Source organism: Vipera ursinii, assembly GCF_947247035.1.
Source record: "Vipera ursinii genome assembly, chromosome: 4".
In the NCBI taxonomy this organism is placed as follows: domain Eukaryota; kingdom Metazoa; phylum Chordata; class Lepidosauria; order Squamata; family Viperidae; genus Vipera; species Vipera ursinii.
This window is the reverse complement of record NC_139514.1, coordinates 15,121,529-15,265,707: the sequence shown is the minus strand read 5'-3', so window position 1 is coordinate 15,265,707 and position 144,179 is coordinate 15,121,529. Positions and strand designations below refer to the sequence as shown.

The following is a 144,179-nucleotide window of genomic DNA, read 5'->3' as shown; positions in this document are numbered from 1 at the left end:
GTATCCTGGAGTACAGAGTAGATTTAGATCCTTCAGATCTTCAATCTCTGCCCAACCCTGACCCTTTGGCCCATTCTTATATTGTAGTTTCTGAAGTAGCCTGGAGGAATGTGAAAAAACTGAGATTAGATGTCCCACTATGTGACCATAATCGTAACTTTAGACTGAGAAAACAGTACACTATTGTGCCAGGATTATGCACTGATGCCCTTCTTTCATTTTTTTAATTTCTCCATGGTAATTGTGTATGTGTATGTGTTTGTATTCCAGCATGTTTTAAAAATAACTATCTAATAGGCTTTTCCCAGATTACCCAATAGCTTAAATAAGTGTTGTCACTTACTCTTTTCGTGCATCAATCATGTATTTTGCACAATTGCCCCCAGCGTTGTCTGGAACCGGCTATAGAATGCCAAGATAATACCAGAGATTGTGATCTGGTCAATTGGTCACCACGCTCCATCGTGACCATCTGTAGAACATTTTGTTGCATGTTCATATGACAATTTAGCAAACATCACAAAGCAATAAATAAATAAATCACCTCCTTGTTCAAGCAGTAACGCTCAAAGTATGCTACAGAATTACATTGCCTTGCCTACCGCTATCATTTCATAAAGTGGTAATGGCCAATTGTGGGCCATGCAACTGACTATAAGCATTGGAAAATTATTTTATGCTGGATCATAGCAGGATCATTTGAAAATAACATAGATCATTATAAATATACGAAAAGAACCCATTTTTAAAACATTGAGCCAGTTTGGCCTACTGGTTAAGGGACCAGTCTAGAAACCAGGAGACTGTGAGTTCTAGTCCCAGCTTAGGCATGAAAGTTGTCTGGGTGACCCTGAGACAGTCATTTTATTTCAGCTCTATTCAACTCACAGGGTTGTTTTTGTGTGGAAAAATAGGAGGAGGACGGTGTATTAGATACGTTCACAGAAAATGAAAACTATGCCAGAGATTCAAACATACCAGACAAGTCTCATCAGAGGACCCAAAAACAATATAATGAGTTCTAATTTACAGAAATCCATACTGGATCAGTCATCACCCAGGTCAATAAGGGTCAACTGCAGTAGACGTTGAAGTTCCTGGATGTCTGGTGACAAATAGGCTACAGGACTCAGGACTGTTGGCTGAGCAACCAGGGTCAGCAACTGCAGGACTAGTGGACTAAAAGGTGTTTATCTGTTGCAAATGTCTGAAAACAAAGAAATAAAGATGTGTTATTAACTAAAGAAAGCAAAGATAGTACCAATAGTGATATGCCTCTTGGGTGCAATTCCAAAACATCTGGAGCATTAGTTAAACACTATCAGCATTAACAAAATCACCATCAGTCAATTGCAAAAAACCGCTTTACTTGGAACAGTGACAATTCCTTTAACACCATCAAATAACATTTGCTTATATCAGATCCTTGGGAAGGACTCAGTTGGTGGACAGACTTACTAAACCCAGTCTAAACATCTGGCTGACTGTGTGACAAACCAGTAATAAAACCAAAACCAAATCAAGAGTATATCAGAAAAAAAAATAGATTAGACCTTACATAAGAACTAACATGGTTAATATGACCCATAGTAAAGTCAAATATTGCAAGAAGGAAATGATAAGGAATGTCCAAGACATTTCATCATTCTTCCTATAATGTCATTTTTCCCATTGCAAGACAACCCTGTCTAGAACACAAGATCTCCATATTTATCTTGGAGCATCTTGTTAAGTAAAAACCTGGCAATTCTTATCCCATAATTTCCCAAATTCAACAGTCACCACCCTCCCCATTCTGGATTCTTTGCACAAAAAAAGGTTCCTGACTGTGCTGAATTGTTTTCCAGTTTTCTTTCCTGGGACACATTGCACTTTGGGTGTCAGCATAACTACAGCGTAATGCCTGAGGCTAAATTTGTTTCTTCATTTTCTTGACATTAGCAGTAAGCAAGACCCATCTGATAGAAAAATGGTTTCTCTTTTTAAAATATAAAACCCAAAGAACTCTTCCAGTGAGTTTTAAGATTGGCATATAAAGGTTGAAAGGTATCAATTAAAAGAAAGCATTCAAGATGCTGACCTGACAGACAGTTGTAGCTGATGTCAAGAGGTTGGAGCCACAGTGACATTAATCCATTTTAAAAATGTGATGATGTTGGAGACAACCACAGAATGGGTTTTTTTCCCCTAAGTACCTATGAGCAACCAGGTTAAAAAAAAAGAAAGCTTTAGAAGAAATGAAGTATATCACAAGAAAATTACTTGGTGTATATTTGAAGTGTTTTCTTCCTTGAGAAAAGCAAGAATGATGCATGGCCTGGTTGTTGTAGGCCTTAACAAATATTTCACTAATCTCCGGAAGCAGCTCTATTACGAGGTCTTTGTTCTCAGCAGATGCTTAAAATTAGGACATTTCCCATGAGAATGTAAGTATAAGAAGATGTGCTATTTGGAAGCCTGTCAATGCTCTAGGGTAGCAATTCCGTCAATTGACCAATTGACCAAAGCCCTGCCCCTTTTTAATATGCATTGCATGTGTGACCCATGCAGAAAACCGGATGGAGTTTCATTTGCAAGATTGCAGCTATAGACTTCATTTTTCTGACCCTCTTCCACACAAATACTTCCAAATTTATTTTTTACCTGTCATATTTCAGTATCTGGCCACTACATTGGTACAGTAGTTCTAGTTCTGCTTTTTGAAATAGTTCATTTGAACTCTTGTAGAGGCTTCCACTGTGAGAGACTGCTCAGTTGTTGATCAACTAAGTACGCCATGCTTAGTCATTTAATAGAATAGAGACAACAAAATTGGAAGGGACCTTGGAGGTCTTCTAGTACCACCCCTTAATCAAGCAGGAGAACTTATGCCATTCCAGACAAATGGCTGTCTAATCTTTTCCTAAAAAAATCTCTATTGAGGAAGCACCCACAACTTCTGGAGACAAGCTATTCCACTGATTAATTTTCCTCAGGATTGTTTCCCCTTATTTCTAGGTTGGATCTCTCCTTGATAAATTTCCATCCGTTATTTCTTGCCCTGCCCTCAGGTGCTTTAGAGAATAGGTTGACCCCCTCAAATTGGACTGTCACAAAGAAGAGGGGGGGGTGTCAATCTATTCTCCAAAGCAACAGAAGGCAGGTGCTTGGCAGGTTATCATGGATTCTGGGATTAAGTTCACTGCATGACATTGAACCTGAAATGGATATTCTTGCCTCTGATTCTCCCTCCACCCCACTGTGGGATGGGACCCAAGCTTGGAAGAACCATGAGGCTAGGACAGGGGTAGGCAACCTTGGCTCTTTTATGACTCATGGACTTCAACTCCCAGAATTCCTGAGTCAGCATAGCATGGCTGACTCAGGAATTCTGGGAGTTGAAGTCCATGAGTCATAAAAGAGCCGAGGTTGCCTACCTGTGGGCTAGGACATTGGATTGTCAGACATTGCAGAGAGCAGGAGACAAAGGAGGAAGAGGTCAGCTGGTTTGAGAATTGGCCATCTAGCCCAGCAATGGGGATCCTGGGAAATAAAGGTTTCAAAGAGACTCTGTCTTAGTCGTTGTGCTGCAATTATGCCAGGGAATTTATGCTTACAGTTTTCAAGATTATGTTTTTATCTGAATCCACATAATCCTCACAACTTGAGACAGTCAGCTATGCTGAAGCTTATACCTTCCTAAAAGAGAAAATTATCTCTCCCCTCCTTTGGTTCCACTAAAAGAGGACCATCTTGGTCATCTGGGTGACCTTCTTAGAAGGAAGCAAAGTGGGAAGCAGGGGTAGAAAGAATGGGAGATAAGCGTAAGAGCTGATTCTCACAGGGATGAAAAGTAGCATCAAGACAAAAGAGACAAAGCCCCTCCCCTTTACAGTGGAAAAAAATGTGGGGAAAATGAACCAGAAACTTCTTGTCTTAAATAGCCCCTATATCATTTTCTCCTTTGGATTCTTCCCACCCCTAGGCATAAGGTAAAGGTAAAGGTTTCCCCACATATGTATGCTAGTCGTTTCCGACTCTAGGGGCCGGTGCTCATCTCCGTTTCAAAGCCAAAGAGCCAGCGCTTGTCCGAGGACGTCTCCGTGGTCATGTGGCCGGCATGACTAGACGCCAAAGGCGCACGGAACGCTGTTACCTTCCCACCGTAGTGGTCCCTATTTTTCTACTTGCGTTTTTACGTGCTTTCGAACTGCTAGGTTGGCAGAAGCTGGGACGAGTAACAGGTGCTCACTCTGTTACGCGGCACTCGGGATTTGACCCGCCAAACTGCCGACCTTCTGATCGACAAGCTCAGCGTCCTAACCCACTGAGCCACCGCGTCCCCAGGCATAGTCCTAATTAAAACAGAGAAGGTCTGTTTACCTATCTAGTCGGAAGGCACAACTGCCTAGAAATGCATAGCTGTGGTGATGTATAAACACTGGCAAATAGATAAATAAAGAAATAAAGGGGGAAAACCCTCTCAACCAATTGTAGTTAAGCAATAAATCTAGCGGATGTTTACTAGATTGCAATCTAAAATTTTAGAGCTGGGCATCACAGGTTATTAATTAATTCTAGGAAGAAAGGGGATGGATGAATGCCTGGATGTCTGCTTATTACGCAATTATCTGCTTACTTATTTATGTATTTCTTTTTGGCTTTTCTTTGCCCAGCCATAAACTATGGCTAGAAAGATGGTTTTTACATCTAGTGGTAGGAGATAGGAGGAGCCTACCTAAAAGTTCTTCTAGGCAAACTCAAGAGTTTGTTTTTCCAGAAAATACTAGATCGCCCTTTTGGCTTCTTCTGAGGGATTCCATGAAGTTATGTAATTGTCAACCAATGAGAGGGAGGATTGGGGAATAAGCACCACCAGGAAATGCAGGCTGGCTTACTTCTTGTTACCACAATTTAAATTTTCAGGCCCATCTCTCAGAAGGAAACAATATTATAATATCTCGCTTATTCTGAAGAATTTCTATAGGGAAATAAGGCAGCTACTTCTGGTTGCTAGTAACACTCCCAAATCACTTTCAAAATGGAGGAGATGGGGATTAACGAAGAGATATAAGTCTGTTTTAGCTCACGTTATTTGTAAAAGATTTGATAGATTTCTGAATTTCTTTTTTTTCTTATTTGGAAATTTTAAAAAAAAAACCAAGCAAACGGAGATTTGCAATGTGGTCATCAAGATATGGGTAATTACCAAGGATCATAAATGAATGGTTTATTTAGAACCATGCCAGTCAAATTTCAAATCCCTAAATAGCATTGCTATTCTGTGCTGAACTGAACATGATATTGAGAGTCTGAACTGGCTGGAGCTCTGAGCTGAAATTAAACTAAATTAAATCCTTCTGAAATCAAATTGTTTGTCATCAATAAATATTGGGGGATCCACCAACGTCACTCCTGATAATTTCTTCTGGACAGAGTTGTTTTTGCTTTGAAGGAATTGGACTGTGATTTGAAGGGATCAGGTTGATATGGATTGGGATCAGAGAGTCCCAGGCTCAAATTTATGTTCAGCCCCACTGGGTGACTGGGCCAATCATCTTCTCTCAGCCCATGTTGTTGCATGGAAGAACTGTGGAGAGACCCATGTTCATATCTGGATTTAATCATGGAGCTCACAGTTGGTCAATCCCTCTCATTTTGGTCAAGTAAGGTTGATTTGAGGGTGATTGATTATGCAAGTGATATACTCCTTTTTGATTGTTCTATCCTTCATGGTCATTTTGTACTGGAATGTTCAGCTAGAGTAGATGGAGGTTTTAAGAGGAGATTGAATTTAAGGTATTTTCACTGCAAAAATTAGCACAGCCATAACCTCCCCCAGAATCCCTGAAGTCTTATCTGATTATTCTCAAGGGCAGAGGACCCCAACCTTTTGGGCAACAGGACCAGTTCCATGGAGAGAGGTTTTTCCACAGACCAGAGGGTGTGTGGTTTTGTGTGCTGCCTGCATCTCATGGATGGGGCTTTGCTTGTTTGTGCAGACTGGTTGCTGGCATGTTGTGTCCCGGTACTGGTCCATGGACCAGGGGTTGGGGACCCCTGCTCAAGGGAATGTAGTCAGTCCAGGGAGATTCTTGTAACATAGGTGACTAACAATAAAACTTCAAGTGTGCATTCAAGTGTGATTGGTTGCTTGCACCTGACAGGCTTACAACAATAGGAAGTCTAGCATGACAGGATAGAGGAATATCCTATCCTACATACAACATACAAGTATACATACATACATGTGCATATATATTGTACATACATATATACAGTATGTTTGTCCATGTATGTGTGTATAATACAATATCAATGCTATTGCAGAATACAAGAAAGATTCTTATTTCCAGAATTTTGACATAACCATGATGTTTCTGACCTAGCTATAATCCTTTAATACATTTTACTGCCTGCCATTGAATACTGGTGTAGTATTCAACACAATAACTGTCTATTACTAAAAATGTTTCACTGCTACCTTCCTGTGCAACTGGCAGAAAAATGCCTTACTTGTTCCAACTCATCTGAGAAAGAGATTGCAATGTTTATCTCTCAGCAGTTATTCCCCTGTTTCAGACCATAGTTGAGTACTGTTCTTTTGGGCAATATAAGAAAAAGCCAGGCAGCATATTGGCTGGAGAATCCTGGGATTGAGGTCCGCACATCTTAAAGTAGCTGAGGCTGAGAAACACTGCTTTGATGACGTAAACTTGAATCACAATATTCAGTGGTCCTTGTGTGTGTAATTAATTAATAGGAATTGGATGTTCCAAATTCTGCTTACCCTTCATAAGACTTTGAATATCTATTTGAAACATCAGATATTGAGTCAGGTGTATCTGTAAAACTCTCCCTCAAAGGAAGAGGCAGTATTGTTATGTATTGGGCTCAAGTGTAACACCACGTGGTTAGCTGGAGCAGCTAACAGCTCTCCAGCAACCCAGACTCCAGGTCTCCAGTGCTGCTATTGGGCGCCCCTAGTTGGCAATGGGTTACTTTAAATCTATTGGCTGCTGCCTAGGAGCCAGGCTATAAATTGCTGCAAGCTGCAGCCCAGTTCAGTTCAGTTCAGTTCCTGCAAGCAATAAACCATGAGCTTTGTTACACTCACTTGCCTCGTCTTCTCTCCTGCACGAAGAACTCACTACACAAAAGATAGAATAATAGAATCATAGGGCTGGAAGTGACCTTGGAGGTCTTCTAGTTCAACCCCCTGCCCAAGGCAGGTGTCCTTATTCCATCCCAGAGAAGTAGTTGTCTAAACTTTTCTTGAAAATCTCCAGTGATGGAGCATCAATTTCTCTGAAAGGCAAGTTATTCCATTAACTATTTTCACTGTCAGGTAATTTCTCCTTAGTTCCATGTTGGATCTCTTTCATGAGCTTCCAACCATTGCTTCTTGTCCTGTCTTCAGGCACTTTGGAGAATAAATTGACCCCATCTTCCTGGTGGCAGCCGTTCAAATATTGGAATATTTATAATTTTTGTTATTCTTCTTTGGCCAAAATAAGCAAAAGCTTTCTTTGTTTTCTTACAGTATATGTTATTAAAGCTTATTTTATAGTATTTATTTTAATTGTTCATGGAGAGGCATTTATATAAATTGACCAAATAAATAAGATGGATTAATACTATAACATAGTGCTCCTAAAAAGAAGGTGGAACACTCCAATGATAAAACGCTTTGCAAAACTCCAAAGCCTCGCCAGCATTTGATTACCAAAGATACACCTTTCTTTCCTTTCTCTTTTCTGCACACAACATTCCTGTTCCTGGGCCTCACAATGGAAAAGGGTTTTCTCAAATGGCTAGTCTGCCCGGTATAATTTCCTTTTTCTTCAGTAGCCGGTATCCTGAAGCTCTTTTCACTTTGTCCCTTGTTCAGCCCCATAATCCTTTGATTTGAAGGTTTCCAAAATTAGGATTGGCCAGCATTGGAGAAAGAAAGTAATCGAGACTGATGGGATAGTATCAATGGCAACTCATGATAAGTTTTCCTTTCATGGTTGGTGTGGTGATGTTCACCACCTTAGAAGAAGGAATATGGTTAATCCCAGACCTCTAGAATGCACTTTTTTTTTCTTTTTTCTTTTCCTCGGTTTGGAAGCATTGGTGCTTCCCTGCAAAAGGGGATGCCCATTTGGGGGGTCCCTGTGAAGTTGCCCACCAAAGTGGTACTTAATTGATCTACTTGCGGTTGCCCGCTTTCAAACTGCTGGTTCAGCAGGAGCTGGAGCGTGGAACGGGAACTCACCCCATCCTGTGGCATCAGCAGGTCTTGAACATGGGCCTGCTGATCAGCAGCCCAGTGTTCCAACCTCGTGAGCCACCGTGCTCCCATGCCACAGAGTCGAGGCGTCTGCCTTGACTTAGGAATTCAGAAGTATTCTGTTTTCCACAGGATGATATAGTATGATTGTCTGAAATATCATTATTTCTATTCAAGAAAATAGCTAATCACAGCGAATATGAGAAATGGCACTGAGGCTGAACATTCCTTGGGGCTCATAAATACTTTTTGAGCACCTGCTTCCTTGTAAATTCAAGTCTCCCTTGAGTCCATTTTACGGAGACATCCACACTGTTTTCTGGGTGATCATAGGAAAATTATGTTTTCCCAGAACATTTTTTAAAAGTTCCAGTCTAGCTTACAAGCCCTCCAGTTTAATTTAATTTAATTTAATTTATTAATATTTCTATACCGCCCTTCTCCCGAAGGACTCAGGGCGGTGTACAGGGCAAGAATAAAACATAAAGTTTCAAATCAAAGGATTAGGCCTAGTGATCCTGCCCTAGTGGTTCTGAAGTCAGTCAAAGATGACTCAGTGATACTAACCATAGAATGTCTAAAATGTCAAAATATACTTTTCATGACAATTATAGAATGAAAATGGACAATGCATGAACTCTAGATGTTGCCAACCCTAATTTTCAACATCCCTGTCAAGGATGACCAACAACAAGGGGTAATAAGTGGTCTAGTCCAGCAACATCTGGAGATCATATATTATGCATTACTATAATAGAGGATATGACCTGCCAAAGTATTACTTCACATTTGGGGGCCTGTTTAGTGTCATTTGCCAATGCCTTATGTTTCTGTATCCCAACATAATGTTCCCAATGTTTTCATATTTACATTCTATATTTTTCTGATATGTTAAACCTCTTTCATGTCCATTTTTTGCATTCTACATTCCTATACCTAGAAAATAGTAGTTCTCCCTAAAAAAAAGCCTGAAATGAATGAACTTATTCTCCCAAGTACAAGAACAAATCTTCTTTTAATGATCTCTAAGGGGTCAAAGAGCTACACTGAACTTGACCATAATTCTTATTCAGAAATAATGTAAAAGTGTTGCTATATAGCCAAATAAGACCATAAAATAAGGAGTCTTCATGAAATAATTTTGAAAGAGGACACAGAACAATGCGTCCACCCAAAATTGTCCTCAGGGGGGGTATTAGCTAAAAACATTCTATGTTATAGATATTATGCTGTTGTGCAAAACATTCAAAAGTGTTTCACAATATGTAGTGACACAAGTAAGTATCTCTTCAAATTCTCGAGACAGTAATGCTTTCACAAAGCTTACACAACTGGTTTGAAAGCTCTCCCCAGCTGCTCTTGCCTGTGTATACAAACAGCCATCGCCCTGCATTGTTGTGTAAAGTGTTGTCTCTGAGTGTACATGGATACATTGACAGTCAAATAAACCCTCCTGTTAGCCTTGCAAAAAAAAAACCAGTTGCTTGAATTAAACATCAGTGGAATGGCTTGCCTCCAGAGGTTGTAGGAGCTCTAACACTGAAGGTTTTCAAAAAAAGATTGGACAACCATTTGTTTGAAATGGTATAGGGATTCCTGCCTGAGCAGGGGATTGGACTAGAAGACCTCCAAGGTCCCTTCCAACTCTGTTATTCTGTTATTCTGAAGTTTTGCTTTGCATACTATGTTCCTGAAAACTGAAGTACCCCTTTTGAATGCTATATTCAACCTGATGCTAATAATGTCACCATATTTACTTATCATCAATCTCAAGGAAAAATGGAGAAAAGAAACTTGGATCAAATGGCTTGCTTATGATTAGCACAAACCTTCAAAATGGGGTTAAGCAAATCATGACTACGTTAACCAGGGAAAAGCAAGCCATGGGGAACACAAGCATTGTGTTTCCTATTATATTCCAATCGTGTTCCAGTTCAGCCAGCAAACTTCTGCATTCTCATATAATGCTGCCATATTTGTTTAAGAGGAGAAGGAAGGTGCTGATAATCCTAGGATGTTGCATTTTTGCACAAAGACATGTGGGTTTTTCTTTCTGGGTTAATTCTGCCTTTCTTTCTGGATTGCTCGAAACCTTCAGACAGTTGTTGGGGGAAGTCCAACTGGGTAAAATGTAAAGGAATCCCAACTGCTGGGGGGCAGGTAGGGCAGGATGGATGGCATTCAACCATATTATAGGCTACAGGTTGGATGCTGATCCAGTTATATTTTGGGTAAATTCACCAAGATTAATGAAAGATAAGGTGGATCGTGATGAACCTAATCTGACAGATCACAGTGGATCTAACTAATTATAATTAATGTAACTAAGACAATTTTCAATCCATTTTGGGTAAGACAATGCTGTTCTGCTGCTTTTAGATGATGAACAAACAGTGTGGCAAGGGGAATAATTATAAAGCCCAGAGAAGGATTGAGTTGACAGTATAGACACCTTGTAGAAAATGACTAAGTAAGTAAGTAAATACAAGTGATCTGAAAATTAGAATTAAATATTCAAGAGAGTTTGAGTCTTATGAGCTCAAGCTGCTAAAAAGTTGTATTTCAATTATTTTAATTGAATTGAAGCCGTATACATTTTCATCAATAATAAGCAGACAAGCAAATAAACCTTTACGCATTCTCCGTGCTAATGGCAGCTTTTTAAATCTGGTATCATTCAGCTATGTTCGTTCATAGCTGCTACAATCCTCAGCCAGATTAAATTGATTTTATTTTATCTATATGGAAGTCTATTACAACAATATAATTGAATTAATATACAGAAAGAGCAAAGTTACATCTAATGTCCCCAAATTGCAAATCTAGATCAAATTGTTACCTTCTGGGAGGAGACTTCATGGTATCCGTAGCAGAACATCCAGATTCAGCCATAGTTTCATTCCATACAGCATTAACCTTGTGAACTCTCAGGCTTCTTCCTTCTGTTATAGATTCAAGATGGACAATATTTAATGTTTGATTGTTATGTATATGTAGGGGTGTGGGTAGGTGTGTGTCATGTACTGTATGTATTTCACTTTGAGAGTGGGCAACTAAATTTTATTTTTGATGTGTGCCGTTGTGCCCAGAGTAAAAAAAATGACAATAAAGGTTATCTTATCTTAGGTTATCTTATAATCTAAATATAACCTTATCTTAGGTTATCTTGTAACCTAAATACATTATAGTATAGGATGGCATATTTCACTCGAAAGCAGGAACAATTGGTTAGCAATAATTTATTTATTTATTTATTATTTGGATTTATATACCGCCCCTCTCCCAAGGGACTCGGGGCAGTGTATGGGGCAATTAAAACACTATGAACAACACATAATATACAAAAGTTAAAATGAAATTGAACCAAATAGCCCTAAACAATAAAACACATTCTAAAATTTTAAATTTTTAAAATTTAAGATCTAAACTCCCAGTCCCTCAGTCCAGGCCGGCAAGTTCAACTAGCCAAGTCTTCAGGTCGCGGCGAAAAGAGCGAAGGTCGGGAGCCATCCGGAGCTCAACAGGAAGCTGATTCCAGAGGGCAGGCACGCCCACAGAGATTGCTCTCCCCCTGGGGGCCGCCAGTCGACATTCCCTGACTGACAGCACCCTGAGGAGGCCCTCTCTGTGGGAGCGCACAGGACGATGGGAAGTTAACGCCGGCAAAAGGTACTCCCGTAAATAACCCAGACCCAAGCCATTTAGGGCTTTATAGGTCATCACCAGCACCTTGAATCTCACCTGGAAGACAACTGGAAGCCAATGCAGCTCACGGAGCAGAGGTGTTACATGGGAGTATTGGGAGACCCCCATCACGAATTGCGCGGCCGATTCTGCACCAGCTGGAGCCTCCGAGTGGTATTCAAGGGCAGCCCCATGTAGAGAGCGTTGCAGTAGTCTATCCGAGAGGTCACGAGCACATGAGTGACTGTGCGTAGGGCATCTCGGTCCAAGTAGGGCCGCAACTGGCGCACCAGGTGAACCTGGGCAAAAGCCCCCCTAGTCACAGCTCCTATATGATCTTCAAAATTGAGCTGTGAATCAAGGAGGACACCCAAGTTGCGAGCCCTATCTACAGGGGGTAACACCTCACCCCCTATAGATAAAGATGGAATAGAATGGACAACCCGAGATGCCGGTATGCACAGACACTCTAAACTATAATGATAGTTTGTCAGTGGAATCATCTACTTGAAGGCCTTCATCACTGGAAATCTTCACTCTGAGTATGGATGGTCTCAGATTGGGTTGTGTAGTTCTAGCCTTCCCGTGTTGATTTGGGGATTGGATACAGAGGGCCATTTCAGCCCTGATTCTATCATTAACTATCATTTTAGGTTAACATGTCCATTTGCTGCTATTGCTTCAGTTTTATTACTACCTGCCATTACAGCTTCCAATACCTTGTAATCACCTTCCTTTTCTCTCCCACAAATCTTTTCAAGGTTTTTTACAGCCTAATGTTCAGTGTCCAACGGAGAAATAACATTTCCTCTGTGGAATGGGATTGCACACACATTTGTAATTGGTTCTTAGCATCATAAGTATGCTAATTTGGAAGACAATTCTGCAGAAATCAGTTATTCCAGTTCTGTATAGGTTGCACACAATTCCCTTGAGTTGGAGTTTGGGATTTGAAATATCTAAGGGGTCAGTTCATATTTTTATTCAATACATGGATATGTAGTATTAATGCAGGGGAAAACATAAGCAATTTTCCCTTGGAACACAATGCTGCACTTTCAAAGCAGCATTAATGGAAAGGTCACAAGTGGTACTTTTTGCTCCAATGATTCAGACATTGCGTGATCCATGTGAGGTCACTGCTTATGTACAGAGCACAGTTAAATCAAGGTTAGACAAGCAGGTTTCCTTAATACAAGATGGGGTGCCTAAAATCTTATTCTGGTTCCCTAACTATCAAAAATTGGAAGGTTTTTTTTTAAGACCCTAGCCTGGCTAGTCATTCTGGAAGCTGAAGACCAATGTGTCATTAAGGCAGCTTCATAAGCAATGTAGCGATGTGTTCACATATTGACCTTTATGGCTTAGCATGTAGTATGAGCCCAGTCAATTGTGCTTCATTGAATAAGTGATGACTAAACACATAATGGCCTTGTGCAATATATTAACTTAAGCAATGTGCTGCTGGTTAATTTGCCTTCATTGTCATAAGGCTAATTAGGCAATTCTGTTGCAGAACCTAAATTTTCCTGACTGGGAAGAAAAGTCCCACGCCATCAAATGAAAATAGGAACTTGTTTCTAGTCACTTAAAGCTTGAGGATCAGGATTAGATAGATCACATACGATACGGACATTTCCTCTTTTCTCCTTGCATTGAGGTTCCAGTGAAAATTTGGAAATATCTACCATTAGCTAGTCATAAGCCCATAGGTATATTCAAAATCAACCACCCCTCTGGTGTGAGAGACCAGTTGGGGTAGGTTTACCCCGGTAGTTGTACTTTGTCCACCCCAGGCTTGATGCCTCAGCTGTAGTGAGAGGGCGGTTGGGGTTTCTTTCTGCCCGGTTACTGGCTCGGGTTAGAGCAGAGCCAGACTGGGGGACTTGAAGTACTTCCGGACCCAATATCAACGTCATCTTGATATTAACTTAATACCATCTGACTACCCACTTGTTTACAACTGCCCTATGTGGATATCTTTTGTACTATATGGCTCATCTGTGTTACTCTAGTGTTGACCTGTACGCCCTCAGGGGGGCTCCTCCCTCCTGGGTACGACCTGCCGCCTTTTCCTGTAATTCCCTTAATGACGGGCCCAATTTTTGGGACCCCGAGAGGTGGCTTGGCCTCCATGACGGCCATGGACCTGACCCAAGTAATTCAGGGTTCGACTCATGGGGGGGACACACTCTTGACCTAGTTTTCTTATCTGGGCAGTGGCTTGATGATCTGGGAGGGGGCTCGCCAACTATTGTCCCCCTGTCATGGTCCGATCATCACCTCCTGCGGTTGGTCTTCCGTTATGCCACCCCCCGCTGCTGGGCTGCGGAACCGACCAGATGGTTCCGCCCCAGGTGCCTAATGGATCCAGAACGGTTCCAGATGGCGCTTGGGTCTATACCTACCCCCCTCACTCACAGCCCGGCCAACGCCTTGGTGGATGCCTGGGAAAGGGCTGCCACTGAGGCGCTCGAACGTGTTGTACCCTTGCGACCCCTGACCCGGCGCAGATCCCGGTGGGCTCCATGGTTTTCTGTGGAGCTCCGGGAGATGAAGCGTAGGAGACGGGGTCTAGAGAGCTGTTGGAGGTCCAGCCGATCCGAATCTGACCGATTGCAGTTAAGAATCTTTATAAGGTCTTATCTTGCGGCAAGGAGGACGGCAAAGGCTAATTACTTCGCTGCCCTCATCGCGTCCGCAGATAATCACCCGGCCGCCCTGTTTAGGGTGACTCGCTCCCTTCTTAACCAGGAGGTGAGGGAGGATCCCTTGCAGGGATGGGCCAAGGAGTTTAGTCATCATCTGAAGGACAAAATCACTCAGATCCGGGCCGGTTGGGACTCTGACTGGGCAGAGTCTGACGTGGAGGAATCGGACGGTCTGAGCATGTTATCTGGACTGAGTTCAATCCTGTTTCCCCTGATGATGTGGACAGGATGAGGAGGAGGCTGAGCTCCACCACCCGTTTGTTGGACCCGTGCCCCTCCTGGCTGGTTTATGCGGCCCAGGAGGAGACACGAGGCTGGTTCCAGGCAGTAATAACTGCTTCCTTGAAGGAGGGTATCTTCCCTGCCGCCTTGAAGGAGGCAGTGGTGAGACCCCTCCTCAAGAAGCCTGCCCTGGACCCAGCTGTTTTAAATAACTATCGTCCAGTCTCCAACCTTCGCTTTTTGGCGAAGGTTGTTGAGAGTGTGATGGCGCATCAGCTTCCTCTGTTCCTGGAGGAAACTGATTGTCTGGACCCGTACCAATCGGGTTTCAGGCCCAGGCACAACACGGAGACGGCATTGGTCGCACTGGTGAATGATCTCTGGCGGGCTTGGGACAGGGGCTGTTCCTCTGTCCTAGTCCTATTAGATCTCTCAGTGGCTTTTGATACCATCGACCATGGTATCCTACTGCGGCGTCTCAGGCGGTTGGGAGTGGGAGGCACCGTTCTACGGTGGTTCTCCTCCTATCTCCTGGGCCACTCGCAGTTGGTGTTGATGGGAGGGCAGAGATCCGCCCTGAGGCCTCTTGTTTGTGGAGTCCCTCAGGGGTCGGTTCTCTCTCCCCTCCTGTTCAACATCTATATGAAGCCGCTGGGTGAGATCATTCGGGGTTTCAGGGTGGGGTATGCTGATGATACCCAACTTTTTTTCTCTACCCCGAACCAACCCAGTGATGCCCTCGCCGTGATGTCCCGTTGCCTGGAGGCGGTCCGGGTCTGGATGGAGAGAAACAGGCTTCGTCTCAATCCTGCCAAGACTGAGTGGCTGTGGATATTGGCATCTCGGGTTAACCAGACTATTCCATCTTTAACGATGGGGGGTGAGGTGTTACCCCCCGTTGATAGGGTGCAACTTGGGCATCCTCTTGGATTCAAGGCTCAATTTTGAAGATCACATTGGAGCCGTGACCATGGGGGCTTTTGCCCAGGTTCGTCTGGTGCGCCAGTTGCGACCCTACCTGGACCGAGATGCCCTACGCACAGTCACTCATGCGCTCGTGACCTCCCGTTTAGACTACTGCAATGCTCTCTACATGGGGCTGCCCTTGAGGACCACTCGGAGGCTTCAGCTGGTGCAGAATGCGGCCACACGAGTTGTGATGGGGGTTTCCTGACATTCCCATGTAACACCTCTACTCCGTGAGCTGCATTGGCTTCCGGTTGCCCTCCGGGTGAGATTCAAGGTGCTGGTGATGACCTATAAAGCCCTAAATGGCTTGGGTCCGGGATATCTGAGGGAACATCTGCTGCCAGCATCAAGTTCCCTTCATCCAGTGTGCTCCCACAGGGAGGGCCTTCTCAGGGTGCCGCCGGTTAAAAATTGCTGGCGGGTAACACCCAGGGGGAGGGCCTTCTCTGTGGGTGCGCCTGCCCTCTGGAACCAGCTGCCCGCAGAGCTTAGGACTGCCCCCGACCTTCGTTCATTTCGCCGGGACCTGAAGACCTGGCTCTTCGAGCTTTCTGGCCCAGACTGAGAGTTTTTAATTGGGGTTTTTTTTTCAGGGATTAAATTTAATTCTTTTTAATTGTTTTTAATTTTTGTATCAATGTTTTAAGTACCCTGTAAACTGCCCTGAGTCCTTTGGGAAAGGGCGGTATATAAATTCAATAAAAATAAAAAAAATAAAACAATAAAATATTTTCCCCCATCAGTGATGACAGTGCATTGTGGTAATTAGCCATGCCCTCAACAAGAGTTAGGACTATGTATTGAGATGTTCTTAATGCTGTCTGAGCTTGGCTGTTTTCTTGAACATCTTTCATTAACCAAATTAGGTAACAACCAAGCTCAGAAAACACCAAGGACCACCCATTTCAACCAGTGGTGGGATTCAAATACCTGAACAGCCGGTTCTATTATGTGATGCAGGCCTGGGCCTCTGATGTCTAGAATGGACTTACGGAAGTGGCATCATGCACTTCCATTGGCCCACTCTAGGTCTGGGAGGCCTTCTCCAGGCCTCCAATGCCTAGAACAGACTTCCAGAAGTGGTATCCATGCACTTCCGTTGGACCGTTCTAGGCCTGGGAGGCATCCCAGGCCTAGACTGGACTTTCAGAAGCCAGCTGGTTCTCCAAATTCAGGTAAATTTAGGTACCAGTTCTCCCAAACCGGTGGGAACTGGCTGAATCCCACCACTGATTTCAACCCTGGACTGCATATTGCTATAGTATGAAGACATTGTAATGATACAGGAAGGATAGAGTTGTGCTAAAGATCTCTAATGAGGAACTGTTCTTATTCAAGTTAAACAGTGCAAACTATCAAGTGATTAACCGATCTGTTTGATTGATTGATGATGATGATGGTGGTGGTGGTGATGATGATAATGTTATCCATTCAGTCATGTCCAACTCTTGGCAATTCTATGGGACAGGTCTCTCCACTTCTTCTGATCTTGCACTGCTTCTTTGAGTTGTTCTATGCTGTGACTGGTGTCAGCTTTAATGGTGTCCAACCATTGTGTTCTGAAACCATTGGTTTCCTTCCACTGCTAACTCTTCCAAACATAATGGCTTTCTCCATTGAATTCTCCCGCATGACATGGCCAAAATAAGTGAGATACAGGTTTTTTTTTTAATTTTTCATTCCAGTGTTATGTCTGGTGTTGTGTGCTCCAGTACTTACTTGTTAGTCACCTTTGTTGGCCAAGAATACACAGAAGCCTTCTCCAGCACCACAGCTCAAACAAGTTGATCTACTTTCTGTCTTGCCTTTTTAAGGTCAACTTTCACAACCATAGGTAGCTACAAGGAACATAATAGACCAGACTAACCTACATTTGGTTGCCAGGCTGATGTTGTTGCTTTTCCTTATTTGGCTGGTGTTCATCATTGCAGTGAGACCCAATGCAATCCAATGTTTTTATATGATTTGGTTTGTTTGTTTGTTTAATCCCACTTTTGGTGCAAGAGCTCAGGGTGGTATGCGTAGTGCTCCTTCTGTGTTGTTTTCCCATAACAACATCCTTTTGAGATACTTAGGTTGAGAGACAATGAATAGCCCTTGATCCCTTTTGTTAGGCATAAGACTCTTGGATCTTTCTGTGGTTGCACAGCTGGATTGGATAAATGTCACCAGATCTTGTGGGGCATCTTTCAAATAAGAAAAGCCAAACTCTGCATCCTGTATGATTTTTTTTTATTTACACCTAGATACTCATACCAGAGTCAAAATGACATCTCTTTTCCAAAGATCTTACTGGTAGAGAATAATGTTGGTAAAAAGAATGTTATGATAACATTAGCAAATGGCTAGCAAATTGAACCTGAGTAGGCAATTTTTTGAAGAACTAAAGAGCCTCTTGTTGCAGGTGAAGGAGAGTGCAAAAGTTGGGTTGAAACTTAACATTAAGAAAACCAAGATCATGGCATCTGGCCCTCTCAACTCCTGGCAAATAGATGGGGAAGAAATGGAAGTAGTGACAGATTTTATTTTCCTGGGCTCCAGGATCACTGCAGATGGGGACTGTAGCCAAGAAATTAAAAGACGCTTGCTCCTGGGGAGGAAAGCCATGGCAAATCTAGACAGCACACTAAAAAGTAGAGACATCACCCTGTCAACAAAAGTGTGTATAGTCAAGGTTATGGTCTTCCCAGTTGCAATGTATGGCAGTGAAAGCTGGACCATAAGAAAGGCTGAGCGCCAAAGAATTGAGGCCTTTGAACTATGGTGCTGGAGAAGACTCCTGCGAGTCCCTTGGACTGCAAGGCGATCAAACCGGTCAGTCCTAGAGGAGATCAACCCTGACTGCTCTTTAGAAGGCCAGATCCTGAAGCTGAAACTCAAATACTTTGGCCACCTAATGAGAAGGAAGGACTCACTGGAGAAGAGCCTAATGCTGGGAAAGGTTGAGGGCAAGAGAAGAAGGGGACTCCAGAAGATGGTAGAGGACAGGAAGGCCTGGAGGAACATTGTCCATAGGGTTACGATGAGTCGGACACGACTTTGCAGCTAACAACAACAAGGCAATTTTTAGCTTCACTGATCATGATATAGGCAGAAGGCAAGGCCTCACTACTAAACTGAGAAGCCCATAATTCTGGTGATATACAAACATTCAAATGGTCAGAATTTTTACACCTGCCAAAAGAACATCAAAACTGTGCCTCTCAAACATTTGCAAGGTTTTCTATCTCTGGCAGCCCAAGTTAAATAATGTACACTGTTCCTAAAGTCAGGCTGACATTCTCCATGATTTTGTATGCAAAACAAGCTCATAAATGAAACAGGAGCCAGATGGAAAAATCTACTGCTAGTTGGGACGTAAATGTGAAATATCCTTCTTTTAAAGAGGAAAATAGGTTACTTTAGATCATGGGAACATACATGTTTTTATTTTTGTTACTTTTGCTCCCCATAACTGATGACACATTTCATTGGACACAACCCTTGTTTAAATACATCCCTGAAAGATTTCCTTCCACTCAACAAATGAAGTTTTTATCAATAAAGATTTCCAAGAAAATAAAAGATACTCCCTAAATTGTAAAATGGCTGGGATAACGTAAGCAAAGACTGTTTTTATTTTCCCTTCTGTACGAATTCACAATAATAGCAGCTTTTAAGGAGAAGCATCAAGAAGCAAAGTTGTAAGTTACATGGAGAATATTGAAGTAAAAATTATTGCTGGTATAGTGCAGGAGTAGCAGTCTTTTTTCTCTTTTACTGTAATGTTATAAATCTTAATGCATTATCTTAATGCAAATTTCAATGCAATAATATTTATATAAGGTGATTATAAATTAAAGATAAAGATAAAAGTTTCTCCTGTCCAGTTGTGCCCAACTCTAAAGGGCGATGCTCATCTCTGTTTGTTGTCCGAAGACACTTCCATATTCACGTGACCAGCATGACTCTACACTGAAGCACACGAAACACTGTTACCGTTCTACCAAAGTGGTACCTATTCATCTACTCACATTTGCATGCTTTCAAGCTGCTAGGTGGGCAACGACCTGGGGCAAGTAACGGGCGCTCACCCCATATTTTGGTGCTCAAGTCTTGAACCTGGGCTGTCAGTTTTCCAGCTGACAGCATTTTTAACTACTCTAACATTGTATTAATTAGAGAGCATAAACTATTGAAAATAATAGAGAAGTAAAAATTCTATCAGTATTAATAGCATTTGATGTTAATATTGAAAGCATAAAATTATGACAGTGGCATATCATATCAAAATCATGTTTATGTGATAACTGCTCCAGTTTGAAACTAATTACTTTAGTATTAAGATCCCCACTGCATTATTATTTTATGTGTGGGTGTGCAGTATGTAATAAAAGGGAATAAAATACAGACAAACCAAATTTCAGTAGCAGACTTTCTCAGTCAGTCATCCCACTTACAAATTTGAGAATCTGTTATTGATCTTCCAAAGAGGTTCCCATAGCATAGGCCAATGAATTATCCTGCCATGGAAAGTGTAACCAAATACAAATGTTTGCTCACCAGAAGGCATTACAAAAATGGATCTCACAAGCTGATGTTTTGCTTTACAGCAGACATGTCAAACACAAGGCCCAGGGGCCGGATCTGGCCCGCGAAGTGGTTTCATGCAGCCCGCGGAGCCATCCTGGAAACAGTGAGGTAATGGCCCCTACTGCCTTGGCCCTGGCCCAGAGACCCTCCTTCTGCCAGAGACCCTCAGATCTGTCCCACTCCTGCCCAGGCCCCCATAGGCAGCCTTGATGCGAACGATGTAGATCTGGCCATGCCCACCCAGTAGGCCATATGCACTCTAGACACACCCACCCAGTAGGCCACGCCTACCCTGGCCAAACCCACCCGGCCCCTTGAGGGCAACCGCAATGCTGATGCGGCCCTCAATGAAATTGAGTTTGACACCCCTGCTTTACAGGATGTCCACTTTCCTTTTAATTATCTTTAGTTGTAAATAAAATACATAAATAGGTCCTGTGGGACAGGTAGCCTATGATATGCCACACGATGTATCTTTAAGAATCATGATACTATTATTATAGGATTTTTTAAATTAAAATAATATAATTTACTTAATTAGCACAAATCAATTTAAATACATACATGTGTATCTTGACCTCTATCCTTTATGAAGCCAGTGGGAAGGTGTGTGGTAAATCAAAAAGAGATAGGGTTAAGGATAAAGGGGTTTTGAATTAAAGTGGATTGAAAACAAAAGTGAGTGAATAGTGTGATGGGAATATTTGATGATGAATTTATCATATAAAATATTGAAAGGACATATGAAGGATGAGTGAATGAATGGAGAAGTTTATTTATTTATTTTTATTTTAATCCCATTTATATGAAACTACCTTACTGTATTGCTGCAGCCTAAGATTATATTTCCTTTTCTACAGCCACATCATCTAGCTTTCAACTTTTGATTTACTTAATTCACAAAATTCCCTTTTTGCTTACACTATTGCCAAGTATTCTCTGTCCTATACATATATGTACATTTTATTTTTGAAAGAAACGTTTCCATCAATTGTTTTCAGTTTGACTCCATAGTCTCCCAAATTTATATCTGAAATATTCCCCCCAGCTTAATGACCTTCCACATCATAATAAAAATGTTCATGCATATCAAGTCCAGGATTGGATTCTGTGGACTGATTTCTCCCATAGCCTGGCTGAGGAACCTTTGAAGAGCAATCTGAGTATAGTTTTATGACAAATAAAATAAGAACCATTAGGTCTTCATTCAAGGGTTCTCTTGTTCACCTCCCCTCTTTTTTATACTAATGGAAAGAGATTGGAAAGATCTGTTTTTGGTTTTAATTAGGGGAACTATAATTTGGTTATTTGGTTATTTGATCTTTCTGGCCTGGACTGAGGGGGTTTTAATTTAACTTTAAATTTTAAATTTTAATTTGTTTTAATTGTGGGCTAGTCTTAATTTAATTCTATTTTAATTGTATTTATTTGAATTGTTTTAATTCGCCCTGTAAACTGCCCTGAGTCCTTCGGGAATAGGGCGGTATATAAAATAAATTAAATAAATAAATAAATAAATAAATAAATAAATAAATATCCCGCCCTTCTCCGAAGACTCAGGGTGGCTTACACTCTAAGAAGCACAAATCAATGTGCTTAGCAATAGCCTTCATTCTATGTATATGCCTGCTTATTAGGGCTTTCGCCCCCCCCCAGCAGCTTATTAGGGCTTTCGCCCCCCCAAGTCAGCTTAATTGCCCCCAACAATCTGGGTCCTCATTTTACCTACCTCGGAAGGATGGAAGGCTGAGTCAACCTTGAGCCTGGTGGGATGCGAACCTGTACTAATTGCAGGCAGCTGGTGTTACTTAAGGAGGCATTAGCCCACTGCTCCACCAAGGCTCTTGTGAAGAAGGCCAAGAAAACATGACTATTTTAATTAAAGTAAAGACTTTGGCTAACTTTGTTTCTACTTGGAAACCACTGTGGGACTTCTTGCTAGAAACTAAGAAATGAAAATTTAATTTTGGGATTTGAAGTTAGCACTGTTTATGATTAAAGAAATACTATGCATTACTGCTGATTTTAGAGAAAGATCTATATCTGTATCTGTACCAAAAAAAGTTGGGAATTATTATTTCCCCCCGCTTTCCTTCTTTTGTCTTCTTTTTATTTCACCATACACTTCTGACTTGGCTTTTTTTTAAAAAAAACCTTCCTTTTCCATATCCCCCCAATTTTTCTGTTCTTTTTGTACTTTATCTTTTATTGAACCATAACGAAAAAATTCAGTCTAGGAAGAAGCTAAGAAAATCATGGTTAAACTTGAGGAGATCCTCAAAAAGAGACAGATAATTAATGCAAAGGACAAAAGGACAACATATGAATCTGCATTTATTTTTTTTATTTATTTTTTTTTATTTTAATCCCACTTATATCCCACCCTTCTCCGAAGACTCAGGGCGGCTTACAATTTAAAGCACAAACCAATGTGCTTAGCAGTAGCCTTCATTCTATGTATATGCCTGCTTATTAGGGCTTTCACCCCCCCCCCGAGGCATTATTACAAAGTCAGCTTAATTGCCCCCAACAATCTGGGTCCTCATTTTACCTACCTCGGAAGGATGGAAGGCTGAGTCAACCTTGAGCCTGGTGGGACGCGAACCTGCACTAATTGCAGGCAGCTGGTGTTACTTAAGGAGGCATTAGCCCACTGCTCCACCAAGGCTCTCTATATATTCCAGGACACCCTGCAAGCAAGGTACAAAAAAGTAAGGTGAAGGGAGTGGCTATGGAGATTTTCAGTCATCCAGGTCATGGTTGTCCCAAAGGTGCTTTTTCAAGAGACAACTGGACTTTGTTTTGGTGGGGTTTTTTTTTGAAGAGTTTTGCTTTTCATCCAAGAAGCTTCTTCAGCTCTGACTGGAGAACAGAAGGACTTTAAATGAAAAAAGAATGGGGAAAAAAATCCTTCCATTCCCCATCACTCAGTCAGAGCTGAAGAAGCTTCTTGGATTAGAAGCGAAATGTCTTCAACAAACAAACAAGAAAGTCCAGTTGCCTCTTGAAAAAGGTTTATGGAGGAAGTGGGCATTGCTCTCTTTTTATACACTATAGGTAGTCTTCATCTTACAACCATAAATGAGCCCAAACTTTTCATTGCTAAGCAAGGCAGCTGTTGAGGTTTGCCACATTTTATGACTTTCTTTTTTCCCAAAGTTGTTAAGCAAATCACTGCAGTTATTGAATGCATCCTGCAGTCATTAAGTGAATCTGGCTTTCCCCCCCCATTGACTTTGCTTCTTGGTAGCTAACTGGGAAGGTTACAAATGGCGATCACACAATCCCAGGAGAGTGCTATTGTCATGCCACTTGCCAGGTGCCCAAATTTTGATCACATGACCATGGGGATGCTGCAATGGCCAGAAGTGTGAAAAATGGTCACAAGTCACTTTTTTTAAAAAGTGCCATTGTCACTTCCAATGGTCACTAAATGAAAGGCTGTAAGTCAAGGACTGCCTATGGTGGCCTGCCCTTTCAGTGTTGGTGGGAGTGGTCTGGGTATGAAGTTATTGTTTATTGCTATCTTGTTTATCCGAGTTGGTAATTCCTTAAATAGGATATTGTTTATTTCTTCACTGTGGGTCTGGTATTAATCTTGGTGCTAATGGCATGCACCTATGACAGCTTCATTGTCCTGGGCTCATGTGATCACCAGTTGTTGAACCTTCTCAACTGGTTTCCAACAAGCAAAGCCAACGGGGGAAGCCAGATTCACTTAAGGACAGCCTGGTTCACTCAAATACTGTGGCAAGAAAGGTCCTAAGATGGATCAAATCTCACTTAACAACTGTCTTGCTTAGCAATGGAAAGTTTGGGGCCCATTTGTGTTCGTGAGTCAAGGGGGATCTGTAGTCCTGTTCAATGGTGGGATTCAAATATGTGAACAACCGGTTCTCTGTGTGGATGCCGCTTCCGTAAATCTATTCTGGGCCTTGGCAACAAAAAATTAGCTACTGGTTCAGTGCTGAATCCCACCACTGGTCCTGTTGGATCAGCTCACAGAGATCTTTTCTCAAGGTGTAATTTTGAAAGGGAAAAGGACCTTCTCCCACACTACACCCATTTTTGTTCCCGAGGGCACTCTCCATCAAAGCCCCCTGAGGCAAAGCCAAACACTCAGCTGAAGAAATACATAGGTTATGTTTAATTTGGCCCTTAGGTGGAAGCATTCAATTGCCAGAGTCCAGGGTTCAAGGAACAGACGAGAATCACCAACTACGTGAATCTAGAGAATGTTGTGTGTGCCTGTGTTCCAAAATAAGTTGACTTGGATAACATTATAGTTACGTCTAGAATTTATTTCTAGCTCTTGGCCAAAAAAATAACCACTGTCTTGCTGTTGCCATGGTTAATCAATTCATATGTTTTTCTTCCTTTCCTTTCTTGCTTTGAGGCTTTCTGCTTTGCAGAACATATATTTGCGAGGATAAGCAAAGGTGGCTTTTTCCCGAACAAATAGGAAAGGTGAAGCCCCTAAAATAATCTAATTAGATCTGTAAATGAAGTGTGACATGCACAGTTAAATCTCCCTCAATTTCAGCACTGATTTGCCAGGAGATTTTTTTGTTTGTTCAAATGAGAAGGGCAGGTACAGACAAAACAAAATAAAAGCAGTTTTCTTTTAACCAGGTCATCTTTTCTGAGCTTTTGTGGTAAAACAAAATCTCCCATTTGATCATTTCCATAACTCTGATAAAAAAGAAACTAAAATTGTAAATAAAAAGAGCCTTACAGGATTAATATGCAATCATTGCAGATCTTAAACATATGATTTAATCTAGACTATAAATGCTGTTTCATTTGTTTTTATATTTCTAGATAAGCTATCTACATGATTGCATTATCATTACTAACTATGCAGTATCATTTCTAACTATGAAATTTCACTAATATAATAAAGAAAAAAATAATTTCAGTAATGTCAGTGTCCTTTGGTATAATGACCATTTCTCTATAAAGAAGTGGAAAATATGATTTATTCTGTACTTCTAACTCAAGCTGTCTCCTCTGGAGAACTTGAGGTGTTCTAGTAATAAACAAAAAAAATATGAAATTCAAAGATGATCTCAACTGGAATATAAAAGAAATAATGTTGTACTTGAATTTCAATTTTTTTCTCGTTCGTGAGGCAAGAGCATATTCAAAAATCCCATGGCCTTATTATCCCTGGAGGATGATTTATCATATATATAATCAAGAATATTAGGTGCCAAAATGCACCTAAAAATCAAGTTTAAGGTATCTGCGGATGGGCTTATCCACAAGTATATATGGTAATACTTTTTAAAAGTACACGTATTCCTAATATATACTTGCAGATAGCCATGTCTGGATAAGATGGCCCTCAAATTTTTAACCAAAATACAACAAAGAATGTGGGTCAGCTTATCTGTGGGTGGCATATTTTAATGCAATCTGTGAGCAGGTAGCTTTTCCACAAATGGGCTTATATGCAAGTATATATGATTAGGTGAGATGGAATGTAACGCCATGGATTTCCAGGAGGGACGGGGCGTGTTCCAGAAGAATAGGAGATAACTGAGTCCAGATATTTTGTGTCAGAGATAGAGGGGGCAGTTGCTTAACAGTTGCTTAGTCTGGCCAGATTCTGTCTATAGGTGTGGAATAGTGGTGGGATTCAGCCAGTTCGCACCACTTCGGCAGAACCGGTAGCTAATTTTTTGTTGCCCAGGCCCAGGATGGATTTCTGGAAGCTGCATCCACACAGAGAACTGGTTGTTCACATATTTGAATCCGACCACTGGTGTGGAAGCAATAAAAATAAACTCAGCTTGGAATAATCTTCATGAAGGGGATGTCTATGGAGATTCTCAGTCTTCTAGGTCATAGTTGTCCCAAAGATGGTTTTTCATGAGACAAATGGACTTTCTTGTTTTTCTTTGAAGGTGTTTCGCTTCTCATCCAAGAAGCTCCTTCATCTCTGAAGAAGCTTTTTGAATGAGAAGCGAAATGTCTTTAGAGGAAAAACAAGAAAGTTCAGTTGCCACCTAAATAGCATCTTTGGGACAATTTGAAGGAGACACTTTGCCCATTGATTTCAACCCTTTGTCTCCTGCAGGAATTCCAATTAACACTTTCCCCCCCCCCAAAGTGGCTGTCCAGTCTCCACTTGAACATGTCCAATGAATGGGGACGTACCACATATTTGAGTGATTGGTTCCACTGTCATACTGCTTTTACTGTTAGGAGGTTGTTGAGTGAACTATTAGGAATATGTGATACTTCCAGTTGGAAGATTGAAAAAAAATGCTTTGGAAAGCACCTGGGTACACAGGCTGTGTCTGTCAGCAACTCTTTTAAGAAGCTCTCTCTCAAGGAAGCACTAACAGGTCCTAGTCCCTCCCAACTGCCTTTTCAGATTTAGATCTAAAGCCCTAAATAGCCCTAGTTCTTTCTGTTATGAACTCTCTTTCCTTGTAATTCAAACCAATGATTTCTTATCTGTTTTTCAGAATAGATGGGTGAGACTAAACAATTCTGATCCATCTCCTGCATGACAGTCCTGAAGATTCTTGAAGACAGATACTATGTCGTCCGGCAATCTTCTCTTCTTCGGGCTTAACATCCCCAATGTTTCCAACTCTTCCTCTCTTTTTTAGTTCTTCCAAGCTTATTTTAATTATGACTGGTCTCCTTTGGCCATGCTTGAGTTCTTCATCCATAAATGTAATACTCCTATTTCCTAATGCCTTGAGTACTTCTTGTTTGGATTAGTGCAATCTGCTCTACATGGGACTGTCCTTGAAGGACCTCTGGGAGCTGCAACTGGTCCAGAATGCAGTGGTGGGCACAGTTTTGAGTGCTCTGTAATTAACTCACATAACAACACTGCTGCATGAACTGTTCTGGCTTATAATTAATTTCCAGATGCAAGTCAAGGTGCTGATTATTTATTTTATTTATTAAATTTATATGCTGATTGTTTCACAGTCCCAAGTGACTCTTAGTGACTGACAATAACATAAAGGCATAAATATTAAAGGCATTGAAATTAAGGTTCATAATAATTAACTAAAGGTTTAAACTAAGAGCTACAGATGGTACAGGGGTGGACTTTTTCTTTCACTCAGTCAACCATCTGTATTCTATATTGTATCTGTATTGTATTCTGCAACAACCGTATCACTTTTATTTGTTTCCCCCTTCCCCCCCCCCCCAGTAACCCCTCTCTCTCTACAATACCATCAAATTCATTCCTTTGGTTTGATGGCAATGATACTCATAACCTACTGTGTGCTTCTCCTCCCTTGCTATTACTTTTCTTTTCAAGAAACTGCATCCTTAAAATTGCTATATTCCAGTGAGGAAACTCTCCTCACTAGATCTCTGTACATGTTTTATCGTATATTTGCTTTCTTGTTCTAAAACGTTCAAGCTCATCTTCTTTATTTTTTTTTAATCCCATTTATATCCCGCCCTTCTCCGAAGACTCAGGGCGGCTTACAATCTAAAGCACAATGTGCTTAGCAATAGCCTTCATTCTATGTATATACCTGCTTATTAGGGCTTTCACACACAACCCAAGTGGCATTATTACAAAGTCAGCTTATTGCCCCCAACAATCTGGGTCCTCATTTTACCTACCTCGGAAGGATGGAAGGCTGAGTCAACCTTGAGCCTGGTGGGACTCGAACCTGCACTAATTGCAGGCAGCTGGTGTTACTTAAGGAGGCATTAGCCCACTGCTCCACCAAGGCTCTTTCCCCGTACTCTGAACATTAGTGTATAAAACCATATACGACGAGCATTATGAGCCAGTGTTTTTCTAATACTTGATTCAGTTGAGTTACTTCAACTGAAGCAATTTTCCCATCTCCTTTACATTGTCCAAACCTTTATCTGAGGTAATTACTTCAGGTTTTCTTCTCATCCTTCAATTGTTTCAATCGAAAGTCCTTCTCACCAAAGTCACCATGCTTTGGCTAAACATATTTTTACTGGTCCTTGTGAGTTGCAACAGCACTCTATACTCAAGATCAGAGGTCCCCAACCTCCAGGTCGTGGACCAGTACCGGGGCCGTGGCATGCCAGCAACCAGTCTGCAGAAACAAGCAAAGCCACACCTGCGAGATGCAGGCAGCACACAAGACCACACAGTCTCCGGTCTGTGGAAAAACCTCTCTCCATGGAACCAGTCCCTGGTGCCCAAAAGGTTAGGGAACTTTGCTCTAGATAACTGAAACCCACAGTCCCAGAAACCAAATCTCTCTGTTTCGCACTATTCACTTGCTGGATTCTTCTTTCCCTTTGAAGACCTTTTCCATAGTCCTCTTCCATGGACCTCTACCATGCCCATGGCTGAGCCTCTAATGTCTTGAGCTTCCTTCCTAGATTGTTGAAGCCCATGGTGATACAATTGGAGCTGAATTATCATTTGTCCTCATACAATTGAAGAGGAAAGGATAATTCTCAGTAGACTTGATAAGCCATGGCCATTGTTCTGTCATATACTTGATCATTCTCATGGCTGATGACACATCTGACAAGTAAAAGAAAACATTGTTTTGGTTCCTTGTAGTATAGATTCAAAACCAATTTTTTGTTCCTCTGACTTTCAGGTTACATCATCCTTCTATTTTACATGTTTTCCCTCTCTTTTTCTTTCTCTGCTTTTTCCTCAGGATTTTGAAATCTCTCATTTCTAGTGATGCATATAGCACCTTACTTAATGACTGCCTTGTTGAGGAACCCTTCAAAGTTATGACAGTGCTGAAAAAGTAAATTTATGAGCAGTCCTCACCCTTATAACCATTCCAGCTTCTCCAGAATCACTACCAGTGGGCATTTGTGATCATTACATTGTCTCATAGTCATGAGATTGCAGCTCACTGACAACAATGGGTGATTTGCTTAACAACCATGGCAGAATTGAGACTGCAAGTCTATCATGATCACATGAGGTCTCACTTAGAGTGAATTTAGCAATAGAGGTGTTGGTCCCAATTGGGGTTGTTAAATGAGGACTAACTATACTATCTTGCTTGCTATCATATACTCTTGCTCACTGGCTTTGCTCTTTTCTTTGACTGTCTTTGTCATGGATGATTCTTTTTGTTGTTGTTTGATTTGGGAAACTGTCACCCTCTTGAAAGAGCTGAAGTATACCACTTGCTGTTCTGATACTTTTACTTTTTCTTCAAGGACCACTATACGTTTGTACTTGCTAGAGTTGCCAAGATTTTTTTGGCAAGAACACACACATGTTGTAAGTATTGCAAGTTACAGCTGCAGAATCCTCTCAATTCTTTTTCAGTTTCGTTACTTCAAGCACTGCCAGGAAAAATCTTTCTGTTCCCTGTTCAGTTTCTCAGGTTAGGCAAGTACAAATTCAGAACTTACAGTGGATTATTTATTAGAGACCACCATATTTGCCTTACAGAAAAAAATATGGCTGCAGTAGAAGTGAATTCAATTGCAAATTTCTCATTGCAAATTGAGAATGACATTTGTTGATGTTGTTGTTAGCTGCGAAGTCATGTCCGACCCATCGCGACCCTATGGACAACGTTCCTCCAGGCCTTCCTATCCTCTACCATCATCTGGAGTCCATTTAAGCTCACGCCTACTGCTTCAGTGATTCCATCCAGCCACCTCATTCTCTGTCATCCCATTCTTCTATTGCCCTCAATCTTTCCCAGCATTAGGCTCTTCTCCAGTGAGTCCTTCCTTCTCATTAGGTGGCCAAAGTATTTGAGTTTTAGCTTCAGGATCTGGCCTTCTAAAGAGCAGTCAGGGTTGATTTCCTCTAGGACCGACTGGTTTGATCGCCTTGCAGTCCAAGGGATTTGTAGGAGTCTTCTCCAGCAGCATAGTTCAAAGGCCTCAATTCTTTGGCGCTCAGCCTTTCTTATGGTCCAACTTTCACTGCCATATATTGCAACTGGAAAGACCATAGCCTTGATGGCTAAATTCTGCTCGTGGGCCATCATCATTCCCATTGCATTCCCTGGGAGAGATCCGGTTGGACTAGTTTTCCAGCTCTACTAGAGACAATGAAGCAGCAGCGGAATGGGTGGAGGAATTACCTGCAAGGGAGTTGAGTAAGTCCTCTGAGATAGAGCAGATCAAGAAATTGATACTTCAGGAATGCTATATTACTGGTAGTCCTCAATTTGTGACTGGAATTGGGGCTGGAATTTCAGTCATGAGTTGCAATGGTCATAGGTTGAGGCAAACACATGAATGGACCCAATTTTACAACTATTTTTATAGTGGTTGTTAAGTGAATTGCATGGTCATAGGTCCAAATCATGTGGCTGTTAAGCAAATTATGCTTACTTTTAATCCCTTTACAGAAAGGAGGAGATTCAAATTATTTTGGACACTTTATGTTTCCTTAACAATTCTACAATGCTGGAAAAATGTGGAAAGAGAAGAGGACAACCAGCAAGAAGATGAATGTACCTACTTTCATTTGCAGTTGGTGCACCATTGGAAAAATTGAAGGATCAAGTTAGGAACAGATCATCCTAGAGAAGATTCATGTACGTGGTCACTAAGAGTCAACAATAATTTGTGGTGGCCCAGTGGTTAGAATGCAGTATTGCAGGCTAATTCTGCCAAGTGCCAAGAGTTCGATCCTGATCGGCTCAAGGTTGACTCAGCCTCCCATCCTTCTGAGATCAGTAAAAAGAGGACCCAGATTGTTGGGGGCAATATGTTGAACCTGTAAACTGCTTAGAATGGGCTGTAAAGCACTATGAAGTGGTATATATAATAGCGGTATATGGTATTACTATTGCTATGGCACATAATCAGTCAATGACATTTCCATGACAACACATAGAAAACAGAAGTTTAATAATAAGGATGATGGCCATGATGATTGTATTAAAGAAGAGGAAAAACATTATTGTTGAACTTTATCCAATATATACTTTTTCTGACTATTAGTTTGCTTAAAGAAATGGAAAAGAGGAGGTGTGTTACGATAAGTTTGCCACCTTGAGTTATTTGTAAAAAAATAAAAATCAAGACAGAAAATGAATGAATGAATGAATGAATGAATAAATAAATACTGATTTAAATTCCTGAATATATATAGTGCTTTGCTCGCACAAGCACGAAGCCGAAGACACCAGCCTGAAGATGAGGAGTGGGACCTCGTCGAAATGTGCCAAGACACACTCAATCTTACACGGGAAAAGACCCGAATACGCCAAGACCTACATACCTATACCCGTGAAAATCTACGAAAACAAATATAAAGATTCCTGAAACCTATCAAGTCTCGTTCATGCCCATTACTGGTCTGCAGGTCTAAATAGGTTGGTGGGAGTGTCATGCAGGATAGGGCCCCCTAAGTCAGTCCTTGTTCCCCACTTGTTTGCTTCTTGTCTAATGCATATCTCTGGGATTTGAGTTTCCAAAACTGTGATGCCAACTTCCCAACATTCTGCTATCACTGTTATTATCAAATGAAGTCATCTTTTCCCTGTTTGCTTTTCTGCTGTAAGCTTTTACTTGTTTGTCTGTTTTAACTACATCAGGGCACTGTTTAAAAACCCTGCAATGTTCTTTTTCTATGCCACCAAAAAGCCTCTTTCGGGAGATTTCTGGATTTTGCTCAGAATGGGAAGAGGTCATGTTGATCTCTTTGTCAGATAAATCACGCCTCTAGGAAAATTACATGAATTCTGAAAAATGTAGAAGAAGCACAACGACTGATATGCGTGGATAGCACTGCTGATTTCATTAAGTGTAAAAATCTATATAAAACTGGGGAGGGTGGTACTCTTCAATTCCCTTGTCCTCAGGGCCAATCCTACCATTAAGCCAACTCTACTAGACTCATAGAGTATCGTTACATTACAGATCTGTTCTGCATGCATGTAGGGGAGGAAGAATACTTAATTATATCTTAATAATTAACCTGCTCAGTAAACCTTGTTGGAGAAATAGCCAGAGGCATTATAATGATTAATACCTTATAAGCTGCACCAACAAACACCTATTGCATGAATATACTGTTTGAAAAGCTGCCAAGATCTGCTCAAGAGGACTCAATATCTTATCTGGAAAGTGGACCCTTTAGGAGTTGCTAAAGTGGTAGAAGCATTAGTTTTTCCCACATGTGCCCTCTTCTACTCACCACTCCCTGGAAGCAGATTATCTATCATTCTACCCACAGCTACCCAATAATTTCCATTTTTAGAAAGGTCTCAGAACACGAAATAATAGAGTCGAAAGGGACCTTGGAGGTCTTCTGGCCCAAGCCCCTGCTCGAGCAGGACACACACCCCCATACCATTTCAGACAAGCCCAGTCTCTTCTTAAAAGCCTCCAGTGATGGATGAAGGCAAGCAGTCCCACTGGTTAATTGTTCTCACAGTTAGGAAGCTTCTCCTTAGTTCTAGGTTGCTTCTCTGCTTGATTAGTTTCCATTCATCGTTTCTTGTCTTGCCTTCTGGAGCTTTTAAGAATAGGTTGACCCCCTCTTCTTTGTGGCAGCTCCTCAAATACTGGAATACTGCTATCATGTCACCCTTAGTCCTTCTTTTCTCTACACTAGCCATACCCAAATCCTGCAACCGTTCTTCATATGTTTTAGTCTCCAGATCTTTCTTCATCTTAGTTGCTCTTCTCTGCAACTATCAAGCTGAAACGTAGTGTGATATCCACAGTGGAAGTGAGGTGGGGTTGAGAGATGAGAAAGGCGAGCAGTACCTTGGTCCTGGGTTCAGATCTCAGTTTGACACTTAAAGTAGCTACTCCTTTCCATCTGTTAATAGTCTCCTATCTCTGTTGCTCTTGGGAGGAATGATTAGAGGTAATCCAATGAGATAAAGACATAAAGATATAACTTAGATGGGAAATCATAGGCTTGCAATCTACAGATGAGAAAAGTATATCAAATATTTTTTCCCAGGCATTTAGAAATTGTATTTGAGGCCTTGGATCTCCTGCTGCTGGCTGCACTCTAGCAACAGCGATTATATGCATAATTGATCATCTTACTTGGGATTCATTTTTAAGGCTTGTGCTTATAAAGTGCATGTTTCTCTGTAGTTGGATTGGAACATCAGTGCTGAAAGCAATTCTACATTTGCAAAAGTTTCTACAAACTCTTCTGCTTGTGCAAATATACATCATATGCTCCATCCCTGAATGTTTTTTCCCCCTTCATACCTATTGGTGTTTAATTTGCCAGGTTTCCTACACAGTATTATTGTGATCAAACCAATTTTAATTTTATTTCTTTTCATTGCCAATATTATCTTGTTCTTCTAATCAGGTTATGTACTACAGAGCTTGGGTTTCTTCTAGTAGCCCATGTGACCTTTCATTATTATTTTTAATCAATTTTAAGAATATGAGTTATAAAAAAATCCATTTCCATTTGCTTCGCCCAATTTTGCTTGCTTTTCTCTGTTATTTCTAAAAGAAGACATATTACAGTTCAAGAAGACAAACTCATCATTACTCTGGGTACTGTTTATTACTTCCCCAATAAGGCTAATAGCCAATGATCCCCATGACATCCATGAATAGGTCCGGCCCTTATTTTGAAGCCAGCCAAGTTGGTAGCAAATTCCACATCTCCTAGTAGCAAATTCCAAGGCAAATTACACAATACACTGTATTAAAAAAATACTTTTGTCTACCCTGATTTTTCCAGGATTCAGTTTCATTGCTAAGACTTCTATATGCTAATTTACCTGGCTAATTTGCCTTCAACCAGATGAACATCAAAAGTATTTTTAATCACGTTCCTAATGCCCAAAGAAAATGAACCCTTTTTTAAAAATCCCATTTATATCCCGCCCTTCTCCGAAGACTCAGGGCGGCTTACAATCTAAAGCACAAATCAATGTGCTTAGCAATAGCCTTCATTCTATGTATATGCCTGCTTATTAGGGCTTCCCCCCCCAAGCGGCATTATTACAAAGTCAGCTTATTGCCCCCAACTATCTGGGTCCTCATTTTACCTACCTTGGAAGGATGGAAGGCTGAGTCAACCTTGAGCCTGGTGGGACCCGAACCTGCACTAATTGCAGGCAGCTTGTGTTACTTAAGGAGGCATTAGCCCACTGCTCCACCAAGGTTCTAACCTTGCTCAATTCAGGTAAATGATTCATATTTCTGACAGAAGCAGAATGTCTATGGAGATTCCCAATGTCTATGGTTATCCCAAAGGTGCTTTTCCAAAAGACAACCGGACTTTCTTGGTTTTTTTCCCCTTGAACTGAAGAAGCTTCTTGGATAAGGAGCGAAATGTTTTCAAGGAAAAAAACAACCCAAGAAAGACCACTAGCCTTTTGGGAAAGCACCTTTGGGATGATAGAAGCAGAAATTCCTCTTTTGTTATTCTTTAAATTGCTTCTGGTTCAAAGAAGAGGAGGAGGAGGAGGAGGAGGAGGAGGAGGAGGAGGAGAAGAGGAGGAGGAGGAGGAGGAGAAGGGGGGGAGAAGAGGAGGAAGAGGAGGAGGAGGAGGAGGAGGAGGAGGAGAAGAAGAAGAAGAAGAAGAAGAAGAAGAAGAAGAAGAAGAAGAAGAAGAAGAAGAAGAAGAAGAAGAAGAAGAAACAACTTTCTCCTGCTTCATCTTGATGGCAACCCACCTCTAGACCTTACCACAAATTGCCAGAATTTAAGAAATCTTTTATCTCATTGATTCCGAAGGAAGATCAGGATGCTACTCAAGTTAAAAATTACAGACCGATTTCGCTTTTAAATACAGATTATAAGATATTTGCTAAGGTTTTGGCTAATAGACTGATGAGGGTTCTGCAACAGGTGATTCATGGGGATCAAACGGGGTTTATTAGTGGTAGGCAAATGAAAAATAATGTTAGACATATAGTTGATGTGTTAGAGTATTTGGAAAGGCACAACCAGATCTCTGCAGCGCTAATCTTTTTAGATGCTGAAAAGGCTTTTGATCAATTGAATTGGCAATTTCTGTTGAGAATGTTAGATAAAATGGATTTTGGGGAAAATTTCTTACAGCCGATTAGGGCATTATATCAAAAGCAAACTGCCCGAATCATAGTTAACAATAGTCTGACGGCAGTATGTAATATTGAGAAGGGTACAAGGCAAGGATGTCCGTTATCGCCCTTGTTATTTGTATTAACTTTAGAGATATTATTGAACAAGATTCGGAATTCGGAAAAAATTAAGGGGATACAAGTTGGAGATCAGGACTATAGATTGAGAGCATTTGCAGATGATCTGGTTGTTACAGTGACCCAGCCAGAGAACTCTGTTGTGGACCTGATAGAGATAATAACACAATATGGGAAGGTTTCTGGATTTAATGTAAACATACAGAAAACTAAAATTTTGGCTAGAAACATGACAGTTTCACAGAAGGCCTTCTTGGAAGGATTAACTGGATTTGAGATTGTTAAAAGGGTTAAATATTTGGGGGTAATTTTGTCGCCCTCGAATACAAAGCTATATAAAAATAATTATGAAAAATTGTGGGGGAAAATTCAAAAAGAATTGGAGAGTTGGCAAAAATTGCAATTGACTTTGTTGGGACGGATTGCAGCAGTGAAAATGAATGTCCTGCCCAAATTTTTATTTTTATTCCAAATGATACCGATTCTTAAGAAAGATTCTAATTTGGAGGAATGGCAGCGTGGTATCAATAAATTTGTGTGGGCAGGGAAAAAGCCACGAGTTAAACTTAAGATTATGCAGGATATTCGTGAGAGAGGTGGCCTTAAATTGCCTAATTTTAAATTATATTATGAAGCTGCTGCATTAGTAGGAATAAGTGATTGGATCAATTTGAAGCAATCGAGGTTATTAAATCTTGAGGGCCATGATTTGTTGTTTGGCTGGCATGCATATTTGTTGTATGATAAGAAGGTAGGTACTGTGTTTAGGACACATATTTTAAGACAGGCATTGCTGAGAGTTTGGAAGAAGTATAGACATAAGCTAAGTTGTAAGATACCATTGTGGGCAATTCCAAAACACGCAATAGAAAATATACATGCTGGTTTCAAACACGATGAGACTACCTACAAGGAAATTTTAAGTTTGGAAAGGAATGTTTGGTGCTTGAAATCATATAGCATCTTGCGAGAAGAGAAGGTTGTTCAAACATGGTTTCAATATACTCAGCTACGGGCCAGGTGGAAAGAAGACCAGAAAATTGGATTTGCAACGATTGATGAAAATCTGATAAAGCAAATTAGAAATCAGGGACCTGCACACATTAAACGGATATATCTTGCATTGATAGAGATTGATTCAGAAACAGAGCTTGTTAAGGACTGTATGATAAAATGGGCCCAAAATATCCAGGAAGTTATTACAATGGACATGTGGGAGAAGATCTGGGTGAGGAATGTGAAATTTACTCAAGCTCAAAATTTAAGAGAGAATTTTTATAAGATGTTTTATAGATGGCATTTAGATCCTAAAAAGCTTGCAAGTATGTACCCGAATTATCAGCCTAAGTGTTGGAGGTGCGGGGTTGAAGATGCAACATATTTTCACATATGGTGGACATGTAAAAAGGTTAAGGCCTTTTGGATTAAAATCTGGTGGAATATACAGAAGATCTTTAAAAGGAGGATAAAGTTTTGTCCGCAATTTTTTTTGTTGGGAATAATTGTTGATGCTACAGTGGTGGACTCTAAGTTGATGCTGAATTTAGTCACGGCAGCAAGACTTTTGATAGGACAATATTGGAAGAAAGAGGAGCTGCCGACCATAGAAGAATGGACTTTAAAGGTTTCCGACCTGGCAGAGATGGCGAAGATATCGGCTTATTTGAAAGATCACTCGCAAGAACGTTATATTATGGAATGGAGAAAGTGGATTGAGTTTATCCAGAATAAGTATAGGGTTAAGAAGTTTTATCTAGCATTCGAATAAGTCTTCTTTCGTGTTTTTTCTTTTCTTTTCCTATTTTTTTTATATATATTTAATAATGTTAAGTTTTGTTTGTTCTTATATAAGTTAGAGAGTGATGGATTTTAGAATTTATGGTTGTTAGTATATGGTTGCTTATGATTGCTTTTATATATATATACCTTGTATTTAGCTCTGGGAAGTCCGGGGGGGGAGGGGGGTGGGGGGGAGGTAGGGAAGGGAAGAGGGAGGGGGGAAGGGGGGAGGTAACGGGGGAGGGAAGAGGTAGGGGGGAGGTAGGGAGGGGAGGGTGGAGGGGGATGGGGGTTTTTAATGGAAAATTGTATTGTAAAACTTTTCAATAAAAAAAAAAAAGAAATCTTTAATGCAGACATAGCCCAAAGTTGGTTGGGGAGTGGGGGGAGGGGACATGTTTCCTATTTTTTTTTCTAATCAGCAGGAGACTGGGAGAGAATGATGTCATTAAGGGCAGAACATGACTTGTGGATCTTTGTATTTTAACGCAGGGCTTTTCAACCTTTTTACCCATTGTACCACTTTTAGGATATGGCAGCATCTGAGTACCACCAGTCGCCTAGCAAGGTGTCAAAAACTTGATGACCCCCCTCCCCCCAAAAAAGAAAAAAAAGTGATGAAGTATGGTGGCACTCTTCCTCTTGTCTGAGGTTTTCATTGTTGTGAGCATTTCTGTTGAAGATTGGCAACTGGGGTGGCGTGGGGAGGTGTTTGGTTTTTATTTCCCCCCCCTCTGCTGGGTGGTTGGAGCAGGTTTTGGTCACTTCACATGACCCTGGGACACTGTGACTGTCATAAATATGAATCAGTTGCCAAGCATCTGAATGCAAATCACAAGACCCTGGAGATGCTGCAGCATTCCAGCTGATCGACGCTTCTTCTGGGCTCAGCAGAAGTGCCAGGATCAGCCCCGACTCCAGTTGGAGCCTGGAGCTGATCCTGGCACTTCCACTGAGCCTTGACAGCCCTGCAGCTCCAGCTGTCTCTCGCTCAGGTTTGTGTGGTGCTGCCACCGGTTCAGCTCATTCGCTTCCCCCACTACCACTTTTCTAGGATGGTCACGTACCACCTGCCAGGTGCCAATGTACCACAGATGGTACCCATACCACTGGGTGAAAAAGCCCTGTTTTAACGTATCATTAATATACCCGCAGAAGCACTAGCACAGTGGCTTTCTCATGAAAATAGGTGAAAAATTGATACTGGATAGTTTGCAGTTGAATATCAGAGACGGGGTGGACATAGGTAGCTGCAAGCGGGGATGTCCAGGGGTTCTACAAAACTTAGATGGTGGTCACAAGCAAATGATAAAGGACAGGGCACCTTTAATCTCCACTGATGCATGTAAAAAGAATTGGGATTTGAACCAGGAAGTTCTGATTGCCGTCTTTTACTTTTTTGACCCACAGATGCCATCGTCTGCAAACTGTTAAATGACACAGAACACGTGCATTTTATGGCCACTCTTGCAGACCAATTGCATGGAAATATATTTTTAAACTGCAGCTTGGCTCGATAAGAACCCGACAGAATTTTGCTACCCTGGCAGACGAAACATGAGAGCATGCCAACCCTTCCATCTTACTAGACAGTGGGCATAAAAACTGCATGCCACGCTGAAACGATATATGTAAAGAAATAATGATTGAGGGAATGCTTCTAAAATTAGATTTTTGATTAAGAAAAAAAAAGATAAATTCTCTTCTAAAGTGGAATGGAAGAATGCTGGGAACTAAAGATTATTGAATATGTTGCCTGAATATGTTGCCTCAACAATCTCATCAGGAGTGTTTTAGAAGAGAAAACGCCCTGGCAAAATGTTGTGTCATTCTAACACATGTGAATTTAGTTGTGGGTTTATGAGGTAAATATGGGGTATGAAGTTGCACGTACACATATTCTAATGTGCATGTGTAAGTACTGTAATGCACACGTATTCTATTGAAACATACACATTCTAATATGTATGCACACATATTTATGAGTGGATTTCCACAATGCTTAATAATACAAATGTAAGCTTAACCAGAAACAGAGCAAACATCCATCTTAATAAATCCCAAGTAAACAAATAAAAATGTTAAACAGAATCAGTTCTGCCCACATTAAAAGCTTAATAAGGGGGACAAGAAACAGATATCCTCTGAAATTTAAAAGATGAAAAGAGTAATTTAAAAATTATGAATAGCGCCATTAGTATGAGATCAAGAAAACCAAATTCGGGGGGGATTTGAGGTTTTTTTTTTAATAGGGCCATTTGCTCTTAAAGATTTACAGTATCCTTTCCTGTTTATGCTTCTCATATGTATTCCAGTTCTCAGAATTCATGTATGACAGGTTGGGAAAGTTTGATTTACAATCTCTCTATATCCCTGAAGACTCCAAGTCAGGCCTTCTCAAACTTGGCAACTTTTAAGATGGATAGATTTCAACAACCACCCTATAAAATGAGGACCCAGATTGTTGGGGGCAATAAGCTGACTTTGTAATAATGCCGCCTGAGATGGGGCCGAAAGCCCTAATAAGCAGGCATATACATAGAATGAAGGCTATTGCTAAGCACATTGATTTGTGCTTTAGATTGTAAGCCGCCCTGAGTCTTCGGAGAAGGGCGGGATATAAATGGGATTAAAATTAAAAATTAAATATTTACCAAGTAGAAATGATCCTCTCTTTGAAAAAAGCTATTTGCTATGCAGGTGGTCTTCGATTTACAACAGTTCGTTTAGTTCAAGTTACAAAGGCACTGGAAAAAGCGACTTATGATCATTGTTCACGCGTACAACCGTTGCAGCTTCCCCATGGTCACGTGATCGAAATTCAGATGCTTGGCAACTGACTCATATTTATGACGGTTGCAGTGTGCCAGAGATTTGAACCCCTTTTGCAGCCTTCTGACAAGCAAAGCCAAGGGGGGGGAGCCAGATTCACTTGGCAACCGTGGTACTAACCTAACAACTGCAGTGATTCACTTAACATCTGTGTCAAGAAAGATTGTAAAACGGGGCAAAATTCACTTAGCAACTCTCTTACTTGGCAACGGAATTTTGGGGCTCAGTTGTGGTCATCGTAAGTCAAGGACTACCTGTACTAGTTGAGAGCCTGGGAAGGCAGGGACTGAGGCAGTGAATGATGTTACATGTAGGAGATGACTAGGCTGAGCGAGGGGTCAAACACATCATCAGTTTTGAATCCTTTTGCACCCACAAGAGATCGAAGTCCAGCCCACCTTGAATTCCATTGACTCTTACCACCTTATTTTTTTTTTTTTACCATTGAACTATGGTGCTGGAGAAGACTCCTGAGAGTCCCTTGGACTGCAAGGCGATCAAACCGGTCAGTCCTAGAGGAGATCAACCCTGACTGCTCCTTAGAAGGCCAGATCCTGAAGCTAAAACTCAAATACTTTGGCCACCTAATGAGAAGGAAGGACTCACTGGAGAAGAGCCTAATGCTGGGAAAGGTTGAGGGCAAGAGAAGAAGGGGACGACAGAGAATGAGGTGGCTGGATGGAGTCCCTGAAGCAGTAGGCGTGAGCTTAAATGGACTCCAGAAGATGGTAGAGGACAGGAAGGCCCGGAGGAACATTGTCCATAGGGTCGCGATGGGACGGACATGACTTCACCACTAACAACAACAACAAGTTCAGATTCTTGTACAGAGCTTCAGCTGGCAAAAAATCCTTACATTCATCTGAACTGCCTGGGTTTCCTGATTTTTGTGCTTGACATCACAGCTGTTGGTACATGCAGGGAAACAAGGCTTATTGTGAACACTTGTGCAGCTAAAACAGCAACTGGACTTCTTCTCACATGAAGAAGCCTAGGGTGGATCCCTGGGCAATCAAGCATACCTTGAAAAGAGCTATTCCACTTTACTTAACAATACCACCCCCAAAGTCAAAAATACACCTGCTATTTGGAAAGCTCTTATTTACACTATAAACATAGGCCATTCTACATGTATCAAATAACATTGTTGAAAATGTGGAGAAGATCTGTGTGAAACAGGTGCTACTCAACCAGTTAGTAGAGCCACGCCAAAATGTATTTAATGGCATTGTTGATTTGGAGCCCCAAACTTTTGTAACTAACCTTACTAGTTACGAAATCTCAGAGATGACAGTGGGGCAGAAAATACTCTACATTTGACCAAAGTCAGTTCTGCAGTCTTTCTCCAACAATCCCTGTTGGAAAGCAGAGCAGAAGGTCCCAGAAAAGCAAGAAGGCAGAAGAGAGAATTTAGAGCAGTTAAAAAAAGCAAAAAAAACTTTAGCTCTTGTGCACCAATAAAGCAACTTTAGGACATCTAATAATAATAAAAAAACAGCCTCCTGCATGCCATGCTGCAGTTTAGCCAGACTGCAAAGTAATGTAAAATAGGGAAAGTTACAAAAGTAACTGGCAGTCTCCTAATTTTGTTTTCCCTATCTTCAACAGCACTGCTGGCAATGGCAAAGGAAGGGGGGAAAAAGTCCCACCAATTGCTTCATTATTATGAAGTAGGGTGGACCTGGCAAGGCTTGCTTGATGTCTGGAATGATGCATCGCTTGAGTGACAGGTTCCAACTGCTCTCTTTCTCTGTGAACTGTCAGGCGGGCTGTCTCTGAATTTGAGTCTAGCAATATTCTGGATCTAAAAATAGCTGAGCGCCAAAGATTTGAGGCCTTTGAACTCTGGTGCTGGAGAAGACTCCTGCGAGTCCCTTGGACTGCAAGGTGATCAAACCAGTCAGTCCTAGAGGAGATCAACCCTGACTGCTCTTTAGAAGGCCAGATCCTGAAGGTGAAACTCAAATACTTTGGCCACCTAATGAGAAGGAAGGACTCACTGGAGAAGAGCCTAATGCTGGGAAAGATTGAGGGCAACAGAAGAAGGGGACGTCAGAGAATGAGGTGGCTGGATGGAGTCACTGAAGCAGCAGGCGTGAGCTTAAATGGACTCCAGAAGATGGTAGAGGACAGGAAGGCCTGGAGGAACATTGTCCATGAGGTTGCGATGGGTTGGACACGACTTCGCAGCTAACAACAATAACAAAAATAGCCTGGCTGACGAGACATGGAGATGGACAGTGAGACACCAGGAGACCTGGTGGCCAGCATAGAAGAATTCTCTTCCACTTCATTTTACACCCCTCCCATGCACCTGAAACCTGGGTAGTTGAGCCTCAGGTAGCCCTCAACTTACAGCTATTTTGCTTAGTGACCAAAATTACAACGGTATTGAAAAAAGTGCCCTCTGACTGGTTTCACCCATATGACCACCGCAGCATCCCCATGGCCAAATGAATCAAAATCTGGGCACTTGGCAAATGGCATGTAACAGGTGCATTGTCCTGGGGGTCATGTGGCCCCCATTTGTGACCTTCCCAGCTGGCTTCCCACAAGCAAAGTCAATGGGGGAAGACAGATTCACTTAACAACTGTTAAGAGTCACTTGAAACAACTGCAGTAATTCATTTAACAACTGAGGCAGGAAAAAAAGGTTGCAAAATTGGACAAAACTCACTTAACCACCTCCTAACTGTGGTTGTGAATTGAGGACTGCTTGTACTTGTAGACCCAGGTTTAGAATGGGACGGCCACGTTCAGAAAGAGCTGGATGGACCGTTTGCAAACAGCAAGGACCACTGAGGGATTTCTGTCCAGCCTTGCATGTCTATGATCTGTCAGTTGCACCAGTGATATACAGAGGAAGAGTGAAGTGAAGTAGGGAACAATTCACATCACTTGGGCTTAGCACTGCCAAGGCCTGGCAACGGGAGCCGACTCCGGCAGCCCCAACAGCCCACAAAATAGGCAAAATGGACCTTGGGATTAATATTTGGTAGCCCAGCCTTTAACAGCACCCCAGGAAGTAAAGTTATCTTCTTTGTCCAAGTTGAGATACTCTTCACATATATTCCTGTCTGCAGATAACTACCCTGGCATGAAATTTGCTGCTGGGTTGTGGTGGTTACTGTCCTGCCTCTATTTGCCCCTGTTCTCAAGCACATCCCAGGAGTTTTTCTACACCTTGAGGCTGTCCACGGAAAATACCACAATAAGCTCTAGCACCGTGGTTTTTGAGAGTTGAAGTCCACACCTCTTAAAGTTGCCAGGACTTTGAGAAATACAGGTAGTCCCTGACTTACAGCAGTTCGTTTAGTGATTGTTCAAAGTTACAACGGCACCGTAAAAAGTGACTTATGACCCCTTTTTCACACTTATGGCCATTGCAGCATTCCCCAGGGTGATCAAAATTCAGGCGTTAAGACAACTGACTCCTGTTATGTATATAGGGGACGTTACACAGACATAACCCACTGACACCACCAGTTGGCAGGGTGCCCTGTCCGGATTGGCAGGGTAATCTTTGGCGGGAAATCCAGATAATGGGATTGGTTCCAGAATATACCTGGCTAGGTATATAAGTGGGGCAGTTGCCCCTTTGTTCGTCCAGTCTGTGCTACATCAATAAAGTGTTGGAATGCTGAACCCTGGTGTCCTGAGTCGTCCACCGTGGCCATGCGGTCCAGAGCCCACTATTTAACAACTCCTATTTATGACCACCGCAGTGTCCTGGGCTTGCATGATCCCCTTTGCAACCTTCTGACAAGCAAAGGCAACGGGGAAGCCAGATTCACTTAACAACCGTGTTACTAACTTGACAACTGCAGATGACTCACTTAACAAGGGTGGCAAGAAAGGTCGTAAAACACTTAACAAATGTCTCACTTAATAACTTAATAAATTTTGGGCCCAGTTGTGGTCATGCCTGCCGCTTTAGGTTTAAAGCTGGAGATAAGAAGGCGGCTCTATTATGGGGACACAGCTAAAATAAAGAAAAAGTAACGCATTGCGTCAGGTGTGAGCAAGGTTGATGATGCACTGCTGTGGATCCTCTTGGCCTTTCTCAGCACTGTGCCTGGGGGAACAGTGGGCAGTTCAAGGGGATTAACCACCCTCCACCCCACCCCACCCCCACCCCCACCACATTCTGCCGGGATTGCTTAATCTATCTGCTGGTAGGGATGGGTCCCTATCCCTCCATCTCAGAAGCAGCCAGAGCAGCAGCCAGTTTTGCCCACAAGGTTAGCCCTGGGTTGTGACTACCCGCCCCTTTGCTAACCTACAGATTTGCACCTTTGAATTATCCATCCCTTTCGCTTTTTCTGACTTGGCTAAAGTCGCAGCCCGTCTCCCTCTTCCTCCCTCTCCCAAATCTGGGGAAAGAAAAGAAAAAAAAAAGAAGAAGAAGAAGATGCAAAGAAGGGGAGTCGTGGCTAGTGATTAGAGGCGGCGGAGGAGGAGGAATCAAGAGAAAATAAGGAGGAGCCGACGGGGCGCCCGGGCAGCCGCGTTTGCCAAGTTCTGCCGGGAGCAGACGTTGGCCGCCAGGGGGCAGCACGGAGCGCGCGTTCCGGATTTCAGGCAGGCAGGTTGGTTGGACTTTCCCACCGCGTTACTCTTCTCGCCTTATCATTCCGTCCGGCGCTCATCCTGGACAGGGCGCCGAGCTCGGGGAGCCTCCTGAGACTGAGGGTTGGCCGACCTGGGCCGGGGGAAGCGCCTCTTCCGTTTCCAGGCAAGAAAATCGGCCGCTGCCGGAGGGACTGGCGGTGCTCAACCCCTTAAGGAGGAGAAAGTTTGCGACATAAGCCAACGCCGTCGAGTTGGGCGCTGGGTTGCCGCGCAGGTGGTTTTTGGTTGTTTTTTTTTTCTTTTCCTTTTTTTCCCCCCCTGGGGAAGCAGAACAGGTGGCGGACCCGAAGCCTCCTTCCGAATTGTCTGCGGGACTCTCTGCACCCGGGACCGGCTGACTCTGGGAGCGGGCAGCGCCAGCCCAGCATGGAGTGGCGGTGGCGAGCCAAACACGCTTGAAGCCTTTCTAGTCCAGCAACTTTCTTCCACGTGAAACACGATCCGAGTGGAATAGCTGAGCAACGAGGCTGCCCTCCTGTCCAGCGCCGCACACACACACACAAACACACACACACACACACACACACACACACACACACACACACAGAGCCCCCGTTGGTTCTGAGGATGTGACGAACCGAAGGATTTCGAAGTGGTGCAGAGGCTGCGCAGCCCCCGTCGCGTCGAACTTCATTCAGGTCCGCGGCTACGCTTACTCAGGTGTGTGGTCCGCCACCTTCGCGAAACTTTAGGGGTGTGCCAGGGAAGATGAAAACCAAGGGAGGGACCAGGGATCCCTCTGCTGCCTCCACCTCTTCCACCCAGGATGGGTCAGTCCTCCTAGTACCTCCTCACCCATCCGATCGGGATCCTTTCGCTGGAAGGGAGAGGGTCGAGGCGATCGATCTGACCCTGGACGGGCTTCTGTATGCCAGAAGCAGCGAAGACGAGGACGACGACGACGAGGAGGAGGAGGAGGAGGAAGACCAGGAAGAGGAAGAAAACGCGTGTCTCGAGGAGCAAGAACAGCTACCTGCCTCCTCCTTGGTCCAGGAAAGTTCCGGGTTGCCGTCGGGCAAAGACGCCCTGGACCGGGTCCTGGATACCTTTCTGACTTCGGCTTCCAGGCACTCGGACAGCCCCTCGTCGGCGTGGTCGCCTTTCTTCGGCTCGGAAATCCCCGACTTGACCGCTGGGCTCCCCGACCGGCGCTCCCTCGACGGCAAAGAAGAGGGCGCGCCGGCAGACGCCGCTTCCCTGCCGCCTCCGCCTCTTTCTCCCGCGGCCACCGCCTCTCCTTCCCTTTGGAAGGCGGCTAAGGATGCGGAGGGAGCTCCTTTTAAGAGCCCGAGGGGCAGGGCCCCAGTCCCCGCAGCCTCGACGCTGCCTAAAGGAGCGCAGCAGCAGCCTCCGGGGTCGGCCGAGGGAGATCTGGTCCCCGGGGCTGGCCAGGCGGTAGCGGCGGCCGCCTCCTCCTCCTCCTCCTCCTCCTCCTCCTCCTCTTCCCCCTCTTGCAAGCTCCCGCCAACTTCAGCCGCGGGACGCTCCCCCTTGGCCGCCCCCTCCAGCTGCTCCGACTTCCTCAACGTGCCCATCCTGCCTCTCAACCCGGCCTACTTAGCCGCCCGGACGCGGCAGCTGCTGGACGTGGAGGAGTCCCAGGACTGGAGCCCCTTCTGCGGCCACCCAAGCGCCGCTTCCTCGCCCGCCCCGTGCAACCTCCAGGACTTCGCCAGCTTCATCTATCCGCCCCCGCCGCCCCCGCCACCCCCAGCGCCGCTTTACCTCCTGGGCTCCGGCGGGGACTTTCAGCCCAGCTTCAAGATCAAAGAGGAGAGCCTCGCGGCGGCCGTGGCCAAAAACAGTAGCGACGGCGGGGCGCACTTGGGCACCTTGCCGGCCGCCGCGGCGCCCTGCCCGGACTACGCTCCGCCGAGCGCCGCCGCTTCGCTGCCCAAGAGTAGCATGAGCGCGCAGGAAGCCGCCGCCGCTACCGCGCCCCCCTCGTCGACCCTGGAGTGCGTTCTCTACAAGGCGGAGGTGGCGGCGGCAACTGTCGGCGCCCTCCCGGGCTCTTACGGACTAGCGCCTTACAAAGCCTCCGCCAGCTCCATAGCGCAGAGGGAGGCTCTCGCTTTGCCCTCTACCTCGGGCGCCCCGCCTCAAGCCCTCTACCAGCCGCTCGCCTTTCACGGCCAGCAACCGTTCTACTCGCCTTACCTGGGCTACCTAAGGTAAGCGGGGGGGGGTTCCTTCACCCACCCTGGCTCGAAGAGGCTTCCGTGAATTGTAGTGTTGTACTGCCCTGCTTTTCCGAAGATGGCCTGTCAGTATGGCCGGCACCTGTCAAGTTGTGGCCAACCGTAAATAAATAATATTTAGAGGGGGGGGTCATTCTGCCCTTCGGAAGCCACCTGCCCCAGGAGGCACATTTAACCCCCCCCCCCGTGGAAACTTCTTTTATTTCGATGTGTTACCAGTAGGTGGGAAAGGTAATAATGAGGCTCCCCCACGCCTATAATTAACAGAATAACCGAGTTGGAAGGGGCCTTGGAGGTCTTCTAGTCCACCCCACTGCTCAAGCTGGCGACACTATACCATTTTCGACAAATGGTTGTCCAGTTCCCTTCTTAAAAGCCTCGGGTGTTGGAGCACCCACAACTTCAGAAGGCAAGTTAATCTTGGATCTGGATCCGTTCACTCCCCTGCCTCTTGTCCGTTTCCAAGTCTAGTGGCTAAGTCAGTCTAGAAAGAATATGGATCTAGCTGCTAAGAGTTGAAAATGACTTAAGGGTACATATCATTATTAATCAGAAAAAAAACAGATTGACGAATATTGTCTCTGGGATGTGTGAAGAGACAGTTTGAAAAAAATCTGGTGAATCTGTAAACAAAGCTAAGAAAAAGACTCCAGCCCTTTCACCACTGCTTGTCTGTGTGCGCACACATTGCGACACTTCAACATCAGAATAGTTTAAAAATAGCTTTAAAAAAAACACAAAAAAAACAACAGTGGCTAGTTTTTCATCCTGGTCAACTTGACTTTTGATGGTCATATCCACAGGGTGTCCTTGGCAAAAATTACACTGCCTTCTAGAGGTTTAGCAACTTCCCAGTCCAGCATTCATCCTTTCTTAGTGATGCTCTGTGCTTAGACTAACAAGATCTGACCAGGCTTAGTTCATTTATTTATTCTGTTCATAAGATTTGCATCCCAGCTTCATTACTTTATAAGTAACTCAAGAGGGGCAAACATACCTGATATTTCTTCCTATTTTCCCCATGACAACAACCCTGTGAGGTGGGCTGGGCTGAGAGAGAGGGACTGGCCTAAAGTCTCTCAGCTGGCTTTCATGCCTAAGGTGGGACTAGAACTCAGAATCACATGGTTTCTAGTTCAACATCTTAACCACTACTTTAGTTCCCTAGACAATCAGACAGGATCTGCTCAATGCTGCCATCTGCTGTGTCCGTAGTGCATCCTCCTGTTAGACTATTGCAATTTTGCTAGATAGAATGTCTTATCTCCCAGTTAATGCTCCTTACATGGCTTTCCATTATTGTTGGACTACAAGTCCCATCTTCCTCGTTCTGGGAAGTTAGAGAAGTTGTCAGCTGGCACCCCTTGAAAGATACCAGGTTGGAGAAGGTTGGTGAAATATTGAAGCTGCAGGACTACAGTAGTTGACAGGACTACAGTAGTTGACAGCTATGAACCATTATTAAAGTATGGATCATATGCCCTTTGGTTTTTACCACTTAAGTATATTCCAAGTGGCCTTTTTTCCATTTTTCTCTGAATTCTCAAATATTTAGTCCTAGCTTATCTGGAGAGCTTCAGAAGGAAGAAAGGGGCTGCCACAAAGATGAGGGGGGGGGGGGTCGCCTTGTTTTCCAAAGCACCAGAAGGCAAGACAAGAACCAATGGAGGGAAACAAATCAAGGAGAGAAGCAACCTAGAACTAAGGAGAAACTTCCTAATGAGAACAATTAACTAATGCAGGGGTTTTCAAACTTGGCCCTTTTATGACTTGTGGACTTCAACTCTCAGAATTCCTCAGCCAGCATGCCTGGCTGAGGAATTCTGGGAGTTGAAGTCCACAAGTCATACAAAGGGCCAAGTTTGAAGACCCCGGAACTAGTGAAATGGTTTGCTTTCAAAAATTGCGGATGCTCCAGCACAGGAGGCTTGCAAGAAGAGACTGGACAGCCACTTGTCTGGAATTGGTATAGGGTCTTCTGCTTGAGCAGGAGGTTGGACTAGATGACCTCCAAGGTCCCTTCCAACTCTCTATGTTAAGAAGTCTGGGATAGGACTTCAAGAGATCTTTTATGAATAATAATGGTTATCTGGTTGTTCATTTTAGTTGCTTAAGGCTGTGGCTCCATGGTAGGACTTGTTTTTGAATGAACAAAAGTAGACTGTGGCTGTTAATGATTAAATGCGCTTTGGCTAATGGCTATAATTCATGGTCAAAGCCATTTCCATTTTCAGCATTGGAATGTCAGTTACAGCTGTTTGTTATGTGATTTCCTCTTTTTTAAAAAAAACTTTTGGTCTTGCTTATTGATACTTGTTGAAAGTTTTGTTCAACAGCAGATTTTAAGATTGATAGCCATTATAATTTGACTTTTGGACTAGCATTGGGATAAATTAAATTTGCATGGACGTTTCCTATTTTTCACATAGTCTTTTGCTCTGTGACCCAAAATTAAAATATAATTAAAAAGGTTGTTGTGAGAATAAAATAGACTAGGTAAGAGACAACCAAATGTCACTCTGCAAAAAGAGCAGTTTTGATATATATTAAAGCAGGGGTCTTCAAACTTGGCCCTTTTATGACTTGTGGACTTCAGCTCCCAGAATCCCTCACCCAGGCATGCGTGCCTGGCTGAGGAATCTTGGGAGTTGAAGTCCACAAGTCATAAAAGGGCCAAGTTTGACGACCCCTGTACTAAAGGATAAATGTGCAAATCCTTTTCCCTATTCCATTCTTCCTTACAAATTTTCTATTAAGAAATCTCATTATATTCATTGATGTTAAGTGTCAAAGTTTGTTTTTACTTATTATCAGTCAAGCTTCTATAATACTAACAACGCTGAAAAAAAATGAACAGCTGGCATACAGATAACTCTGTCTTACGAAAGAAATACAAGCTGCTTCTCCTAAACCATACTTTAAAATAAATGTAGCTCCCTGACAGTTTGCAGAGTTTTTATGACACTGGTGATCATTCTTTATAATATACAGTATAAGCAACTGTAGCCTCTGTTCAAGACTGATAACTATGCACCAGATTTTCAAGTAGGTCTTCCTCCTGGTTAAAATCTGATAGATGCACAGAACTAGCCATACTGATAGGGAACTGAAATTTCTGCTTTGGAAGTAAGTGACATAGATTTACTAGATTTATCTGGTGTGACATCAATTCAGAGGTGAAACTTATTCCAGCTACTGGATGTGTTGATGGAAACATTTTAGATGTGGAATCATGTGGCGGTTTTTGTTTCGCATAAAACAAAGCCATCAAGGTGAGGTTTGATGTTGATGGGTGAATCAGCTCAGATGGCGGCGCCTGGAATGGCTGCGGCTGCATTGGCTCTTGAAGGCGAATAGTTTTGGGAGGGATAGTAAGAGCTATAGGCCACATGATCAGGAAGATTTTAATGTGTTTGAGCAACATGGTGGAACTAAGGTAACATACAGTACGACATACGACCGACAATCTTTGCTGGCCTGGCGAGTTTCTAGTTGTTTTGGAACTGTTGGTGAGATTTTAAAAGTCGTTGGTGCTGTTTGAATTCGTTCTACCAGCAGCAAGATCTGACTGCTGGCCCAGTGATAGATTCTACTGCAAATCAGGGCTGTTTCCAGAGGAGGCAGAGAGGACCTGGAGCTTATGGAGCGAAGGAACTGGATGAGGCTGTCGGCAGGCCCAGAGGAAGGGAGTGGGGCTTTTGGAGGAGTTGGTGGTGGCGGCGGCAGCAGCGTGCTCCAGGGGCGAAAAGAAGCAAGGCCTCTTAAAGGAAAAGGTGGAAGAGTCAGGATCAGAAAAAGGAAAGAAGGCGAGGTTGTCAGAATACAAGCAAATTTGAGGGCTAATCCACATGGAGCCCCATTTCCATCTGTCCTATTTGCCATCGTTCACTCCCTAGAGACTAAAATGAACAATGTGAAATTTGAGCGGGCCACGAACAAGGAGTATACTGTATATCGGAGGTGGTGACCCTTTGAGAGCTGTATGCAACGAAATTTCATTTTGATGTATGCCGATTGGTGTACATTCAAAGTGACAATAAAGTTATCATCATAAGAATATTTGAAAAAAAAATATACAGAAGAAAATTTTTGATATTTTATGCAGCAGCTTTGGTTAGGAAAATATCTTCAAAGGCCCAGCCATCATGGATAAATTTCCTCTGATAACTCCTAAATGATACCCTAAAACAGTGATGCCGAACCTTTTAGAGACCGAGTGCCCAAACTGCAACCCAAAACCCACTTAGTTATCGTCGGGAGGCGGGTGGGCATGGCCAATTGGGTAGGTGTGGCCAATTGGGTAGGCATGACCCATTGGGTGGGTGTGACTGCAGTGGTAACGGCAGACTGGGTGGGAATTAAAAAGTTCAATCAATTCCAACTTTGCGAGATCTTTTTTTTTCCCCCGAGAGAAGTTGAAATTGATTGATTGAACCTTTGGGGGGTTTTTGCACACAGCGGCAGAGGCCTAAAGCGGAAAGGTTTTATAAAACCCAGCTGAAGGCCTAGGACTGGGGTGATGGCGCGTGTGCCCACAGAGAGGGCTCTGCATGCCACCTGTGGCACACGTGCCATAAGTTCGCCGCCACAGCCCTAAAATCTTCATTTTGAAACATACATTCATGTAGTTTCAAGAAAACAACCTTTTCCAATAAAAAAGTACCTAGTATCTTTTATCACTTAAGAGAAAAGTACACAGCCGTAGGTAGGCTATTAAAGAAGGGACAGACCTACTACTACAACTACTACTTATTGGAGTTGTACTTCTTTGTACCATTTTTTCGGGAGGAGAAAAAAACAGTTTTTAAGGAGATGTGAGATCCATCTTCAATTTTCTTTAAATTTTACTTTTCTGTTGGAATACTTGGAAGGCAGAATCATAGTGCTGTTCCCATGTACAGCTGAGGATTAGAAAATACATCACAGGCTTGCGTGTAATTGCATTTCTAAGGGAGCCACAGCCTTTCGTGCATTTCCACAGCTTTTGATAGTATGATAAACCAAGGTTTGAACCAAGGCAACCTCAATGCATGGTGTTTCAGTTAGAGCAATTATGTTCCTCTTGCAGTCTCCCTGCACTATTCGTGTTAAACTTGATGGATTTGAATTTGCTTTTGTAAGAAGATCTTTCAAAGGAGAAGGGAATGGTGGTGAAGGTCTTGTGAACGGAGGGGGTATAGTGATCTTGTACTTCCTTATACGTTTTTGACTTCACCTTCAATCTTTAAATTATCTGATGTCTCCCATCCAAGAACTAACCAGGACTGGCTCTGCTTAGCTTCCCTTAAACAGTTTTGGTTTGGCCTCTGGATGATCCAATTCGATTGCCTGTTGCTAAAGACCAGAGGAAAGCCTCCTTGCCTCATTTCTTTTTTTTCCAAAATAGGGACCTTCCTCTCATCCAATAATTCTCTCTTCCTCTGCAATTGGTGCCAGCAATGGAAAGAAGTGATTTATTTCCCAGTGCTGAAGAGGTGACTGAATCCTGGAAAATAAATAACACTCCAGAAGTTGCTGCAGATAATTTACTGTGAGCTCAGCCCCACTTCACTCTCATGTTAGTTTTCTTCCTCCAGCTGGATCTTAAGTTAGGTTTTAAAATGCATTTTGCACATTTCCATCTTTTTGTTTTAAAGGAATATTGCTCTTATGATGCTAGCAGGTAGAATATTCGAATGAGGTTTTGTTTTTTTTTAAAAAAATGCATATTAAAGATGGACATTGGAGTTGATTTATTCAATTGTATTTTTATCCTAGTTTGCAAAGAGATGGTCCCGAGGGAGGATCTGAACCTAAGCTGTTTTTTTCAGGCCTGTTTATTGACAGTGAACCCAGGAACTGGGAGACAAGACTGAGTAAATCTGTAGGGATGGAATATTCTTTTGCTCAACTGAGTCATTTTGCTCTTGACTTCCCCATTGGAGCCCCTGAGCTGGAGACTTCCTCCCATGAGAGGAGGGTGTGCTTCTGAGTTTTGTTGTAGGGGTCCCCTTCTTAATGAAAGGTGACGTTTTCATGAAATGCAAGTGGGGAAATTTTGAAACGAATTCTTGGATGTTCAAGCATGCCCTCACAAAAATGTCCAGACAGTTCTAATGCTAGTAGTGTTTATTCTGTCATTTATTGATTGATTTATTTGGGGGAGGGCAAGGCTTTAATTTGCCTATAGCTGGATCTCCCACCCCTTAGGTCAGGGCTTTTCAACCTTTTCGCCCATTGTACCACTTTTAGGATATGGCAACATCATAGTACCACCAGTCGCCTAGCAAGGTGTCAAAAACTTGATGACCAAAAAAAAAAGGAAAAAAGAAATGAAGTATGGCAGCACTCTTCCTCCTGTCCGAGGTTTTCATTGTTGTGAGCATTTCTGTTGAGGATTGGCAGCGGGGGGTGTGGTGGTGGTGGTGTTTGGTTTTTATTTCCCCCCCCCTCTGCTGAGTGGTTGTAACAGATATTGGTCACTTCACATGACCCTGGGACACTGTGACGGTCATAAATATGAATCAGTTGCCAAGCATCTGAATGTAAATCACAAGAACCCTGGAATGCAGCAGCATTCCAGCTGATCGGCACTTCTTTTGGGATCAGCAGAAGCGCCAGGATGAGCGCCGAGCTCCAGCAGGAGCCTGGTGCTGATCCTGGCGCTTCCGCTGAGCCCTGAGAGCCTTGCAGCTCCAACTGTCTCTTACGCAGGCTTGCGTGGTGCTGCCACCGGTTCAGCTCATTCCCCTCCCCCACTACCACTTTTCTAGGATGGTCGCGTACCACCTGCCAGGTGCCAATGTACCACAGGTGGTACCCAAATCACTGCTTGAAAAATCCTGCCTTAGGTGACACGGATGGAAGCAGGTGAGCATTTACAAGAGACAGGCCACTGCACAAGAACTATTAAGCCTGTCCTGCAATCTAAGATGGTTGACTTGTATTCATAGCTCTTTTGGAAAAAAAAACCTCTCTTATTTATCAAGTACGGTACATATTCTGGTTTTTCTAAACCCCGCAGGATTTGAGTGTCCTTTGTAGAGTAAGATTTGCTGCTGCTTCCCTCTTAACTTTCGGTTTCTTATTTTTGTCTATTTGGTTTAGGTCTGATGGCGAAGCGGGTCAGAGCCCTCAGTATGGGTTTGAACCTTTGCCCCAGAAGATCTGCCTTATCTGTGGTGATGAAGCTTCTGGGTGCCACTATGGTGTCCTCACTTGTGGAAGCTGCAAAGTCTTCTTCAAAAGAGCAATGGAAGGTACTTTTTTTCCCTTCTGGTTGTGTTAATTTTAAAACTGATATTGGTTGATGCTCTTGTTGGTGGTAATGTGTTATGCCAACAGCATTTCAGCAAGAGATAGTATGTATGTCTGGATATATATGTATGTATTTATTTATGTGTCTTGGTGGGTGTGTATTTCTAAAAGGAGGTAAAGGATCTCAGGTACAGCACCACAGACATAGGTACTGATTGTAGGACAGATGACAAATTGCTTATGTGGATGAAGAGGGAGAGAGAGGGGGAGGAGGTTGTTTCTATAATATGACCTTGGGCATATACCCATCGTGTTCAAGCAGAACATCAGAAATGGATTCGAAGTCCCAAATCTCATTGCTAGAGAACCAGAAGCCAAAGAAGTCATTAAGGATGAATGTGAAAGCAGATTTCCTAAGATGAAGAAACAGAAGAAATGGATGGCAGAACCTACCATGGAGATGACCAAGTGGAGAGGTTAAAGCCAAGAAGGCTAAAAGTCTCAGAGAGGAACTTAACAAAGTATTTCAGAGAGTTCTTAGAAGATACAAGTAGAAGTGTTACAACAACATTTGTGAAGACTTTGAAGAAAGAGATATGGAGCAAAAGGAAGAGTTCCAAAAGATCTCTGAAATTAGAAGAAGATTCCAACCTAAAGGAAGTCAATAGACAAACAGCTGATTCAAAAAGTATTAAAGATGGAAGAAGTACACTGAAATACTGTACAGTAGAGATGTCAACATCCAAGATACTTTGGAAGATTTTCCCTACCTACAAGAACCTCTACTATTAGAAGATGAAGTTAAATTGGCAGTCAGCTGCGGAAGCTGATGGAAAGTTCACTGAAATATGGCCAGCAACAGAAGAATGAGTAAATATTCTAGCTTAGCTATTCCTGTAAATTTGGAGACCCAACACAACAGCCAAAAGATTGGAGGTCAATCAATATTTTAATATCCAAAAAGGAGAGTTAACAGAATGTGTCAACTACCATGTAGTATCCTTTGTTTCATACACTAGCTAAATAAGATTTAGGATCGTCCAACACAGATTTGGACCTAGACAACAGACATTCAAGTTTGGTTTAGAAAATGCCAAGGAACATGAGGTATAATTGTCAATTGAATAATTGAAAAAGCCAAAGAATAATAGAAAGAAGTCACTGTGTGCTTCATTAATTATAGAAATGCCTTTAATTGTATTATAATTATGTCAAACTGTGGAATGTACTTAGAATCACATTCTACTTGGGAATGTATTTGGGAATCTTAAGTTATTTCATTGTCCTCATGTAAAATCTATAAATAAATCAAGACGCCAGAGCAGAAACAGAACATGATGGAAGAGACTGGTTCCAGGTTGGCAAAGGAATGAGACAAGGTTGTATAGTCTCCCCTTATTTATACAACCTATATGATGAATATATATTAAGGAAAGCTGGATCGGAAGAAGATGAACATGGTTTTAAAATTGGAGGAAGAAGTATCAATAACTTGCATTGTGTAAAGAAACTATTCTATTCTATCCTATCCTATTCTATTCTATTCTATTCTATTCTATTCTATTCTATTCTATTCTATTCTATTCTATTCTATTCTATTCTATTAGCTGAAAATGCAAACTAGTTATACCAATCAAGAAGCAAATAAATAGGATTAAAATTAAATATAAAGAAGTCCAAACTAATGATAACAGGCTCGATAGCCAGTTTTGGAACTGACAATGAAATATGAATGTGGTAGATACCTTCCACTTTTTAGGATCAGCTATCATCAATAAAAGAATAAGGAGTCAGGAAATATGCCATGACTAGCACTTGGTACAACAGTCATGATGGCTTTGAAAAAATATTTAGATGCTATGATATGTCTGTACTTAAAGGTACTTACTTAAAGGTAAGCAAGCAATGGGTATTCCTTATGACACTCTGTGGAAGCAAAGAATATTGACGCTTTTGAACTTTGGTATTGGGGAAGATTCCTGATAATATCATGGATAATCAAGAAAATAAACAAATGGATCATCAAAAAAACCCAATCAAGAGTTCTCACTTGAGGCACAAATAACCAGACTCAAATTATCTTATTTTGGATATAATATGTGAGATCTTTGGAGATGGCTCTAGTATGGCAAGAAAAGAGAAGAATTGGACAATCAGCAGCAAATTGGGTGGACTCAAACTGGCAAGGGATGGACTATTGGAAGACCTGAAGGACCAAATCGAGCAGATCACCAAGAAATAAAACTATTGATAGAGGAGAATATTTGTAGCTCAATGTTGACGTGAGGGGTCCTTGGTGCTCTCTGAGCTTGGTTGTTGTTGGTTTTTTTTCAGATGTTTCATTACCCAAACTAATAGTCAGTGCACTGGTGTTGTTGCCTAGTTTGGGTATGCAATGTTTGCAAGAAAACAACCAAGCTATCTATGCTATCATGAAGAGTTGATACCAACATGATGGTGAATAATCAATCAAACAGTCAATCAATCAAATCAACGCCAATAGCACTTCAGCTATTCTGCCAACTGCCAGGAGTTCAATCTTGACTGGCTCAAGGTTGACTCAGCCTTCTATCCTTACGAGGTCGATAAAATGAGAACCCAGATTGTTGGGGGCAATCTGCTGACTCTGTAAAATTGCCTAGAGAGGCTGTAAAGGACTGTGAAGTGGCATATAAGTCTAAGTGCCATTGCTATTATACTGTATGCAGTAAGGTTAAGAACAAGATTTCTTTGTTGCTTCCACTCAAAACTTCAAAGAATCTCTTTAGGCTACATTCAAGTGCAGTATCTTTAATTAAAGAGAACATTTGCAATTAACATCTAGTATATTTATTTGAACAAGCCGGCTTGGCCTGATGGGGTTGGGTTTTTACTGTTGTTTTTAATATATGTATTTACTGTTTTAGCTTGGGCATTGTGTTTAATTCTTTTTTAACTTTTGTATTTCTGTATTTTTATATGTTTGCCCTGTTCACCACCCTGAGTCCTTCAGGAGAAGGGCGGTATATAAATAAAATTATTATTATTATTATTATTATTATTATTATTATTATTATTATTATTATTATTATTATTATTATTATTATTATTATTATTTTGAAGAGGCAATGTTTATTTATAACAATAACTTGAGAGACTAAACGTACTATGCAGGAGAGGCAGTGCTTAATTATTTAACTATATAATTATAATAAAAAATTAACTTTAGGAGAGGCTAAACCTGTGCTCTACGGGACAGGCAGTGCTTAATTTTTTTAATTAATTATATAATTATTTTTTAAAAAATCGCTTTAGAAAAGATTTATCTTTCTTTTTGTAATACACAGAAGAAAAGTTTCTTTTAAGAAAATGTCTGCCTTAATGCATGAATATACCGTCTGAAAATGTAGGGGGGGGGAAATTCTTGCTTCAGAAAAGCTGGCTTTGCCCACTTGTAAATTTTATTTGACACGCAGTTGAGTGCAGTTTTCCAATGTGTACAAATATCCATTCGGTAGCTGGCTAGCATATCTTCCTTCCACCGATGACTGTGAAAGAATTGGTCTGGACTGCAGTAATGGCACATACAGTATATAGCAGGCAGAAGGTCAAAGGTTCATTCACAGACAAGAACTGTGCAGCAAATGATATGAAAGATCTTGCTGCAAGGAAAAAACCCGGAGTAGTCCCATTTGTTCCACTGTCTATAGCACAGTTTCATCTGTTTTAGACATAATGGAAGATTTTTCTCAAGGTTATTTGAACTCCTGTCTAAAAAAAAGTATATCCCTTCTCCAGCTATCAATTTAAAATTTACAAGAACTGTGCTCCTCAAACTGCTGTAAGATTTGGATAATTTATTATTTTGCATAATTTGGGTTTTCCTAAACAGGGAACAGAAGCAAGCATTCTTCCTCTGTGGCTCAGTCTGGATTGTTAGAACTTCTACCTAAACAGATTTGTGTGGCCAGGGTTACATTTTGCATTCCATCATTTCAGTGGGAATCAACACAGCTTACTGTATGAGTGTTGTGTGTGTGTGTGTGGGGGGAAAACCCTCCTTACTTCAGAAGGACTGTGATGAAAACTGTGGATTTGATTTGCAAATGAAAATGTCATCTGTTTACAAGAGCACCTTAAAAATGCACAGGTTGCTGTTTGATGCTAAAGAGAAGCAGTCTGAATGAAAAGTTGAAATTGCAACGCTGGGGACTTTGTTTATGTGGGAAATTGCTTTCTTGAATAGAGGTAGTCCACAATTATAATGGCACTGAAAAAAGATGACCGTTTTTCACTTTTACGATTGTTGCTGCATCTCATGGTCACATGACCAAAATTGGGATGCTTGGCAACTGGTTCACATTTATGATGGTTTGCAGTATCCCAGGATCCTGGGGTCAGCTTTTGCGACCTACTTACAAGCCAAGGGGAAGCCAGATTCACTTAACAATCACGTTACTAGCACCTGCAGGGTTTTCACTTAACCATGGCAAGACAGATTGTAATACGGAGCAAAATTCACTTAACCACTGTTTTGCTTAGCTTTAGAAATGTTGGGCACAGTTGTGTTCGTACGTCGAGGACTATCTGAACTATGAGTCTTTCTAAGTAAATGTGCTTCTGTGCTTTTAAATACTTTCAAATTTTAGGTCATAAATGCACATGTTGTAGTCCCTTTTTTAAGATGCCACAAATTTTTCTGTTGTCATGATGGAAGTAGTCATACCATAATATTACTGAGTACTTGTCTTGATATGTTTGAAATGAGGTTCAGACTTAGTTTCCCTCTTCCCCATCAACAGTGTGATCAAGAGACAAAGTTAGGAGGATTTGCCCCTGGGCCAGTCACTCTCTTCTAGCCCAACTAACCCCAGTGTTGCTGTTGTAGAGAAAATAGGAGGAGGAAGGTACGTATATTAGGTATTATGTTTGCCGCCTTGAGTTACTTGTAAAAAAAAACAATAAAAGTGGCATAATGAACAAATACTTTAATTAACTGCAAAATTACTGTGTGTTTTTTTAAACCAAAAAACTAGGCTTACCAGTTTTGAAAGCTGCAAAATTGATTGTTTTCAATAAAATTTCATCAAGATAACCACGGTTGATTGCGTTGGTTGCGTGAGGACCTGCCTCGATCCCTCTTCTCAAGAAAGCAGAAACTATCGCCCCATTGCTCTGTTAAGTGTTTGTTATAAACTACTTGAAAGGTTGATACTTAACAGAATTGGACAGAAAATTAACAAACAAATACCGATTGAACAGGCTGGGTTTAGATCTTATCGGAGCTGTGCCGATCAAGTCCTTAGTCTTACTAGCCACATTGAAAGCAGCTATCAGAATAAATTGAAAACATCTGTTGTATTTGTGGATCTCACAGCAGCATACGATACGGTGTGGAGGGATGGTCTATTAAGCAAATTCCTCCACGCTGTCCCTTGTAGTACCATGGGCCGCCTAATAAATAACATGCTCTCAGCAATGACCTTTCAAGTCATCATGGGCGATAAAATTAGTAAGAAAAGACATCTGAATAATGGACTCCCTCAGGGCTCTGTATTGGCCCCATCCTTATTCAACTTATATATTTCTGATATACCACCCACGCTATCAACAAAGTTCTCTTACACTGATGACTTGGCATTAGCATATAGCCACAAGGACATCGAAGTTACAGAAAGTGTACTTACAGCCGACCTTACAACTCTGAGCACATACTTCCACCAATGGAGGTTAATCCCAAGCGTAAGTAAGACAGTCACATCATGTTTCCACCTTAATAATAAACTGGCAAAAAGAGAACTCAATGTATACCTAAATAACAAATTGCTCCCATATGAGGCAACTCCAAAATATCTGGGGGTCACCTTAGACAGGACCCTGTCTTTTAAAAAACATATTCAGAATATGGCTGCCATGGTTAACAGCAGCAACAACATTCTGCAAAAACTATGCAGAACAACTTGGGGAGCTTCAGCTCCAACTCTTTGATGTGCAGCCCTTGGGCTTTGCTACTCTGTAGCAGAATACTGCGCACCTGTATGGATAAACAGCTCACATACAAGACTTGTTGATGTTCAACTCAACCATACGATGAGATTAATTACTGGGTGCATAAAATCTACACCTATTTACTGGCTACCAGTTCTTAGCCACATACTTCCCCCGCACTTACGACGACAAGAAGCTCTCATTCGGGAGTATAGTAAGATCCTGCTAAACTCCTCTCTACCCATTCATGCCTATACCTCTGATCTCTTAAGATGTCGATTAAAGTCAAGAAATCCACCACTCCTCACAGTGCTTAAGCTGCTGGCCGAACATCACAGCACTATACAAAAGTGGATGGAAGCATGGAATAGCTATACCTCCCAAGATATTTCTGAGCATATTAATCCTATTAGTATACCTCCAGGATTTAATCTACCCTGACACATATGGGTGACATACAATTGAATTAGAACGACTCATAGGGTGTGTGCTGATTCTCTGTATAAATGGGGAAAGACACCTTCTGCACAATGTGATTGTGGGGCTCCCCGAAAGACTATCCAACATATAGTGAGGGAATGCACTAATAGAAGATACCCAGGAGATTTTAAGGACTTCCTCTGCAGCTACTGACTGGATCTCCAAACTCGACATTAAACTCTGAAATGTTATTTCTGTTTTCCTCTTAGGTTTTATAATTGCTTCTTTTTTCAAAAAAATTGTTTTAACTGTTCTAACTTGTAAATATGAAGTGCTTTTAATTCTGTGTGTGACCAGCCATACGCTAAATAAATAAATCCTGGAACAGCTTCATTCCAAAAGGAACTTTTATTAGGAGGAGTTGGCAGCAGGCATAGAAGGCAGGATCTGAGAGTTTCCCCACGAGAACCAATAGGTTAAAAGAGTAACTGGCAAACCCCACCCCAATAGTCCATCCGGTCAATTCAAATGAGCCAATCTCCACGTGTGAACCCACTGTGGGAATGGGGTTGATAAGACGCCATTCCCAAGGTTGTTAGGCTGTTAGGTCTTCACGCTTCTTCTTCTGTAGCTAGAGATAAGGCAGATGGCTGGAAGGACATTCCATTCTCAGCCCAGGCTGGCACCAAGGGAAAAAGATCAAAGAGCAGGCAGAGAGAGGAAAGCAGAGAGGATACATTGTAGCAGTCATAGCAAAATGGAGTGGATACATTGTTGCACCCATATCTTTCCCCCCCCCTCCAGGAGTATGGCAGAACCCACAGGAACATACAGTAGAATAAAGAAATCAACCCCCACTCCCAGTAACTGGGTTCTGACAGGTTGACTTGATAAAATACAGTTAATTAAAAGTGCAGGGGTGATGGGTTCATTATTCTTTCATTATTTGGATGAGTGATCAGACATGTTTCAAGTGGCTCTGACTTATTTCTTGTGCAAGTCATGATTTAGCACACTCTTGGCCAAACTGGAGCTCTCTAGAAACTCCCAGAAGTTTATCCATTGGTCAAGCTGGTGGTGAATTTTTGAAGATGTTTTTCCCCCAACACATTTCAAAGATACCAGTTGGGCAAAAACTGTTTTTAGCATGCCCTGAGATCACTCCCGTTATTTTGATATCGATAGCATACACATAACTCTGTTCTGTGCATCTTTTGACTGGACCTGATTGATAGTGAAGGCAGAGCTAATTTTGCCTTTGTTCCTTAAGGCCACCTTTTGATTTGTGGCCCAATTAACTGAGGGCTACAGCAGCATTAATTGTACACCACGTTTAAGCAGCTTTCCCCTGGTGTCATTTTTGTGCCGCATAGATAAAAAGCAGGTAGGATTGCCTTAATTGCAAGTATTCAATTTATTTAACAGTAGTATTTTGGTTTTAGTAAATGTCATGCAATAATGGATAAATTGTGCCTTTCCCAAAGAAACATGCTCTATCAATCCTGCTGTTAATTCTTGAGTCAAAACACAATTGTTAGGGTAAGAGGGTGAGATGAAAAGCATAAAGTAGTGGAAATGGACAAGAGTGCCAGTAATCAGAATGAACAAACAAATAAATGAGATTAACACATTGCTACAGAGGAGATGATGATAGGGAGATTATTTGTCTTCTCAAAATGGAAATGGTGAAGCTAAATAATATCAGTAGACTATGCACTATTTTAACTTTGGTTTCACTGTTCTAATAGATACTCCTCGGACTACACCTTGTCTTTCTTTCATGAATCTGATTAGATCCAAGGAGATAAATACAGCATTTTAGTGCAGAATACTTCCTTATCATTAACAGATTCTTAACAGAAGAACAGAGTTGGAAGGGACCTTGGAGGTCTTCTAATCCAATCCCCTGCTCAGGCAGGAGACCATATACCATTTCAAACAAATGGCTGTTCAATCTGTTCTTAAAAACCTCCAGTGTTGGAGCACTCTCAACTTCTGGAGGCAAGTTGTTCCATTGGGTAATTGTTCTCGCTGTCAGGAAATTTCTCCTTAGTTCTAAGTTGCTTTTCTTCTTGATTAGTTTCCATCCATTGCTTCCTGTCCTGCCTTCAGGTGATTTGGAGAATGGGTTGATCCCCAATTCTTTGCGATTCCCAGCTTCCTAGACTATTTGTTCAGCAGAGACACCAGTGCTTGGTATAGAACAGCTGCTGATGGAGCAGAAGCACTGCTGCATCTTGGTTCATGATAATCCAAGACTTAGTGGTTGTGGCAGATTCTGTCCCGACTGCTGGACAAACAAGTTTATTATCTGTGTTAACTGGTCCATCTGTCTCATTGCTGCCTTCTACTACTGAAGCAAAGTACTCGTGACTTAATAGTATCTCATTCATCTCAATATCAAACTCTACTTATTGTGTCTCCTATTTTAAGATAGGTGTGGTATGTAAGGTTTATTGGTAACCAAGAATAAAATTTTAAAAGTGACTCTGTATACAAAGTGAAGTCCAGTTTAATAAATTGGTGAAATAATGACAATGTCTATACAATATTGTTGAAGTAGCTTTCTGTTGATTAATTCTGATTGCATTTTTTTACTTGCTTTTTGAGCTTCTAGCTCTAAGAGTGCAAAGAAGAGCAACGAAGATGATTAGGGGACTGGAGGCTAAAGCATATGTTTTATTATATTTGATTGTTTATTATATTTTATTTGTATATTATACAAATATAATAAAACAATATGAAGAACAGTTGGAGAATATGGGTATATCTAATTTAATGAAAAGAAGAACTAGGGATGACACGATAGCAATGTTCCAATATCTAATTGGCTGCCACAAAGAAGAGGGGGTCAACCTATTCTGCAAAGCACCTGAAGGCAGGACAAGAAGCAATGGATGGAAACTAATCAAGGAGAGAAGCAACCTAGAACTAAGGAGAAACTTCCAGACAGTTAGAACAAGTAACTCGTGGAATGGCTTGCCTCCAGCAGTTGTGGATGCTCCAACACTGGAAGTTTTTAAGAAGAGATTGGACAACTATTTGTCTGAAATGATACAGGGTTTCCTGCTTGAGCAGGGGGTTGGACTAGAAGACCTCAAGGTCCTTTCCAACTCTGTTATTCTGTTGCTTGAATAAAGTCCTCTGAGATCCTTTGAACAACATTGCTTGTACAGTAGGAGGAGCTGGTCTGTCTTTCTTAGTTGTCTGACATGGACCTGAACGCTTGGATTTTGTTGCCATTTTTGTACATAAGAGCTTGTCTTGGCAGTCTCTACACATGCCAGCAGTGCATTACAATTCATCCTCTAGAAAACTATCTGAAAATGAAGTGTGTCTATGAAGATTCTCAGTCATCTGGGTCATGATTGTCCCAAACGTGCTTTTCCAAAAGGCAACTGGACTTCCTTGGGTTTTGCCTTGAAAATGTTTTGCTTCTCATCCAAGAAGCTCTTCAGTTTTTCAAGGAAAAACCCAAGAAAGTCTAGTTGCCTTTTGGAAAAGCATTCAAACATAATTTACTTATGGAAAGCTGAGAGTTTAGAGCTCAGACTGACCTTGCAACTATTTTATATCTCCTAATTGCATACACACAATGTGAATTATATGGTCTTTAAGGCTTCTTGGAGTCAAGCCTTATAGAACTTTATTAGGTGAAAGTGAGAACTTTGATTAGAATTTGGAGGTCTGCTGGCCACCAGGATGGAAACTGAATGGATATTATATTAATGTAATAAGTCAGGCCTATTAGCTCTGTTACTCTGCATTCTGCACGAAGTCTAGCTTCCAGGTCATTTTCAGATACAGCCCCTTATGGATAAGAGTAGGATTTTTTTTAAATTAATACAAAGCTTTGTCTGACTCCATCTCTGGGGAAAAAGTACTTTAATCATATAATATTAAACTAAATGACCTGAAATAGGAATTGAAATATATTCTAAAATTACTTGATGGAAGCTCACGTTTCTACTTTTAGTCTGAGAATATTGAGAAGGAGGAGAGAAAAAAGGATCCCTTGATCACTCTGGTTTCTATGTTTGTCTGATTATGGTTAGTTGATTTATTTCGTTAATTAATATGCCTCTCCAATTGTAGAACCTGTAGAATCTTACAGTGGCAGAAAAGTTAAATCATATAAACATTAAAAAAAATCATAAGAATAATATATAAAAGTACAAAAAGTAATGGACGGAATCTTATCGAGGAGCGATCCAACCTAGAACTAAGGAGAAATTTCCTGACAGTGAGAATAATTAATCAGTGGAATGGCTTACTCCAACATTTGGGGTTTTTTTTTTAAAAAAAGAGAGATTAAACAGCCACTTGTCTGGAATGGTATAAGGCAGTGACCCCCCCCAACCTTTTGGGCACCAGGGACTGGTTCTGTGGAGACAGGTTTTTCCATGGACCGGTGGGGGGGCGTGGTTTCACATGCTGCCTGCATCCCGTGGATGGGGCTTTGCTTTTTTGCGCGGCCTGGTTTCTGCCATGTCCCTGACTGGTGCCAGTCCACAGACCAGGGGATGGGGATCCCTGATATAAGGTATAAGTCAGATCTCCAGTGTCCCTTCCAACTCTGTTACTGTGTATTCTATTCTATATTTTCAAAAGGCCAGATGAAAGGAGGAAAAAATACACATAGCGACCACAGAAAAACACCTTAGTGTTAGTTACTAAATCAATTGTAGCAGATCGAGTTTGCTCAAAAAAATAAACTATAAGCTATTGTCTCAAACCACAGTGTGTAGGTTTATAGAACATAAGAAGCCAAAATCTAAGCAAACTCTGGACAGCCTATTGTGATTTGTGAATCACGGAACTTGACACCCCTTTCAGCTTAACATTAGCTTTACCTGTAGAACTTGGAGGAATCCCATTCCTCTTTACACAACAGCTTCCTCTCAGGAATGTTGGAGGCTCCTTGCAAGAACTGCTAGTTTTATGTCTTTCCATGTTAAAATGACATCCTCTGTGGGGTTTTTTTTTGCTGACTCTTTATGGGTCTGTTTTTATGACTACATTTTCTTTGAAATGAATGTATACGCCTCAGGAATCCAGTGTGCCCTGAGTCAGAGAACTGAGCCTCTTAGCCACAGCTTATCCTTTCTGGCTTCAGCAAAACTCTTCTGGGTGTTACCTAAACATTTTTTCCAGATCAAAGTTGGCACAGATTATCTCCTTCAGATTAGTGTGGGAACCTGGCACCACTAGTTTGAAGGCTCACTATGTTATTGATTAGATCATCATTAGGAACAGTTTGTAAGATTTATTACTGGGCTTGGAGAGGTGTGAAATCAAGGGGTTTTTTTTAAAAAAAAAAATTAACATAGCTTCTCTCTTTAGTGCTTGAACCTCAAGCTCATGTTATCAAATAGCAATTGCAAAAGCACTTAGACTTATATACTGCTCCATAGAGCTTTACAACACTCTCTTGAGAGATTTACAATGTCAGCCCTCAACAATCTGGGTCTTCATTTTACCAACCTTAGACAGATGGAAGGCTGAGTCAGTCTCAAGCGCCATCAGGATCAAACTCCAGGCTGTGGGTAGAGTTAGCCTGCCTCACTACATTTTAACCATAAGCCACCAGGGCTCAAATGACATTGAAGCTTACTAGGCAGGGCATTTAAAATGAAGCAGACAGTTGTGACAACAGATATCCCAGCAGGTGAAAGAATGAATTGCATCCAATCAACTTGTCTTGTTAAAGCTACAAGATGCCCTGTTAATGTAGAACAGATCCTCCTTTAGATGTAATTCTAACCTGCTCTTAGTGTGGAAGAGGCCCACCAGGTAGGGCCAACTGATTATATGAAAGGATGTACTTGCATTTTTGTAATTTTTATTTAGCCTTTATTATTTGACAAGTATGTGACAAATATACTTTATACTCCTTATTTTCCACACAACCGCAACAACCCAGTGAGATGCTTTGGACTGAGAGAGAATGACTGGCCCAAAGTCAATCAGCTGGCTTTCATCATTTCACCAGAACTCAACATTTCTTGATTTCTAGCCCAATGCCTTAACCCAGGGGGTCCCCAACCCCAGGTCTGTGGACCACTACTGGGCTGCAGCATGCCAGCAACTGGTCTGCACAACGAGCAAAGCCCCATCCACAGGATTCAGGCAGCTCACAAAACCACAAAACCTCCAGTTCACGGAAAAACCTCTCCCCACAGAACCAGTCCCTGAGGCCCAAAAGGTTGGGGACCTCTGCCTTAACCAGACCATGCTGACTTTCTATCTCTATGTTTGTATGTCTGTATTTGTATGCATCTTGTAAGATAGTTTACGTAATCTAGGACAGTGTCATAAAATTTATCAAAACAGTCATACACAAGTTCACACTAAAATGTTCAAATGGTGACAAAGACGTTTCTACTCTAATTACAACATTTGAAAATCGAGTATTCAAATAAATACATTGTTGAAAACCAACCAAAGCACTCAGATAAATTAAGTTTAGAACAGCTTGAAATAAATTAGTCAAGGCTTATGTGAAACACCATCCAAGTAGAAGAATCTTCCTAGGAAGGCATTCTGTAAATTTGGGACCAGCAACCACAGTCCCTGTCTTTATTGTCTAATAATGTATGCAGTCACAAACATTGTCTCTAAAACTGAATCTTACAGTCTTGGCCAATTCCTCAAGTTTGAGGAAAAGGCTTAGGTTCCAAACTGTTTAGGCTTTAGTGAAATAAATTGATGTTGTCATCGTCCTCCTCATTATTATCATCGTCATCATCTAATCACGATCAACAAAATAATTCATGAGATTGTAATGGAATATTGGACAATACTTGTTAATAGGCTGGATTTATGGCCTTTCTGCTATTAAGAAATGAATTTCATGTTCCAACAACCATCTACATGTGGAATAAATCTGCCATGTGAACAGTGATTAATGATCTCTTATTCTGCTTAGTTAATTTGATTAGGAGATATCACTGGCACTCTGCTTACTCAAGTGATACAAGTATTATTTCATTTTGTTCAGCTGTGTTTACTTCTGCTTCTGTGTATTATGGTTGTAGTTCACTTTGGTCAGATGAGTGTTTTATGTGTATGCATTAATTTATCTTTATGGAGAGTAAAACAAACTTCACTTTGGAATTTTTCCTTTTCTGCAATTGTAAAAAAGCACTGCCATCTTGATTTGGGAGTTCCCAACTTATTTATTCATTTTATTTACTATTCAATCTATTATTAAAAGAAGCTAGATTGGAACAAGATCAGTATGTTTTTTAAGTGGACTTATTGAAGTTTTTAAGAAACTTCAATAACTTCTGCTATGTTCATACCAGTACTCTGATAGTTAAAAATGCTAGGGCTCTGTGAGCTCTAGTAATGAAAGTTAAGGACAAAAGTGAAAAAATGGGATTAAAATTAAATATTAAGAAGATCAAACAGATACAACCCACCAGTTTTGGAACAGGCAATGAAAATTTTGAAATTTTTAGAGTCAACCATCAACAGTAAAGGAACAATCGGTCAAGAAATGTAAGCCACAATCAATCATTTAAGCCACAGCTTTTGTGCCTTAAGTGAGAATTCTGGAAAAGGCTTGTCAGAGCATGCAGTCTTATTGCACTGAGGTAACCCAGGAGTAAATACAGTAAACAGTGGTTTGTAATTAAATGGTGGCTTATCTCACACTATCTACAAATAAACACTAGAAACAAAATACATACACATGGTGAAACAGCAAACTCCAATATACAGCAATTACAGCAGTCAAATGGACGAGAGAGAAAGACTCCCTTTTATACTCAGACTCTTAAAGGAATACACACACCTGCTGAGTCATTACTATTATTGCATCATCCACATTACATCTTTACATAAGCTGTTTAGCTCTTAAATCATTACACTTTGACAAGGCTCTTATTGATTGCTTGCTTGCTTGATTGATTGATTGATTGAATTTGTATACCGCCCTATTCCCGTAGGACTCAGGGCGGTTTACAGGGCAGTTAAAACCATGAAATACATGGTTGCAATCTGTTGTGTTGTGTGGACAAGATTATAGAGGGTGCTTGTCTGCATATTGCACCTAGGTTACCAGATGCCACTCATCTCCATAATCAGCTCACTATGTCAGTTGTGATTCATAATACTTGATTTCTTGCCAAAATAAAAACTTTTTTTGTAATTATATGGTATATTAAATTTGACTGTTACTCTTACATATATATTTTAGAATTGATGGGCTGAAATGGCCTATAAATTAATAAAATAAAATTACATAAATAACATTCTCCTTTAGTCTTTTTCACTTAGTTGATTCCAAAGAAAATCTTTCTCTTCTATAGAGGAAGCCCCATGGTACTTACTTCTTAAATTTATATGTCACTAACCTCACTATGCAAAAATGACTCTTCCGTTCTTTTCATTAGGCAGAGCATCTAGGAGCTTGTTTTGACACCAGCTGTGATCCTTACTAGAGAAACTCAAATGATGATTTAATCACTTGTTTCAAAAGTACTTAAAGCAATAAAACAGGATCTGAAATGGTGGCTTGTAATGGTGACACATAAATTGGGCAACAGAATCAGATTGTCGGTTTATTTAACCTAGTCAGTCTAGTCTTCCTAAATTTACACACTGAATAAATTACCTAGTTACAGTGCCGAACATGTTATGAGATGACCTTGTCCTTCTCTTGATTTTTTTATTACTTAGATTATTTTCTTGCTATATAGAAAAAAGATTGAAAAAATTGTAAATCAGAAAAAGTACTATACAAAAACATTTAGAATTTGGCCAAAAAAATGCGTTAAATATATGGCTGATATTAAGTGGCCTTGTGCCACTTCAGTATCATTCTCCAAGTTTGGAGTTAGGCAAGCATCTAGCATATTTTTCTCTTTAATAGTTGTATATTTTATTCTTCAGAGACGCACAGGAATTTTCATGCAAAGGTCAAACAAATGGTAACAGTTCCTAACTTCAGCATTCAGTAAACACAAATATTTAGCTTGAGATAATGACTATTAGTTTGACCAAAATCCATTCAAGTTGTTCCATGAAACATCTGCTGAGACCAAAGTAAATAGTAACAAATGACCACATGTTTAGAATGAATGTATGAGTGAAAAAAACAGAGTTCTAATCAAGTGGGTCAATTTAAGTTTAAGTAAAATCAATCTGAATCTTGATTAAATGTTTCAGTCAGTGGAGTAAAAACTGTGCTGGCTTCAATTGCTTCCACAATGGTGAAGCAGATGCCAGTGCAAAGATTATAAACAGAACATTAGTATTGTAGTTATTAATAGATTTATCCTTCATTGTTGGTTCGATGATGGTTCAGCATCTGAAAGGCCCCAATTTTGGGTATCTCCTATTTCTGTCTCTGTCTCTTTATCTTTCTTTCTATCTATCTGTCTATCTGTCTGTCTGTCTATCTATCTATCTATCTATCTATCTATCTATCTATCTATCTATCTATCTATCATCTATCTATCTATCTATCTATCTATTTATCCATCCATCTATCCATCTATCACCTATCATCTATCATCTCACAATGCAGGGAAACCAGTGGTATCCATGGTGTGTATGTGTGTGTCAAAACCTACACAGTGACAGTCATGGTGTCAAAGTCCAAGACTTTCTCATTTTGTTTACTGTATCTGTCAGCATTGAGTGTTTTCTATATGTTTCATCACTTCATGTACATATAGAAGAGGCAGAGCTTGCCATGTTGCAGATTTCAATTTGCCTCCACATACAGTCCTCTGAGGGAAACATTTGATACCCCATTTGGAGTCTGAATTGGTAGACTCTTGAGATCCAGTCTGGTGTAGTGTTTAAGGTACCAGGCTAGAAATCAGGAGTCTGTCATTTGTAGTCCTGACTGTGACAAAACCAACTGGGTTTGGAATAGTTACTGGGATTAGTCACTCACTCTTAGCTCTAGGAAGAAGAAGGCAATAGCAAATAATTTCTGAAAATTCTAGAAGACTGCAGGGACTAATCCAAGCAGTCACCAGGAGTCAACACTGACTCAAAGGCACAACACCTACAGAGCAACATATTGTGGGATAGGCTGTTGCTTGATTTGGGTTGGTGAAGGAAGTGAGATGCAGAATGCATGCTTGTTTTTCACTTGCTTAATTAGGAAAGCTTCCAATGAACATAGATGTAAATAATCTGCTGGAGGTTATTTATAAACAAGCCTAGCTGAATGGTGCTACTAGCAGTTTATTCTTTTGTATATCATAGGCTGTTGAAACTGGTTGAGTTTAATTCATGGGTTTACAAAGGTCAAAGTAATATGAGGTTTCAGATGTTGACTATAAACAGCCCTCCCAGAACTGAATGGTGGTGCTTTTGAAATATTATAATGACCAGATAACTCAGGTTAGTTTGAGAGGCAACCTCATTAATCATAGTATTTGTTATTATTGTCTTTTTCCAAGCTGGAGGTCTACAACTCTAGCCAATTACATTCTGCCTAGAGATGACAGAGGTTATGATTGTGGCATTAGGAAGGTAGGCTTTATTTCTACCTGGTCTCCTGCTTGAGCAAGGGGTTGGACTAGAAGACCTCTAAGGTCCCTTCCAACTCTGTTATTCTGTAAAGCTTGATGCTTGACCCATTGTTGAAAAATCCTAAATGCACTTCACTGTGAATGGAAATTTGAAGCTAGATTTCCTAATTCCATAGTTAAGCTTTAAAATATTGGCAACTCAGAGGTGAAAAACTGTATTTTCCTGCATCTAATAAGACATTGTCCCCTTCATGGATTACTGCCTTGTCGTGGCGAAGGGGCTTGCGTAATTCAATGAAGCTATGAGCTATGCTGTGCAGGGCCACCCAAGATGGACAGGTCATAGCAGAGAGTTCTGACAAAATGTGATCCACTGGAGAAGGAAATGGCAAACCACTCCAGTATCTTTGCCATGAAAACCCTATGGACAGTACCAAAAGGCAAAATGATATGACGCTGGAAGATGAGCCCCTCAGGTCAGAAGGCATCCATTTTGCTACTGGGGAAGAGCAGAGGGCTAGTACTAGTAGCGCCAGAAAGAATGAAGCGACTGGGCCAAAGCCGAAAGGACACTCAGCTGTGGATATGTCTGGTGGTGAAAGGAAAGTCCGATGCTGTAAAGATTTTTTCTCCATAGGAACCTGGAATGTAAGATCCATGAATCAAGGCAAGCTGTACGTGGTCAAACAAGAGATGACAAGACTAAACATCGACATCTTAGGTATCAGCAAACTAAAATGGACAGGAATGGGTGAATATAATTCAGATGACCATCAGGTATACTACTGCGGGCAAGAATCCCTCAGAAGAAATGGAGTAGCCTTCATAGTCAATAAAAGAGTAGGAAAAGCAATACTGGGATACAATCCTCAAAATGACAGAATGATCTCAGTTCGAATCCAAGGCAAACCATTCAATATCACAGTAGTCCAAGTCTATGCCCCAACCACTGGTGCTGAAGAGGATGAAATTGACTGGTTCTATGAAGCCCTACAGCACCTTATAGAACTAACACCAAAAATGATGTCCTTATCATCATGGGGGATTGGAATGCTAAAGTAGGAAGCCAAAAGATAAACTGGAATAACAGGCAAGTTTGGCCTTGGAGTACAAAATGAAGCAGGGCACAGGCTGATAGAATTTTGTCAAGAGAATACGATGGTCATAGCAAACACTCTTTTCCAACAACCCAAGAGACAGCTTTACACATGGACATCACCAGACGGTCAACACAGAAATCAGATTGACTATATGCTCTGCAGCCAAAGATGGAGAAGCTCTATACAGTCAGTAAAAACAAGACCAGGAGCTGACTGTGGCTCAGACCATGAGCTTCTTGTTGCAAAGTTTAGGCTTAAATTAAAGAAAGTAGGGAAAAGCACTAGGCCAGTCAGGTATGAATGAAATCATATCCCTGTTCAATATACAGTAGAGGTGACAATTAGATTTAAGGAATTAGATCTGATAGACAGAGTGCCTGAAGAACTATGGACAGAGGTTCGCAACATTGTACAACAGGTAGCAACCAAAATCATCCCAAAGAAAAAGAAATGCAAGAAAGCAAAATGGCTGTCTGAGGAAGCTTTGCAAATAGCTGAGGAAAGGAGGGAAGCGAAAGGCAAGGAAGAAAAAGAAAGATATGCGCAATTAAATGCAGAATTCCAAAGAATAGCTAGAAGAGATAAGAATGCCTTCTTAAATGAACAATGCAAAGAAATAGAAGAAAACAATAGAATAGGGAGGACCAGAGATCTTTTCAAGAAAATTGGAGAGATGAAAGGAACGTTTCATGCAAAAATGGGCATGATAAAGGACCAAAATGGCAGGGACCTAACAGAGGCATAAGAGATTAAGAAGAGGTGGCAAAATTACACAGAAGAACTATACAAGAATGAGCTTAACGTCCCTGACAATCACAATGAGGTGGTCACTGACCTCGAGCCAGACATCCTAGAATGTGAAGTGAAGTGGGCTTTAGAAAAGCTGAGCAACAACAAAGCTAGTGGAGGTGACAGTATTCCAGCTGAGCTATTCAAAATCTTAAAAGACGATGCAGTAAAAGTGCTACACTCAGTTTGCCAGCAAATTTGGAAAACCCAACAGTGGCCACAGGATTGGAAAAGATCAGTTTACATTCCAATTCCAAAGAAAGGCAGTGCCAAAGAATGTTCAAACTATCGAACCATTGCACTCATTTCTTATGCTAGTAAAGTTATGCTTAAAATTCTACAAGCTAGACTCCAGCAGTATGTGGATCGAGAACTACCAGAAGTACAGGCAGGATTTCGAAGAGGCAGAGGAACTAGAGATCAAATTGCTAACATACGCTGGATCATGGAGAAAGCTAGAGAGTTCCAGAAAAACATCTACTTCTGCTTCATTGACTATGCTAAACCTTTGATTGTGTGGATCATAACAAACTGTGGCAAGTCCTTAAAGAAATGGGCATACCAGACCATCTTATTTGTCTCTTGAGAAACCTATATGCGGGCCAAGAAGCAACAGTGAGAACTGGACACGGAACCACTGATTGGTTCAAAATTGGGAAAGGAGTCCGGCAAGGCTGTATCCTGTCGCCTTGCCTATTTAACTTATATGCAGAGCACATCATGAGAAAGGCAGGGGCTAGATGAATCAAAAGTTGGAATTAAGATTGCCGGAAGAAACATCAACAACCTAAGATATGCAGATGATACCACTCTAATGGCAGAAAGTGAAGAGGAACTAAAGAGCCTCTTGTTGCGAGTGAAGAAGGAGAGTGCAAAACTTGGGTTGAAACTAAACATTAAGAAAACCGAGATCATGGCATCTGGCTCTCTCAATTCCTGGCAAATAGATGGGGAAGAAATGGGGGTAGTGACAGATTTTATTTTCCTGGGCTCCAAGATCACTGCAGATGGGGACTGTAGCCAAGAAATTAAAAGACGCTTGCTCCTCGGGAGGAAAGCCATGGCAAATCTAGACAGCACACTAAAAAGCAGAGACATCACCCTGTCAACAAAAGTGCGTATAGTCAAGGCTATGGTCTTCCCAGTTGCGATGTATGGCAGTAAAAGCTGGACCATAAGAAAGGCTGAGCGCCAAAGAATTGAAGCCTTTGAACTATGGTGCTGGAGAAGACTCCTGCGAGTCCCTTGGACTGCAAGGCGATCAAACCGGTCAGTCCTAGAGGAGATCAACCCTGACTGCTCTTTAGAAGGCCAGATCCTGAAGTTAAAACCCAAATACTTTGGCCACCTAATGAGAAGGAAGGACTCACCGGAGAAGAGCCTAATGCTGGGAAAGATTGAGGGCAAGAGAAGAAGGGGACGACAGAGAATGAGGTGGCTGGATGGAGTCACTGAAGCAGTAGGCGTGAGCTTAAATAGACTCCAGAAGATGGTAGAGGACAGGGAGGCCTGGAGGAACATTGTCCTTAGGGTCGCGATGGGACGGACACAACTTCGCAACTAACAACAACAACAATAAGGCATTGTATTCAAAAGTATAAACTGTGTGCTTGGGCATATTTTTTTTGAGCAAAAGATCTGTTATAAAATATACATTTGAAGTGCATGTCTACGACCAAACAGTTCACCAATAACAATTAACTGATCATAATATCTCACTTGTGATGTCACGGTGACCCTCTCATTGTTAAAAGTCCATAAGATGCTAGGACTTCCATCTGTTGAGTCATGTTAAGTAGGAACAGATTGGTTTGTTCCTATTTAATATGACCCAAAGCAAGGAAAAAACCCCCCAGCAAAATGTGACTGGTAAGAGGCTATGCACTTAGCCTCCAAGTATTCAAGCATATCTTCCATTAAACTTCCCAATAAAACACAAACCTACCCTGGTAGATAATGAAGTTACTTCCAAGATACATTTAATTAACTGTAATAAGGAAGGAATAGTCAAAGAGAGATTAAATAACAAATGATCTTAATACTTGTTATTTTGCCAGAATAAATACGCTCTGCAATTTTTGAAGCCATTACAGTCAATCATTCTGGCTGAAGGCCATTTTATAGGCTGTTCATCTTTTACATCTGCAAAAGGTTTTACAAGGATGAAAATGAAATTGAGTTACATTGATTTCAGGCTGAATTTTAAAATGGGCATTATTGCTTTTTTCTTAATTACAGTCTGGTGTGCAGAATAATATTCCAGTAAAATATTAAAATATTTCTGCATCTGTCCTGATTAGGTCTGGCGTCCTTTTATTCCGTTTGGAATCTTGGCTGAATTAGGGGACGGTGCTTTGACTGAAACACCATAGGGCAGGGGTAGGCAACCTTGGCTCTTTTATGACTTGTGGACTTCAACTCCCAGAATTCCTGAGCCAGCACAGCTGGCTCAGGAATTCTGGGAGCTGAAGTCCACAAGTCATAAAAGAGCCAAGGTTGCCTACCCCTGCCATAGGGTATAAGAAGTGGTGAACTTTTGAGAGGTTTCGGAAGCTAAGTTGCTTAACGTCTCCCTTTTCTATTTTCATTTCACGCTGACTGTTTTGGTGGCAAAGCAGCAGAACTACATTACTGCCATTTGTCTTTTCTTTGCCCAGCTGGAGCAATTGTCACTTGGGGCAGCATAAAGTCAGCCCACAAGTAAACAGCAGTGTTAAAAACAACTGCTAAATTTAATAAACAGCTAGGAATCCAAATTTATAGTGCATCCATCCAGGTGCAAACTCCAGCCAATTTGGTCCCAATATCCAAGGAAAGAACCACATTTTTAGTGCCTTTCTAAAGGCCAGCAGAGATAGGTCAACGGGATTTACTCCTCTGTATATATTACAGCCAAGGAGGTGTGGTGGCGTAGTGGCTTAATATATGTAGGAGAAGGTTAGGCTTTGACGGTTCGAGTCCTAGCACTATGTGATGGAGTGAGCTCCCGTGACTTGCCCAACCTAGTAATGAAAAAGCATGTAAAAATGCGAGTAGATAAATAGGTACCACTTCAGTCAGAAGGTAACAATGTTCCATATTTCACTGTACGCTCTGTCCTGCAGTGTGATGTCATGCTGGCCCCATGATCACAGAATCATTTTTGGGACAGAGCCTGCTCAATGGCTTAAGAAACAGAGATGAGCGCCGCCCCCTTAAAGTCGGTGACAATGGGGACTTCCGGGTGGCAAGGCTCCGCCACCAGCAGCCATTCTGGCTGTCAGCCCCGTCGTCTCCGTGGAGCCGCTGAAAACAGCGCCAATCAGCTGTTTTGGCGGCTTGGAAGCCCGCTCCTCAGGAGAAGAGGAGGGGGTGAGCGCCCAGGCAGGGGTAGAGCTCTCCCGGGCTGCCAGAGTTGAAACTCTGGTGGCTGAAGGATTGAGCCTCCCCGAACCCTGAGTTTGCTCCGGACTGCGGGGCACCTCTGCTCCAGGGCTTTGGAGCAGAGCAGGGCATAGCAACCATCCCTGCCAGCAAGAGTGAACTTCAGATAACTTGGATGCAGGCAGAGCGGTACAGGAGAATCAGGTGAAAGCAAGTTTATGATCTTTAACTCGGTGGACTTTGTGGAGTTTGATAAAAGTGAAAGTGCGTAACAGGCAATAGTGGGTGAAAATGGCTGCCAAATCTTCTAAAGCTTCTAGAAGCACGGGGGCTTCTCCGGTGCAGCAATCTTTGCTACAAGCTTTAATGCCCCCCCTGCACCTGCACCTGTATCAACTTTTACAGTAAAAGATTTGCAGGATGTTTTGCAAGAGGCTTTGAAAAAGCAATCTCAACAACTAGCTGAACTTATGGAGGAGAAGCTTACAGAAATGAGGACAGACATCTTACTTGCATTTCAAGGCATGGCTGTATGTATAGAGCGCCTGGACGAGAGAGTGGAAGATCTCAGCCAAAATAATATCAGATTAGATGCAAAAATGACAGAGACTGAAAATGTGGTGGATAAGATCGACGACGATTTGACCTTGGTACAGTACAGGGAGATGGAGTTCGCTGTGAGAATTAGAGGCTTAAAAGAGGATTCTAAAGAAAATTTGAGAAAAATTAGTTTCAGAGGCTTTGGAAGGTGTTTTGGAGCGACCAGCAGAAGGAATTATGGAGGATATAGACAAAATATTTCGTGTTAATTCGTGGATTGCAAGACAAATGAAATTATCCAGAGATGTGGTGGTTTACTTTACAAAGAGAGCAGTTAGAAATGAGGTTATTCAAGCTTTCTACAATAATAAATTTGCAATTGCTGAACAAGAAGTTTTAATTTTAAAAGAGATCCCTCCAAGAATCTTAAGGAGAAGGAAGGAATTTGCTTTTCTGGCACAAGAATTAAGAAGACGGGATTTTCAGTTCAGATGGGAGATACCAGTGGGCATGGTGGTGATGCATGCAGGCATGAGACATCGTCTTCTTACAGTGTTACAGGCACGTGATTTTTATACTAATGTTTTAAAATCAGTCCCCATACCACTTTTGGATCTAAAAAGAAGAATGGTGAGGGAGTGTGTCAATCACAAAGTGAGAATGTACAAGGTGCTGAAGGAGCTACGCAGATGAAAGATGGAGAATTCCAGAAAGTTACAGGAGTGGATCAAATTTCAGTATCATCGGAGGAGGTTAGAGACCAGAGAATGACACGTGCTGCTGCTAGACGAATGAGACAAGGCATCAATCTTTCTCCAGGATTGACTTTGTATTAATCACTAATGACTTTTTTTCTAGGATTAAGAAGATTAAAATTTGTCCAAGAACTATGTCTGATCATAGTCAAGTGTGGTTAGAGATAGAAAAAGATAATAGGGATAGACTGTCCTGGCGCTTAAATGAAAATTTGTTTAGATATCAGGAAAATGTGGAAGAGTGTAAAAAACAGGTGAAGGATTTTTTTAAAAATTAATATGCATAAAGGTACTTCTATTGAGATGGTTTGGGATGCTAGTAAAGCTTATATGAGAGGTGTATTAATATATTTGAACAATAAATATAGACGTAACTTGGAATTTAGGAGGAAAGAATTAGAAGATGAAATTAAGGAAAAAGAAAAGGCTTTAATTTTGAATCCATCTGATGGGAAGATTAAAGAGGTAATTACTTTATTAAGGGGTCAGTTTGATAAGTTAATGGCAGATCAAGTGGCAACTAATTTACGGTATGCTAGACATAATATTTTTTGTAATGCTAATAAACCAGGTAGATGGTTAGCTTATTTGTTAAGGAAGAAGCAAAGGGCTTCTGATATAGATAGAATAGAACATAAGGGTAAGGTAGTGTACCAGCAGAGTCTTATCAAAAAGACTTTTGTTGATTTTTATTCTAAGTTATATGCTAGAGATAAGATTAGAGATGCAGATATAGATAATTACTTGACAAGAGCTCTTGTCAAGTAATTATCTATATCTGCATCTCTAATCTTATCTCTAGCATATAACTTAGAATAAAAATCAACAAAAGTCTTTTTGATAAGACTCTGCTGGTACACTACCTTACCCTTATGTTCAATTGATAACTGATGAAGAAATTTTTTTAGCAATCAAAGAACTGAAAGTGGGCAAAGCGCCGTGTACGGATGGATTGACTGCTGTGTATTATAAAAATTTACAGTTAGAGATGGTGAAGCCTTTAAGGGAACTGTTCCAGACAATTCAAATGGGAGGAGCGGTACCTCTGTCTTGGAAGACTGCTTTTATTTCTTTGATTCCGAAGGAAGATCAGGATGTCACCCAAGCAAAAAATTATAGGCCAATATTACTTTTGAATACGGACTACTATTTGCCAAAGTTTTAGCTAACAGATTGATGAGGGTAATAGAACAAGTAATTCATGGTGATCAAACTGGGTTTATAAGTGAAGAAGAACAATGTGAGACACATAGTAGATTTGTTGGAATTTTTGGAAAGAAACAATCAGATCCCTGCAGCGTTGATCTTCTTGGATGCTGAAAAAGCCTTTGATCAATTGGATTGACAATTTCTGATGAAAGTATTAGAGAAAATGGAATTTGGGGATAAATTTTTACAACCAATTAGGGCAATATATCAAAAGCAAACAGCCCGCATAATAGTTAATAATAGTCTGACTGAAGTATGTAATATTGAAAAAGGCACAAGGCAGGGGTGCCCGTTGTCACCTCTATTATTTGTCTTAACATTGGAAATATTACTGATTAAAATATGTGATTCGGATAAAATTAAGGGAATTCAAATTAGGGACCAGGATTATAGATTGAGGGCGTTCGCAGATGATCTGGTTGTTACAGTGACTCAGCCTGATTATTCAGTTGTAGAATTGATGGAGATAATAACGCAATATGGGAAAGTTTCTGGATTTAAGGTTAATATACAAAAAACTAAAATGTTGTCTAAAAACATGACAGCATCACAAAAGGCTGTTTTAGAAGAGCTAACGGGATTTGAAATAGTTAAAAGGGTTAAATATTTGAGGATATACTTGTCACCCTCAAATGTGAAGTTATATAAAAATAATTATGAAAAATTATGGGGAAAAGTACAAAAAGAATTAGATAGTTGGAAAAAATTACAATTATCCTTATTGGGAAGAATTGCAGCAGTGAAAATGAATGTTTTGCCAAAATTTTTATTTTTATTTCAAATGATACCTATACTTAAAAAGGATTTAAATTTGGAAGAATGGCAAAAAGGAATTAATAAATTTGTTTGGGCAGGGAAAAAGCCACGAGTTAAATTTAAGATAATGCAAGATACACGTGAAAGAGGTGGTCTTAAAATGCCTAATTTTAAATTATATTATGAAGCTGCTGCTTTGTCAGCGATTAGTGACTGGTTTAATTTAACACAAGCGAGATTATTAAATCTTGAGGGTCATGATTTGTTATTTGGATGGCATGCATATTTATTGTATGATAAGAAGGTGGATAATGTGCTTAAGGTACATATTTTAAGGTATGCTTTGTTGCGAGTTTGGAAAAAGTATAGACATGTTAAATTATAAGATACCTATTTGGGCAATACCTAAACATGCAATAGAAAATATAAATGTTGGATTTAAACATGATGTGACTACATATAAGGAAATTTTAAGGTTTGAGAGGAATGTATGGCAATTAAAGTCATATAATATTTTAAAAGAAGAAAAGATTGTACAAACCTGGTTTCAGTATGGGCAATTACAGGCTAGGTGGAAAGAGGACCAGAAAACTGGTTTTTCAATGTTTGATGAAAACTTGGTAAAGCAAATTAGAGATCAAGGTCAAGCACATATAAAAAAGATATATCTTGCATTGATAGAAATTGATCCAGAGACAGAACTTGTTAAAGACTGTATGATAAAATGGGCTCAGAATTTTCAAGAGGTTATCACAATGGATACTTGGGAAAAGATCTGGGTGAGAAATGTAAAATTTACACAGGCCCAAAATTTAAGAGAGAACTTTTATAAAATGTTTTATAGGTGGCACTTAGATCCTAAAAAATTAGCAAGTATGTATCCGAACTGCCTGCCCAAATGTTGGAGGTGTGGTTGTGAGGATGCAACGTATTTTCATATATGGTGGACTTGTAAAAGGGTTAAAGCTTTTTGGATAAAAATTTGGTGGAATATGCAGAAAATATTCAAGAAAAGGATAAAGTTTTGTCCGCAATTGTTTTTACTGGGCATTATCACAGATACTACCATTGTGGACACTAAGTTGATGTTGAATTTAATTACGGCAGCGAGACTTTTAGTAGCGCAATATTGGAAGAAGGAAGAACTGCTGACTATAGAAGAATGGACTTTAAAAGTTTCCAATTTGGCGGAAATGGCAAAGATTTCAGAGTATTTGAAAGACCAATCGCAACAGAGATATATTGTGGTATGGAGAAGATGGATTGATTATATCCAGAATAAATATGGGACTAAAAAGTTTCACTTAGCATTTGAATAAGTAGCGGATTTATATGATGTATAACTAGCTTGTAGTTATTTTATTAAGAGTTAAAGTGCGATAGAATTTAATATTTTATTGTTGTTTGCATATTTTAGATTATGTTTGTTTGTATTTTTATACCCTGTATTTAGCTCTGGGAAGTGGGGGAGGGGGGAGGGGAGGGGAGAGTTGGGGACGTTTGGGGAGAGGGGATGGGGATGGGAGGGGTTTTGTATTCAAAAATGTACTGTAAAACTTTTCAATAAAAAAAAAGTTGGCGACAATTAGCGGAGTAAAACCTGTCAGGACACTTTGCCTTTACCTTTACTTATATTACAGCCATTATGGCATTTTTTTCTGTATTACAAGCCATGCCCTGAGTAAGCTTGCATTAGCTTTCTTTGAATCTCATTGATTTGGTGGGAGAGCAAAGTATGCATATATGTGGCTTATTTCCTCTTCAAATGGATGGGATGGGGAAGTTGTTCTCTTGGGTGGATGATACTGCAATTCTGAGCATCTCTTAAAGCTGTGCTTCAGATAACTTCATTGCATTGCATTTTTTCCCCTTTCTTTCTGGCAGGTCAACATAATTATCTATGTGCAGGGAGGAATGACTGCATAGTGGATAAGATTCGTCGGAAAAACTGCCCTGCGTGTCGCTTGAGAAAGTGCTGTCAAGCTGGCATGATACTTGGAGGTAGGCACTTGGAAACCTTGGATTCATGGGAGTAAGACCCTCACAAATATTTTCTGAACTGAAGGCACCAATTAACCAGATCAGGATACTTGGGCAGGGGTAGGCAACCTTGGCCCTTTTATGGCTTGTGGACTTCAACTACCAGAATTCCTGAGCCAGCATGGCTCAGCTTGGAAATGTCTCCCTTTCTCCTCAGCGTGGCTGCCTCAGCAATTCTGGGAGCTGAAGTCCATGAGTCATAAAAGAGCCAAGGTTGCCTATCCTTGGCTAGAAGAACCCTTTAGCTCTCAGCCTGTTGTCTCTAACTCTTGGTTCTTGGGATTTACTTGAATCTTGTGGGATACAGGTAGTCCTCAACTTACAACAATTCATTTAATGACCAAAGTTACAACAGCCCTGAAAAAAGTGACTTATGACTGTTTTTCACACTTACCACCATTGCAGTATCCCCACGATCATGTGATCAGAATTCAGACACTTGGCAACTGACTCGTGTTTATGACCGTTGCAGCATGCCGGGATCATGCAATAATCCCCTTTTGTAGCCTTCTGGCGCACAAAGTCAATGGGGAAGCCAGATTCACTTAACAACTATGTGACTAACTTAACAACTGCAGTTTCACTTAACAACCCTGGCAAGAAAAGTCGTAAAATGGGTTAAAACTCACTTAATGAAATGTTTCGCTTAACAACAGAAATTTTGGGTTCAGTCATGGTTGTAAGTCAAGGACTACCTGTACGTGCTGCAATACCTTTTGCTTTGTCTAAAAGTCCCTCCCAATGGCATGCATAATAGATTGGGACAATATCATGCAAAAACTGTACTTGCATAATATTAATTAATTAATTTGTTTGTTTGTTTGCATATTACATTTATATAGCCACCCACAACCAACTCTGGGCAGCTCCCAAGCATGGCATGGAATGCAAGTGTATTATGCACAATATTTGGGCGATGACATCATTATCCACGTGTTGCTTTTTTCCCTCCCACCTGCCCTGCTTCAGATGCCCACGTTCCCGTAACATGCAGTGACCCCATTATATACTGCATTACAGTCAGCTAAAACTGGCATGCAAAAGTGAAAGATGACATATTGATCAAGTTCTTCTGCTGGAACTTAATTTCTGAGACTGTGTTAGCATCCACATAACTAATGAAAGACTCAGGTCTCAAAAATATATTCAGTTTATGTGCTTGTCTGTGTTATAAACCCAAGGTTTATGTGGGTGGGTAGGCTTAGCTAAAGAAAGCGTTTAATCCATTTTATAAATCAAATTTAATTTCAATTAAATTAAAAGTTGTTGCGTTTCCAATTTAAAAGAAGAAGCATTATACATCGGAATGATAGCCATTATAAACAAATCAAATCTACAATAAATGCAGCTGCTTATTTGCTGGATTCATATGCTACTTTCCTGCTCTGTTAGAGGCCTCTGTTCAAGTGCTGGCGGCCATCTTGCAAAAAATCCATTCTCCGCTGTTGGTTCTCACCCCCTCTCCAAACAGATTATGCCTACTAAGCCTATTAAGCATGTTAGATGTTTTGTGCCAGCCATGGCAGTTACCCAAAAAGGTCATCAGATGGGAGCAAAGAGGCTTCTTTGCTTCCACTGGTGGGTCAGGGGTCCCCGGCCCCTGCATCCCCATTGGTGAGAGAGTTTTATGGTTAGGGAGGGGCTGAGACCCCCCATAAATACCTCTGCTCAAGGGGCTGCTCTTACTTCTTGTCTCTTCTAGTCTAGTTCTGTTCTGTTGTTCTCTCTCACACGCAGGCATGGATGCCTCCATGCCAAGTAATTCTTTCTCTCTAATCTATTGTTGAATAAAGCATCATATGATTGCATCTCTGTGTTCTGCCTTTCACTTGGAAGCACCTTAACGATCCATCGACCTCATGAGACCATCTCACAAAGCATGCTCAGTTCTCCTTAGACTTTGGAATATTTTTCCTTCCAAGTCCTTTTTACATTTTTAAATAATACTGCAGGTCTTCCAGACACTTACTTGTTCATAGATGATCTTGTTTTTGCTGCAGAAGAATAAGTTCTCAGAAAATAAAACCTGATACAGATTGTCCTTGACTTAACAACAGTTCATTTAGTGACTGTTCAAAGTTACGACATCACCGAAAAAAAGGGGCTTAGGACCATTTTTACACTTACAACCATTGCAGCAGCATCCCCACAGTCACATGATCAAAATTCAGATGCTTAGCAACTGGCTCACATTTATTATGGTTGCAATGTCCAGGGGTCATGTGATCCCCTTTTGTGACCTTCTGACAAGCAAAATCAATGGGGAAGCCAGGTTCACTTAACAACCATGTTACTGATTTACCAACTGTAGCAAGAAAAATCGTAAAATTGGGCAAAACTCACTTAAGAAATGTTTCACTTAGCAACAGAACTTTTGGGCTCCATTGTGGTCGTACGTTGAGGACTATCTGTATTCATTTTTCATATCAGAGGCATCTTTCTTGATCTGCTATTTGCATATCTCACGGCTTGATCAATTTGTGGGCACAAAGTTATTTCTGAGTTTCTTTTTTTTTATGGGCTCTGTAGAAACTGCTGAAGCTTGCCAACAAAAGCATTGTGTGATTTCCCAGTGAACAAGTTTAACAACTGAAATTAAAATTTAAAAAATCCCACAGGTCACTGTCCCCAAAAGTTAGGCCCTGCCAATTTGTCTGTGGAGATTCTCAGTCATCCAGGTCATGATTGTCCCAAAGTTGCTTTTTCAGGAGGCAACTGGACTTCCTTGTTTTTCATCCAAGAAGCTTCTTCAGCCAGTCAGAGCTGAAGAAGCTTCTTGGATGAAAAGCGAAACTTCTTCAAAGAAGAACAAGAAAGTCCAGTTGCCTCCTGAAAAAACACCTTTGGGATGTCCTGTCAATTTATGGCTTAGTCTATCCCAGAAACAGAGTTTAGAGAAAAGATCTGTTTCAAGGCAGTAGTATGGCAGCAGTGATTATAACGTGGACTTTTGCATCCATTTTCTTCTTTGTCCCCTTGTGGCCTTGAATTTATAGTTTATAGTTTATAATTTATATTATAGGAAGGCATGTGGTTCTCAAAGAAAAACTAGAATCGTGAATAAAACTAACCTGGAAGCTGCTGAGCAGGACTATATACATCTTCAAATTGCTACTTTTTATTATTTTGGTCACAGTTAGAACCATTGTATTGTCTGATAAGATTAACATTTGCTTTGGCAATGTATATAGCAGGGGTAGGCAACCTCAGCTCTTTTATGACTCATGGAGTTGAAGTCCATGAGTCATAAAACTGCCGAGGTTGCCTACCCCTGCTATATAGTGTTCTCATACAGAGGGAAAGAACAAGAACAACGAGTAAAGTAGAACTTTTCTTTTGCAGGTAGTTTGTAAACTCCATTTGGTGCAAAACACACGGTTGGGAAAGCAAGTCAGATACAGACTGTATTTCTGTACCAGATGCCAATTAGTTCCATGCCCAATTCAGAGCTCTGAATGATGTACCATACATTGTTTAATCTCATCAAAGTTACCTGAACATTAAGATCTAATGTAGAGATGGCTACTCTCTTCTGCAGAATATTGTGTCTAGTTATGGGTCCCAAACTTCAAGAAAGATTCTGACCAATTGGAAATAAAAGTGATAAGGATGGTCAGGAAACTGAGAATTGGATCCTTCAGAAGGGGTGTGTGTGAGGTACTAGATATGTTTTGAGAAGAGAAGAGAAGATTAAGCGGAGAGTTATGGTAGCCATGTTCATCTGAATAGTGGTCACATAGAAGACTACCATAGTTTGTTCTCTATAATTCCAGACTTTAGGATCTCGAATCAAAGAGAAGAGGCAGGTTCCTGTTGACTGCAAGGAAAGTTCCTAACTCTAAAAGTTATCTATGAATGTGACCTATTGATGAAATATTGAGGAGATGTCTCTAAATAGAAATTGTAATTTGTGTGGTGTTCTAATTTCAATTCTGGCACTGTACAGTGGGTTGAAATGGAAGACCAAAGTGGTTACTTCCCAAACTGTAAATTTGCACTTGCAAGGTTGATTTGGATATTGTACACAAGAGACTGGATTTCCTTCATAATGGCTTTTGGGTTATAGATAGTCTTTTCCATTAAAACTTGAAGGCTAACATGTTACGAAATCTGGAGCAGATTTTAAACATCGTTACTAGGGATTGAAGTTGTTGACTGTCTCTTGAATTGTTTTATTATGTATTTATCAAAACCTGGCTTCTTTTTTAGTAGTGTTTGGAATTGCTGGCCTCTGTTTAAAATAACAGTCGTGCCGCTTTCTTACAATCTCTGGATCAACTTGCTTCTAAAATATTATGTTTTACAATTACACAAACTGTCTTCTAAGGCATATGCCTCAGCCTCCAAGTAAGTAAATGAATCAGTCTGATTTGCTAGCTTGAAAGCTGAGCTGTCCATTTTGTGGATTAAATCCTAATTAGCACCTCAAGAAAAGCAGGGTTTCTTTTAATGATTTTTAAAGCTGAAAACAGCAACATTTTCTCTGTCTGATATAACCTGGCTGAGATTTTTCTTGAACTGAAATTGTTTGGGAGTGATCATTCAATTTCTGCATGCATAAATAATTATGATCACAATTATTAAGTCCAAATTTTCTCTTGCTAAGTGAGACATTTCTTAAGTGAATTTTGCCCCATTTATGAACTTTCTTGCCATAGTTGTTAATTTTGATCCTGAATTTTGATCACATGACCATGGGGATGCCACAACGGTCGTAAGTGTGAAAATGGGTCATAAGTCACTTTTTTCAGTGCCGTTGTAACTTTGAATGGTCACTAAATGAATTGTTTTAAGTCAAGGGCTCTCTATATTGAAATAAGCAATGTCTTGTTTTACTTCCTTGTTTTTGGATAGAAAATTAAACAAGGACAGGAAGAGTAAGATTTTCTAGACAAATTGAGAGGTAAGATCATCATCATTGGCATCCTTCAGTCTCGGGAGACTATGGTATCTTGCTCTGGTAAGAGGCCCTAAAGCAGCGTCTGGTGTGGCTAAAAAGGCCAATTTGAGAGTGGCAGTCCCTTCCACACTGAGGGCAGATACAGTCTGTCCCCTGTCCAGCCCCCAGATTTCGCTGGTTCCGGAACTGCCTCTTTGCCTCAGCCTGCCGCACAAGTGTCTCTTCGAATTGGAGAAGGCCATGCTGCATCTTTAGCCTCCAAGCTGAGGGATCAGAGGTCAAGGTTTCCCAGCTGTTAATGTCCAAGGCCTTTAGATCCCTCTTGCAGATATCCTTATATCACAACTCTGGTCTCCCTCTGAGGTGCTTTCCCTGCACTAATTCTCCATACAGGAGATCTTTCGGAATCCGGCCATCAGCCATTATCACGACATGCCCAAGTCAGCGTAGACGTCGCTGTTTCAATAGTGTATACAGGCTAGAAATTCCAGCACATTCCAGGACTGTGCTATTTGGAACTTTGTCATGCTAGGTGATGCCAAGAATACATTGGAGACAGCGCATATGAAAGGTGTTTAACTTTCTCTCCTACCGTGTGTAAAGGGTCCAAGACTCACTGCAGTACAAGAGTGTGCTCAGGACGCAGGCTCTATAGACCTGGATCTTTGTATGTTCTGTCAGCTTCTTATTAAGCCATACTCTCTTTGTAAGTCTGGAATTTTCTTTAATATATGGCCAAAGAGACTAACATATCACTCTCTCTCTCTCTCTCTCTCTCTCTCTCTCTCTCTCTCTCTCTCTCTCTTTCTCTGTCTTCACACACACAAACACAGAGATATTTTTTTAAAAAAGAATGGTTTGCTTGTAGATACAGTAGGTGAAGCTGTATTCTTATATTCTATCGTCAGCCGTTTCTGGAGTGATCAAGTGACCCATGTAACTACATGATCACAATAACTTTCCAATACACTCTTCAAGACTAGAAACAAGAGTAGGAAGATCAAAAATCACACTCTTACTTCTTTCTGTGCTGCAAATTGACCACCACGACTTCACACTGCATCTCCTTTGACTGTTCCTCAACAGGCACGTGTGTGTGTGTGTGTGTGTGTGTGTGTGTGTGTGTGTGTGTGTACACGCATACAAACACACATATAAATTGTATATGAAAAATCAACAAAAATTCTTTTTTTTTCAACTTCCAGAGTATGGAAGAAAAGCAATTGTGTAGCCATTTTTTTGTTTCTTCAAAAAATTAAAATTATTTTATCAAAATAACAGTAACAATTCTAACCCTTTCTTGGCTTTTCTCCAGTGATATTTTTTTAAGAAAGTAAAAAGGCAGAGATGATTACAAGAGCATAGTTTAATGATTTAATGCATTTAAATTATGAGTTCATTAGTTCTTAATCCTTTCTTAATCTTCCACGTTCATCCACTTATCTCAATTAAATGAACTTCCTTATTACTGCTTGTATTTAATAAATGTATATGACAGATCAGTCATAAGCTATCTTTTGGCTTTAAAATGGAACAACAAAAACTTCAATATAACACTTATCGTCAATATCATCATCATTAGCACTAGTCAATAGGACATCATGGAAGAACAATACATAAAGTGCAATAACAAGCAAACCAAAACTCCAATCTCCAAATTTAATGTTCTTCAAAATGAATTTGTGTAAGGTGTTCTGTATTACCTTCTATTAATTTTAGTAACTGAACAAAGCACACCCAAATGAAATAATTACAAATTCTTCCTTTGTTTATACTCATCCGTTCTCATTTATTCTTCATTTAATTATGGTTTGAATTTTAGATTGTAAGATCTCTGGGTACGTTCTTATATATCTTCCATTTGATGCTATGAATAGCAGTAACATTGTCCTTTCTGTTAACAATTAACATAACATGCTGCAAGCATGTCAGACTTAAGTCATTGAACATTGAAAGGTAAGGACAAGTTTTAATGAACATTATTTGACTGAATAATGTCAGCACCTGATTTTACTGATTTTATTATATTTGGTTCAGATATTTGTCTGATTAGTTTAAACTAAGATTTGTATTCCTGCCATGTTTTGGGGGTTGTAAATATGCTTTCTTTTAGTAGTTAAAATGATTAACTTTGATCTCAGTTACAGTATGAGTATAATTCTGTTTTAAAACAGCATATGAAAGAGAACCCTACTTTCCCCCCATATCATTAGTCTCCAGAAGAAAGACTAAGTGTTTTAGAAAATAAATGATTAAATCTGTGACTAATATCCTAGAGCAGGGGTCAGCAACCTGAAACAGTGAAAGAGCCACTCGGAACCGGTTCCCTCACAAAAGGAAAAACTGGGAGCCGCAAAAAATGTGTGCGCATGTGCGTACATGCACGCATGCGCAAAACAGGATTTGACTGAAGAGTGGAGCCAAGGCAAGATATGCACCTACCCTGCATATTTGAATTGATTGGTTGAACTTTTTTAGTCCCACTTTTTTTTTTTTTTGGACTGCACAGGGCAGAGGACTGGGAGCCGCAGGAGACGGCTGAAAGAGCCACATGCGGCTCTGGAGCCGCGGGTTGCAGACCTGTGTCCTATAGAGTAGAGATAGACCACAGAGGGAAAAAAACATGACCAGATATCTATAGACCTTATAGACATTCCAAAAGTATTGATTGACTTGCTGTTGGTGGAATTCACATGGAGCATATTTTCACGCTGAACAATGTCTGATTTTTAAAGAAGGAAAACTGATAAAACTCATATCTACTCATATCAAGTAGCTGTGGTGCTGCAGTGGTTAGAATGTAGTATTGCAGGATAACTCTGCCCACTGCCAACAGTTCGATCCTGACCAGCTCAAGGTTGACTCAGCCTTCCATCCTTCTGAGATCAGTAAAATGAGGAGCTAGATTATTGGGGGCAATAGGCTGACCCTGTAAACTGCTTAGAGAGGGCTGTAAAGCACTGTGAAGCGGTATATAAGTCTAAGCACTATTGACTATTGCTATGAAAAAAAAACCATGAGAAAAGACCATCTTCTCACAAAGGTTCCCTGTTTCCAAGGTGCTGTATAAAAGAAGAAAAACATTTCCACCAACATACCCATTGAAACCTAACAGGGATATAGGAAAACAATGAAAGTAAAGCACATTTCTCATTCTTGGCCTGCTAAGCTTTAGCTTATTGGACTGAGAGCATTATGCCTGCATACAACCAATTAAATTAATTTTTTTACATTAAATCATTATTTATATTGGCCTGTTTTGGTTGTAGTACTAAGATATAGTTCATTTCAATGATAGTTCTGTCTGTCTGTCTGTCTGTCTGTCTGTCTCTCTCTCCCTCTCTCTCTCTCTCTCTCTCTCTCTCTCTCTCTCTCTCTCACGGATGCCCAAACCATGAATATCCAAAGTGTAAAACGTTGTTTTACAGAATGTTGGAATGTTATTTCTCTGCCTTTTAAAATAATTATTAAGCTGCTAAATGGTGCGGTGCTATACGGTGAGGCTAGTTTGGTGTATTGGTTAGCAGGGGTAGGCAACCTTGGCTCTTTTATGACTCGTGGACTTCAACTCCCAGAATTCCTGAGCCAGCCATGTTCCACGAGTCATAAAAGAGCCAAGGTTGCCTACCTCTGGGTTAAGGCACTAAAGGTAGTCCTCAACTTGCAATGATTCGTTTAGTGGCCATTCAAAGTTAGGACAGCACTGGAAAAAAATGACGTATGACCTTTGTTCACCCTTACGACTGTTGGAGCCTCCCCATAGTCATGTGATCAAAATTTGGACACTTGGCGACTGGTTCATATTTATGACAGTCACAGTATCCCAGAGTCATGCGATTCCCCTTTTTGTTACCTTCTGACAAACCAAGTCAATGCGGAAGCCAGAATCACTTAACAGCTGTGTTATTAACTTAAGAGCTGCGGTGATTCATCTAGCTATTGTGCCAAGAAAGGTTGTAAAATGGGTCAGAGCTAAAAACTTAACAACTGTCTCACTTAGCAACAGAAACTTTGGACTCAGTTGTGGTTGTAAGTCATAAGTCAAGGATGACCTGTAGGCTAGAAACCAGGCCTTAGGCATGAAAGAAAACCTTGGGGTACCTTGAGTCAATTCTTCTGAGCTCTAGGAAGAAAGTAATCGGCAACCACTTCTGAAAAACCTTGCCAAGAATACTGCAGGGACTTGTCCAGGCTGTTGCCAGGAGTCAACGTTGATTTGAAAACACACACACACATGGAAACACACACACAAACACACAAAATCCCAATGCTGTTTTAGCACATTTCATCAGCCTTGGCATCTTACTAGGATTTTCAGTATGGGGACTTCAGGGCACATAGCCAGTGAGGCTGTGATGTCAATGGAACAGGCAGAATGAAATTTTTGAGTCCTTGTTTGAATTTCTGGAATTTGGAGGGATTTGAAAGGAAAAAAAAACCTGGCATTTTAATTTAACTAATTTTTATCTTTGCAGAATTTGCAATTTCCTCTTTATCCCCTCCAAAATATTAAAAGGGCAAAAAATAATAATAATTCAGGACTGCAAACTGTATGTTTACATGTCTGTAAATCCATAGAAATTGTGAATTTTGGTGTGAAAGTCAATTCTCACTCAGACACAAACTAGCAGCATGATACCTGACTAGTCCGTCACTTTGTTCTTTCCACTTTGCCTGTTGGATTATATTTGTGGTAGCATCATATTCAAATACAGAAAATCTCAAATGGTTGATCTTAAAATCAGTCTTCTGTCTGTAATTTGGTCTGAAGATGTGATAGAAAAATATATAGCTTCTCCAAGAGATAAATGTTTTCCATCTAACCCATGAGACTAATATTTAATTTCAAAGGTTAATTAAGTGTGAATATAATTACTGTGCTATGGAATATATAATATTAGAAAAGGAGTTTTACTAACTTAATTTAAAACTCTTTACTAATGTATTTCCATACATATTTATATTTAAACTGCAATTCAGTTACAACATTCACAAATCATACTGTGTGCAATAAAACATGTTTTATTGATGAGTTGTTAAAAGACTCTGTTCAATAGAGTTAAAATATGAGCTAATAATGCAAGAAACTGGCTGTAATCTTACATCATTATTAAAGGAAATTACAGAGTAGGGAAAAGATTAATATGTTTAAAATATTAATAGTTCAAATAAGTTATTTAATACGTTCCTCAGCAAGTGGGATTTAAAAATCACTTTTCCATATTCCAGCGGAAACAGGAAATGTTAACGCAAAAGATACATGTTATGAGAAATAAAGTTGATTTCTAATTCTAACCAAATAAGGTATAGTCTGTGAATACATTTATGCTGGTAAAATGGATCAATCCATTAACACTCCCTGATTGATTATGTGCCAACAAGTCATTTTTATATAATATTTTAACATTTTTCTCATTTTACAATTGGGTATTTAAAAAAGCAGCATGATGACTGGGTTGATCAATAGTTCAATAGTGTACGTACATAAGTCTTTAGTATAATTCTCATATTACAACATCAAACATTTCCTCTCTTTTTCCATTAATATCTGCTATTTCATATTAGGCTAGTACAATTCTTATTATTATCAACTAAATAAAATATCTTTGTTACAGTTATCAATAATTTTTAGCTTATACATATCTTAATTGTTTAGAAAACAGAGCAATACTATAATCAAATAGTTAAGATATATAACCAGAATATTAGACTTTGCTATGAAAAGGGAAAAAGGGAGAAATTGAGATAAGGGAAACTTTGGTCACTTAAATATAAAATACTTGGAAATCATATACAATAGTGTTAATTTGAATATTGATGGGAAATTAAAGCCTGGGGGGGGAGCAATAAACAGGACATTGATTGTATACAAGGATTAAGTCCAATAAGTCATTTTTGACTCCTAGTGACCACATAGATAAAGTTTTTCCCATGATTATCTATCTGTCCATAATCTGGTCTTTCAGGTCTTTCACGGAAACTGAGTACATTCATCATACTTCTGGTTATCTTCTGCTTTTTCCTTCCATTTCCACATCTGAAGTAGGATAATTTGAGCCTGGTATTTCTGCCTTGGGGTGTGTGTTGGCTCAGTGATTAAAGATGCTGAACTTGTCAGCTGGAGAGCTGACAGCCAAGGTTCAAGACCTGAGCATGGTGCAATGGGGTGAGCTCCCCTCACTTGTCCCAGCTATTGCCAACCTAGCAGCTCAAAAGTAGGCAAATGCGAGTAGATAAATAGAAGTAATCCTCAACTTACAACAGTTCATTTAGTGATCGTTCAAAGTTACAACGGCCCTGGAAAAAGTGACTTATGACCATTTTTCACACTTATGACCATTGCAGCATCCCCATACTCATGTGATTTACATTCAGGTACTTGACAACTGACTCACTTTCATGACAGTTGCAATGTCCCAGAGTCATGTGATCTCCTTTTGTGACCTTCTGACAAGCAAAGTCAATGGGGAAACCAGATTCACTTAACAGCCGTGTTACTAACTGTGATTCACTTAACAAATGTGGCAAGAAAAGTCATAAAATGGGGCAAAACTCACTTAAAAATTTCTCATAAATGCTGGGCTCTATTGTGGTCACAAGTTGAGGACTACCTGTAAGTGCCACTTTGATGGGAAGGTAACAGCATTTCATGCCCCTCGGCGTATAGTCATGCTGGCCACATGACCATGGAAATGTCTTTAGACAACGCTGTGTCAACCGTCTGACTAGTGATCTCAAACTCAAGGAATCTTCAAGGCTTTGAAATGCCAGAAAAGATAAAACTTTATTGAGTACACATCTCAGAACTTTAAAGGAAAACCAGCTCTGGTTTCCCACGTGAAAATCTACTTAGTTAACAATAGCTTCCCTTAACCCTCACCCACCAAGTGTTCATATTGATCAATCATACTTCTTTCGTTTGTTATGAAAATGGTCCACTTATCTGTCATACACCTGCATTAGTGACCTTGGCTGTCATGGTCCGTGGATGGCTTCTTAGATTCCCGTTTCTTTTTCATGCTTTCTCCCCTTCCCCATTTCTATGGCAAGTTGAGTAGTGATAGAAGTTAATAGGCATCTTAGCAATTCAACCTTGACATGCAGGCTGTCTCGGCTAAGAAACAGATGAGCACACACACACACACCCTAGAGTCTGACATATCTGGACAGGGCAAACTTTTACTTTTATTTGTGCCATAAGTGAGAATTCTGGATTGATTTGCTTGGCGGTGCATTTTTTTCCCTTGGCTATCCATCATATTCTCATGGTTCTCATGGTCTTCTCCAGCACCACAGTTCAAAAGCATTCAATACTATTCCTATCTTGCTTATTCAAAGTCCTTAGCACTCTTTGCTACACTCAGCCAATCATGATTTAAATTTCTGCTTTAAAACATGCTTCCAAACTTCATTCCGGACCTAAATAGGACACCCCAAATCTATTGTTGTTTTTGTTATTTTACAATGATGTTTATTTTATTAATATCAATTTTATTAATAATTAATATTCATTATAGATATTAATTCTTAATGTTACATCATTTGATATTTATTTTTTTAATAATATGTTATGCATATACACTACAGGTTGCAGATGAGAAACCTTTCTCTTTAAGTGTCTGGCATTGTGTAACAGTGGGGATGGAGGCAGTTTGTGAAGGCCTGCTCTCAGATTGACCAAACACATAAACTCCTGTCTGAACAAGCCTGTTGCCTGATAACCAATTGTTATTTCTTAAGAAAACTGATATGGCCGCCCACTCACTCATGATGACTCCGGGCAGTTTACAGAAATAAAAACCCAATGCAAAACCCAATAGACCCCCGCCCTTGCGATGACCACAATCACACCTACCACTTGATGGTCTCCATAATATCATACTGTGTCCTCAGGCCTGCTGGCAAAGCCATGTATTCAGGGCCTTTCAGAACAGTAGCAAGGTGGGGGCCAATCTTATTTCCATAAGAATGAGGTTTCATAGGGATGGACCTCCTTAAGAGAGGGGACTCATTACACGCCCTGCCTCCCTGCTCTTCTGCATCAGCTAGATATAATTGGGAAAAGACAGCCCTTCAAATAACCTGCCCCCAAGCCATGTAGCTCTTTAAACGTGACAACCAACCCCTTGAATTGGACCCAGAAGCAAATTGAGAGTCAATGAGAGTCCTACAAGAGATATGATGTGTGCTAATCTAGACTCGGACGCGGTGGCTCAGTGGGTTAGGACGCTGAGCTTGTTGATCAGAAGGTCGGCAGTTTGGCAGGTCGAATCCCGAGCTCCGCGTAACAGAGTGAGCGCCTGTTACTCGTCCCAGCTTCTGCCAACCTAGCAGTTCCAACGCACGTAAAAAATGCAAGTAGGAAAATAGGGACCACTACAGTGGGAAGGTAACAGCATTCCGTGTGCCTTTGGCATCTAGTCACGCTGGCCACATGACCACGGAGACATCCTTGGACAAGCGCTGGCTCTTCGGCTTTGAAACGGAGATGAGCACCAGCCCCTAGAGTCAGAAACGACTAGCACGCATTCCGTGTGCCTTTGGCATCTAGTCACGCTGGCCACATGACCACGGAGACATCCTTGGACAAGCGCTGGCTCTTCGGCTTTGAAACGGAGATGAGCACCAGCCCCTAGAGTCAGAAACGACTAGCACGCGTGTGCGGGGGAACCTTTACTTTTACTTTAATCTACACTTGTATAAATGCGGGCCACCACATTTTGAATCAATTGAAGCTTATGGGTACCTTCCAAGGGGAACCCTATAAAGAGCTACCTTTATTTTAGCAGTATCCCCCTTTTCTCAGGTAATACTAGTATCCTTTTTCAGCATATGAGAATTAGCATTCAGAGCATTTGGGGTGAAATTTGCGTCGTTCAGAGAAAAGGAACTTGAGGGTGACCAAACTTCTTTTCTTCCTCTCTTTCTTTCTTCTTTGCTCAAAGCAGCAACAAAGCTCTGGTCTCCATTCCTACTTTATTTCTGCTGAAGCTTTGTGCCTCTTTATCCAACCTGACACTTTCCAAAGGCATTCACGTTGTAATTCTCAGAGTGTCAAGTGAGCATGGATTAAAGCTCCTTGACACGCTTTCTGGGAAGGCAGAGAACTGTAATCCCAACACATCCTCGAGACAGCAAAAGAGAGTGAGAATGGAGAGGAGTTGCCAGAGGAAATCGTTTTCCATGAAATCGTAAGAAGGATCAAATTTCAGCCGCCTCCTGTTTTTGACCTGCAGCATTTCAATCATCCCTAGATTAGTCATCCTCCTTCTAAAATATATTTGAACTACATGCAAAAAAAGATTAAGGGGAACATCCTCCAATTGCTTATGTAGTAAAGAGTGTCTGTACACATGTATAGATCATATACGTACTATTTGTGTATGCGTTTAGATGAACAGCCTTTCAGTCCTTCTTAAACCTGTTTCAAACACATACAGCAGGGGTCTTCAAATTGGCAACTTTAAGACTTGTGGACTTCAACTCCCGGAATTCCTCAGCCAGGAATTCTGGGAGTTGAAGTCCACAAGTCTTAAAAGTTGTCAGGTTTGAAGAACCCTGACATACAGGATTGATCAAGCTTTTTTTTTTAAGTAACTTGGTTGGTTCGGTGCATTTGGGATTCTAAAATTCAGAGAAAACCTTCAGTTAGTTCAGTCCAACCTTTCTGCCTGTAGTTCAGCAGAGAACTGCCAGCCAATCTGCCTTTACTGCTGACATTCACGATGGCCAATGAGAATATTTCTTGGGCTGCTCCTCTGTTTCTATTGGACTTTGTTCCCAGGAAAGCTTCCAGCAATCTCTTTGCCCCTCTTCTCTCACTCAGGAAATGGCTGTCACCCACTCGAACAGTCACAATATTCACAATATTCTGCCTTGATGTCTTACTGCAGCACCAGCTAGCAATAGCACTTATATACTGCTCCATAGTGCTTTATAAGTTTACAGCACTCTCTGAGCAGTTTACAGAGTCAGCATATTGCCCCCAACTATCTGGGTCCTCATTTGGAAGGCTGGATGGTGGAATCAATCTCGAGCCCCTGTCAGAATCGAACTCCAGACTGGAAGCAGAGTTAGCTTGCAGTAGCGCATTCTAACCACTGCACCACCATTTCATGTGCCTTTGGGTTTTTCTACTCTCCACCAGAAAAAAATGTTTAGAAAGAGTGCTGAGAAGAGCAACAAAGATGATTAGGGGACTGGAAACTAAAACATACAATGAATGGTTGAAGGAACTATGTATTCCAAGTCTAGTGAAAAGAAGGACTAGGAGTGACATGATAGCAGTCTTCCAATATTTGAGGAGCTGTCACAGAGAAGAGGGAGTCAACCTATTCTCCAAAGGACCTAAGAGCAGGACTGGTTTGCCTTCAGAGATTGTGGGTGATCCATCACTGGAAGTGTTTAAGAAGTGATTAAACAGCCATTTGTCCAGAAAAGATATGATAAGATAAGATGATAAGATAAGATAAGATAAGATAAGATAAGATAAGATAAGATAAGATAAGATAAGATAAGATGATAAGATAAGATAAGACAAGACAAGACAAGATAAGACAAGATAACCTTTATTTCATTTTTTAGTGTGTGCACATTGGCACACATTAAAAATAAAATTTAGTTGCTTGCTCTCAAAAGTGTACACAAACATAACACACATTTAAACATGCTATATACAACATATGTATAAACTTTCACGCTTACATACAAATAATGTATCAATATTAATCACTGTCCAACTTGAATACATAATGGAACGAGGAAGCTTTAGAGTTCACCAGGTTAACACTGTGTGGAACGGAACTATGGCTGAATCTGGATGTTCTGCTTCAGATACCACGAAGCCTCCTTCCGGAAGGTAACAACAAAAACAGGTCATGAAGAAGTTGTGTAGTGTCCCAGACAATCTTGCGGACCCTGCTCAAGCAACGCTTACGTGCCACGTCCTGGGGGGAAGGGAGGGAACTGCCAATAATCTTTTCAGCCATCCTCACCACTCTCTGCACTGCCTTCCTGTCTAAAGCAGTGATGCTTCCAAACCAGACTGTGATGCTGTATGACAGGATGCTCTCGATCGTCCCTCTGTAGAAAGTGGTAAGGACAGGGGAAGGAAGATGTGCTTTTCTCATGTGATGCATAAAATGCAGACACTGCTGTGCCCGCTTCACTAGGGTCTCGCTGTTGAGCGACCATGCCAGCCTACTTGTTAACTGTACACCCAGGAATTTGATGCTGGTGACCATCTTCACAGGTGAATCATTCATGCGCAGAGGAGTGTGGCTGTGCCTGCCTTTTCTGAAATCGATAATGATCTCTTTCCAGTGTTTAAAACTAGGCTGTTTTCCTTACACCAGTTCACCAAACCCTCAACCTCCTTGCGGTAAGAATGGTATAGAGCAGGGGTAGGCAACCTCGGCTCTTTTATGACTCATGAACTTCAACTCCCAGAATTCCTGAGCCAGCTATGCTGACTCAGGAATTCTGGGAGTTGAAGTCCATGAGTCATAAAAGAGCCGAGGTTGCCTACCCCTGGTATAGAGTCTCTTGCTTGAGAGAGGGTTGGACTAGAAGACCTCCAAGGTCCTTCCCAACTCTGTTATTCTGTAATTCTTTACAGCTCAAACGGCAACTCAGAGGAAACCCCAACACCTGTCTACTAGATTTGGCCAAGCTGTACTTCAAAGCCTTCCTGAGCTTATTCTCCCTCCCCCACTTTTCTTCTTCTGCTGCTGACTCATACCAGCTGAGTCAGAGCATAAAACCCACATGCCACACCTAGCATGCAAGGAATCCCACAATTTGGCACTTTTCCATGATTAGGCCAGCATGGAGTTATTGCAGGAACCAGAAGGTGAGAAGTGAAGTGAAGCAAAGCAAAAAATCCTCACCAATGGAAATACTACGCTCATATATTTCCATTTCTGAAGCCTTTTTACAGGTCGCAATTGCATCGGCCCAGTCGTGTAATCAGTGGCAGTGCAGGGAAATATTTCCTCAGTATCCGGAATGCACCATTGTCTTCAAGAGTCCTAATAATAGTCTCAGGTGAACTCAGGTAGTTTCCTCAAGTACATAGAGATCTTTAGATTGGTGTTTCTCAACCTTAACAACTTAATGTGTGAACTTCAACTTCCAGAATTTTCCAGACAGAATGGTTTTAGATCACTGAGATCTGATGCAGAATGAGTATTTTTCTGGATTGTACAGTAGAATGAATCGCAGTTCCGCTTTTGCAATATTGCGGTGGGTTGAAAATGGTCCAGGGCCTCATTGAGTTCAATTGAAACGGCCAGATTTGTTGACTTGATGTTGCCTTGCCTTTTCTGTGTTTTTAAGCCCAACTCAGAGAGGTGGTTTTAATAATTTTGTTATGGCTGTGCAGCCTCTGGATTCAAAGAGCTAAAAGAGATTCAACACCTGAATGGGTTGGTACAAATAATTTGACAGGAATATTCTAAAGCTGTTGCATCTCTTCTGGACTTTCAGGATTTCTCAGCCAGCAACACATCTCAGAATTGCCAAATTTGAAAAAAACACTGCTTTAGATATTCTCTGATGTGAACATCTGAACCAATGTTTTCCAAACCTGGCAATTTTGAGATGTGCTGCATCCATTCCCATCGCTAGAGCTTCAGGTATCTAATATGCTGTTCAAATCACAGTTTGCCGTTACTTTTAACTTAATGGTTCCCTTCTTTCTACACATATAAACCTTGAATTGATCCCTTTAGGACTTTTGCTGAGCTTCCTCATCAAATGAGCTATGTTACATGGCTCTTGCAAATGTTTTTTCTTTTGTGCATGGTGCCTTATTTATAAAACCTTCTTGGAAACTTGGACTATTTCAGAGTTTTGCCATTTGAGATGAAGACTTTTGACCTTTACAGAGTTTTTAAAAAGTGAGTAAATTGAATATAAATCTGTACACTGGCTGATGTTGCCGGAGAGTTTGAAGATATTATTCTTTTCCATTGGAGTTACTTTATGTTGAATTAAATGTTCCTGTTTACGTTACTTATCATTGATATTTTTTATTGTTGCAAGCCAAAGGTTTGGGAAATGTCAGGTCGACTTACAGCCACGGTTGGGACCAATATTTCCATTGCTAAGCAAGGAAGGCATTTGTTAAGTGAGTTGTGCTCAATTTTATGACATTTTCTGCCACGCTTATTAAGTGAATCACTGCAGTGGTTGAATGAGTTAGGTGATCATTAAGCGAATCCAGCTTGTTCCATTGACTTTGCTTGTCATAAGGGAGCGGCGAAGGTTGCAAGTGGCAATTTTATGACCCCCGGTATGCGGGAACAGGGCTTAAACAAATGCCACTTGTCAGGGACCCAAATTTTGGTCACATGACTGTAAGACTGCTGCAACGGTCGTAAATGTGAGTACTGATCATAAGTCATTTTCTTAAGTGCTGGTGTAACTTCAAATGGTTGCTAACCAAAATGGTTATAAGGACTACATGCATACAAATAAAAAATGGTGTTAATAGATGGATTTGTTTTCCTTGTTACCTTGTTATCAGATTTAATTGCATTTTTGTACAACGTTCTGAATGAAAGCAGAGATTTCTTCAGAGAAAGTGAGAATAGGAGAGGAAATAATAGGTGGGCTAATAGATGGGAAGAAGTGAGACGTAGGAAAGGATGATAAATGATTATATTGTTAGAGATGGAATGAGAGATGGGGAATCTACACAAGCATTTGATTCCATCATGAACAAGTCAGCCTATCAACTGATGGATCCTCATTGTTCTATTTTTCCCCCCTACCTGCTTGCTGATTGGATGCCTCTTTTTGATTCTAGTGATATTCTGGCTGGCTCAGCTGTTTTTCCCCCCAAAAAATCATCCTGTTCTTGCAGGATCTTTCATGGGGAATATGTGCTTAAAAGCAGCAGCCCCCAACCTTTCCAGCTTGGTGGACTGGCAAAGATGGGGTGGGGAAGAGGGGATGGTTCCATGCCAGTGGCAAGCATGCATGTGAGCATGTACAACTTCATTTGCAGGAGTGACAGGTGCGGGCACCTGCCGTTTGTGAAAATGGAGCTTTGCATGGGAGCGCATGTGTTCACCAGTCATGCAAGTGGAGCTGTGTGCCTGGGTATGCTCATCTGCCACTTGTTCCAAACAGGCCATGGCCCGGGGATTGGGGAGCCCTGCTTAAAGGTATTCTAAATGGGAGTAGGAAGGGAAATGAAGTGGAAGATTATAAGCATGAAGACGATGACTTGGATGAAGGTGATAGGGATTATCCACCATTGGAAGCTAAAAGTCCACGTTTCTGCCTGTATCTATAAAGATACAACTACGGCTACTCCATTTTCACCTGCTCTTTTCCAGCCCAAATCTTGCATTGCACAAGATGGTATTCATCCAGAAACTCAGTCTGTTCTATTTATGATGCCAGGGCTAACAAATTGGAGGAAAGCTTGGTAGCTGTACTCAGCACATTATCAAAGATGAGCAAATGCGCTAGTATTCCAATCCCCCCCCCTTTTGTTTTCTTCTGCCAGCAGAATATTTAATCAGACGTATCTGTGGCTTACTTAGCGTTATCCAAAATTGGGATCCCTGTTCTGTTTGTCCCTTAACAAGCTACAGTCACCACCCAAGAACCCAGAGTTATGGTTCTGACCTATTTGGAGAGGAACAAGCCAGAGATAATGTTTAAAGCTGTACGAACCATGAACATTGCTCTAGCAATCAGGCAGAGCCAAGTGATCAAGTAGTGTATATATACCATGTTTGCTTTTCCTTGTTGAGATAAGGTTATAAAGAATTGGAGATAATCATTGTGTAGGAATGCAGCAAATGGATTACACTTCCCTTATCGAATGAAGAACAATTATTTCTTCCTACAGCGGTGCTAAACATGTCTCCAAGGTTATATGAATAATGGGTTTTACTACTTTCATTGCTTTTGTAAATGTATTATATGGGCATCTCTTGGAATAAAAAAATAATTATTATTTTTTAAAAAAGTATAATTATACTGTCTTTCTCCCTTTTATCTCCATAATAATCCATGTAGTACGTTTGGCTAAAAGATGATAATCTATGAGTCAGGAATTTGTGCCTACTTAAAGGTAGTATGCTGTCGCCACTGCTAAATTCCTAAATCCCACATGCAGATAACGGCTGCATGTAGCTTTGCAGTCTAAATGGCACGGGACACGAAATAAAGAAAATCAGGGAATAGAAAAACCAGCAAGTTCAGTCACCAGTTCCTAAGCTGATTGCATTTATGAACTTCTTGAAATGAAATTGTGAAGTTTTTGAAGAGCTGTGATGGCACAGGGATTAGAATGCAGTATTGCAGGCTGAATCTTCTCACTGCCAGGAGTTTGATCCTGAGCCGCTCAAGTTTGACTCAGCCTTCCATCCTTCTGCGGTCTCTAAAATGAAGACCCAGATTGTAGGGGGCTGACTTTGTAAACCACCTAGAGCAGGGGTAGGCAACCTTGGCTCTTTTATAACTTGTGGACTTCAACTCCTAAGGTTGCCTACCCCTGACCTAGAGAGTGCTGTAAGTGTAAAGCACTATGAAGCGGTATATTAGTCTAAGTGCCATTGCTATAAATGCTGATCTCTCTATCCTCACTGACCTCTTAGATAACCAGAAGGCTCTCTCTTATACTTCTTCTCCTGCAGCCACATAGATGGGTCTTCCCCACTATTCTACATAATGGTGGTTAGGCTAGCTTTTCCAAACAATCTGACATTCTTCCAGTCTGGTGTTATGGTTAATGTGTTGGATTAGAAATAGAGAGATCTGGGCTATGAAAACTCTCTGGCCAGTCATTCTGTCTAATCCAACTTACCTCAAAGTTTGCTGTTATTGGAAAGAATAGGCAGAGGATGTAGGAGATAAACAGGCTGAGCCCGAAGGAGGAGTCAAATGTGCCATCACTCTCGAGTGCACATGGAAGAGATTTAGGTCCAGCCCACCTTGAATTCCATTGACTCTTATCTGCCCTGGTACTAGTTTGCTTTGACTCTTGTAGAGAGTCAAATTCTAGTGGAGATTCTTGTAGAGATCTTAAGCTTGTAATAAATCTTTATATTCATTTGAGCTTCCTGGGTTTCCTGATTTCCTGTTTGACATAGGAAGCACTATATATGCCTCCTTGAGGTTTGTGCAAAGGTAAGATGTCAGCCAAATAAATGCATTCTAAGGTTAGCCACTATAACACATATTAATCATATCTTGGGAAAAAGCATCCATTAGCTAATCCCAAGATAAAACATTCAGGGTGGATTTTGAATCCACTCAGTGGCAGTACCCAGATGAATATCTGTTTTGAATTGTAATGTTTTTACTTGTGGCTAGAGTGGAAAAAGTAGATAAAAGAAGTCAACTGTGTGGCTGTTTACTTCTGATGTAACTTCAAGCTACCAGTAAAATCTATTTATGTATTGGTCTGTATTTTTTAAAAAATTCTATCTTTGTTATGCTTACAAACATAACATAGTGTCAGAACATAATTGAGAAGCTTGGAAAGTGCCCAAAGCCAGCTTTATTATGGGATGGGTGGAGCCAATACACAGAATTTAAAAAATTACAGCCATCATGTTGGGCAAAAGACAAGAGAATTGTTTGATACATTCCAGTTTGAAGAGGAAGCTGAATACTTATTGAGAGTAGCTAGATTAGAAGACAATGAGCATGGTTTTAAAATTGGAGGCTGAGACACAAATAACCTGTGGCACACTGAGGAGACTACTCTGATAGCTGAAAATGCAAGGTATTTGGAAGTTTTAGTAGTAAAAGTAAAAGAGCACAGTGGGGAAAAATGAGATTAAAACTAAAATAAAGAAGATCAACTAATGATAACAGACACAACAGGCAGCTTTAGAGTTGTCAATAGTTGAAGATATCTAAGATATTTAGTTAGTTAGTTAGTTAGTTAGTTAGTTAGTTAGTTAGTTAGTTAGTTAGTTAGTTAGTTTTCTATACCGCCCTATTCCTGAAGGACTCAGGGCGGTTTACAGGGCAATATTTAAAAGACAATATAAAATTAAGATAAAAATAGAATTAAAAAGAATTAAATTAATTAATAGCCCAACAATAAAACAATGTTAAAAACTTGAAACTAAAAACCCCCTCAGTCCAGGCCAGATAGATCGAAAAGCCAGGTTTTCAGGTCCCGGTGAAACGAGCGCAGGTCGGGGGCAGTCCGGAGTTCCACAGGTAAATCATTCCAAAGGGCAGGCGCGCCCACAGAGAATGCCCTCCCTCTGGAGATCACCCGCCGGCATTCCCTGACCGGTGGCACCCTAAGGAGGCCCTCCCTATGGGAGTGCACAGGACAATGGGAAGTTGATGCTGGCAGCAGGTGCTCCCTAAGATAATCCGGACCCATGCCATTTAGGGCTTTATAGGTCATCACCAGCACCATAATATTGGTGGATAGCTTCTGTCCTTTAGTCCCAAAGGTGTTTTTCAAAAGACAGCTGGACTTTCTTGGGAGTTTTTTCCTTGAAAACATTTTGGTCCTTATCCAAGACTGTATGAATGGGATCTGGAATAACTGCCTAGTTACACACATTTAGTTCCATTTATCCACTCATTACATTCTATTCATAATTAATACAAGTCACAACACTATTAATGAATGAAGGAGACATTTTAGCAAATCTCTGCATTGAGAGAAAAGGAGAGGGGGGGAGAGAGGGGGGAGAAAGAGTGGGGAGGGAGAGGAGGGAGGGAGATCATTACCAGAGGACATTCGGATAAGTTGCAGAAACAAAATGAGCTGCTAAATGAAGTGGCAATGAAGACCTTGCTGTCTTCTCCTTCCAAGACTAAATACTGTATTGAAATGGACAGTATCTTGTGCTCATTCAACTGGAATAAGATTTTCTTTAACAAATCTTACTCTACACTTTGATGACAAAATTTAAGTGTAAGCAAGTTTGTGCATGCTGTTAAAAAAATCTAACAGTGATGTGCACAATATAAAGGGACCTATATTTTCTTCCAATATTGCCTTTAGTTATTCTCCAATACTTTCAAAATGTCAAGGCTTGCAAATTCCTCAAAGAACATGTTTATTGATACAAAGTATCGGCACTTCAGAAGTGAAACCAAGTCTGAATAGACACGTAACAATCCCCAATACAAAGTTGAAAAATCCCACCCCTAAGGCTATGCAAGCTACTATGTTCCGCAACACAACTACTTGGCGGGCTTTTCACGAAACGCGCAGCCTAGAGTCCTGGGAGCAGCCTTGGTTTCCATGGGAGAAAGTCTGGTTTGTCTAGCGAAATCTTGTCCCAGTACTCATCTTTCTCCAGGTAGTCGACTTGCAAGAAAAAAAAACTTGCCTATGTCAGCTGCCTCATAACTGACTATTTCTTCCGGCTGAAAGTCACGTGATTTTCTTGGTACCCATCAGTTTTAGTACAGTATTTGGTACATATTCCAGATTGAATTTCTGATGAGGATCAAGGTACCACTGTATTTAACATTTTATTCTTCTATGAAATGGTATTCGGTTTATGTATAAAATGTGCATCTTGTATGAAATTTGTAAATAAAGTGCACAATTGAGCTCTCTTTCCCCTATTTTAATTTTTTATTTTACGAAAATGCCTACAGAGCCTATTGTGTAGTGGTTCCGACGCAAGGAAGAGACGCCAGCCGGTGTGTGAGTTCAGCTCTTTATTGGAGGGGGGTAGTGAACTGGGGAGTGAGGGTTACCTGGCCTCCTTAAATACCCGGCCAGGTAAGTGGACAGCCAATGGGGTTGGCCCTAGGTTTCCCGCCGAAACTGGGTTTCCCGCCGAAACCGTTCAGACCAACTCCCCCTGGTGGCTGTTGCTATGCAGGTGCCTGCATACATAACAGAGCCAATGTGAGGTCAAGAGACATTTTGCTCTGTAGGCAGTTAGCTTTCCATCAGTTTATTTTAATTAAATGATTGAGACAGGGATCCTTTATTAGACCAGACATGTCAAACTCGCAACGTCACGTAACATCGCGAGACATATCGGGACTATTTTGCCATTGCTGGCAATGGGGTGGGCGTGGCTTCTGGATGACATGTCCAGCCCGCCAGCTGGGAGTTTGACACCCCTGTGTTAGATCAAGAGTGTGCTGATTGGTGCCAGGAGGCACCATATTGTGTTCTTCTGACTTGTATCATAATAAAGTTGTTAGCCAGAAGATTTTTTTTTTTTGCTACAGCAGGCTAATATAGCCCTTTGGAAGTTATAATAAAACCTGTGCCAGTTAATTGAATTCATCCAATTAATGTCATATCTAGTTTTATTCAGAGTATATTCATGGTTTCTAAGTTTTGCAGGCTACATAAAATTGGATTAGCTGAGGTAAATTTACTGCTGGCAGAAGCTGATTGTTGAGCTACGTGAGTTGTTACCCAATGAATACTATCCATTGTGCTGGCCATAATATCATATTGGTAAGCTGCTACGTGATTACTTTCTCACAACTTCAACATGAATCAGATTTAATGTAGTGCTTTGTTTTTATCCTATAGCATCTCCACATTTTGAAAAGATACATGCCATTTTGTTCAATGAATAGCAACTTCATCTTAATGGTTCACAATAAATACTAGTTGTTGATTGGTGGAGACAAAGCTAGCCAGAGATCAGGATTAGGAGTAGAATAAAATCTATGATTTCCTTCTTCTTTCATTGTTTCAAAGGAGATTTGCTGTTTTGCTACTATTGCTGGGTATATTATTACTCGAAACCCAGGAATGGGAGAGACAAATAATATGTCACAAATAAGTGCAGATTGCTCTAGAAACTGAGCCAAATTAGAAAATGACCCTTTGTTCAAAACAGAAGAAACACTCTACCTGTTTTATAAAAAATAATACATTTAGTGCACCTGCACATATCTGCACAGATATGCATTCACTTAACAAGCAAACAAGGAAAGCAAACACAAGTTTGACAAAGGAAGTGGAGAGGGAAGACAGTTTTTTAAAACCTTTTTTTCCTCTTCTTTTCTCTTGGTCATTCAATCTAAGCTGGTCTTCACTCAGACAAGCAACTTTGGGGAGCTTGCTGCCAGAGCAAGCAGACAGGGAATATTTGCATGGAGATTTGATTAAAGGAGAAAGCAAGGCAGTCTCTGAGCAACATGGACAGTGAAGCATCACTGTGAACTGCAAAGCATGTACAATGTTAGCCTTCCTGCTTACAGAGGACTAAAACTATACCTAGTGCAAGTGTAAAATTGTTTCTTTATTGGAGGAGAAAGTGAAAGGACTTGAGGAAAGAGGGAAGATGAGAGGTTTCTGAACAGGAAAGCTAAGCTCTTCAGGAGGTGAAAAGAACACCCAAGAACAAGAACAAAACCCTTTGGCAGAAGCAAACATGTGGATTAATATGACCCAAAGAAGCAAAAGGATTAAGACAGGGGTCTTCAAACTTGGCCCTTTTATGACTTGTGGACTTCAATTCCCAGAATTCCTCAGCCAGGCACCACTGGCTCAGGAATTCTGGGAACTGAAGTCTACATGTTATAAAAAGGGCCAAGTTTGAAGACCCCTGGATTAAGAAGTACTTGGTTCTAAGAAACTAAGACATCATTGTGAAGGTCTCCCTCTAGAGGTTGATTGAAAGTCACCTAAGTAAACTTTGTCATTGACTATTGTAGAAGGAGGCATTTTGACCTTCATGGACCAAAACAAACAAGCAAGCAGCCACCCTGAGAAAAACACATGTGTTGTAGTGGTGTATGATTCTCTACTAAGGAGAGGCAGCTATGTATAGAACTGATATAACATTGTGAGAGAAGTGTTGACTTCCAAGGTGCGACAGAGAAAATATGACTTCCAAAGTTACTAAGAAAATTTCACTCATCAAACACTGTCTTCTGTATCTGTTCTGTCTTCTCCTATAAACAAGGTTTGGAAACTAACACTCCTCCCTTAATCCATGAATGGATGAAAGACATAATTAGAACAGACCTTGAAAAAGTTTCTGGGGATTACAAAGGTCTTGAGAAGGAAGGTATTTTTTTCCCCATTGGTCCTTTTATTTGAGGGTCATGATGCAAAAAGAGAAAACAGGATTCTGAAAGTGAAGTGGCTATGCATGTCACAACAGAAGGATTGGAGTTCTACATCAATGTCCTATTCAATCTTCATAAAGGTCAACCTGTTTTCCAAAGCACCTGAAGGCTAGACAGGGAACAATGGGTGGAAACTGATCAAGGAGAGATTCAACCTAGAAATAAGGAGATATTTTCTGACAGTGAGAACAATCGACCACTGAAAAAATTTGCCTTCAGATGTTCTGAGTGCTTCATCACTGGAAGCTCTCAAGAAGAGACTAGACCAGGGGTAGGCAACCTTGGCTCTTTTATGACTCATGGACTTCAACTCCCAGAATTCTGCTGGCTCAGGAATTCTGGGAGTTGAAGTCCATGAGTCATAAAAGAGCCGAGGTTGCCTACCCCTGGACTAGACAGTCATCTGTCAGAATGGTATAGGATCTCTTGCAGGGGGTTGGACTAGAATGAGGTCCCTTCTAACTCTATTATTCTGTTGTTTGACTTCTGGAAAGAGACGGGATACATTTTACAAAGTCTGAGAAGGAAGTATTTGACAGGTGCTTCCCTCTCTTTCCCCAGGAGGATGTGCATTCGAGGTCAGCAGCCAGGGAAGCAGAACATAATGGGAGAAACAGAAATGGGGATTTAGGATGAAAACTCATTTTCACAGGAAATTATAGTAAGTGGTAGGTGGTTCTGAGAACCGCAGATGTTTCTAACCAATTCAACAAAGTATGGAAATAAACAGGAAAATCTAGAGATCCTGAGAAAGGCAAATATGATGTTGTAGCTAATGTAGTGTACTGTGGTAGCTACTGAAACTTGGTAGGATGATACTATGGTTGGTCTACAGCACTGGAAAGCTACAATTTTCTTTAAAGGAGCAGACCTAATAGAAAGAGGTCTTGTACTGTACTGTAAAGAAAAAAAAATATATAATTGCATAGAAATTCAGCATTGGTACTGAAAGTATTTAGTTAAGGATAAAAAGAGAAAGAAACAGAGTTCTTTTTTTTCCACCAACAGGCTGAAAAACAGCTTTTATCCGTGGGCTGTTAGGCTTTTGAACGAGAAATAACGTGTGTGAATTTTATGCAGAATTGACTTGGGAGGCCGGTGTGTGGTGTAGTTGGTTCACATGGTGTAGTAGAGGAGTCTTCAAAGTTGGCCCTTTTAGGACTTATGGACTTCAAATCCCAGAATTCCTCAGCCAGGCATGCTGGCTGAAGAATTATGGGAGTTGAAGTCCACAAATCCTAAAAGGGCCAAGTTTGAAGACCCCTGGTGTAGTAAGATGGAGGGTTTGTTGTCACTGTGTGTTGGGGGGTGGAAGCACAAAGGGAGGCTCAGCTAATCTCAATGTATACATAGTTGTACTTTGACAATAAAGATTCATTCAATACAAGTGAAGCCATTGGAGGAGTTTGTTGGAAATCACATTGGCAGGCAAAAGATATAAATAAAGCCTTCTACACCAGATGAGGAATCTTTCAAAGAAATATGCAAGAATGTTACTGGAAGATTTGAATTATCCTGGTGACTGCTAGACGTGCAAAAAGTCATAGATCCAACAAGTTCTTGTTCTTACAATTTCAGTTAACAGAAAGTGGAACAGAAGGGCAAGGTAATCTGCTATGCTGATCCCAAGCTTCACCAAGAGAGAATTGGTCAAAGAGGATAATTGTTAGCTAATCATCATTAAGCCATTGCAGAAATAAGGGAACTCCAGTATAGGGTAGACAAGAAGAGAGAAGACTGCATAGAAAGAGTTTCTCCATAACTGACCGACCCTAACCTGTTTTTTCAGGTCTTAAAGCAATACTGTACATTCATTATGACAGTAACCAAGTCAATTCACCTTGATACTGGCAACCTTTTCTTCTATCTTTCCTACGATTACAGTGTTTTCTAGAGAGTTAGGTCTTTGTATAATGTGTCAGGGGTAGGATAATTTGAGCCTGATCATCTGTACTTTGGTGAGGTTTCGGGGTTGTTCAATGATCCATTTGTTTGTTTTATTTGACGTCCACAGTATTCTCAGGAGTTTTTTTTCCAACACCAAAATTCAAAACATTAATATTCTTAGCTAATTTAAATGAATCCAACTTTGAAGACCAGATGAATTACATTCCAGCAGGGATGATCACAGAACCACTGCCAGTAACAGATGATATCCTAGAAGTCTGGAAGAAACCAAATTTCATCCCTATATTCCATAAGAGGAATAAAGAGGACCTGTGGCTTGATGCCCATACTGGACAAAGTTTTCAAACACATTATTAAACAGCATCTTTGTGTGCTTTTGGATAGGCATGCTACAATTAACAAGATCCAGCATGGACTTGTCACAAATAAATTGTGACAAGCTAACCTTATTTCCTTCCTTGATAGAATGATTGGCTTAATAGATCAAGGAAATCCTATAGGGATAATGTACCTCCTTATATTTTTAATAAAATAGTAACATATGAGCTGGATGACATCACTGTTAGATTGATTCCCAGTTGCCTCAATGACTATATCGAAAGGATGCTTATTAATAGCTTCTCTTCAGTTTGGAAGAGCAGAGTGGAGCAGAATGCCAAAGGGTTCTGTCCTGGGACCTTTGTTGTTCAACATTTAAATCAATGACTTGAATGAGGGAACTGAGCTGACAAATACAAAGTCTGCAGATAAGACAAAACTGGGAAAGAAGATTATAAAAAAATCTAGACAAACTTTGGCAGTGTTATAATAACAAAGCTGACACCATTTTAAGATAGGCAAAATTGTCTGAGAATAATCCCAAGGAGAGAAAAATGGGCAAAACAACAAACAAGCTATTGTCAGTTGAATTCAGACAATTCTACATGTCAACAAAGAGTGAAAGCGACCTCAAAGCATCACGTTATTCTTAGCCTGGCCATAACAGCATCATGAATGAAGGAAATGATAGCTGATGTGATGTGTGGTGGAAGACTGCTGTGATGAGATAAAATGAAGGACTGTACAAGGACTATCCATGCATGCCACCATCCTACCAAGCACTCTGTCTTCAACATCCCTTGCATTAGTTGTCCAGTACAGTAGTGGGAGTTGGGGAACATGAATGTGAAGGTGTAAAGTTTAAGTAATCGGGGACTGGAGGCATATTAAAAACAGTTGCAGGAATTGCATACTTCTAGTTTAATGAAAAGAAGGATTAGGGGGGACATGATGGCAGTATTCCAATATCTCAGGGGCTGTCCCAAAGAAGAGGGAGTCAAGCTATTCTCCAAAGCACCTGAAGGCAGGACAAGAAGCAACGGATGGAAACTAATCAAGGAGAGAAGCAACCTAGAACTAAGGAGAAGAAATTTCCTAATTGTGAGAACAATTAACCAGTGGAACAGTTTGCCTTCAGAAGTTGTGGATACTTCAACCCTGGAAGTTTTAAAGAAGAGACTGGTCAACCATTTGTCTGAAATGGTATATGGTTTTCTGCCTGAGCAAGGGGTTGGATTAGAAGACTTCCAAGGTCCCTTCCAACTCTGTTATTCAGTCAATAAAGCTACGAGGCTAACAGATACTTTCTTTATGTGTTTCCTTGTATCTTTACTGTGTGAGATCCCACATTTTAACAGCAATGAGCTGAAATGAATAAAAAGGAACATAAAGTTCTATGTGTCTGGTTAAAAAAAAAGGAAGGCCATAAACTTAGAATGAGAAAGGCCTAGGTTAGCAGTAGTATACAGTATATGAAAGAACTAGGTGTCTTCATGTTGACCATACATCATTTATTTGATCAAATTTTGAAACCATTCATCTCCCGCACAGAGTGCCTCATTAATGTAGAACTGTCCAAAAGAAAAAAGGAAAAAGGAAACCAACACACTTCCTAAAGTGGAGAGCTAACCCATGAGCTTCCATCCACATATTGGGCTCTGAGTTGCATCTAATGTTGAGTGTCCAGCAGTCGAATGTGGCCTCTGCTTCCTTTGCCAAGCCAGCTACGTGTCTGCTTGATTATTACCAGTCATAGTGATGATCTGGAGATACATATACTTGGTTATTCTTGTCAGGGATTCTGAATACCAAAAGCCTGGTAGATATGAATGCAAAGTAAACTGGGATGCTCCAGATCTGATGATGATAACTTTATTGTCACTTTGAATGTACACCAATCGGCATACATCAAAATGAAATTTCGTTGCATACAGCTCTCAAAGGGTCACCACCTCCGATATATACTCCTTGTTCGGGGCCCGCTCAAATTCCACATTGTCCATTTTAGTCTCTAGGGAGTGAACGATGGCAAACAGGACAGATGGAAATGGGGCTCCATGTGGATTAGCCCTCAAATTTGCTTGTATTCTGACAACCTCGCCCTCTTTCCTTTTTCTGATCCTGACTCTTCCACCCTTTCCTTAAAGAGGCCTTGCTTCTTTTCGCCCCTGGAGCACGCTGCTGCCGCCGCCACCAAATCCTCCAAAAGCCTCTCTCTCTTCCTCTGGGCCTCCTGACAGCCTCATCCAGTTCCTTCGCTCCATAAGCTCCAGGTCCTCTCCTCCTCTTCCTCCTCTGGAAACAGCCCTGATTTGCAGTAGAATCCATCACTGGGCCAGCAGTCAGATCTTGCTGCTGGTAGAACCAATTCAAACAGCGCCAACGACTTTTAACGGTCTCACCAACAGTTCCAAAACAACTAGAAACTCGCCAGGCCAGCAAAGATTGTCGGTCGTATGTCGTATATTACCTTAGTTCCACCATGTTGCTCAAACACATTAAAATCTTCCTGATCATGTGGCCTATAGCCCTTACTATCCCTCCCAAAACTATTTGCCTTCAAGAGCCAATGCAGCCGCAGCCATTCCAGGCGCCGCCATCAGTCTGAGGGGGAAAAAAGGAGGCTGCAGTTAGGTTTTCTGAGCATGTTCTCTGATTATTTTTCAGTTTGGAACAGAAACTTATTTGGTGTTGAAAGGAATCCTTCCATACATGGGAGCTGGAAGGGAAGGACCATGTTGTATTTCAAGATGCAGTACAAGTTTAGAAACAAAACCTCACCATATTAAAAAACAACAACAACAACCCAATTCTGGCAAATGCAAAATCTTGGTTGGCTTACAAGGCCAAACCCAACATCTCAGTGCAAGGTCAACAGTTTGAGTAAACATTGACCTGTCTATCATCAACTGAAACCAGAGATGGAAAATAATTTTGAATTGCCCCTGCATTTCTTGCAGTAAGACCCTTCAGAATCATGGTATGAGGCACTGGTGGAGCTACTTTCTTCAACAGGGCATTTGTGTTTCAATTTAATTTGCAGCACCAGCACCAAGCATTTTTCTTTGTTAACTGTAAACATTGCATTCCTGCACTTCTCCAAGAGTTGGCCCTTGGTCAACTCTGTCACTATTTTCCTTACAGTATGATTCTCTATTGTTCCACCTTTGCTGGGAGACAATAGCTTTGCCCGTGAGGTCACCGTAATTTCATTAGTGATCACAGGGACAAATGAAACGAGCGTGCTTCTCCCTTGCAAAGCTGATCAGATCATAATTGCACATGATTTTTAGTTTACTTAATTATATTTATTATGTCATGGCTGTGACACTTTAGGAAGAGTTGAGAATTAGCAAAACATAAGGAGAATCATAAACTCTTGAAAAGTCTCTTGTATGGCCGGTTAAATATGGGACTTCCATTATGTGTACTTTCCTGTTACAAGAATATGTTTACTTCTCTCAGTGAACAAGCAATTCTGTGTACGCTCTAAAATTTAGGTAAAGGGTGACCTCCTTACTTACAAATAAAAGGAAAGAATCCAAGGATAGGATCTGTGTATGAGTAATGCAGCAAAAATTAGGCTCAGAGGGTTATTTTTGAAGATATTTCCTGTGGAATGAACTGTAACTCAGCTGTACAGATACTGTGAAACTTGGAAAATTCCCTAAAGATCTAATGAACTTCAGCTCACTCAGGGAGATTCTAGACTCTAGAAACAGTACAGAGAAGAGCAACAAAGATGATTAGGGGACTGGAGGGTAAAATATATAAAGAATGCTACAAATGGGTATGTTTAGTGTTATGTACTGGGCTCTCCAGCAACCCAGACTTTAAGTCTCCTGTGCTGCAATTGGCTATCTCCAGGCGGCAATGGTTGATTCAAACCTATTGGCTGCCACCTAGGGGCTACACCAGGGGTAGGCAACCTCGGCTCTTTTATGACTCATGGACTTCAACTCCCAGAATTCCTGAGTCAGCTATGCTTGAAGTCCATGAGTCATAAAAGAGCCGAGGTTGCCTACCCCTGGGCTAGACTATATATTGCGGCTAGTTGCAGGCATTTCTCCAGTACAGTTCCAGCAAGAAATAAACAATGAGTTACCCTGTACTCAGTTCAGCGTCTTCATTCCTGCGCCAGAGAACCCGCTATTTAACATTTAGTTTAATGAAAAGAAGGACTAGGTTGACATGATAACAGGGTTCCAATATCTAAAGGGCTGCTACAAAGAAGAGGGGTCAACCTATTCTCCAATTCACCTGAAGGCAGGACAAGAAGCAATGGATGGAAACTAATCAAGGATAGAAGCAACTAAGGAGAAATTTCCTCACAGAACAATTAATCAGTGGAATGACTTTCCTCCAGAAATTATGGTGCTCCAATACTGGAGGTTTTAAAGAAGAGTCTGAACAACCATTTGTCAGAAATGGTGTAGGGTTTCCTGCCCGAGCAGGGGATTGGACTAGAAGATCTCCAAGGTCCCTTTCAATAATGTAACCAGCTGATTATGCAGTTTTCCTGCACAATAGTTGTAATTAATCAATAGGTACTCTAATTGTTATCCTATCCTTTTGCACCCATTTTTCCCCTCCCTTCCTTAGCTTGGGGGGTGAATACAGCAGTTGAGGACATGTGAAAGGTGTCCAGTTCAATACTGACTTAAATTTATGGCCACATTTGGGAACTAGAATTTCTGTTGGGGTAGGACAGTTTTAAGTAATGCAGGTATTGCAGTTGTTTAGTGAGTCACACAGTTGCTAAGCAAATCTGGCTTCCCCCATTGGCTTTGCTTGTCGAAAGCCAGCTAGGAAAGGTTGCAAATGGCACATGATCCCAGGGCACTGCAACTGTTGTAAATATATGCTGGTTGCCAAGCACCCAAATTTTGATCACGTGACTGTGTGGAAGTTGAGTGAAGGACTGAGTGAAGGGCTCTCTGTAGAACAGAGGTGGCGAACTATGGCCCCTTTAATGATTTGTAGTCTTAGCTGGCTCAGGAATTCTGGGAGTTGAAGTCCACAAGTCATAAAAGGGCCATCATTGTCCACCACCCCATCCACCCCCTCCCCCACTGTATAAGGTAATTTTCCAACTGGAAATTGGGACATCACACTAATTAGCAAAAGAATAAAAATAAAAAAAAGTTCCTGCAAATAGAGACATAGAAAGGAGCTCTATCGATAAAATATCCATCTAAAGCATTTAACCTTTTAGTAGATAAATATGTCTGCTGGAAAAATATAAGTGTAAGAGGCGTCTCTAGCTTAGACCTGACATAGTTTCCCAAGTCAGATTTTTAACAAGATGTTACTTCAGATTCCACACTGAAATCTTAATATATCGCTCTGCTTTGTTCTCTCAGCCTGAGTACACTCCTTCTGGAGTGAACACAAAGCACTCTGCTTTAGAAAACTACAGGGGCACAGTGACCTTGCAGGCAGAATCATGGTATTCTGTCAAGAAGTAACAAATTGCTACACATTTTTTCACCTGTTGGAAAGATTATGCACATTTAGTGGTAGAAGTTTGTTTAGGATGAATTGTCTGATGCAGTTTATTTTCACTTCCCTTTCTTCCTGATGGCAATGGGCGGAGGGCTGAAGGGGAGAAGGGATAAATCTAGAATGAATTCTTTTGCAAGACTGTTATAAATCTCCTTCCTCCATTTTTTTCCATCACTGTTAAAGAAACCAACATATACCAAATTCAGAATTTTCTAACAGTGAGAACAATCAACCAGTGGAACGGTTTTGCCTCCAGAAGTTGTGGGTGCTCCATCACTGGAGATTTTTAAGAAAAGATCGGACAGCCATTTTTCTGAAGTGGTATAGGGTCTCCTGTTTGAGCAGGGGGTTGGACAAGAAGACCTCCAAGGTCCCTTCCAAATCTGTTATTCTGTTTTATATATCATCTCTCTCATTTCTGAGGATATTTCTACCTTGCATGTTTCAGAAGAAAGTTTGAGAGAGTAACTCTGTAATATTGAAAGGGCTAATATTTCTTTTTAATTATTCTTGTTGTGGGTGTTAATTTGATTTCTGCCCTGCAATTTTTCTAGAGCCATCAAAATGGCAGCTGAGTTTGCTGTCTGTCCTTATAGCTCAGCTGCAGTGAGCTCTCATCAGCTTTAGAGAGAAAGCTTTTTCCATCCAACAATCAAATGAGCTTTGGGGGCCATTTTGAACTCACTGGTATATTAATTCACACCTTAAAGCTTGATAGTAAGGTGTGTTCAGCAATACCTGGCAAAATGCCACCTCGGTTAGCCACAGAGTGAGAAGCACTAAAAGAAGTTCAGGGTTGGCTGGTTGATATTAATCAGGACTACTTGAGTGTTTCTACTGGTTGCCTTGGCCTGAATTTAAGCATTAGCAATTAAAAGGGTTGTTTGGTGGGCTAGTGTAATGGGAAGAAGGAATAATTTTAATGATTAAAAAACAGGAGGAAAAATCACAACCAAGGTAACAGGCAGATAAATGAAATCTGAGTCCTGGGCAGAAATGTAATTTGAGGAAGTATCTCAGTCATGACCCTCCTTAGGTCTCACCAAGATAAAGGGAGACTAGCTACATTCTGTTACTGCAACTTTATATTAAAAGTATTCATAGCTTTGGTTTTGGTAATAATAAAGGTATTAGTATTCATAACTTTGGTCTCCTAGTCTGGTTTCAACAGTCAGCCAGAAATCAAGATGTCTCTTAAGTGACAGAATGAAATGTAGAAGAGTATCTGGGTTAACTGATTTACATCCCTCCCTTCTGATAAGGTTAAAGATATTTATGGGTACATATCCATAGATCATTATTCCAAGTTATTTTACATTATTTCATGTGCCACTTGAATCTAACATCACTGTGGGTTTTTTTTTCTTACTTTAGACTAGCCCAGCACAATTTCTCCAGAAATAGATGCCACTCTTTGCTTTGGAGTTTATTATTTGGAAGATTTGTTAAGATTGCAATCTTTAAAGATTCAGAGTCCTAGCTTAACTGCACATTGCTGCTAACCAAGAGGCGTGGAGACTGACTAGCCATCTAACCTAAGTCTCATCACAACTATCTGGTTATTTGTTTAATTCCATTCCATTTCATTGAATTCCACTTCCTATGGCCACCAATCTCACCATGGCTAATGGCCATTAAAAAGCACAACCAACATCACAGATAAAAGTACATAAGTGGCCACCAAAGTAAACTTGTACAGGCCAAAGTAAAGTACAGGCCAACAGTTATTTTGTACCCAACAGTTTAACTAGTGCTCATCATATTCCCCATTCAATGAGAAGTTTTGATACTACCAGTGGGGTCTTCTACTCCAACTGCTTAATATTTTAATATTTTCCCTAGTTGCTGTCTTATGCCAGCGAGTAAACTCATCCATTTCCTAAAACATCTTCCTTCATTTCTTCCTCCCTCATTGCTTCAGAGTTGTAAGACATGTTTCATGCATAAATCTGTTGCTGTGTTTGGGAACGTATGTGTAATTTTCGTTTCCATAAAAGAAAATTATGGCTATTTAATTTAATTTAATTTAATAATTTGATTTCTATACCGCCCTTCTCCCGAAGGACTCAGGGCGGTGAACAGGGCAATACACAATAAAAATAGAATACAAAAATTAAAAAGCCATTAAACATTATGCCCTTAAAATTAATACATATTACAATTAAAACTATTTATAAAAACCCAACCCCATCCTGTCAGACCAGGCCAGCTTGTTCGAAAAAGAAAGTTTTGAGATCGCACCGGAAGGAGCGAAGGTCGGGGGCCATCCGGAGCTCAACCGGTAAGCGGTTCCAAAGGTCTGGCGTGCCCACAGAGAACGCTCTCCCCCTGGGGGTCACCAATCGGCATTCTTTGATCGGCGGCACCCTGAGGAGGCCCTCTCTGTGGGAGCGCACTGGACGGAGGGAAGTTGACGCCGGCCGCAGGTGTTGCCGTAGGTAATCCGGACCCATGCCATGAAGGGCTTTGTAAGTCATCACTAACACCTTGAACCTCACCCGGAGAGCAACCAGTAGCCAATGCAGCTCGCGGAGCAAAGGTGTAACATGGGAGTATCAGGAAACTCCCAAGACAACTCGCGCGGCTGCATTCTGCACCAGCTGGAGTCTCCGGGTGGACCTCAAGGGCAGCCCCATGTAGAGAGCGTTACAGTAGTCTAGACGAGAGGTCACGAGCGCATGAGTGACTGTGCGCAAGGCATCCCGGTCTAGATAGGGCCGCAACTGGCGCACCAGGCGAACCTGGGCAAAGGCCCCCCTAGTCACAGCTCCAATATGCTCTTCCAAAGAGAGCTGTGAATCTAGAAGGACCCCCAAGTTGCGGGCCCTATCTACAGGGGGTAATAGCTCACCCCCCATGGCCAATGATGGAATAATCGGAATTTCCCGGGATGCCGGCACGAACAGCCACTCAGTCTTGTCAGGGTTGAGTCGAAGCCTGTTCCTCCCCATCCAGACCCAGACCGCCTCCAGGCAACGGGACATCACGTCGAGGGCATCACTGGGGTGGTTTGGGGTCGAAATAAAAAGCTACATGTGTGATGGAGCTGCACAAATTTTCTCCAAGGACTGAGACCTCATGGTCCTCAAATGTTGCTGAGTTTTAATTCGCAGCATCTGACATGGTTGTTCAGGTTGACTAGGGCTGTTGGCCTTGTATTTTGAACCAAGATTATTGGTTGCTGTTCCATGCTTTCAGTCTGTGAACAGAATTAATCTAGATTAGCTTCTGCAGTTGGGGTGCTTGCCAGATGTCTGGTCTTTAATTTCCAAAAATCTCAGTAATAGCCAGTTGAGGAACTCCTGATGACAGCGGACATCAACAATTCTGGCCTAGGCAAAATCAAAATGCTCTTTGGAGTAGCCAATGATAGACTGAACCTTCCTAGTTCTATTGATAATAACAGAATATTAAATGCTCAAGAGATAAGCAACCAGTATTAGTCAAGTTCATCCACAATGCTGTTCCTGCAGAATCTCATGAAGATTGCAGCACCATCCTTTTCTAATCATTGCTATTTGTACCAGGTAAGTTTCAATTGGAGAGAAGGAGATTGCTGTGGTTTCATAGATAGATTGAGACAAGGAGCAAACTATTTATGAGATAAACACAGGAGGTATCCTGGCTTGGTTTATTATTAACCCAGAACTTAGGGCATTTGGTCCACTTTTAAGGTGCATTGTGATGATGTAAATACCTTGCTTATTGAACTAAATGGCACATTCTATAGATCACAACATTTTATTTGCTTTGTGTTTATGTTTCTGCTAACCCTTGTATCTTTGGATTGCAGGTCGAAAGTTTAAGAAGTTTAATAAGGTCAAAATGCTAAGAGCTTTAGATGTTGTCGCACTTCAACAGCCAGCAGCCCTTCCAAATGAAAGCCAAACGTTGGTGCAGAGGCTTTCTTTTTCACCAAGTCAAGACATTCAATTTATCCCTCCACTGATCACTGTTTTACAAAGCATTGAGCCAGAGGTTATCTACGCAGGCTATGATAACACAAAACCAGAAACTTCAAGTGCTTTGTTGACCAGCCTCAATTACCTATGTGAGAGGCAGCTCCTCTCTGTAGTCAAGTGGTCCAAGTCATTACCAGGTAAGAAGGATCTTTTGATGTTGGAAATTGTGTCACCCGATTCCATTGTTTTCAGATCTCACCAAGAGCACCGTGTGCGGTTCTGAGCAACGTTGTTTATGAAGAATGCTGACAAGTCATTGGATGCCATAATAAATTGTTTCTATATAAAAAAATAAGTTATTTCTAGTGTGTGTGTGTGTGTGTGTGCGTGTGTCTGTGTGTGTGTGTGTAGGTCTTGGCATATTCGGGTCTTTTCCCGTGTAGGATTGAGGGTGTCTTGGCAACATTTTGACGAGGTCCCACTCGTCATCTTCAGGCTGGTGTCTTCGGTTTCATGCTTGTGCAAGTCAAGTGTGATCGGAGCTACCGTCTCTCTGTATATACTGGTGGGGATGTGTGGGGTGCTGGCTTTGTTGCTGTAGGTGGATTGGTTTGCTGTGTTGTTACATCTTGATTGGTTGATGAGATTATTATTAGGGGATTAGCCGGCTGATTTGCAACATCCTGTGTGGCTGAGGTGCTGGCTGTGTGCTCGTTAGTCTTTTGTGTTGTAACCAATCGAGATGTAACAACACAGCCAACCAATCCACCTACAGCAACAAAGCCAGCACCCCAAACATCCCCACCAGTATTTATAGAGAGACAGCAGGTCCGATCACACTTCGCTTGCACAAGCACAAAACCGAAGACACCAGCCTGAAGATGACGAGTGGGACCTCGTCGAAACGTCGCCAAGACACCCTCAATCCTACATGGGGAAAGACCCGAATCTACACACACACACACACACACACACACACACACACATACAGTCATGGCCGAAATTGTTGGCACCCCAGAAATTTTTCCAGAAAATCAAGTATTTCTCACAGAAAAGTATTGCAGGAACACATGTTTTGCTATACACAGGTTTATTCCCTTTGTGTGTATTGGAACACAACAAAAAAGGGAGGAAAAAAAGCAAATTGGACATAATGTCAAACAAAACTCCAAAAATGGGCCGGACAAAATTATTGGCACCCTTATTTGGTTGCACACCCTTTGGAAAAAATAACTGAAATCAGTCGCTTCCTATAACCATCAATAAGCTTCTTACACCTCTCACCCAGAATTTTGGACCACTCTTCCTTTGCAAACTGCTCCAGGTCTCTCTTATTGGAAGGGCGCCTTTTCCCAACAGCAATGTTAAGATCTCTCCACAGGTGTTCAATGGGATTCAGATCTGGACTCATTGCTGGCCACTTCAGAACTCTCCAGCGCTTTCTTGCCATCCATTTCTGGGTGCTTTTTGACGTATGTTTGGGGTCATTGTCCTGCTGGAAGACCCAAGATCTCGGACGCAAACCCAGCTTTCTGACACTGGGCTCTACAGTGTGACCCAAAATCCTTTGGTAATCCTCAGATTTCATGATGCCTTGCACACATTCAAGGCACCCAGTGCCAGAGGCAGCAAAACAACCCCAAAACATCATTGAACCTCCACCATATTTCACTATAGGTACTGTGTTCTTTTCTTTGTAGGCCTCATTTCATTTTCGGTAAACAGTAGAATGATGTGCTTTACCAAAAAGCTCTATCTTGGTCTCATCTGTCCACAAGATGTTTTCCCAGAAGGATTTTGGCTTACTCAAGTACATTTTGGCAAACTGTAATCTTGCTTTTTTATGTCTCTGTGTCAGCAGTGGGGTCCTCCTGGGTCTCCTGCCATAGCGTTTCATTTCATTTAAATGTCGACGGATAGTTCACGCTGACACTGATGCTCCCTGAGCCTGCAGGACAGCTTGCATTCCTTTGGAACTTGTTTGGGGCTGCTTATCCACCATCCAGACTATCCTGCGTTGCAACCTTTCATCAATTTTTTCTCTTCTGTCCACGACCAGGGAGATTCGCTACAGTGCCATGGGTTGCAAACTTCTTGATAATGTTGCACACTGTGGACAAAGGCAAATCTAGATCTCTGGAGATGGACTTGTAACCTTGAGATTGTTGATATTTGTCCACAATTTTGGTTCTCAAGTCCTCAGACAGTTCTCTTCTCCTCTTTCTGTTGTCCATGCTTAGCGTGGCACACAGAGACACACACTGCAAAGACTAAGTGAACTTCTCTCCTTTTTATCTGCTTTCAGGTGTGATTTTTATATTGCCCACACCTATTACTTGCCCCAGGTGAGTTTAAAGGAGCATCACATGCTTGAAACAATCTTGTTTACCCACAATTTTGAAAGGGTGCCAATAATTTTGTCCGGCCCATTTTTGGAGTTTTGTTTGACATTATGTCCAATTTGCTTTTTTCCTCCCTTTTCTTGTTGTGTTCCAATACACACAAAGGGAATAAACCTGTGTATAGCAAAACATGTGTTCCTGCAATACTTTTCTGTGAGAAATACTTGATTTTCTGGAAAAATTTCTGGGGTGTCAACAATTTCGTCCATGACTGTATATATATATACATATATGTTATGCGATAAGCGCCCCCTAGTACAAGTCTCAAAATTACAAATATTGCAGCACTACAACGGTTGTTTGCCCTTATGAGCGACTGCAGAGGCTCTTCAACATTCACCCTGGTTATTCCCTCCCTCCCCACCCCCACCCTGGGTCTCCCCAGGCCTTCAATACCCACCCTGCGAAGATCAAGATCCTTCACTTTCTTGGCTGCTTCAGGCCTTTGGTGTGTTTGCAGAGGATGGAGGCCTAAAGTAACGCAAGATCACATGAGATCAGTGGGGCAAGATCTGATGCCACTGATCTTGCGTGATCTCATGGTACTTTAGGCCTCTGTTCTTTGCAACAGGGAACAGAACTGAAGCTGGGGGACACTTCCATGTGCCTCTGGAGGCTGGATCAGGATGTCGGAGGCCTTTTCCAGGCTGCTGCTGCCGGGATCTGAGCCTGGGGGATGCTTCTGTGGCCCTCTGGTGGCCCGATCTGAGCACCAGAGGCCTTTTCCAGGCTCCTGTCACCCATCTGAGGCTGGGGGATGGAAACTAATCAAGGAGAGAAGCAATGTGGAATTAAGGAGAAACTTCCTAACAATTAACCAGTGGAACAGTTTGTCTTCAGAAGTTGTGGGTCCTCCATCACTGGAGGTTTTAAAGAAGAGACTGGATAGCTACTTGTCTGAAATGATATAGGGTCTAGAAGACCTCCAAGATTCCTTCCAGCTCTATTCTGTTCAAAGTATCCCAAGGAAGCACAGCTGTTGATCTAGTAATTGAGATATTGGTCCAGGAATGAGAAAACACAAATTGTAGTCCACTCTCAGCCCCAGAAGCTCAATGAGTACCTTTCTACCATTCGCTCTTTTGCAGCCCAACTTACCACACAGCATTACTGTTTGGGAAAAAAAATAGGAAAGTGGAACACTTTATATACCATCTTGAGCTCCTGAATGAAGTGGAAAATATAAATCTAATACACAGTGTTAAACAGTAGTATGTCACAGCTGAAGGGTATCAGTTTGGGAAAGGTTGCTTCGGAATGGACACGATTATAAGAAAAAGTTTTTTTAGTGGTCCCCTTTTTCTATTGCCCTCAATCTTTCCCAGCATTAGGCTCTTCTCCAGTGAGTCCTTCCTTCTCATTAGGTGGCCAAAGTATTTGAGTTTTAGCTTCAGGATTGGTAGATACGTGGGACAAGGATTACGCGGAGACAGCAGGTTCAGCTTCTAGGTTTATTGAGGTACACCAAGGCAAGACCCGCTGCTTTCCCGCTCGTCGGATGGGCCAATCGTCTGTGTTGGTTTCTGACAGCTCGGGTCTGCGTGGAGCTGTCAACGTTGCGCCTGCGTATTAGCTGCTGGCAATTTGACAGCTGTCAAATTGCCGCGTGCTGAACTGTCAATGGAGATTTACCTCACGAAGCGTTCTAAAACCATTTCAAACTTGATGTAACATAACTAACAAATAATGTCATTAACATGTGAACACTTAATACAATTAACAGATGAATACATATCACCCCTTACCCCTCCCCCAAACTGGTGCAATTCCTCTCCCTCTGTTGCTGTGTGTTGCCCCGCCATTCATAGTCTCGCAAATATGTTGGTGGTTGTCTCCTTCGGCTGGAGCATCTTGGAGTTCCATCGTTCTCTTGTTCCCCTTCCCCCGGTGCTGGTTGGTGGAATGTGGGGATTTGACGGGTTCCGGTTGCTATTTGTGGGGGTGATGTGCGGGGCGGGGTTGGTGGCTGAATGTTTTGGGGTTGTCGGTTCCGTAACTGATCTAAGTGTCTGCGGATGTGTTCATTGGATTGAGTCTGTATAATGTATGAGAGTGGTCCTGTTTGGTCGATTATGGTGCCTTGCAGCCATTTTGGTCCTGATGCATAGTTACGGGCCCATACGGTTTGGCCGATGGAAAAAGTTCTAGATGGAAGGGGTTGTTCGCTTTCAATGTTGCCTCTGTCTGGGTGCATTCTATCCATTCGGGTGATCAGTCTTCGTCCCCATCGTAGTTCCGCCGGTGATTTTCCGGTGGTGGTGCATGGTGTGGTGTGCTGAGCGAGAGGATATTGGGAGAGTCTGCGATGCCAGTTGCCTTGTACAATTTTTCTGAGGGCGTCTTGGTGGACCTTACCATGACTTCAGCCATCCCGTTGGAGGAGGGGTGGAAGGGAGCTGATGTAACGTGCTTAATAGAGTTGCCCCTTGTGAATATCTGGGGACGTTGCTTCAACTTCGTGTAGCTCCCCACGGTTGCGGCTTCTGCATGCTGTTTTGATGTGCCCCGATTTTCCACAGTTGTGGCACCGGGCGTTCCTAAATCTGCAGGAGGATCTGATGTGGTTTCCTCCGCAGCTGGCACAAGTGACTCGGGGCTCTCGGTTGATGTTCTTGGGTCTTGCCCCTTCCCTGTTGTCGGCTTTTCGGCTTTGGAGCTTTTCGAATCGACGGTGGATGGCGTCCACGTCGGTGAGATCTTCTATTTCCCCTTGGTCTCTGGGGACTGTTTCCCCTTGATTCACGGCCCCGGTTTGGTTATTTTCAGCCTTGGCGAAGTCTTCGGAGTGGGTGTTTTCGTACGCCTGAATCTCCCTAGTGACTTCAGCTAGATTCAGGGACGGTTTCGCCATTATTTTCCTCTGGAGGTGCTCGTCTCGGAGGCCGATGACCAGTTGGTCCCTTATCCGGTCCTCCAGGTCCGGAAAGTGACACCATCTGGCGGCCTGTCTCACTCCAGCTACGAAGTCTGCTGCCGTTTCCCCGGGTCTTTGGCGATGCCTCGCGAACTGGACCCTCCAGTAGATTTCGGAATGGGTCGGCATGTAGTGCTTGCTGAGCTTTTCTGTTAGCTCAGCGTAGGTCACCTGCGCGACCGGCTCTGGGCTGCATAGACCGACGGCCACGTCATATACCACGGTTCCGCTGAGGAACAAGAGTGCTGCTGCCTTAGCCCGGTCGTTGGTTATCTTGCTAACCAGCAGGTAGCCTTCAACGTGGCCAAGGTGTGATTCCCAACGCTCGGGAAATCGAGTGTCAAACTCGTGTATCTGGCCGAAAGCTGCCATGCTGTCTCGGTTCTCCTTCGGCTTGCTTGAGGTGGAAGTTACAACTTCCCGTGACTAGCTCAGAGCCTCCAGAAGGAAACCTTCCTAAGCTCAGTGACTTCAGCTTAGCAAGCCGGATCCCATCCTCGTCGCCAGTGGTAGATACGTGGGACAAGGATTACGCGGAGACAGCAGGTTCAGCTTCTAGGTTTATTGAGGTACACCAAGGCAAGGCAGTGGGGTTACAGCTCCCTTATATAGCCCGCTGTTCGTTGGTTCTGCCAATCCCTGGACCCGCTGCTTTCCCGCTCGTCGGATGGGCCAATCGTCTGCGTTGGTTTCTGACAGCTCGGGTCCGCGTGGAGCTGTCAACGTTGCGCCTGCGTATTAGCTGCCGGCAATTTGACAGCTGTCAAATTGCCGCGTGCTGAACTGTCAATGGAGATTTACCTCACGAAGCGTTCTAAAGGATCTGGCCTTCTAAAGAGCAGTCAGGGTTGATCTCCTCTAGGACTGACCGGTTTGATCACCTTGCAGTCCAAGGGACTCACAGGAGTCTTCTCCAGCACCATAGTTCAAAGGCTTCAATTCTTTGGCGCTCAGCCTCTCTTATGGTCCAGCTTTCACTGCCATACATTGCAACTGGGAAGACCATAGCCTTGACTATACACACTTGTGTTGACAGGGTGATGTCTCTGCTTTTTAGTGTGCTGTCTAGATTTGCCGTTGCTTTCCTCCCGAGGAGCAGGCGTCTTTTAATTTCTTGGCTACAGTCCCCATCTGCAGTGATCTTGGAGCCCAGGAAAATAAAATCTGTCACTACCTCCATTTTTTCCCCATCTATTTGCCAGGAATTGAGAGGGCCAGATGCCATGATCTTGGTTTTCTTAATGTTTAGTTTCAACCCAAGTTTTGCACTCTCCTTCTTCACTCGCAACAAGAGGCTCTTTAGTTCCTCTTCACTTTCTGCCATTAGAGTGGTATCATCTGCATATCTTAGGTTGTTGATGTTTCTTCCGGCAATCTTAATTCCAACTTTTGATTCATCTAGCCCTGCCTTTCTCATGATGTGCTCTGCATATAAGTTAAATAGGCAAGGCAACAGGATACAGCCTTGCCGGACTCCTTTCCCAATTTTGAACCAATCAGTAGTTCCGTGTCCAGTTCTCACTGTTGCTTCTTGGCCCGCATATAGGTTTCTCAAGAGACAAATAAGTTGGTCTGGTATGCCCATCTCTTTAAGGACTTGCCACAGTTTGTTATGATCCATACAATCAAAGGCTTTAGCATAGTCAATGAAGCAGAAGTAGATGTTTTTCTGGAACTCTCTAGCTTTCTCCATGATCCAGTGTATGTTAGCAATTTGATCTCTAGTTCCTCTGCCTCTTCGAAATCCTGCCTGTACTTCTGGTAGTTCTCGATCCACATACTGCTGGAGTCTAGCTTGTAGAATTTTACTGCATCGTCTTTTAAGATTTTGAATAGCTCAGCTGGAATACTGTCACTTCCACTAGCTTTGTTGTTGCTCAGCTAGAGTCTAGCTTGTAGAATTTTAAGCATAACTTTACTAGCATGTGAAATGAGTGCAACGGTGTGATAGTTTGAACATTCTTTGGCACTGCCTTTCTTTGGAATTGGAATGTAAACTGATCTTTTCCAATCCTGTGGCCACTGTTGAGTTTTCCAGATTTGCTGGCAAATTGAGTATAGCACTTTTACTGCATCGTCTTTTAAGATTTTGAATAGCTCAGCTGGAATACTGTCACCTCCACTAGCTTTGTTGTTGCTCAGCTTTTCTAAGGCCCACTTCACTTCACATTCTAGGATGTCTGGCTCGAGGTCAGTGACCACCTCATTGTGCTTATCAGGGACGTTAAGCTCATTCTTGTATAGTTCTTCTGTGTAATTTTGCCACCTCTTCTTAATCTCTTCTGCCTCTGTTAGGTCCCTGCCATTTTGGTCCTTTATCATGCCCATTTTTGCATGAAACGTTCCTTTCATCTCTCCACTTTTCTTGAAAAGATCTCTGGTCCTCCCTATTCTATTGTTTTCTTCTATTTCTTTGCATTGTTCATTTAAGAAGGCATTCTTATCTCTTCTAGCTATTCTTTGGAATTCTGCATTTAATTGGGCATATCTTTCTTTTTCTCCCTTGCCTTTCGCTTCCCTCCTTTCCTCAGCTATTTGCAAAGCTTCCTCAGACAGCCATTTTGCTTTCTTGCATTTCTTTTTCTTTGGGATGATTTTGGTTGCTACCTGTTGTACAACGTTGCGAACCTCTGTCCATAGTTCTTCAGGCACTCTGTCTATCAGATCTAATTCCTTAAATCTATTTGCCACCTCTACTGTATATTGAACAGGGATATGATTTAATTCATACCTGACTGGCCTAGCGCTTTTCCCTACTTTCTTTAATTTAAGCCTAAACTTTGCAACAAGAAGCTCATGGTCTGAGCCACAGTCAGCTCCTGGTCTTGTTTTTACTGACCGTATAGAGCTTCTCCATCTTTGGCTGCAGAGCATATAGTCAATCTGATTTCTGTGTTGACCGTCTGGTGATGTCCATGTGTAGAGCCGTCTCTTGGGTTGTTGGAAAAGAGTGTTTGCTATGACCATCGTATTCTCTTGACAAAATTCTATCAGCCTGTGCCCTGCTTCATTTTGTACTCCAAGGCCAAACTTGCCTGTTATTCCGGTTATCTTTTGGCATTCCAATCCCCCATGATGATAAGGACATCATTTTTTGGTGTTAGTTCTATATGGTGCTGTAGAGCTTCATAGAACTGGTCAATTTCATCCTCTTCAGCACTGGTGGTTGGGGCATAGACTTGGACTACTGTGATATTGAATGGTTTCCCTTGGATTCGAACTGAGATCATTCTGTCATTTTGAGGATTGTATCCCAGTATTGATTTTCCTACTCTTTTATTGACTATGAAGGCTACTCCATTTCTTCTGAGGGATTCTTGCCAGCAGTAGTATACCTGATGGTCATCTGAATTAAATTCACCCATTCCTGTCCATTTTAGTTCGCCGATACCTAAGATGTCGATGTTTAGTCTTGTCATCTCTTGTTTGACCATGTCCAGCTTTCCTTGATTCATGGATCTTACATTCCAGGTTCCTATGGAGAAAAAATCTTTACAGCATCGGACTTTCCTTTCACCACTAGACACATCCACAGCTGAGCGTCCTTTCGGCTTTGGCCCAGTCGCTTCATTCTTTCTGGCGCTACTAGTACTAGCCCTCTGCTCTTCCCCAGTTGCATATTGGACGCCTTCTGACCTGAGGGACTCATCTTCCAGCGTCATATCGTTTTGCCTTTTGGTACTGTCCATAGGGTTTTCATGGCAAAGATACTGGAGTGGTTTGCCATTTCCTTCACAAGTGGATCACGTTTTGTCAGAACTCTCTGCTATGACCTTTCCATCTTGGGTGGCCCTGCACGGCATAGCTCATAGCTTCATTGAATTACGCAAGCCCCTTCGCCACGACAAGGCAGTAATCCATGAAGGGGATAGTTTTTAATAGAATCCCACAAAACAGGGCTGATGACGGTAAATACCGTCTCTGGATAACATCAGCTCTTTCTAAAGTGCCTAAGTTGGATAAGAATTCTCATTGCCAGCACTCACTGTGGCTAGCCGACACGATGGATAAGGATGACAAGAGTTATAGCCAGGGTGATATAAATGTTAAAATGCAGGACCAGTAAACAGAAGCTGGATGGGCTGAATTCAACCATTCTAGTCCATATTTTGGCTTATATGGGACTCTCAGTGACTGGAGCCAAGACAATGTTGTTTTTAAAAACTTAAATGATTTAAAATCTAAACTAGTAAGAGATATCCTTATAAAGTATTGTTATGTTTCAGATGTTTTACTAATATAACAGTAGGCATATATGTGCTGTTAAGTGTGTGGGTTAGGTATTTGGAAATCTATATATGACTATTTGACTTTGATATATCTTAGCCCTATTTTCCTTCATTTGTAACTCTATTTAGTTCATCTTGGCTTCTTTTCTGATTGCTGCTCTGAATAAGTAAAGAAATGAAGGATGAAATTTGTGTTAAATTTGTCTACTTGTTTAAAACTTTCCTAAAATAGTTAAGGTAAAGTTGGGACTTTGAAGAAATATCATTGCTAATTGAAGTAGAAATTTGCTTGCCTTTTCATCTTTGCAAACACTAAACATAAACTTGAATGACTAGAGGAGACATCTTATGTAGGAGTTGAGGTGACTAAAAGATACTGTTTTTAATTTTACAATAATTATATCATAACTTGATTTTTTCCGGGTGTTTCCTGGATTTAGTGTCATTCTAAGATGCACCCTAATTACTGTTTCTGTATGAATTCTAAGCCAGGAGAAAAAGGAGATTATAGTGTGGGCCTCTTATTTCCTAAGTATGTACAACTTCTTCTGTTGTAACAATACAACTTTGGCCATTTTAAGGTATGTAAACTTCAACTCCCCCAGCATCCTGGCTAGGGAATTCTGGGAGTTGAAGTCCACACATCTTAAAGTTGACAATACTGAAATACTGGCCCAGTCTAAGCTAAGTGGGGGTAGCCTGCTTGTCATACATGATAGTAAACCAAAAATGTGACAAAATCTCATTTCATATATATATGTAGGTGTAACATGGGAGTATCTGAAGAATTTAGCATTCCTCTTCCTTTTTTTCTTTCTAGGATTCCGGAACTTGCATATTGATGACCAGATAACTCTTATCCAGTATTCATGGATGAGTCTAATGGCCTTTGCACTGGGATGGAGATCATATAAACATGTCAGTGGTCAAATGCTGTACTTTGCTCCTGATTTAATATTCAATGAGTAAGTATGATTTATGGTGTTGTACATGTTCACTTTTTTAATTAATAGCCTGTTTTTGTATTTATAAAGCTTTAAAGGGGGGCAACAGTTCAAAATAAAAGATAAACAATGATATTCCAATAAAAACAACCAAAGTCCCTATTAATCTTAAATTTTTCTCTTGCTTTCCTTATTTACATATTATTTCTCCCAAGTTGTAGCTCTAAATAGCTGAAATGGTTTAACAGTACAGCATTGTCATTAAAACAATTCAGTCTCCAGTGTAGTATTAAGAATGTGTTACGAGTTAGAAAACTATTGTCAAGACAAGGTATTATTGAGACAAATAAAGCAGAGTTTTCATTTGTTGAGTTGGTAATTTGATCAATATTTTATGTGATTCACTAGCAGAAACCAGTTTTAAATTAATGGACTGGAAATTAAGCACATGGCTGTGTATGTTTTGGAAGTGACTTTGATTGTGATGCTTTATCATATTATGTAATGCTCCTATGAGCAGCTTATGTGCAGTGCATCGATCATTGACTGTCTCAGATCAGGAGAGATTCTGAAGTGGGAATCTACTTGACTCTAGAAAGAGTGCAGAGAAGAGCAACAAAGATGATTAGGGGTCTGGAGGCTAAAACAGAGGAAGAATGGTTGCAAAAATTGGGTACGTCTAATTTAATGAAAACAACTAGGGTGACACGATAGCAATGTTCCAATATCTAAGGGGTTGCCACAAAGAAGAGGGGGTTCAATCTATTTTCCAAAGTACCTGAAGGCAGCAATGGATGGAAAACAATCAAGGAGAGAAGCAACCTAGAACTAAAGATAAATTTCCTGACACTTATAACAATTAATCAGTGGAATGACTTGCCTCCAGAAGTTGTGGAGGTTTTTTTAAAAGATTGGACAACCATTTGTCTGAAATGGCATAGGCTTGAGCAGGAGGTTAGACTAGATCCCTTCCAACTCTGTTATTCTGACTAATAAAAGTATCTTCAAATCATAGAAACCTCTTGGATCTTCAAAATAATGTTTAGATCTGAGAACAGCTCAGATTCTTATAATTAGAAGGCAGTATCACTCAGAAGTAGCATTGCGTCATAGCCTGGTTGAGATGAATGACCTTAGGCATCTCAGTTTTTTCTTTGTTGGTCCTCTTCTGATGCAGTTCATTACTATATCGCTTCTGGACAAGAATGACATATTATGTATACAAAGCTATACATATGTTAAGTAAGCAGAACTTGTATATAAAAAAAACCTACCTCTGATATGTTGGTACTACAGCTTCCAGAATTATATTATCCACTAGGCACAATGTCAAGGGGCTACAAAATATTTTCAGTTTTTTTTAAAAAAAACCAAACCAAACCAGAAGTATGAAAAGTAACAGTAAAGTTGAATTTTGACTAATTGAAAGTTAATATATTTAAATTCCTCTTATTTTATTAGATGTGTACTTATTCGGACTTATTTCCTGCAACTTATTAAAGAATATACAGGTAGTCCTCAATTTACTACTTGAGCAAAATTTTGGTCACAAAATCAAAATTTTGGGGAGGGTGCAATGATCCTAAATGTGAAAAATGTTTATAAGTCACTTTTTCCGATGCCTTTGTAACTTTGAACAGTCATTGAACAAAGGGTTGAAAGTTGAAGACTATCTGTAGATCTAGACAACACTTTTATAACTCTAAGCTTCTGGATTATTTATTTATTTATATTTATTTTATTTTATTTAGATTTATATACCACTCTTTCCCGAAGGACTCAGGGAATGGGGACTTATGTAGGCAGTGGTGGGATTCAAATATGTGAAAATATGTGAAAAACTGGTTCTCTGTGTGGATGCTGCTTCCGGAAGTCCATTCTGGGCCTGGGCAACAAAAAATTAGCTACCGGTTTTGCCAAAGTGGTGCGAACTGGCTGAATCCCACCACTTCATGTAGGCAAACAAGCTTGAGGCCTACAAGAATAGTTAATGCAGCTTCTTCCCCAGGAAAGAAGATTGATTCTCCAGGTTAAAAAAAATGTTGGTTGAAGACAATCTTCCCAGCTCAGCCTTCTTTTCACTGAATCTTGATTCTGGCTTGGTATAAGAATTATATCCCAAGTAGTACCATTTTGCAAAGTGAGGACCTATGTTAGGCATATGGTGTTAGCCTACAATGTTGGGTTGAAAATATATTAACCATAATGTTATGACTTTAAGAAGTTAATTGGCCAATGGGTGTGTAAGTGTTCTCATGGCCATAAGAGTGAGCTAGTAACGTAGCTTCTCTCTGTCTGAATTCACTGCTCTCTACTGTTACTGTTTTGCTCTGTTACCTGAACTGTGTATTGACCTCTGGACCGGTAAGAAGACTTTGTATTTTGGATTGCTACTTGGACTGTTTATTTTTGACTGTGCATTTTTGTTTTTACACCACCTCAAAAGTAAACTACTTTTTGCTTTTACAACTCAGTGTACTCTTGTGTTTACTGTGTTACTCTTGCTGCTCTCAGTACCCTTCCTTGTCTGTGCAACTCTTTGGTAGCACAAGGAGATCTTTGCACAACAAATCCTTAACAACCTTAAAGAACCCACAGGCCTGATACTTATTTTTTCAGCTTTTGCTTTTCTTTTCTGGGGGATGTGAAGACAGAGGATGAAAGAATCATCGTTCTATTCTCTGTGCCTGACCATGTGGCAAATTCCACAAGAGTTTGTCAAGCTACAAGTAAGCTGTGAAGAGTTCCTTTGCATGAAAGCCTTGCTCCTCCTGAATACCAGTAAGCCATATCTACCTTTTTTCCTTCTTTGTGCAAAATTGTTGTTAAGTTCTACCCCTCTCACTGAACCAGGTGCCTGGGTGAAAAGAAGCAGAGTTTTCAATAACATTACGGAATCCTGTTGTGGGGCTGGCCTGTTGAATGCAGAAGGTCTTGTGCAAATTATCTACTTATCAGTTCATTTCTCTCTAAGACTATCCTGTCCTTTTAGGATTTCAGCAAATGTGAGGAAAAGAAAGGTGTCTGCCAGAGTTAACATAATGAAAGGAAGTCAAGGCAAGTGTCCCAAGGCAGCAGAAATATGGGCCTTGACTCAGCTTTCTGTCTGAAAAATATCTCAGCCAAAAGCATGGATGAATGCATGCATGCATGCATGCATGCATTCCCAGTATTATGATCCACCCAGAGCAAAAGGTTTCAAGCAGGTTAAAAAAAGTGCAACTCTATTTAAAAATACAAAGAAATGCTGTGTGGTCTATTTCCCCCTAACCCTCTGTTGCTGGTGAGGTGGGGTGGACTTCTTGAGATGTCCACATGGATTAAACCATTGCAAGGTAGTATCTGAGGGATCCAATGCTATGCCGCTGTTGGACTCATGATACCAGCACTTTGAATAAGGTATGATACTTGAATAAGGGTTGAGAAGGCACTTGGGAATATATAGGTAGCTCCTGTCTGCAACTGTTTTAATTAGCTGTGCCTTTTCTTGGAATGACACTACTGTCCAGCTACAGCCGAGTGCTGGAAAAGACACAACTACTTTGAAGACTTGTAGGCTTTGAAGATTCTGTGTGTTCCAGAGGACTCTTTTTGTATTTGAATCCAAAGGGCTGCATTGCATTGTGCAAATAAAGCCACAATGTCCATCGCTCTTCTTGGAAAGTGGTCTTGTTAATTTTGTAGTGGTTGCAGTCCGCTGCATGGAAATATGATTAAATATTTAATTGCTCTTTAGCTCTAATGAAATGGAAAAGCCATGATCTCAGGCTCAGGGGAATCAGGAGGAGGAGACTTCTCTTGGGGGTTAGATAGTCTACATTTTCTTCTCATATGTATCATCGTTTTTGGATCACAATAGAGGGCTGAGGTAAGCTTGTAAGCCGCCCTGAGTCTTCGGAGAAGGGCGGGATATAAATGGAATTAAAATAAAAATGAATAAATAATGGGGATCATGTTGTGAAAATGTAACAACAGCAACAATAACAAAACAACAGCAACAGCAACAATTAATAATGTGACTGGGTATGAATATAAATATAAAGGTTATATAAATGTTTTAAATAAATAAACTCTTAAGCAGAACACAAACAAAAACAACCAAAGATTGGTGATTCCCCCCCCCCAATGTAATAACCTATTGCTCCAAGAACGGCTGCAGGACTTGTGTCTGGCTAGTCCAGGGGTAGGCAACCTTGGCTCTTTTATGACTCGTGGACTTCAACTCCCAGAATTCCTGAGCCAGCCATGCTGAGGGGAAAGGGAGAGGTTTCCATGCTGAGCCATGCTGGCTCAGGAATTCTGGGAGTTGAAGTCCATGAGTCATAAAAGAGCCAAGGTTGCCTACCCCTGGGCTAGTCTAAAGAAAAGAAGAAATAGGGGAGACATGATAGCAGTGTTCCCATACTTGGGGGGCTGCCACGAACAAGAGGGGGGGTCACGTTATTCTCCAAAGCACCTGAGGGAAGGATGAGAAACAATGGTTGGAAACTGATCAAAGAGAGAAGCAACCTGGAATTAAGGAGAATCTTCCTGACAGTGAGGACAATTAACCAGTGGAACAGCTTGCCTCCAGAAATCGTGGGTGATCCATCACTGGAGATTTTTCAGAAGAGACTGGACAGTCGCTTATCTGAGATGGTATAGGTTCTCCTGCTTGAGCAGGGGGCTGGACTAGAAGACCTCCAAGGTCCCTTCCTATTCTATTCTATTCTATTCTATTCTATTCTATTCTATTCTATTCTATTCTATTCTGTTCTGTTCTGTTCTGTTCTATTCTATTCTATTCTATTCTATTCTATTCTATTCTATTCTATTCTATTCTATTCTATTCTATTCTATTCTATTCTATTCTATTCTATTCTATTCTATTCTATTCTATTCTAAAGTAAGGGAAAATTCAAGTAAATTATTGATGAGAGAAAAGACAATAAATTGCAGACTGGGAATCCGAAACCTCTAAAAATAGATTTAAATTTATTAAATTTAAATCTTAAATCTTAATATTAAATTTATGTCCTGGTTAATAAATCAGCAATCTGAAAAACAACAACTAGAGATCTGGATTGTGCCCTTGTCCATTTTCAGACTTAGCTTGTCCAGCAAATATTTCCTGTTTTTCCTACCTTTTTCCCCCTTATTTCCAAAGACTTTGGAAAGTTGCACTGTCTACTACACAACGCTTTGTTCCAAAGACAGCGTGGCTTTTCAAAGACAGTGCAGTGTTCAGAAAGCTATGCTCTCTTTCCAAAGGCCTTCTGAAGACAGTGTAGCTTTATGAAGAAAGTGCTTTAAAAACAAGGGGAGGGGGGGGGGAAAGTGGCAAACGTTCAGTGGAGAAACTGGATCCAAAAAGGAGACAGCAAAATGTGAAAGGTCCCTGCAGGGAAGTGGGAGAGGAGACAGCTGGGTGAACAAATGCTTTCTGGTGCATGCTAGACCAGACTGGGGAGCAAAGGAATGCTTGCTGAAGCTTGCTGGGCTGGAGAGCCCATGGGATTGGGGTGAGAAGGAAGCTGTGGTTTGTTGGGGTAGGCTGGAGCAGCTGAGGCTTGCTGGGGCATGACAAGCAGCCCCAGACCTGCACTTTCTGAGGTTGCTTGCTGTCCTGCAAGGCAGGGTACAAGACAGCCAAAAGCAATTGGGGAGGAAGAATAGACGGGGAGGGGGAGTTGAAGGCAGTCTCTTATCTTACTCAGGCTTGGGGCTGGGAAGGACCAAGCCCAGAATGGCTTGAATTGGGGTGGGTGTTCACTTATCATCCACAGTGGAGAATGCCGGGATTGCTTCATAAATTGGTGTGGTCATGTGACATCTCATTTTACAATTACTCTGACTTATGATGGCAATATCGGTCCCAATTTATAGACATAAGTCAAGGACCACTTGCATAGCACTTACTTGAGATTTGCACTTCTACATTGCAAGTAATGCCGCCCGGGGTGGGTGGGTGGGTGGGTGGGTGGGGGACAGCTTGCTTGCACTGTAGGGACAATTCTCCCTTGTCAATGCTGAGTGAGTTGGCCCTTGAGTAATCAGAGACAAACTCAAATTGATGCATCAATGGTTAATGCTTGGTTCAACTAGTTCGTCTGTCATTCATTCGCACACCTTAATTGTGATCTTAACTGTGGTAAAATATAATAGCAATAAAAAGATTGTCTCTGTTTTTATGACTACTAGCAATCAGTACAAGATTCAAGCATTAAAGTCTCAAAACTTGGCTAATGAAGAATACATGTTTCAAAATGGTCGAGTCTGAATGGATTTGAGACAACAGTGTATTTCTATTGCTTGAAATTTGAGCTTCAGAGGTAAAAATATCCTTTTCTTCCTCCAAAAACATAGTTCCTTTGGAAGGACTCAGAAGCCAAAATCAGTTTGATGAGATGAGAACCAGTTACATCCGAGAGCTGGTGAAAGCAATTGGTCTGCGACAGAAAGGGGTTGTAGCCAGTTCTCAGCGTTTCTACCAGCTCACAAAGCTTATGGACTCCATGCATGATGTAAGTTTTCTTTTATAGTTATATTATAATATTGTAATATAATTTTGTACTATCTCGGGAACTGTGATATTACTCTTGTTTTGCGCCAGATGGTCTGATACTCTAGAGAACGGAGAAGTAAGTGAATCTCTTCCCTCTATTTTTTGTTTTGCTTTTATCAATTGGGGGAAAAAAATGAAAAGGGTGATTTTAAAATATGTGGACTTCACCTTCCAGAAGTTCCCAGCCAGTGTGCTGAAGGTTGAAAATTCTGTTATGGAGAAGGCTGTGCAATCTGAGACCAGACTCATTCCCCTAATTCTCTTCAGATTGTAGGTTTTAATTCACAATGGCATTCTTTTGTGAGTGTACACCCAATTTCTCAATTTAGCCCACACCTCTGAGAATTCCTGGAAGTCTGTCATCCAAGGATTAATTAGACTGTTTACATTTTTTTTCCTGATCACTCAAGATAGGCAGTTTGCAATCATTTCAGCTGGACTGAATTGGTTGGCATTAATTAATGTTAAATGGAATAACTATCAGAGTATAATATTTAGCTTTTGTACTGGCCTCATTCCATTTCTGGAGCATGCCCTTCGGCATATCAGTTATAGATCAGGATGGCCCTTGACTTACCCGGATCTTCCACTGGCCAAAAACAAGTGTTAGGAGTAATAATATTGTATTCATATGTTGTTCTTGCACCAAATGGAGTTGTATAGTATGATTTCAGTAAGCCAAAGTGGCTGGTTCTGCTTGCATTCCCATATAATTTAACTCTAACTTTTGGGAGGCTTTCTGGATTCATATGGTACACTGAATCAAAAAATGGCCATATGGGTTTAATTCACACGAATCCCTAAGCCAGTGTTTCTCAATTTTGGCAACTTTAACATGTGTGGACTTCAAATCCTTGAATTCTCCAGCCACCTGGGAATTGAAGTCCACGTATCTTAAAGCTACCAAGTTAGAGAAACGTTTTCCTGAGTTATGCTGTGATTGGTTAAATTGTGAGAGTATTACAAGCTTGAATTTGCATCAGCCTTTGGTCAGATAATATCAGTTAACTGAGATTTAAAGCAGAATAGCAAGGATAAATGACACTTGGGTTTGTAACAAGCCATTACAACTTCAAATTGAAGAATTGTGTATATTGCACAAATGATTTTATTGTGTAATTACCCAGTGGTCAGTTTGGGTTGGTAGAGTCAGATCTAACACATTTTTGCTAACAAATTGCCACATGCCAATCAGTGATTAACAATACAGTACAGAATCTTCACACAAACCTACTAAGTCATCCTTTGCTAAACAAAAATAAACCTTGGTTTACAGATCACCAACATGGTACTAATTTACAGTAAGCAATCCCATTTTGGCTCGGCATCATGCTTACTCAATGTATATGTCAAAACAATAATGTAGGTTAAGGGCACAACACAGGGACCATTTGACCCAATGCAATATAATTTTCATCTCTTTCCTCTGTCCTCCTCTCTCTCTTATTTTATTTTGATATAGCTTGTGAAGCAACTTCACTTATACTGTCTCAACACATTTCTTCAGTCCCGGGCGCTGAGTGTTGAATTCCCAGAGATGATGTCAGAAGTGATAGCTGCCCAGCTTCCGAAGATATTGGCAGGAATGGTGAAACCACTTCTCTTTCACAAAAAGTGACATGCTTCTCCATCTGTCTGTCCACAATTCCATCCCACCCACCCCTATGTCTCCTCTCTCTCTTTCTCTCCCTCTCTTTCTCTCTCACTTTCATTATTTGTAGAGATAACATACAGAAATTGTGTATTTTTAAAAATTGTTGGAGATTTTTTTTGGGATGGATGAGATTTAGCAGTGTTGAGACATCCCCAATTCTTGTCATTTTGTATGCCTACATTTTATGGATAAGACCTGGATTCGGTCATACTTAGAAGCAACACACTGAATCAGAGAGAGGTCAAACATGGATCGGTAATTTACACTGATTTCATGGATCTCTTTGGTGTCTGGCCAAATCTAGAGCCAGTCCACTTTGCTTGCAAACCTTTACTTGCTGAGCCCGCTTCACTTTTTTAAAAATTCCTTTGCAAGAATTTTTCGCCCAAGGAATGACCAATACATGTCATAAGAAGTATTTTATAATAGGCCTGATTAAATTTCTGCTCAGATATCCCTTTGAGATAAGGTTGTTTTTTTTTAAGAACAGGAAGTCACCTTGTACATTTTCCCTTCATATTATTCATTTTTAAATTGCTATAATGGAGTAAAACTTCAGCTTTTATTACGTTTCTGTCTCTGTGTGTGGTTACATGTGTATATGTATATAAATATTCCTCATGAATTCAGCTGCATATGAAACCATTTCAGACTCAAATCTCCTATAGAGGCAGTAAGGCAGGGGTCTTCAAACCTGGCCCTTTTATGACTTGTGCACTTCAACTCTCAGAATTCCTGAGCCAGCGTGCCTGGCTGAAGAATTCTGGGAGTTGAAGTCAAAAGGGCCAAGTTTGAAGACCCCTGCAGTAAGGGATGGGAGCCTTTAATTTCCAGAAGGAAGTGAAAAGTGAGCCTTGTTTGAATAATCACAAGGCACCAGCAAAATGTGAGAATGTGTCTTTATTCCAGAGGCGGGTGCTTCTCCACCAATCCGTCTAATTAGGGCACAAAGGCCAACTCATACAAATCTTAATCTTTTTTAAGTGTAAAGTCTTTACAATGTGATATTGACAGTTATTAATTGTAATCAGTGGAACAACCAGTCTCCAGAAGCTGTGAATGCTCCAACACTGAAAGTTTTAAAGAAGAGATTGGACAGCCATTTGTCTGAAATGGTATAGGGTTTCCTGCCTGAGCAGGGGGTTGAACTAGATGACCTCCAAGGTGCCTTCCAACTCTGTTCTGTTCTATTTTTTATTTTGACATTATGCATGGATTTTTTCTTTCCTCCAAGTAATGTCAGTGTATTACATTTATATCTCACTTCGCTACTAGGAGCCGAAGGCAAGATGCTCAGATATCTGTACAATAGAGCAAAATCTGTCATATTATAATGTCCATAATCCCAAAATAGCATGTTTGACCATTTCTGCCTAAGGATGAGATATATTCTTTTGTTCTTCTGGACCACATCAGATTGGGAAAGGTGGCAATTGACTTAACAAATTTTAATTGGCAGGAATATTTCACAAGATGGGTGCCATTATCAAAAAAGGCACTGCTGCAGATATTGAAATAAAGCCTTTGGGGTGCAATTTTAATGAAAGTAATTATTTTGGATTATTCCTGCCATCATCTGTTGGGGTAATAATAATAATAAAGTTGGAAGGGACCTTGGAGGTCATCTAGTCCAACTCCCTGCTCAGGCAAGAAACTATGCCTGCAAGAGCCTTACAAGATAGATGAAAGGTAAGGAATGAATAATTCTAGGTAACCTGTCCAATCCTGATTGAGGACGTCACATCTACAGCTCACCCAGTAAACGTCTGATTTTGTTATGAAGTGCTGCTTTCCTCTCTGGCAAAGAGCTGGTTTCTTGTTCTTGCTCAAGGGAGACTTTGCAGCTGACCGAAACCATCCCAGCTTTTCTCAAACCTCTGTGGAAATACTGTCCAAATAAGTCTGATCTGTCGGCCTTGTTTTATGTGTGTTGAGCTTTTCTGTTTCATGTCAAGATGACCTTGTATCAAGTACAGTGTTTGTTTCTAATTTAATTCTTCTTTTCCTCTCCTACTCAAGAGGGGAGAGAGATGGATATTATTTTAAGAGAGTTGAGAACTTAAGCCATTACTTTTATCTGCAGCGTTTAAAAATATTATTATTAGATTTTTTTTTCATCCTGCCTTTTCAAATATAATTTTGGTCAAGGTGGAAGAAAAGCCTTGCCTACTTAATACTCCTATTTTCTAGGCGATAACCCTATGAAATGCATTGGACTGAGAGAGAATGACTAGCCCAAAGTCACCCAGCCAGGTTTCATGCTTAAGAGAAGACTAGAACTCACACTGTCCTGGTTCTAGGTTATTACCTTTACCACTATTACAAACTAACTCTGTTAACTTGAAGCTCTTCTTGGGGTGTTTTGCACTTTGAGTAGCTTGAAAGAACTGGAAACCACTTAGTTATTAAAAAGAAGCATTTCAGAGGACAGAAATTCTTCAAGACTGAAACCAGAATCCTATAGGTTTGTTCAAAAGGAAATACGGAAAGCATTGCAATTATGTAGAATTGAATGAAGACAGGAATTGAAATAGGTCCTTGTAATTTAACATCGAAATTTCATTGGTTTGTTAAAAAGAGATGAAGAAGAGACAACAGACTCCTTTAAGAAGAGGGTAATGTAAATTACAACCACCATAATAATTCTTTTAACAAGCTCTTTTTTAAATATTTAAATAAAATATTGAAATATTTTAAATATTTAAATTGGCTTTTGCAGCTGCCACTAATGTATACCTTTTCACTGGCATCAGATAATGCCATGCTGGCTGGCATTATACCCCTAGCTCTTCAGCAGAGGTGAGGAATATGGAACTTAATCTGCTATCTCTGGAGCTTACAAAATACAGAATTCAGAATTCCCTAGGCAAATATGCCAGCAGGGGCATGTTTTAGTTAATTACAGACCTTCCAAACAGGAGAAGTAATACAATAAATATTTCAGTATTTTTACATTTATTTTCCTTTACGCTCTGTTGTTGATGGCAGTCACCATGTATTTTCTCTGCAAGTTGCCAATGAGCCATGGCTGTGGAATCAACCACATACAAAGTGTTAAGCTTACAAAATATTCGTCAGTTTGGAAAGAGTTCATAAGATAAGAAGTTCTTTTATTACCCTTCAATCTGAGAAGTGTTACAGAGGCTGTTTCCAAGATTTATTGTAGGCTAAACAATATTTATGATGAACAAATATGACCTCATATAATAACATTCCAGTTGTGGTTTAAGTTGGTTTAATTGAATTGCATAATAATCACTGTTTCAGCGTTTGAAGTTCTTGGCTTTCTATACATTCTACAATGCAATGGTCGTTGGCTGATTGCATGATAGTTTAGTGTTAAATACCCAGGCTGCTATATATTCCCAAGCAATAATTGCTAAATTGCTTGAACCCAACCATTGTAAGTGTGGTATACTTCATGAAATATCCTCAGATTATTTACATATTACTCAACTTTTTTTTGGCTATGCAAGCAAGAGACATTGTCTTTAAGATGTGAATCTAAACTCATTTCATTGCTTTGCAAGGACAGGAAAAACTGAACTGGCATTTGCACGGGGAGAAGCTGACATGCTAACTGAGTTAAAGGTTTTGTGGTGACTGATGTGATGCAGCTGCTTCATTAAGGTGCAAATCATCCACACAGCTTCAACCTTTGAAACTAGTGGCATAGCCATCAGTTACCAACTCATTTGCTGGCCTCTAAGCTATATGAACTTTCATTTGTTTCTGTCAGAAGGTTGATTAAGAAAAAAAAATCTCGCTATCCTTGATATGAACAAGGCAGTAAGTGGAAATTAAACTGATGCAATTAAATTAAAAATAGTACAAGGTTATACCCATCCTATAATTATAGTATTAATACAGGTAGTCCTCGACTTACAACAGTTCATTTAGACTGTTCGAAGTTACAACGGCACTGAAAAAAGTGACTTATGACCATTTTTCACACTTACAACCATTGCAGCATCCCCCATGATCATGTGATCAACATTCAGACACTTGACAACTGACTTGGCAACAATATTTATGATGGTTGCAGAGTCCCGCGGTCACTTGATCACCTTGTGCAACCTTCTGACAAAGTCAGTGGGCGAATCCAGATTCACTTTAGAACTGCGTTACTAATTTAAGACCTGTAGCAATTCATTTAACAAAACTGGCAAGAAAAGTCATGAAATCGGATAAAACTCACTTAACAAATTTCTCAGCAACATAAATTCTGGACTAAATTGTGGTTGTAAGTTGAGGACTATAGTAAATTAAGCTCATTAATCCAACTATTAAACATGTTGGACAGCAAGAAAACTGTAGCATTGTTCTAATGTTTCTGCCATGCACTTTGGAGAAATGCAATCATAATTTTGGGGGTTGGGAAGAGAAGTCCCTTATTGTAGAATTATTCTGTACTGAACATTATAATTTTAGGATTGGATTTTTTTTGTTTTCATTTACTGTAAACCACATTGGGAGCAGAAAGGGTTTTCTTATATTAAATTACAAAAGTATTAATACAATGACCATCTTAATTTTCACAAGAATCATTGTGAATATGATGCTGAAATACTTATACAGTAGATGACATTGGGATAGTACTGGAATGCAGGATTATTAGAAATTGAATTTGAGTCAGTCATGTAGTATGGCTACAAAAAGACAAGCAAAATTATAGGCTGCATCAACAGAAGCACTACAGATAGTCCTCACTTACCAATTGGAATTGGAACTTGCAATGCCATTGTTAAGTGACATGACTGTTAAGTGAACATAACTCACACATAACTCTGCTGGTAGTTCTGGCTGTAATTAAGTGAATCTCTGCAAGTTGTTAAGCGTGATGCCACATGACCACAACTTGTGATTTCCTGCTGGCTACCCCATTGACTTTGCTTGCAGGAAACTACCGTGGAGATTGCAAATGGTGATTACTTGGCTGCAAGAAGCTGTGTTGGCAACAGTTATGAGGGTCAGGCATAAGTCTCATTTTTCAGAGTTATTGTAACTTTGAGGAATTGCTGAATGAGTCATCAGTAAGCGAGGTCTACCTGCTCATTTCCCAAATCAAGGTATGACATTGTTCAAGGCATTCTACATCGGTCAGATTCCATCACAACTATTATTCCCAGTTCTGGGCTCTACATTTTAAGAAGGAAGTAATTTATAGAAAGGCAACCAGAATGATTAGGGAAGTACAATCTAAACCTCATTTAAAGAACTTGAAGGAACTGGTAAAGTTCAGACTTGAAGAGGAAATAAATAAATAAGGATATAATAGCACTCTTTAAATATTTGAAAGGATGTCATAAAAGCTGTTCCTTGGATAGAAATTATTCTTTCACATAAATACATATACACAAATATACATGCTTGTGTATGTGGTATATTCTGATTGAATACTAATAGTACCGTATTACCCCTAAAATAAGATTCAACCAGAAAATAAAGCCTAACATGATTTTTCAGGATGCTTGTGATATAAGCCCTAACCCCCAAATAAGCCCCAGTTAAGATTGTCAGCCAGATGGACACATTTAGTACCGTATTTCCCTGAATATAAAACCTAACCAAAAAAATAAGCCCTAATGCCTCTTTTGGAGCAAAAATTAATATAAGGCCCCATCTTATTTTGGGGGAAACACAGTAGTAAGGGTAGTTTGATGGTGGAACCAAATATCCATTGAAAAAAGAGATTGATGTCACTTCATTTGCTTGGTAGGGGATAAGATCTGATTGCCTAAATGGCAATTTCTAATTCTGTCATTTTAGGAACAGATGATCTTGGGCTTGGAGGTTTTGCTCATGGTCAATCATGTTCCTGTTTGGATTACTGCACTGCATCCTACATGGGGCTCCCCTGAAAACCACATACAACTAGTCCAGAATGCAGTGTCTAGGTTTGTCCACATTACACCCCTGCTGGGCAGATTATATAGATTCCTAGTTTCCTTCCAGGTGCAATTCAAGATGCTGGTTATTCCTTTTAAAGCCCTATATGGCATAGGACTAGGTTATTTGTAGGGTTGCCTCTTTCTGAGAACATCCACCAAGACCATCAGATTGGACACAGTCCAGGTCCTTCTCTTAATGACGCCTTCTGGTGCAACTTAGGAAGTTTGCCATTTCCATAGCACATAGCAGTGCTCCAATATCTCAGGGGCTGCCACAAGAAAGAGGGAGTCAAGCTATTCTCCAAAGTGCCTGAAGGCAGGACAAGAAGCAACGGATGGAAACTATTCAAGGAGAGAAGCAACCTAGAACTAAGGAGAAATTTCCTGACTGTTA

General features: G+C 41.0%; 1 protein-coding gene across 1 annotated transcript; it reads left to right on the top strand.

Annotated features, from left to right (window-relative positions):
* Positions 1 to 45,453: 45,453 nt before the first annotated feature.
* PGR (progesterone receptor) lies at positions 45,454 to 138,380 on the top strand (the record flags this gene model as incomplete). Its single annotated transcript, XM_083361767.1, has 8 exons — positions 45,454 to 46,919; positions 54,033 to 54,184; positions 81,462 to 81,578; positions 119,099 to 119,404; positions 129,573 to 129,717; positions 132,347 to 132,477; positions 136,042 to 136,199; positions 137,703 to 138,380. 8 exons carry the CDS (start codon positions 45,454 to 45,456, stop codon positions 137,856 to 137,858), a joined length of 2,631 nt encoding a protein of 876 aa, XP_083217893.1. The 3' UTR covers positions 137,859 to 138,380.
* Between the last annotated feature and the right edge of the window lie 5,799 nt (positions 138,381 to 144,179).